The sequence below is a fragment of the Pieris rapae genome, chromosome 20 (genome assembly GCF_905147795.1).
Source record: "Pieris rapae chromosome 20, ilPieRapa1.1, whole genome shotgun sequence".
NCBI classification, from domain to species: domain Eukaryota; kingdom Metazoa; phylum Arthropoda; class Insecta; order Lepidoptera; family Pieridae; genus Pieris; species Pieris rapae.
The window spans coordinates 5,452,244-5,576,890 of NC_059528.1; the positions used below are offsets into that span (position 1 = coordinate 5,452,244).

Sequence of the window (124,647 nt, forward strand, 5' to 3'; positions counted from 1 at the left end):
CATTATAAACAGGCGCTGTTTCAAGTTCCGATTCATCGTAGGAGGTTTGTACTTCTTGTTTTACAATAGACACTGGTATTTCTGCAACCTTTTCTTTCTTCACGTTGAAGCGTCCTAACGGATGTCTTTTGTCTGTGCTTTTTAAAATGTTGATTTTATGCTTTGACCTTAAGTGAGTGTGCAAGCCGCTTGTCGAAGCCCCGCTGGTTTTAAGAATTTTAGAACATATTTTACACTTGGCGGTTTGAGCATCAGCAGATCTTAAGAAATGCAACCATAAATATGAGGACGAGCTATGATATCTTGAATACTCTTCAAAAGACGAACTGGACCTGAAAAATATATATATACTTAATGAATGTTTAAATTATACTTATGTTAGTAGAATTTATTTACATTTAGAAGGACATTATGTACCTTTCGTTTATATTTTTGGGTGATTTGCCTGCGCTATCATCGTATGAACCATTATTATCTTGTGCCATAACAATCAATAAAGGGGCATCGTGAGAAGCTTTCGAAGTTTCATTTTCAGAATAATTATTCCGTTTTCGTACAGAATCTACCTTGATACCATGTCGAGTTTTTAAATGGGCATGCAAGCCGCTGGTGGACGCCCCATTTGTTCTTAGTATCCTCGAGCAGATTTTGCACTTTGCACTTGACCTGTCTGTTGCAGTAAGGAAATAGTTCCATGTTGACGACGGATTACGTCTCTTTTTGTACTCTTGATAATTTTCCGACGACCTGGAAATATGATGAATATTTTTTTTTTTATTGATAAAGATTGCCAACGCTCGGCACACTGATATATTGGTAAAAACAAACACAATATACAATTTTGAATGTGATGAGCAATTAGAGGCAAACATGACATTCAATATTAAATGAAAAAAAATAACGGCATGTAACCCGGCTTAATTTCTGAGCGAAAGTAAATTTTATGACCTGTTTAATAGATGAAGAAACATAAAATCAACGCAGAAATATCTAACAAGAACAAAAAAAATGTTAATTACTCAACGCACCTATATTACCAAACCAAATTTGTTAATACGTGCAAAAATAATGCCTTATATTCAGTTGCTTCTTTTTGGTTGCAATTTAAAAGATTCGCAAAAATTATATCAATAATGCCTATTAAGGAACTATACGTGGTCTCAATTTGCCAGTTTGTAAGCAATAGGTACTGAAAATCCATACAAGCAATTGTCTATTACAACTATTCTAGGTCATAGTATGCTTCGACAGTATGTTTAGTTTGTTTTGGTAATAGTTTGCTTTTAGTATATTGAGCATATATATGATCAAAATACTAAAAGCAAACTGATGGTAACAATGAACAATTTTAAAATATCAGACAGAGAGACAGAGCAAACGATATTAAGCTCGATATTTTTATCCAAACAAACCGGTTTTATTATTCAATATCCAAACTCATGACACAACTATTTAACGTCATCATTGGATTAGCAAGTAACATGGAATCTATCTCCGAAACACAATGTATGTGTTATGCTAAATCAATACTTTTGTGTAAGTAGTTATTGGTGTGTTATTCTGTATAATATGGGTACTTACATTATCTTTGTTACGCACAAGATCCAGTTATAAATCCATTTTGTTGTGATAAAATAAAAACCGATTCACGATTATCACTTGACGTCGCGCTCGGCACTACTCGGAAGCGATAGCGATAGCGGTATTCGGCATGCGTCGGTACCCCGCGTCCTTCCCGCTGCCACCGTTAACACAACACAAACAAAAATGTGCTCTATATCTAAACATCTAAGTTGAGTCTCGGCTAATATCGACGGCAATTCTCATATGACAACCGGTACAAAATTATACTGCGCGGTAGAACTGTAGAAGTTGGATCATTCCGCTAGCCGCCAGCTGTTACTCAAAACCAAGGTACGATATTAAGTACTACTCAATAAAGTACGGTTACGTTAGTGGTTAGAGACTTGAATCAAAAGATTTATCTTAACTTATCTTATTATCAAAGGTTTTATTATTATTCTGTTCCTGTGGAAGAAATATTAATACATATTTACCGCCCTACATGAAATGATTTATAGAACGGTAAAATTTAATTACGAAAGTTGATGTTTTATTAAAAAAACGACTAATTATGGTATTTTAATCCGGTTAAATAAAGACTGAAGACATCTCTATTATCCTCCTCTTGGATGTATGATGAATTTATATGTTTATATCAGGCGTAAAAGGTAACAATTGGACTGAACTCTGAAGGCTACTTTCCTGCTTCAATTAACAAATTACATACCTCATATTACAGGATTGTAATATGATCAGGACAACCTATCGCACATTCATGAATATTAATTCACTCATGTAAGCGTCGAATATCATTTCAGTCATGTTTCCATGCATAATTCAATAATAATTGTTTGCCGATAATTGGATATTGGACACCGACAGTGAAGCTTTAGTAATTATTATGGATATTTGGTCGATCAGTGATCATCATCAAGACAAGACATTTGCCTGTCATATTGTCGCATACATATATTAAGTAAAACAATATTTCAAGATTTTACAGTAGTTTATATTGGGATCTCAGGAAACGGATATTTAAATTACGTCATTTCATCGTACGTATAACGTGATTATTATAACGGTTTTATACATCAGACAGTAGAAATGCCGGAAATAAACCGGTTTGAACTTTGAAGAAACCTAAAATGACAAACTGAAGTATTTTAAATTCTGAATATTACTAGTTTAAAAAAATACAAATAACAATATATTAGTTAAAATGTATTTTAGTCATATCCATTTTCCATAAATATACTGACATAAATTACCTTTTTTAGACTGTTGCTTGCATTCGAAGTTTCTTTCGAGAATTCTTTGTTTCTAGGGCCTAATTAGGCACAAAGGACCCCTAATTTTGATAATTAGCCAAACCTCAACATAAATTGAACACATCGTTAAAGTAGTTTTTAAGAAATGGCAATAAAGACGCTATACAGACGAGAGAAACATTTCATTGGCTACCACTTCTTACCAGGCGCAAGTTTGTGCCCAGAGAATTCTTATAAAGCTATAATTAGGTATTGATATAAGTAATTGGAAAATTCTATAGGAAATATGCAAGCAATATTTCAATTTTTTGACTAAATTTTGACAAAGAAACATAATTGTATCTTTGCTTTTGTTGTGTGAAATATTAAATTCTTTCACTGGTAAAAAAACTTATTTCGTTTATTTTTTATACATTTAAACACAAAAAGACTTTTTGTATTTTGAAATTAAACTAATAAATCATATATATAATTAACTTTAAAGCTTTAAAGTTTTATTCAAATGATACCATTAATAATTTTAAATACTTATTTGATGTGCTAAATGTAGGGATTTGAAACAAACATACATAAATAAAAGTAAGAAATAAAACTCATTTTCATGTACTTTTTTATTTCCATTTCCGCATCGAGAAATGTTCAACTAACGCTGCATGAACTTCTATAAAGTGATCTACATACAAGGACTCGGCATATGATTATATCCAATCACAATTTCAGCTGACTATAACATGGACGTATTAAACATAACTTCATACATGTATGTATTCCACTTCAATATATAAATCTAATTTATAAAATATCATCTATTGTATTGCTTTTGAACATACGCCAAATGAATTAAGTTACAGTTGGCTAAGGCTTTTTTCTATATACTTTAACAACGTGAGTTCCATAACAAAAAACAGCAAATATAATCGATTCTATTATAATAATTGAATGCCCACCATCGTCGTTATCGCATCGACATTTTAGGTCAACTTACAGGCACCAAGTTTTTCCCGTATTTCAAGTGGATCTGAAGATGCATCGGAATAATTAAAAGTATATATAGAAAGGGGATTTTTAATATTGAGAACGACACAAAACTTGCTAAGATATTAACGAATTTAGTTTACACATACAAAACCAATAAAATCGTACATGTCTCGAACTATATTTTATCTTAGAAGTACAGTTTTTTTCCGGCTTCTTGTCTTACGCCCATACCCAATAACCTATCTCAATACATTTTTGACCATCTGACATAGAGATCTTAATCCAAATATTGATAAAAGTGTGCCAATAACTAATCGACATATTGATATTAGATCGATCGACTGTCACGGTCTGATCTTACATTGTTTTGAATCTGAGATTGTGGATTAATTATTGGGTTTGGGCGTTAACCGTCACATTGTTATAGCAGATAGAAACTACGCTAAAGCATTCATCGATTCGTTGATTATTTATACTTACATAACATAATTCATTTTAACGCTACATTAAGCTAATGAGGTCATATATTATTGTAACTAGGTCGTGTAAAAAATTATATATTTTTCTAATGTGTAAAATTACAATGTGTATAATGTTACTATTATATAAATGTTATTTTGTATGGCAATAATTATCTATAACTGGCTAGCGCTGTCTAATACAGAACGACTGTTTGATTTGCATAAATGCCTAATGCACTTATAAGCTTATTTCTTTATATATTGTAATCCTTTAATCAACTAAGGCTTAAATGTAGACTCCAGTGAGTTGAGAGCTGAGCTGATGATGCACAGAAACAATATTCTTATCGCTCCAATTGAAACTATTTTTTTAATAACCCCGTTGTAGTGTACATCTCGTATACGTTTTTTTTTTATAGAACAAGAGGCTTACATGAAGGGGCTTATCTGATATTAAGTAATACCGTAGATACACACAATGCGTTAGGGCTTGGGAATGCGTTGCCAGCCTTTTAAGAGTTTATACGCTCTGCTCGGACCGTTAGTCGGTGTCTAAACGAAAATACTTTCATGGACTGTCTCCGGAAATCGGCTAGGAAGTTTAGTAAATTGGAGTTGCAATAATAATAACAGAGTTCTAAATAGATGTTTGTTTTTAAGCTATTGCATAGATTTTATCGCGGGCCTTGAGCGTGGGGACCGAATCCAGAAATTCCGTAACGAAAAAAACCTAACACTTTGGGGGGTGTTAGGTTTCTTACGTTGGGGGCTGTGCCGGTACAGCGGTGATACTTTTTAGACACGAGACAGACTATATAGGCTTGTTAGTCTGAGTCTGGTAGATTGAATTAATGTCAAAGAAAAAAATACTGCATAAATAAACAATTATAATTGCATAGGTTGATAAAAAATGCTATGCAATAGCTTTATCGCGGCAGTCCCCGAATGCCACACGTTTCTTTTTAGTTATTTTTGTTCATTGAAAATAGAGCAAAATCTAGATCAAGCTCTTAAATAAATAAAATTGAGACAGTAGTATTTTGAAATTATTTCGCCCTATGTATGTTATTTCTCAGTCTATCACCTCAGCGCTCAAGATTCTTGAAGTAATTTTGCATTTTAAAACTCTACTAGATCCAATTTTTTAAAACGATTTCAAACATAATGAATTTTAGTCAGACTCGCGCGCGCGTATTTGAGCATGGAAAAGCACCCTTGGAAAATGACAAGTTTTATATTTTTAAAATTCCTAAACCACGTACGTTGTTTCTTCGCAAACAAATATTAGGTTTTGTCTCACAAAACATAAGATAAAAAGACAAGTTTCATTACATATGGAAAATATCGAGCATTTTCGAATTCTGCGTAGCAACGAAGTCGCAATTCCATGTGTCATAAAACGAAGACTACCTTCCGCCTTGACAAGCCTCGGCGACTCGTTTAGGAAGCCTTTATTGACCACGACACATTTCTAGACACGTGACATAAAACATCACTTGTCTAGAAATATATGAATGGATATAGCGCTTTCTTGCCTTGAATTACGGTCTATTTTACAACGAACGAATTTATAGTGCGGCATCTGAGTGTAGTCTAAGCCAAAATATAAAATTATATACACACATTAACTGATTTAAACTTTCTGATAACAATCGTATCAAAAACGAAAAAAACGATCGAGGTAAGCAGAAAATACGAAAAGCATATTAAAACATACATTGAAGAATAGGGTTTTGTAAAGACCACTCAAAACAAGACTGATAACTGAAAATATTGTGCATTCGTATGAAATAAGCTTGCTAAATGGTTATATTAGAGGCTCCTAAGTCTTATCCTAACCGTACTCAGAGTCATTAAGGTAGGATCAAAGTCCACAATCCGGTAAACTAATCCTAAACCTAATTTAGTTTAACATTATTTCAATAAAAAAATAAACAAAATTTAAGAATTTAAACTAATTCTTCGGGACCTCGTCAAATAATAGCCATAAACAGCATAAACAAATTCATAATTATACTTAATTACACCCTGCTATTTTCACGTTGTACTTAATACACTGATTTTATGAAGCCAAATGTTTGTAGTTACTAGTAGTTTTACTAGTAATATTTATTGCTCACGGGCATGTGAGCAACGTATTAAAACGCGAAACGGTTGTGCGCGTACGCTACGTTACGTACACTCGCCACGAGCTGGCAGTAGCCAGCCAGGTATTGCTAAAGTTAAAAACCAGGAGTTTCTACAGACGCCAACACATTTTGGATGAACAAATCAGAAGCGTTATTTTTTACACAGAATTTTGCAAAAAAAGCTTTAGAAGAAATACAATAGAGAACAAAGAAGTTCCTAATGCATTTGTAATTCTAAATGTTGTTGCTATATTAATAAGGCGTTGCATGGTAAGATTCAATGTGTTCCTAGCACGAATTATAAGGGATTTCAACATACTTTAAACTAAGTGTCGATTCCAATTGTTTGTAAATGTTTCTTGTATTACTTTTGTGCAATGTATGCGCTTAAATCAGTAGGCACGATCTATGCAGATATATTTTATTTACGTATTGAATTTTCCCGATAGGCAACATTTTCGGCAACTTTTCATACATTTCTAGGCTCTACTATTGAACAATTACTGCAACTCATAAAGTACCTTGTTCTTATACTAACGCCTTTACTTATCTTATGCAAATGTAATAGTACCAGTGTTTATAAGTTTTACGTAAAATCGAGCAAATTTAACAAGTTGGTTTTCCATTTAAGATACATTTTATATCTATGTATGTCACCTCTGAATTATAATATCTATAGTTTTATAAAATTCTGCTATATACCTCTAGACAAGTGAAACAATATGTTTAATAATATATTAACTAAAAAAATTGATTCGATCATCATCATTAATTACCAACCAAAAGATAAACCACTCTTTATATGGAAATTGAATTCTTTTTTAAAACCAACGAAATTAGAAAATGATCACTAAATAAATGAAAAACTTTCTTTAAGCGTAAATTAATCAATCAAGCTTTTTATAAATTTGGCAAATATTTATGTGATCCTAATCCTTGGGATTTATTTGCTCCAGTTCAAACAATTTGTATGACTCAAAACTTGATTAAAAAGAGTGGCGGAGAGTTTCTTGCCAGTGCTTCTTGCCTGCTCTACGCCCTTGACTTGGGAACTTAAGTAAATGTAAATTTAGAATCAATTTAACATTTTTCCTGTTAAAAAAGTGACGTTCATAAGCGTACTTGTTTACGTATACGAAGATATTTTGAGTTTGACCGTCCGTCATATAACCGTGCGAATAAACAACGCATTTGACATTTTTTGAATGACTTCAAACATTATTATTGAAGTATATCTTAATCGTAGGAGCGAATCAAAATCAACTAAAATCGTTTCATCGCCTTAAAACCTTTGTGTTTCATGCGAAAAAAAATTATATAAAGTGCCTCATTTTAAGTTTCCATTTATCGTACTATTTTTTTTTAATAAAACCTATTTTTTTTATTAAAACAATTAAATTAAAAAATGACAGGCAGTTCAAGTCTCGACACAAAATCCAATGATTTAAAAAAATCTCCACTTCATTCAATTATTTAGACAAAGTATTATTTAAACTATTGACGCATATATAAAATACATTGTTTTTCATTTCATTTTTAGCAACAACCATATAGAAAAATATATAAAAAAAAAAACGCAATTAATAATATCCGTTGACGATTCGTCACTTGTCTAGAGGTAACAGAAATGAGAATTAGAAAGGCCTAAAGGTGGTGGGATACTTGGTGGGAATCGCACGCCGCGTGTATTCCGCGAGATGGGACCAGCCAAGTTGCGTCTGCGCAGCCACCAGACGCTCTTCAACATCGCGGGAGGGTTTCTCTTCCAGCATTTTGTTTAGTAGTTTGATAGCTCGGCCCCAGTGTTTGAGGGTAAAGCAGTGCCAGACGCCGTAGTGAATCACCTAAAAAAGGTATGTAGAGGTTCAGAATTCGATTCATGGCGAAATCTTCTGGCCGGTATGCACGTAACAATTATAAACTCAAAAAAAAAAAATATTTATATACAATGTAGGGCGAACCGACAGGAGGCTAAGTGACACCGCGGTCAACACATAATGCCTGTAGGCGAGTGCGTTGCCGGCCTTTTAATAATTAATACGGTAGGTCCAGTTAAATTGATTAGATTTGTTCATCAAATTAATAACATAACGGCGGATATTTTTTTCCAAAAAAATTTTTCTTAATAAATTGCTTTTTTTGTCATCGATAGCAATACATATAATCTCTACAGAGCCATAACTGACAGATGTCAAATGTAAATTATTAAATTTCTATTATATTAGTTTATTTTTTTTATTTTTATCTACTCGCTCGATCCCGAAGGGGCAAGCAGACCCCACTGAATCTTTATATATAAAGATTAGCAGGTATACACAGTACACGCGATATATATGTGTGTGTGTGTCTACTTCTAATTACCTAACGGCTAAACTCCTTTTGAGAAATATAGTGTTTGTTTTATTTTGTATTAAAGATGTGAGAGGACGTGTCGGGTTACCTTTGCATCAGTGATATCTGTGAACTTGAGCAACTCATTCATATTGTCCTTGAGCGTATCTGCGATTTTATCTCTGGCCGCGGCACTGGATGCTAAGGCGTGAAGACGACACAGCGCTGTGCCCTTACGGCATAAGGCTTCTATTAGGTATCCGCGCTGCTTCTCATGTTCCCTGTAAAGTTAAAATTAACTAAATTAAATACATATATTATCGTCAACAGCGCCAAAACTCTATGCGACATTATAACACAATACGATTCCAAACATTGTTCGCGATAAGATTTCCGTAAAATCCGTATCTTACACATCTTCGTAATTGGGCATTGCGAAACGGCATTTTGGATTCTAAATCTCTTGAAAAAAAAATACACAACGCATTTGTACAAAAATAAAATAAATTTCGTTGTTTTTCTTTTCACGTAAAATGTCGTGAAACCAGTAATAATGAATAAATAAATAGTTGTGATCGAGACTACAGTCCACCACTTTGTTTGCTTTCAATTCGTGATTCCCTTAGTTCGGAGATGCTGCTCAATCCATCTGCCATCCATCGGTCCATCGCTTTAGCTTCGCCGGCTCCCAGGATTTCCATCTAAAATCCTTCATGATATTCTTACTTCCTCCAATCTGATAACCCAGTCCATTAAGGCTTCTTAAGCCGTTCATAGAGTGATCATATCTAATATGTTTATATAAAAATATTAAAGTGATACTAACTGCTTAATTTTAGCAGCTTCCGCTCTTGAATCGTTCCTTATTCCCAAATAAGCCAATAACTGGTCCTGGTCGACCCCACGAACCACTTTATCAGCCACATTAACCAACTGCTCACACCACGCTGTCGTCACTTCTGGTACTCCCAAACTTGGCAACCTGATTTCAGACAAGTTTAGATATTTACACACAACATTAAATAAAAGGATATAAGGCAACTGGCGGCCTTATCACTTTTGAGCAATCTCTTCCATGCAACTCATTGTGAGAGGAAAAAAATATGGTGAGCGGAAGTAGTGCAAAATTCAAAATGTACATAAGATATGCAATTACTCAGACATAAGAAGTAATTAAAACATATGTAGACAAAAAAGAACAAGAACAAAAATTTCACAAAAGAAAATTCAATTATAACTCCAAAATTTCTATCTAAACTCTGATTTTTAATTTCGTAGAATTTTTTACTTGAAAAAAAAATATTATATTTAAAAAAATATCCTTAATTTATATAAAGGTTTTCCTATAAATTAAACAATTAATAAAAAAATATAAATATAACTCCTTACTTATTGCAATCTGTGGGCGGATCTATGGCCTGAAGATAAGCGACGTGTGCGCCGAGATATCCGGGGAACTTCTCTACCAACTCCTCATACACTTGTTCCAGTTTGTCGCCTTCTAAAAATTAAAAATATTCTACATATTATAACCAAAAAAATTTTAGGCTGTTTTTTTTCATATTGTTTTGTTATTTAGGCTGTTGTTAACTAAGTGTCATACGTCAATTGTTTTTTTTTAATTCCAATATTGCGAGTTTGTTAGTCTGTAGAATTTAAAGGAAGCATTTTTTTGTTTCAATGTTTTTGGATTTTAACGGGGAATTTGAATAAAATAAATATTTTGAAAGACTCTTACGAAATGATAAACTAAACTTCTATAATTATTTCAGGTAATTGATTAATTTCTTTGTCTTCACGTACATTTAGTTTTTTAATTAATAGTTTAAGATCTTTTGTTTTAAAACTGTAGTTAGAATATAATTATTTAACACATTGGAGTATCATTCATCAACATTCATCATATATAATTATATTTTTATTTTTGTATTTTAAAACTTAACAGAATAGTTTTGGAAATAATTATAAACTATTTATATTGCTTATACATATATATGTTGTGATACTTTCTCGTACAGTAATATAATAAATTGCAAAGAAACGGTATCGTAAACGTCCGACACAGTTCGACAGAATTTCACGTGTAGCTAATCCGTTTCCGGTCATCTTAAGAGAATGGGAGTAGACAGAGTCAAAATATACAATAGGACCCACGCGAGCTATATATCCATTAAAAAACCCTGATTTAGTTTTAACTAACTGCAAAAAAGGGGTAATTAGATCGTTTATTTTTTTTAATGTTCAAGCATAGTTACGAATAAGGAGGTTAGTTATGTAACGGTCATGAAAAATCTTAAATAAAATATTATTTTTATAAGTCAGTATTCCTCATAACAGGGGACCAACAGGACAGGGGGATAATCTGCGGACCGCATCTTAGTTAAAATTGTATTTATATCTATTTTATTATGTGTATGTCAATAGGATATGGAATTATTATTATAATTCCTCATAACCTCCATTGAGTATTCACAAATCTTTTATTTTAGGTATTCCCTATATAACTTACCAAGTTTAGGCAGCCAAGTGGTAGACAGTTCTTTCACAGCATCCAAGTAGTCCTCGTGTGTCTTCGTCTTGTCCTTTTCCTTATCGCGGTTGTCCCTACGACGAGGCGCCTCACAGAGTACGTACTGCACTTGGTATACGTCAACGCGACGACCGAGTTCGTCCTTAGCGAATGTAACTGTGCCCGTTAAAGTTTGACCGACGGTTAGGTTAGAACGACTTATTCTGGAACAACAAAAATTTGGTCTGAATTAGCCAAGAGTAGTCGAATTATTAGTTTAATACTAAATCGAGACTAAATATTAAAATTATATAAACTTCATATTAAATATAGACTCAAAATTCTACTCGTTTTTTTTTTGTTATAAATATATTGTGCGTTATATTTTTAATTTTGCTCGGTGCTAAATTCTCTTAGTCATATTTTAGTCAAAGTAAATCATCACAGGTACCCCTTTGCTGGTAAAGACCTAAATAATTAAATAAACTGTATTAATTAAAGAACAGACGTACAACAGACAAATCATAAATGAACATTAAGTAACCATAAAATTTAAGAAGTATAACACGATTTTAAACTAATACGTTCTCCTTAATATTTGACCTTTAGTCAGTGACAACTCACATATTAATTTTTCAATTAATAAAAGGGCTTTATTATTATTTATTTAACTGAGTAGCCATTACGTGAAAACGAGAAAAACAGCAAACACAGATCCGGTGTTTGACACAGAAAGCTTATACAAAATCTGAACGTACGTATAAAAAACTTACTTATCGGCAGGAACAGGAGTGAAGTAGAGTGGCATCAAATTACCACTCGATAACGAAGCCGTCGTGAACTTTTTACCACCCGTTAGGGCCTGGAAATATAATTTAATTTTGTTATAAATCAAAAATAATATAAGAATTTAAACTTAACTTGAAGTATTTTCGAAACAATTCGACTTAGGGTCCATAATAAAAAAAGCATACAGATTCTTAAAAGGCCGGCAACGCACTCGCGAGCCCTCTGGCATTGAGTGTCCATGGACGGCGGTATCACTTAACATTAGGTGAGCCTATTGCCCGTTAACGTCTTTTAAAAAAAACTTGGAACCGAAAAACCTTTCCAAATCCAGCCTACAGTTTTTTAATGCAATAAATATCTCATATACATACATTAGACTGGGAGCAATAGGCGTCTAGGGTGATGGGCTGGGCTAATCTCTGCTGCACAACAAGTGGAACATCCTGTAGACGTTCCAAAAGAGATTTGTTCTCGTGTCGTACGCTTAGTCGAACTGTGTATTCACCTTTTTCTAGCTTCACTGAATACTGAAACAAGGTTACAATTAAAAATACAATTAATGCACTGGCCTTTGAACACACCATACGCAGTGTTAAAGATGCTCCTGAGACCTTATATTTAGTTACACTTTTCATTCACTCACTCACCTATAACATGCAACCACACACTCACTCATGCACTCGGGCATATTAGAACATTGAAAAAACATAGATAATTTTAAAAAAATGTAATGTAAGAAATATTCATTAAATGATTCTAATTTTACATTTAATAAGTGAAAACAAATAACAAAAAGATTCAAAAAAACTTTATACACCTAAAACACATCCCGGAAACCTGGGGTATAAATAGAAATGTCAATAAATATTATACCTTGGAGGGATATGCATCGCCGACGGCCATCAACTGCTTTGAAGAATTGTAGAGCATCCACATTTGTGACTCGAACTCGGATTCATAGAGCATATCACATAGTAGAGATACAATTGGCGCCACCTGAAATATATTGACAATTTTAATGTACCGAGTGAAGTTAGCAAAAGTTGACCGTGACAAACTTAACGGTGTTTTAAGACAATTTAAAAATCAATTGGCTCATTAAATCATTAGTATAATGCCTTACTGAACGGTTAACATCATTTTAACGATGACCAAAGATTAACATACATATATATAACAAAAATATTATAGAACGAGGGGCAAACGGTCAAGAAGGTCACGTGGACACTCAACGCCAATGAGCCCGCGAGTGAGTTGTCAGCCTTTTAAAAATTATCTTTTTTCTTGACTTAGGTTCGAATTGGTTTAGAAAACTTTAGTGAGCAGCTGAGCAGTAAAGTTAGAGTATAATATTTTAAAAAACACCTAGTTTTTTTTAAATATTATAGGGGTGCAAACGAGCCTGCGGGAAGCCCAAAAAGGGCATCACAGCCCATAGACACCCATTTTTAGTGGGTGCGTTGCCGGCCTTTGAGTACGCTCGGATTTTGAATAGTTGGAAGTAGATTGAACGAACGGACTGCGGAAGATTTCCAGCCATCAAGTTTAAAATTTATCTAACCTGGTGTAAAAACCGGGAATGAGACCAGTGTTTCTGATTTTTTTAATTTACTTTTAATTACTTAATATATTCGTTTAAATACTTAATATAATTTATATCAATTCAACATCTATAAAATACAGAAAAGCAAAATGAATTTTCAACCTGAATATACCTCAGTGGCTTTTGCGATGTGGAAGGTGTATGTGTTAATCATCTGGTAGATCTGTCTCGATGGTGGAATCACATCTCTGGCAGTCAGTGGACTTATTTTGGAATCTGTTGGCCTGGAATTAATAGAAGATGCACATATGGATGTCAGTATATATAATATGTGTGAAACACTTTTCTAACATACAAACTTTTACAAAAACCAAAAAAGAGCTCTTATAGAGAGTATTAGAGTACCATTATCATTATATAGAAAAAGTAAAATATAGACCATCTACTATTGCATGCCTCTCTTTTTGAAACTACTTAATACTGGCTGGAAATAGGAAGTGTATAGGCTTTGTGTTCATTATTAAAATTTAAATACAAAAAAAAAAAATCATACAATATTTTAATTTGACCCATATCAAATTCAAAACCATATTGTCATTAAAAAATGTTTTAAATCAAAATAGTTTTATCTAGTATGTTTATTCTATTAATTACCATCTTAAATTGGCAATATTGATAAATTCAAAAAGGCAGTAAAGATGCATGTTAGAGTGAACACTATTGACTAAAATTGAGACGGCTAATGGCGACGTGTATCTCGCTCGTATACACATATTAATATTAAGTTTCTCGTGTAAATAAACATTATTTACCTGTATAGGGGCTCCGAGTGTTTAAGTTGGGCGGCGGGTTGTACGTCCTGTGCACGTAACGCAGCGAGCGCAACATTACCTAACGCGTGCGCACTTAATGTCAACTGGGGTCCAAAGTCTGGTTTAAGGCCGTGGAACTCCAATGTATAGTCCATACATAAGTCACCCAGATTCGCCCAATACTTCGCTATTACTACTTCTAGAGTTACGCCACCCTGTAATATTTATACGAACGTATAAACGTATACGTGCTGATGTATTGTAGTACATATATTACCGTATAAATAGGAAATATTTTAATGTAAGAATTTTTGTCAAACGTCTAACACGCCAAACGTCAAAATAATTCAGTCATAATGTTTAAATAATTATTAGCTTTGTTTAAAATGTATAACTAATAAAAACATAAAATAAATAATGCAAGACCTTGACTATTACTCGAAGTTAATTTCAGAAAAATATGCAAAATCTATGATTGCTTTCCTACTTCATAGAATGGCACAGCACCCATATTTTACGTACAACTGTGTTACTTTGAACGATTTCAGTAATCTGTATAAATGTGTATGAATTATAAAAAAATTAAAAGTAAAATTCATAAATCACATAAATTATTGTCTATGCCCAATTTAATCTAACACACATTCACTCCAAGTATGATTGTTGACACAAAGCGCGCTTCTTCTTCTTCTTCTTTCGTCTTATTTAGATAGATAGTTAAATATATTTTTATAAACTCACAATAACTTGAAATGGCAATAAGGTAGGTGCTTCGCTAGTGATGGCCAGCATTTTGTGCGTTTCGTGCGTTCTACAACTCCGTTGTGGCGCTAGTTGCATACAATGTACGAGGAAACGACCGCTGACTTCGCCGTTGCCACCCGCTAGAGACATTTTAAGCACCCCCCAAGTCGCTTCTAAAGGAGCTAGAATACAAAAATAATAATTATAGCTATTTTTTGTTCAATAGCTATCCAATGTGCAAAAAACTCTGAAAGTTTTACAGAAAATATACTTTTTTTACTAATACATGTAAAAATTATAAACAAATGAAGAGTATATAATTGATAATATAAAAACTCTATTCATTAGTTGCATGAAACTTTGTAAATAGTGATTTTATTAAAATATGTTGATATGAAATACATATAATCCCTCCTTTGTTAGTACTCTCGTAAAATCGTATTTGACCAAATCAAAAACACGACCCTAATAAAGTTTTTGACTATAATTTTATAACAACACATTGAAAACAGTTGCTGAGATACTCAAAACTTATTATGGCCCTGACAAATAATTATAAATTAAAACAAATGTAAGCTATCCTATCTTTTAAGTTAGATCAAACTGCACACGGTGTGCAAATTTCATTGATATTGGTTCAGTAGTTTAGGAGTCCATAGCGACATAGGCAAACAATGTGACACGTTTATTTATGTTAAGATAAATTACAGTTTTTTTTTTAAAGTATGAAATCAAATACAATAACATTTTATGTATACTTACGTATAACAAGATGTCGGCGTATAGTCGCGGGTTTGAACACCACATTGTTGTGCGTTAATTGCGGAGCTGCAGCGCACGGTGGCAACGGCTGCGGCTGCAGAACTGTCACTGGGATACGAAACACTGGACCCTTCTCTATACAGGATACGTCGTATGCGTTTATACTGAAATTTGATTCATTAAAATATTTTTAATAGAACACCCAAATGATTCATCTAATCATTTATTCCAATTAGACATGGCACTTTTGAAGGTTAAATAAAATATAAACGTGATTCTAGTTGCCCCTTCCAAAAGGTAGTTTTGTCTGGAGAAGAATTAGCAAGAAACTCCACACTTACTCTTTTAAAATAGAATTTACAATATTTGTAAACATTAGTTAAATAATTATATGTGAAGTCAGTGTACTGCCAGAATAAAATTACTATATTTTATTATTGTATTGTTAGTATACATGTTCCTCACATATTTACAAATATATACAATATCGATTTTTATCCGTAAATCAAATATACTTCAAATAAAGAGCAGTAATAATAATAATAATCTTGTTCTATCTCGGGCTATTGAATTGAATTGAAATTCAAAATTCATCTATTCATGTAGATAACATATATGAACGTCAAAAAATAAATATACATTGAATGCTCCAATTTTAAATTTACTGCCAATTCTCAAATCTAGGGCGTAGAACGGAAGAGAAGAACTGGCTAACTCTCCGCCACTCTTTTTAATGGGGAGGTTTTTTCTTTTACACAACGTTTGTAAGGAGCTGCAACTATTACACCATGTTCCATATGACATCAAAAAACAAAATCAAAGAATTGTCCTCTATCAGCAGGAGGCATGGTGAAATAGGAGCACGCACTATTATACTTATGAGAACAACATTGCGCTTTAACACTCGCTCAAACAGTGACAGGGTGTGTCAGGTACAAGGCTGATCACTTATTTACCTATTATAAAAATGGACAATGAAACAGTTAAATAAAAATCTGAGGCCCACACCTAAATGGTTAGCGCTAATTTTTTATTGTTGTCAAAAAATGACATTTATAAATCATACAATATCAAATTCCAACTATTTTTTTTTAGGTTTTAATTATTTCTACCAATCAATCTCCTTCGTGCCTTCTCCATCTACACGACACTGGCGAAGTACCTTGTGCCCAGTTGGCACAAATTAAAGCCATTAAAAGAAATCAGACAATGCAAACAATTAATTGTGTTATTAATAATATTTTTTTCCAATAGTAGATTTTTTTTTTTTCTCTGCGGTAATTTGCAATCCTAGGCTATGAGCGAATTTGTTCTGTGGTGCTGTCATGTGGAGTGACTTCCTATTGGAAGCATCTACTCATCTTCTGCCTAGAGCTACTGTTGTAGAATTATTCTCTTTTATCTCTGCCTTTTAATAAATTTAAGAAATGTATTAAAGAAAAGCTGTGTAAAAAGGCTTACTATAAAGTTATTGATTATCTAGTTGATAAAAGGGCCTGGGACTAATGCTCGGCAGGCTACCTCTAATTAATTTGATATATTTGTTTTAAATATTGTTTGATGATTTGCTTTTTTAAAAGAGTACTGAGAGTTTTTTACGCCGGCTTTTTCTCTCGGCCTACACCCTCAGTCTTCTTTGCCGATGAGTAGGGATGCCTACAAGTTCGAATTGATTGACGTGGAATAAGTGATACCTAGATGATCTTATGTTCCAAAATAAACGTATTTTTTTTTTATTATTTAAAAAAATCTTCTATCTACCTTGCGAAATGCGGCCCTGGCTGCAAATGGGCTGTATTCACACGCACCGATAGCAGTCTCGGCGCATTCATGAGATCTAAATGCGTAGGCGCAGAGATCCAATCGGCGCAACTTGTTAACGCCAATCGCACACCGAACTGAATCTGCCTGCGAATCACTGCTTCCTCTGAAATTATACACCTATTTACGCTTTTTTGTATCGAGCGCTTTAAGATTGGCTATTATGGCTTTAGTCAGAAGTTACTTGGGTCATTACAGGAGGTACAAAATAAATTCACCAGTTACCTCTACAAGAGATATTTTGAGTGTACCGTGCCTGACCCAATTTTTTTCTGTGCTAATAGGTAGAGTCCTACAGAGGGACATTGAGAGAACAATGTTTAGAGCGACCCGACGAAGTCATTGAAGAAAAGGAGATGGATTGGCGGGCCATATTGCGCACATAGAGAAGACCTGATGGATCCGAAGGTTCCTTCAATCGATGTCTGTAGAATGGAGAGGAAAAACAAAAGACCTATCACACACCGACCATGTGCGTGCTTGTGTTCAGAATAGAGATGGCTGTATCTGTTTATCTATTAAAAATTCTGACGATATATAACGGAAAGAAGATTATAGAATGTAGTCTAACAAAGTCTAGTCAAATTATCAATACGCCATATGCAGTCAAGTTCGAGATAGGTCTCTCGTAGGTAGGTAGGTGAGATCTTTTTAACTTGGGTTATAAAGATGTATAAAATAAGAACTTAAAATACAAAAAATAACAAATAAAAAACCGCATTAACAATTGTTGGTACTTCAAATAAGTTTCATAAAGCCAAATACTTACTGGTCTCAGAGTCCCTATGCAAGAAATGTGGTTCTATGGTGATAGCGACGTCCCTCGGCGGTTCATCGGGACGCGGCCTTAGGAAAATTCCCTTGGTATTGGCACCGCAGGATATATTGAACGTGACGTCACGCTCCGGCTGTTCGTGATATTCAGATAGGATCTCGAACGCCTGATATAACAATTTCAATGATTTTTAAAGCACCATGGCCATGCAATTTTTTTTTTATAGAACAGGGGGCAAACGGGCAGGAGGCCCACCTGATGTTAAGTGATACCGCCTCCTATTACGTAAGCCCTATAGGGAGAGGGGGGTTTTTGAATTTCTAATTTGTAGCTTGCGTCAACAGTAATTATTTACTTTTTTACACATATTACCCACAAATTGTCTATGCAAATGAAATTCAGTTTCGAGGATACCTACAAAAAATTAATATCTTTTTGGACGATTATTTTTGAGAGCTTTGCTTACTTTTGCTGTCAAGAGGGGAGGGGGATAAATTTCTGTAAATCTGTTTGCGTAATACTATGTCATGCTTAGTGCTAAGTCTCGACTCAAAATTTACTATTTTCAATGAAGCTATCATATACGATTTTAATATCGCGTGAAGGAAGCGCCATATTGTACTGGTCCTTCGATCCGGAATTATATATTATATTCGCATATAGAATGGAAACAAACATTTTAAATGTTTTATTAAATAAAGTTTTTTGCGCTTAAGAAAACAATACAAAGTCTGAGTTGCAGCGGCCTTATCTAGCGATTTATTTCAGGCGACTTATGCGAAAAGAACAAAAATTTTATGTGTATTAATCATAAGCTTAAAATGTATACCTTTTCAACATTGAGCAATCCACAGCCTTGAGCCCATGGTTCCACATGGTTCAGATATGTGGCTGAATTTTCAAGAGCACGCTTCACAGAGTATGGTGAGTAAGGTAACCCTTTAGCCTTCAGTCCGGACATTAATACAGCTGAAATTGAATTTATTTTGTATATTTAAAATGGTAATCCAGACTAGTACATTAGTTTTAGGTAAAATACTTTTAGTTGTATACAGGGAAGTCGAGATCGCTACTATAATTGGGAGTTGCAGAATTGATTCAAACTTAAAATTGTGTGTTATATAAATCTTTAAACCCATTCAAATATTATGTATTTATTGAGACAATATATCAAGTTAAACTTTTTATGTATAGACTATGATAAATTCTTTTTTATATCCTGATCAATGTTTGTAAAAACAAATCTATCAAAATGTATTTTACCGACAGCTCCGGCGACGTGAGGTGCGGCCATCGACGTTCCATTCATTAGTTGCGAATTGCGAAGAGTGAACCTGTAGATAAGCAAATTTGTTAAACTCATCGAAATTTAGATAAAGTAAAAATACTACAATGATTTTCTTTAAATTAAATCCCTGAAAAAATGTAAATAAGTACGTCAGAGAAATGCTCGAATTTTCAAGATATGTGATATCAAGTCAATTGACAGTTGGCGATCAAAAATAGTGGCGAAGAGTTTATTGCCAGTTCTTCTCTTTGATTTGATATCTGGCAGTAAATGTAAACTTAACGTATATTTAATTTTTGACGTTCATAAGTGTTACCTATATGAATAAATGATTTTGATTGATTGAGAAAATTTCGGTTTTATTGTTGCTTTGATTTATTAAAGAAGCAATAAATAAAAAATATCTGAAACTCAGAAATATTTGAATATGCCATTTTTTAATTAATATTCCATTTAATTTGATGTATCAGTCAGTTTCATTTATCATCTTAGCTTTATTCATTGTAACCTTGTATGTATATGTGAGAGAAGAAATAAAGATAATTATTATTATTATTAGACAAAAGCTAATCACCTCGCAACAGAAGCGACAGCGCCGCCTGGAGCGCAAATCGCCAGACCGGCAGCGCCATCTGGGCAGGGACCTCGGGAACTCCAACTGAAGGCGCCGTGAGGGACCCGTGCACGCATAGAGTACGCAGCGCTCATCATTTCCGGTGAGACGTACGCGCCCACACCTTTAAATTATGAAAACACCTTAAGCAGCCTCGTTCCACATCTAGTTTTTTTTTTTATTGATAAAGATTGCCAACGCTCGGCACACTGATACATTGGTAAAAACAAACACAAAATACAATTTTGAATGTGATGAGCAATTAGAGGCAAACATGACATTCATTTAGAGCACATACAAAAATCAATCGAAACAATTTTTAAACAAAACAAACATTACAAAAAAGAAACAATTACAAAAACTAAACCAAAATCGATTTTAAAGTGTGAGGGGAGCAACTCTGGATATCCAGACCTAGCTTGTTTATCAGAATGCTTAATCTGGACACTCAATCTGGAAAGGAGGGACAAATGAAATAACGGGATGCCTAGGGGATCGAGAGGGTACATGAATCTTAAATTTAGAAAGAAGGTTCGGACAATCAATCTTATTATTGAATATCTTTGCTGCAAACGATATATCAATAATTTTTCTGCGATTCTCCAATGACATCATATTAAAGTGTGTGTATTAAGATCTATAGAAATTTATATGTTCTAATAATCTCTTATAGGCTGTAAATACTCTATTGAAAACAAACACGCAAACGCAGTAAAATTAAAAAAAAAAAACGCTTTGCTACAGAAAATCTTCAAATACATATTTTGGAATGCTTACCAATAAGAACAGGGTGAGCAATGTCTGGTGGAGCACCGACTGTCGCCAGCGCTGGTCCATGATTGCCTCCAGACACCACCCATGATACACCATAACGATTAACAACTGAGCTTATAATATCACCAATGCGGCTGTAAACAACGAAAAATTTATGAATGTTTAAAGAACCTAGCCATGTACAGAAATATATTTCTTTATATTATAGGTATTTGAATATTTATAGAAATCATAATAGCTTTGGTGTGGTGATACATGTTAACTGAAAGTATCTTAGTCAAGAGTCAAATGAAAAAAAATATAACCAAGTAAAAGACCTCGGAAAAGTTACATGCACACAAATTTATTGGATCAAAGATGTTTCTATTTCTTTGAATTATGTTAGGTGGCAGTATTTGCATGGATATTTTCAAATAAAACACTTTGTTTACCAGAACAACTGGCTTTAATTATTTAATATATGAGCTTATAACTAATATAAATTTAGTGGTAGAGGAGTTGCGACGCTTATAAAAACTTGACTTAGTACTGTTTTTTATTAACATAGCTTTCACACATTTAAAGAAAACACTTTTTTAACGGATTGAAGTTATGTATTATTGTAAACTTATAATTATTTAAACATAATTTTAAATTTATCCGACGTTTCGCGTGCTTTACAGCGTGCGTGGTCACGGTGACTCTTTATTTATGAATAAACTCAGAATTTAAATTATGATAATTAATTATAAGTTTACAATAATATTTTTTTTTTATTTAAAACTTGACTTCAAATCTAAATGACACTTATTGTTATTGAACATTATCCGATACAAGAATGGTAAAATACAATTTATGAGGGTGGTAAAACTAAAGAGCTCATATTGGCTTCAGGTGTGATGATTGTATACATTTTGTTTACCCTTCTAATTATTTACTTAACTAATGTCAGATTACATAACACTTGGTTATATAGTATTGTATTTTATTAACATAACTTTTACACATTTCACCGGTTACAATGGTCACTGTGACCACGCACGCTGTAAAGCACGCGAAACGTAGGATAAATTTAAAATTATGTTATATAATTATAAGTTTACAATAATACATAACTTCAATCCGTTAAAAAATTGTTTTCTTTAAATGTGTAAAAGCTATGTTAATAAAAAACAGTACTAAGTCAAGTTTTTATAAGCGTCGCAACTCCTCTACCACTAAATTTATATTAGTTATAAGCTCATATATTAAATGATGAAAGCCAGTCGTTCTGGTAAACAAAGTGTTTTATTTGAAAATATCCATGCAAATACTGCCACCTAACATAATTCAAAGAAAGAGAAACATCTTTGATCCAATAAATTTGTGTGCATGTAACTTTTCTGAGGTCTTTGAATCATTATAATTAATAAAATAAATTTTTTTGTCGAACATGGGGCAAACGCCCTTGAGGCTCATCTGATGTTAAGTGATACCGCCGCCTATGGATATTCAATGCCAGAGGGTTTGGGAGGTCTTAGTCGGACTTTATTATTATAGAAGATGAATTTAATAAGAAAAAATTGGAGGCTTATAGATCTCAACATCAGGATCCCAGGATCAGTCTTAACTTTGAAACGACAATGGATAATGCTTGACAGACTTTAATGAATTTAAATTTAATGGACACAATATATTTTTTATTTATAAAACCTGAAATCCTACATACCCAGCATTAGACCAATGTGCGTGTTCTCCATAACTCATATTAATGACATCTATCTGAGTTGTTTTACATAGCTCCATTACTTTAATACAAGCTCTGACTAATGCAGTTCCCGTCTCCATTGAACCAAGTCGACTATCTCCTATTGTAAGTGAGACAATTTGAGCTCCAGGTGCAACTCCATTTCTATCAGGTTCTTCAGGAAAGTACCCAGAAGCAATTGCTGCTACATGCGTTCCATGAGTAGCTGTAAAAAGAGATATGAATATGTATGAATGTTTTACAAATTGCTTTTACTTCAGGTAAGAAGTAAATATCTAAAAACTTTTAGCTCTTTATTAAGAATGCAAAGACCTCTCCAGACTGAGATGTAATGATCAAACAAGACCACTAAACACTTTTTTTTGTTGCTTGATTAAAAGTGGTAAACCAACAACACATGCAGCATAAAAAATAAATATTACACAACTAATGAACATAAAATATTTGTACATAAAAGCATAAGAAATGCTGGGTTTCTCACTCTTTTCTTTCACCATATGGATGATAACTGTGCACATAGATTTCACCACATATGTTTAATAATATAATTGAAATGCCAATCGTCATTTCAATTTATACCCTCTATGATACATGCTACATAATCACTTACAGCACATGCCCACAACTTCTAGAGTGTTTCCTTCATCATGAACATTGATAGTAACTGTCATCTCATCTAAGGGAGTCAGGTGTGTGTGCTCATGGGTTCGACTGTACTCTCCCAACAGGGGCCCTGATGATAGATCACCACATTCTGATGTATCTATACAGGCTCTGGTAATTAAAAATAAATATTATTATTAATATTTTCATTCTTAGCTTTATCAATATAAAAGGTGATGATTGTAGTTACATCATAAGAATAGGATATATATAAATATATATATATATTTCTATTAGTATCTGACTTGGGTTAATAATTAAATTATAAACTAGAGTCTAAATACCTCCAGACATTTCCATCATGGAACAGTACACAATCATAAGTTGGTCCCAAGTCATTATACTTTTTGTCAGCACTTTGAAGTACTTCTATTTTTGCCTCTAATTCTTCTTTCATAAGCTTGTCTTCTGCACTTAGTGTAGAATTCTTTGACACTGTCATAAAAAAAGTTAATATATATTGAATTATATCAATAAATATAAATTATCAACAATACCAATAAGACCTAGAACAAAATATGTCCTTTGGTATTTGCTAAAAATACACTAACCAACTTCACTCTCAAACTCTTGTAACTTTTTGTTTGCTTCAGCAAAAGCTGTTTTATGACCCACATCCCAAAGATGTTCTTTTCTATGTTCTTGAATTCTTTCTTTTACCTTTGTAGGATACAAACTGAACGGGTAGAGAACTCCAACCCTCCATTCTCCAGTTGGATTTTTCCATGATTCTTGTACCTAAAATAAAAAATATTGAACTCAATTGATTACAATGATTTTAAAATCCAAACACTTCAATGATACAAGTCATTTTAAAAATTCATATATACAATAAATAATAAAATTAGGACACGTGTCAGGATTATTATTACTTTCAGGACCATAGCAACAACAAAAACGAACAGCTGTGAATGACGTTTAGCAAGTCATTGACCTCGCACAATAATCCCAATATATCATTGAATATGAAAAAAAAATTGTGTTATTTATTATATAGACTATTTTCAAGCCCATACCTTTAACTTTCGACCGGTTATACCGGTGATACATCCATCAACCACCTTCCGTATCACGGTACTTGTGTCTACATCGCCACAACCAGTACAATCAAACCTCTCTATCACCTTTGTTTTTCCTGTACTCGTAATCTAGAAATATTATTCAGTCATGAAATTACAAAACAATTCAATTATAATTCAAACAAAATGATGACATATCATATTTTTACCGTAAGACCCGACGCTGCAGGATCGACACCAGAGTCAAAAATTGCAATAACTGTGTCTTTCCCATCGTAATTAGGATATTTGTTTATGAAAGAAACTACTCCCGTCTCCTTTTTTGGCAATAAACCCCAGACGGGAAAATCACAATCGATCGGTACGTCTGCCATCTTTGCTGACCGGATACCTATTCCACAGATAAGGTAATCAAAATCTTATGTTTGTAGTTTTGTCATTTGACAGTTGTCTTCGACAATGCCTAAGTAATCTGTCTGCCTTAGGTGGCTGTACAAACCACTTACCGCGTCTTATAATAAATTAACTCCGATAATACAAAAAATACAAAAAAACCCTAGTAAATTTTAGTTTATGTATAAATAAAATAATATTTTTCTGTTCCGTTAATAAATTATCTATAGTGTGTACACCTCACATATCCATTCAAAAATATTATGTTACTTTATAATAATTAGTAAAAATTTAACATTTGCAAAACAGTTACTGTTTAATCCTAAACATAAAAATACTTTACCTTTTGTAAGTGAGAGATCGCGAACAAAAGTGTAAGAGCTTATTAGTTCTATAACAAATCACAATTGAGAACTTTGTACCGCATAATAAAAATAATAAAGAAGTCCCGACAGAACTTAGATACATATACATACCTACCTATACTAAACAATGTCAGATATGAAGAGAAATAAAAGTATTATTAATCAGAACTTTATATATATGTATATATACAGGATGTCCCAAAAGTCGACGTCAAGTCGAAATTTTCTCATAGGTAATTCCACACCAGTTATCAGAAAAAATAAAAAAAAAATTAAGTCATGTATTTTTGAAGTTATGGAAATTTTCCTTTTATTCCAGAAAATGTACACCATGTGACAGTTTTTTCATTCCTGTTGTTACAAATATTTACTTTTTGCCAATTTTTTTTCTCTTACGTCATCCCGAATGGTGCTTTATGTAACCTATGTTCTTAAGAGAGATGACGTAAGATATATATATATATCGAGTGAGTAAGATTTTTTCTAAGGGGATGCTGAGTGTGAACCTAATAAAAGCTCCCATAATCGGGTATAAGGTATCTCCCTGTGTATTAATCTGCTGTACTAAATATCCGAATCCACGCTTGGCCTCTGGAAATTGAAAATTAACCACCAAAACCTTCATAAATCTTTACATTTACAATACAAGAATGTACACTACACTTAGCATTTAGTTGTAAATACCATATTTAATTCACTTTAAAATATTTTTGTTAAAATAGATTTTTTATCTAATGTAGATTATATAAAAGATAAAAAAGTCTAATGTAGATTTTCAAATACAGTTGACTTATAATTTTTCATTGTATTTGTGCTGGCTGCATAGAAATAAAAACCATCTGTTACATTACGAATTGCATCTTTCAAATACGAAAAATATTGTTACTTTCGAAATTGTTGAATTTTTAAGATTATCTCCATAGGAAATAATGTGGTTTAACATCCTACCTGCTTATATGATTATTACAGCGGGCATAGGCCTACCTGGATTAGGTCTCTGGTGGTGTCACTACCTGACTCTCGGAAATGTAAAGTATTACTGTTTAATTTAATACTACTTCAAGAAATTGTATATTAATAGATTTTTAATTTATTGGTATTGTTTTACTAGAAATATCTTAATTATCTAAAATGTCCGCTTTTTTCAAATTATTTTTCAAATCCTTCCAAAATACTAAGTATGTAAAAAATTATCAATTATTATAATATAATTAAACAATTATTACTATTATATATTTTACAAAACAATGATGATAAAAAGGGACAGATAAGATTTTTTCAAATAAATTTAAAGGTAGGACTTATAAAAGCGAATGTATTCGCTACACAAGTACACACACATCGTCGTTTTTAGGACAGATTAGTCTATAGCACAGATTAGTAATAAAATCATTTCATTCGTTACACGTATCAAGATGATTATTAACGAACTATAGTGACGTTCGTACGTGGGAGTTCACTTAAGAAAAAAGTGTAATTCCACAATTTTTGCTTTAGTAATTTAATAAACTAGATTACATTATTTAATAACTTAATAGCTCTAGTTTTTTCCTTTATAAAAAAATGAATTTTTTACTTACATAAATTTTCATGTTTTATAATAAAATCATCAATTTTTTTATTCCTTCTTACTTGCTGACACGATACTGGTAATACCAAATTTGTTGTCAGTGTTTTTTTCTGCATAGCCGTAAAATTATTTTTGGAATTGAAGTGAACTCTTTTAATTATGTGGTACGAAATTCTTCCCAGTTTTTTCATAATAACAGCAGGTCTTGGACTTCCAGGATGGGGGCTCTACCATATTCACAATTTAACTTTAGGCAATGTAAGTGTCCTATAACTGTTGACTTAAGAACTGAAAATTGAGAATCTTGGTTATATCATCGTTTGTCTTTTAACAGATAATAAATACTTTTTACATCTTGTGTTTAATTATGGATAATGACCTCTTTCAATTATTCTTCTATCTCTTAAAAAGTTTACTTTAGTCTTTTTCATCATTGTAATGTTAGCTGCAATTTAGGTACTGGTGGTCAAGGCCAAATAAGCTGTTTAAGTTAATAATAAAACATTATTTTTTTATTTTCAGCATTATCGTCGCGGTCTCCACACTTTATGGGAAAGAAAAATGTACCAAAGAGATACAAGATTAACAGGCAACCCATATGAAGTTAATGTAAGCTTCTAGAAAAGTTTATTAAACTTTCGTAAAACCGTAATTTAATATAGAAAAAAAAATAGATTCGGAATCAATATCATTATTTTCCTTTTCCATTTATTTGCATTTTTTGAATGAGTACTAACCCTTAAATGTTATTCTTTCAGGGTCTAGAAAAAATTCCAGATAATTAGAAGAGAAGAGGTATCTTCTAGGTAGTATCATTTTAAATCTTATTTAACAATACACAAATTATAGCATAGAAACTTGTTTTATTATTTTTTGAGAGCTTGACCGTTTATTAAGAACAGTAATTTTTTATTAATGCCAGTTTTAAATCACATCAAAGTTCTTAAACAAAAGTAAACTAGTTAAGTGTTTAAGCCATACACACACAGTGAAAGTCAACATAATTTTTATAGAATATATTGTGCATGATTAAAATGTATTAAAGTGAAAAATTTAAATTTTACCAATTAAAACCTGTCTATATCTATTGACAGCTGTTTTGTAATTACCTACCTGGATGTGAAGAGGTGCGGCCAGGTGCGCAACGTACCATGATTTTTTTTAATTTATAATCTTTATGTAAATTTTACTTATAAAATAAGTGAATGAATTATTTTCCCAAACATTAAAAATACTAGTGGCCAAATTTTGATAGGCAAGTTGGTGCATTTATCTGTGGTCATAGATCAGACAATGCTTTTTTTGTTTAGTATGAACTTGGACTTAGACTTATTATATCACATGTTTCATATTTGAATAGTGCCTCCCAAGATTTCTTAATATCTTAATTGCTTATCCTGTAATGTAATTGCATTTATCATATTCTTACCTGTGGCCACAGGTATATTCTCTTAATTATAAATATAATATTTGTTTTTTAGCAAATACCGGATGAGTGCACTAATCTAATAGCCAAATCTTAGACCATTACATTAATAAATGCAAAGATAAACCAATGGAACAACAATAAATATACAAAAGGAAATAAAGCTAATAAGCAGAATCCTTGAATGTTAACATTGGACTATACACGGTACATGCAAGAAACAATTAGGAAAAGTTAGTTGTTTAACACATAATTGCACTGTTTTCCGTAATGCAAAATGTAATGTAATGTCATTTTAGTATCGCTATAAATCCTTGTATACGAAATTTAAAATCAAATTCTAACATATTACGGTATATTGATGATGGTACTGCAAACGGCCAGAGGAGCCAAACTTTGTAGTATTTTTCTTTTTCATTAATTTTTAAATATTTTATTAGTAGGTACTATGTAGCTTAAGAAACTTTACTGTATATTTGATTGCTATGACTACTAATAAAGATTATATTTTTATATTATATCAGATTTTAACCAAAGTCAGGCACACATATTAGGTACTTATTTCAGAGTGTGTCTTTATTAACAGCTTGGCCCCTGAGATACGGGAAATGTGAACATTCCGAATGCAAATGTTTTTAGTAGATAGATTTACACTTTTGTCATGCAGGTATATATATTTACTTACATGATATAGATATGTAAAAAATATTTGTTTTTTTCTTTTATTAAATTAATGCGTACAACGACACACTTCAGTCATTTGCCTAGCCGTGTATGGGGTACACCCGGCCCCGCAGATTTTTCTCGCCTCAACGCAGCCTCGTGGTAGCAATGATCCAGATGTCGTCATCAAATCCACTACGTAGTTAGCACGTAATAAGCCTGCTGGATAACTCTCTTCTTTTTCTAGGGTTTCCCTCTAATAATATTGAGAAGTGAAAATGTAGGGGGCTTCAAATAGTGATTAATAATAATATATTTATTATGTCGTAGCCTACTACTTTAATTAGCCGTTCAATTAACTGCCTAGGCTTTTAACTGACTAGCGCCTAGCGGCCTGAAAGATGTTCAGCCAGTTGATCAAACAGCTAGGCAAATGACAATCAAAATCAATCTCGAAACTAAACTCTTCAAACTGTCAATATGGCGTCGGCAAACCACAGCTATAATGGTGTTTCCCAAAATTCCATGAAAATCTATATAACAAATCCAACGGGAGAGAGTAGTGACAATAGTAATGTGAATTTGAATTAAGCAATTTTATATTTAAACGAAATATTTTTTATGTCATATGTTTTACCTGTTTTATTTCTGACTCCATCGTATAAATGGCCTAAGCATTAGACAGCCAGTTAATTAAACTAGTTGGCTGCGACATATACATCATCAATATAAAAACAATGACGTCTAGTTTAAGTACACTCACAGGATCCAATTCGGGAATGGCCACCTCACACCATGCATGGGCGCTGGTTTTTCTATGCAAAGCGCAAGGTAAACCCACTCGATCAGCTAACACCTTGTACAAAATAGCTCGTTCTAAAGGACCACCGCAACGAATCCAGCCCAAACCCAGCACACGAGATCCAAGGTCCTCCTAATGCATGTTATTTGAAGCAATATTTGTTCCTTCCACGAAAGTAAAGAACTATCTAAATCTTGGAACTTTTTTAGAACTTTTACCTAGACATACAAAGCTGGAAATTGGTATTTATATCTGCCACCTATACAATTACGAGATATAGAATATCGTTTAATAGGCATAACACGTAATTACTTATGTTTCATTTTATCAAGCAATTAAGGTGGGCTGCAAAGTTGACTCATAGATGGAGCTACTAGTATTAAATTTACTTTTTTAGACAAGGCAAGTGTTTAGCCGTCTTTTTTAGATCAGGGTCAAGGATGATAGTTGTTATGGCTTCGAACTATATGCAATATTGATCCAAAAATACCATCAAATCGGCCAAGTGCAGATCAACACTAGGCATACTGCAGTCACGTTCTTGTGTTAGACCACTCATTTGCTCCACCACAAACTCGGCTAAGAGTTGAGCGCGCTGTTTTAGCGATGACGTCACTTCTTCGCATTTGTCACGATATCTAAATACATTATTAAAAGTTATGTATTTGTCAGCGCGTTTTAAGGCACTTTCTGCCGCGAACCACCTCTTTGTAGAACCAGCGGCCAGTGGTAGTATTTCCAAACCGATACGACTTAGGGGCCTTTAAAAGAGAGTCCCTAAAAGGTCTGCAGCACACCTGCTAACCCCCGGCGTTGCGTCCATTGCCAGGGCGGCGGTTATTCACAGTGGCCTGCTCGTTTGCATTCTAATGTTGCGTTATAATGTACTAGTGTTATAAAATAACGAAACTCTTTTCTCAATAATTTACCCTTTATAGTTCGTTCTATGCTTGAGATCTTGGGAGCAAACATTCATATTCCGAAGGTTATCAAAAAATAAAGAATATTTCCCAATTATTATGTAAATATAATAAAGTATTACCTGACTTCGTAATGAGCATCTTCTATTTCAAAATAGTGCAACGATTTTGCTCTGAAATTAAATGCAAACAAATTAATAGGCTAGCTGCAAATAAACTAGAAATATTTAAAAAAATACTATTCACGTTTTACTGTATGTATGGATGACTAAAAGAATATATTGTTCTATAAAATATAGTTTCTTACGGGTCTCCAAACCAAATCTTCAAGCGTAGCAAGTAATTTCGTAAATTCACATCATCGGGCAACTTTGGTAGGCGCAATCGACTTGCCTGAGACGCAAGAGTCGGATTTGATGCAAAATCTAGAAATATTTTACAATTACATGAATAACTTAACAACAAAGAATTAAACGTAATAACTACACTTATGTTAAATTAAATTAGTAACTTAATTAGAGTTTAGATTAATTAATCATTGGAATATAACATTTTTTTTTTCATTTTAACCTTAAAACTACTAGGTAACTTTTTTTTCGTATATTTTGTAATTTTAGCTCATTTGTATAATTATTATGTAATGCTCTATGTGAACTCATTAATTAAAATTAACCAATAAGTAAGTAGTTGTGTACGACGTCCAACGTACACAACTAATATGGAGGCCACACATTGGTTATAATTTGTATAACTTTTTTCTTTTCTTTTTCTTATGCGTGGCTTTGTTCCTATAAATAATATAATATATTTTTAATGGAATCTCGCTGGGCCTTTACAGCTCAGATCGGGCTGATTTAGCGAGCGTAGGTCGGCAAATCGGAATGGGAGTTTTCCCGCGATCAGCGCAAGGGTATCTCCAGCAAGACTCGAACCTTAAGCCTTAGCCTTGAAGCTTACTGGAGTGAGCGAAGTACGAAGTCTTATACCACGCATTCCCCGGGAAAGGCAGCTTTTAACCCTAATCTGGTATTGACGCGCGGGCGGCTTTTTAATCTATCGTTAGCTACGGTGATTGAGTCATTCGGATCCGTTAGGACATGTTAGGGCCTCATACGGGCTGCTATGAACAAATAAGCTATGCTATTTATAAATATAACATAAACATACGTGGCGTCCGAATATCAGAAGTCGATACAGCGTCATACGGCTGATGGAACATACTGATAAAGACAGGCTCATGATGGGGTGGAACGCTTTCAATCAATTGCTGTATGGTGGGGAATTCACCATCTAGCTTCTTTAGTACGTAGAACCCTTCCTAAATAGCAAATAAAAAATTTTGATACAGTGTGTATTAATATTTCTTTATACATATATATTTTGAAATGCAATTATATTTTGTTTAGACATTCGGTTACAGCGCGTTTTGGACATAAATTGTCGTATGAACTTACCCCTTTAATCATAAATCAAAATAGGTAATACTCGTCCGTATAATAACTTATTTAGGCTTAAATTACATAAAACGATTTAAGAACTATTTTTTTCCAAAATTTATATATGTATATGTTATATAACAAAATTTAAGAATCGAAATTATTTCTCAAAATCTGTCATATATCTGAAAAGTATTAGGCGCTGCAAAATTCTCTAATGTCAGGATTACCTGAGTAAAGTCGTTGATGTCGAGTCGTCCGGTATAGGCCAGTTTGGCTGAAGGATGTTGGCGGAAGATCGCCTCCAGGGCCGGCTCCCACGCACTCACTGTGTACCTTGCTTGTTTGTTTTCAACCATACTGACGGGAAATTATAGTTTCACTTCTAATAGTCTAAATACGTTATGGTATTTTTTTATAATACAAAAGTATGTATGTATATCTTTGTAACAGTACAATGAAGCTGCAATAAAAATCTTATTTTCCCATACAAACAAATTGAGATAAAATTATTTCATTCGACGCGGTCTAAAAGTTCGAAAAATTTATAGAATAGGCTAGACTATGATGTAAATATTATTGCAAAGTCAACTTGTATCGCAATCATAAAAATATTAGAATAGGATACGATTGTTGACGTTTTACATGTTCAGAAGTTTTAATATAAAATTATAACTGTATCCAACCTATTACCTATCAAAACAAAATTTGTGAAGAAATACACCGAAGCAAGTTGGGGAGCGTTCAAGTATTATTTAACGAAAATGAGGGAGGGGGGAGGTTTGATTTATGCGTTATTGTTAATATTAATTTCGACTTTCCAATACTTAACACTACATAAATGATAACTTAGGTAAAATGGGTCCTGGGTGGTAACGAAACGTTTTGCTATTGGGTAAGAGATAAGCAATTAGAATGGAGAGAACGTTCCGTTTTATTGTTAGTATTGACTACGACCCAATAGACAATGATCTTGTCGGAGACCACAGTTTTTTTTTATAGAAACGGGGGCTAACGGGCTAGAGGCTCATTTCATGTAAAGTGAAACCGCCGCCCATGGAAACTCAATGACAGAGCTCACATGTGCGTTGCCGGCGTTTCAAAAACGTTCTTTAATTGAAAGACGATTTTCTCATAATTTATACTAACTAATGTACTGTGCCTAACTCCACGTAGACGTCTGCCCCATCTTCTGTTACGCTGGCGAATATCAACTGACACAAAGCAGTGCGTAGACCAATATGCTCAATGTGTAGGTTATTTGAAATCACCTGTCACAATAATTAAAATATGATTCTGTTAGGACAGTCTTTTTTTACAAAATATTAATAAAATGCATTAAAAATCTTAAGCAACATGTTCTTTACCTGTCCTATTCTGAAACCGATAGGATTCGTTCTGTGCAACAGTAGTTTAATTATAAAATTCCATGTTCTATGTGGAATTTATTAAGTCAAGTGGCAAAAATAATTAATATGATAAATGGAAGATACTAGCTGCACACAATGCAGGGAACCCTAGTGCACTTTCTCTTCTGACTTTACTTTATTTCAATTTTTTTTTCGGTGTTAGAAATATTAAGATTTTTAAGTAGTTTTTAGTTTGTGACAAAAAACGTAATAAAAAACACCTAATTTATATATATACTGACTTCTTCTCCTTGCTTGGAAGTAAAAAGATCTTTAGCCAAATCTTCTTTCATCAGGCCACTTAGAACTGTGCATGTCTTTATTTTCAGGCAAATATCGATACGCTGAAAGCGATAAAAATAATCCATGTATTTAACTTGTAATAATTATATCAGAGATTTTTTTTGCAAATAATTGATATTATAAATAAAAATATACATGTAGCTATTTAGTATTTACCACTCTTAGGGCCTGTTTCACAATGTATGGATAAAGTGCCAAATAGCTATGCAACACATAAATTATTCGAAAGATAAAAGTTCCAAACAAAATACTTCGAATTTCATGACGTATAGCGCTATCTGACAGTCGTGAAACGCAAAAATACTATTTATCATACCAATTAGTAACAAATAGCTTATTTGGAACTTATCCGGACATTGTGAAACAGGCCCTTAGGCACAGAAATTAGAACATCCATGAATTGAAATCCACAACAAGTAACAACGGAGATATTATAACTCATTTTTAAACTATCATAATATTATCATTATTACTGTTGATACAATTCATAAAATTGTATATACTAAGTATTAAGATATATCAGTCATGCCTTTATGGGGGGACGGCGCGTACGCAGTCCCCACTACCAAAAATTACGCGTCCGAGTTATCCACATTAGGGATAATCGCAGAGGTCAACCCTACCGCAGTGCAATGGTAGAGTCTCGCTCTGGGGGAACCGCCTTCCTGATCACGGTATCCCCTACGCCAGGTAAGTATGATTTCCTAATCTTCACGCTAGATGTTATATCTCAACGCGCGTATTTCTATACCGCGTTCTAAAACTCTATATCAGCGCATGGCGTCATCTGCTCTCCACATATAGTACTTTGTAGGAAAAATTATATTGCTGACAGCGCCATCTGTGCAAACATGTCAAAAGTATTCATCTTTTCGAAGTAGTTTACACAGATCTTGTACTAGAGCAAGCTTACAAATAAGTTTTTGATAGAACTAAATTGTGTTAATGAACTCATTTTAAAGATTTGGCTTTTTTTTAAATATATTTTTGTTATATATTGTAGTAACATTATTTCATTAAAAGATCAATTAACACTTCCTCAGGTATACTAACTTCACATTACTTCATATTTTCGTAAAAATTTTTTATCACTATTAGTGTCGAATTATTAAATAATTACTTGTAAAATATTAAGGAGCTCGACCATGAATTCCGAGTTAAGCATAGCTCGAGTGCTCACGTGATAGTTCTGCAGATTGATATAGCACTGTACCGCTAGCCTTTGCGCCTCAATTGGGGTATCTTTAACTGAAAAGTATTTTCCTCATAACATTAGAAACTATTTAAAAAAAAATAATATTTACTTAAAATACGGTAGTGTACCTAATATAGTAGTAATCTTTGAGATTGACTCTTTAACATTAAAAAATATATTTAACTTAAATCTCTTGCCCCGGGGGTATAAAGTCGGAAAGCACTATTAGGTAGAACTGTTTGAATATTTTCTCATTTTTAACTTAAAATGATTGTTAAAAAAATATTATAAAAATAACGATATGTCTTTATTCTACGAAAATTATTGTGTGCACAATGTTAGTATGTATTAGGATTTTAACCTGATATTACTTTCCTGAAATAGATTGCAACAACCATGAAGATGGTATAAGTTTAGATTGTAATTTTACCAAATAATCAAGTTCAATATAAGTTTATGCAACAGTTTGAAAACAAATAAAGAGTTGTAATAATATATCTATGTTTCACCAACATCATTATATTTCCGCGAAAAGATTGGCAATAGATAATTACATTCAAGACATTCGTTAAAATGTGCCGTGATAAGATGCGGTTACACAAATATTACTTAGGTACTAAACACGTTAATTAATATAATATATTACGCCCCACCAACGTACTTTTAAAGTATATAAGAACTTACATTTCTTATTAATATTCCTAAGCGAAGCAAACGTCTTGGGCTCTATAAGGCTAAAGGCCGCCTTTGGGATAATACGACACAATTCGGCGAGCGCGTGGATAGCGTTCATACGAATATAAAACCATACAGCTGCATCATCCGCTAGGATTGCTAAAATATATACAGTAATAAAATGTTTACTTTGTACGTTGTAAAAAATACAAAAACACGCCAGAGCCTCCTGTGCCTGATACACGATGTTGACTTTTTGGGTCTAAGGCAAGACGGTTTCCTAACAGTCAGTTGGCGCACAGCCGGGAATCGGCAATCGGAATTATAGTAATGCAGTATCGAAATAAAGTAAAAAAAGTAAGAAAAAAAGTATCGAAAATGCATAAAATAAACAAACACGTAGTGGAGTGCAAATAAAAAATAAAATAAATGATACCCGATTTTAAGTATCTTAGTATTAATTTTGTATTATAGACAACAAATCGATTGAGATTGATAATTGCAAAAAACGCTAAATGCGTTTTAATAGTCTAGCTCAGAAAATCTTCTTCTTCAAGTGCCTCTCCATTACTGGAGGTTCGCCGTTAGTTTCCTGAAACGCGTCTCGTCCTGCGACAGATGTAGATCAGACATCCTACAGTCGTATAAATTACGACTCGTACTGTTATACAACCCGGGTTAAGTGTTTCGCTTATAATGGTCTTACCACACAGAGCTTCAATAATGTTGGTATCTGACATTCGTACAGCGGCCGGCAAAAGCTTTGTCATGTTAGCAACTCCCATTGCAGCATCAGCGAGCAATTCCACATTCGAACTCAGCAGTTGGTGACAGAATACAAGATCTGTGCCCGTTTCATACAGAGCCTGCATGCCAGCAGAACATTAAAAAAAAAACATGTCAATGATGTGAGAAAATATGGGAAAATTTAAGCATCCCTAGCTCACCTATTGCGTCTTAAGACGAGAAGATATTTATGTGCCTGACTTAACTATGTACTTACCAGAAGTGGTTTATAAACAACAATTGAAGCAACTTAAACAACACTGTTCATAGCTGTGTCTGCCTCTTCAGGACTAAATTCACTTGAATTAGTAATTAATTCAGGTGATTAGTGAGTTAGAGAAAACAAGTGTGGACAGCCACTGATTAGTGCAGGTGTTTATTTGGCTGCGTAGTAGTGTAGTAACGTGATTAGAAGCGTGTTCTATTTTTTTGTGAGTGAAAGGCGAGTAGATACGTCCCGTGCGCCTCCCTTTCCTCTCACTCGCAGCCTGCCAAAACACGACAGACAGACAGTTAAGCGTCACCTTCCAAAACTTCTTTCAGTACTTCTTCTGATTACAAGCGCGCTTCTCGATGTTCGACTATACTGGCTGATCGGCAGCTATCGACAACCGAATTTACTTAACAGAGCCACTAAACGTACTAATAACTTGCACTAGCACTAATCATAGTGAATACAGGCCTTGATGCAAAGACTTCTTTTCTTCGTGCATGCTGATCTCCGGAACTATGGGTGTTTATTAATTCATCGAGGAAGTAGGAACAATAACAAATTCATGTCAAATCGTAAGGTAAGTGAGATAACAGGCATAATATACAATAATAAAATCTTCTGCTTATATTGCCTCCTTGTTATCATCATGGCTAGTTTCATTTTGGACGCCGCGCTTCTAAATAATGACTTAGCATTGATCGAAAGGTCGTCTTAGGTTTTTCAGCCAAGACGTTCGTCTGCGGCCAAGTCCCCTTCTACCTGCCACTTTGCCTTGAAGGAGCTCGTATTTTTCTGGTGTTTAACACGTGCCCATAAGAGAAGAATAAGTACCTATATTACTATAAATACAGTTACAGAGTATTACATATCAAAACTCACGTCACGCCCATTGGAGTTAAATGACATTTTGGTAAGTACGCCAAGACAATGTGGTTTCATTGCGGGCAGGGCCATCTCCAGATATGCGAGTAGCCGTAAAATACAACCCGACTGGTAGAGATGGGCGGCATTCTCTTCTGTCTCTACGTAGTTACGTAGAACTCCCAGCACTTGAGTATGGACATCGCGGAACTCGTAGGACTAAAAAGATTACATCTAATAAAAAATGATTTTTATATTTTCCGTGCTCCACCAATATGTGGAATCTATTTTATAACACTAAACTAATTCCGAACCAATTCGACATACAAATCCTTACTCTTCATAAAATTAGTATAGATTTTAACCACTAAACTAACAATGATTACAGATTTAGCTATTAAACCCTATAAAGAATAAAAAAAAGGTTTAAACATTACCTCAAGTATATCGCATAAATCCAACACACCAGTAGACGCTCTGAAGGATTTCTGGACTACCTGGTCCTTGTATCTGCAGATGAGCTGGTCGACTGTCTTAAGAGCGGCGTGCTGAATAGCCAAGTATGGACTCTGCATCAGAGCCAACAGAGACGCCCAACTGAACTGCTGATTCTTGGTTACTTCAGATGCACATACGGGGTCTTCTAGGAGGTTACTTAGTGTCTATGGAAAAGTTAGTATGTAGTTCACATAGGTCAAATTTGGACATTCAGGGCTGTGTCATCGGTCAGTAAAATTTTATTGGACTTTGAAACAGGGCTGGTTTTTTTTTAATTTGTAAGGTAAATCCTTATAACGTAATATTTAAATAAAACTTCTAAAATTTATTACAGTATTTATTCAGTTCAACCTTTCAGTACTAAAGGAGTCGTAGTTCGAGACTGTAAATTTTTAAATGCTGTTAATTTTATATTAATCACACTTCATACGTTTAGGACGGTTTTCCTGAGACTGCTGATAAAAAAAACAAAAGATTATTATTCCTTCTTAAACGATTGCATTGTATTATTACCTTATAACAGCCAACAAATCGCCCACACCTTAAAAAAATCTAAATTAAAAAAAATCAACTATACGCACTTGTAAGCAATTCTTTTGTACGTCGGGGTCGAGACTATTCTTCATCCGATTGCAAAGACTGTTCAGTATATTACAAGACACCAGCTGTTCACAGCCTATGGGCTCCCGTGTTAGCTCGGACAAAACCAACGAGGCAAATTCTAGCACGAAGACATCTTCTATCTATAATTGGATTTTTTTTTGTAATTATAGTTACTTCAATTGTAATTTATAAGTAGATTCAATTTAAACAGCTGATCACTTTTCTCTATCTTGTATGGACGTAAAATTGTATCTGCCGTATGTCAACTGGTATTACTGAGGAATTATAAAATAACACTAGTTATTTTCGAACCCAAACCAATAAAAATATATAAATAAAATACGTACAAATTAATAGAAATATAATGTGACAGTGTAAACATAAGACCATACCTTCACCAACATGTAAGCAATTTTTCTTAGATTCTGAGGATTAGCTAGAACTTGTTCTGGTCCTCTTGGAAGCTGACAGAGCTGGGCTAATGCCTTTAGCGCAAACCGCTTTATGTTCAGCTCAGGATGTTCCACATGAGGTAGGATATATCTTACAGCATTGAGATCAAACAAAACCTGACGGTTTTGAAACTCTTGCGCGGAAAACTTGGTTATGGCTCGAAGTGTCTGGAAATATATTATTATCTAAGATCTGTATCTGTATTGCATGCATAGCTTGAAGGGTGACTCACATATAACAAACAATAAAGGGGTGCGTAGGCAGAATGTTAATTTTGCTTAAAAATATCAATTACAGTACAGGACACAAATGTATATTTGATGAATTAGGGGCTACAAATATTCAACATTCTTACAGAAACTGGAAACTTGATTTTTTCAAAGATGTTTCCGTATATTCTACTACGATATAACATAGATAATATTAACAGGAGGCAATGAAACTATTAACTATAGTCAACGGCGGATCCAGGGGGATCATGACCTCTGAGCTGGTTCCAGGACTTAGGCGGACCACTAACTGAACATAATCATTTTATTTCAATATTTTGTCACCATCCAGATATTATGTAACTACATATCTTCAATATTGTATTAATTTAATATAATATAAAGCTTTGTAAGATGGCAAACGTATAAGTTCTTGACTTGTCCACGACTCTGTAACTTGCCGCCCTTGACTATAGGGGAGCTTAAAAAGTCTCAATAGTTATAAAATACCTGACACAATATTTCTGGTTCACGCGATTCCAAGAGCAATATAGAAGTGTAAGCACTTTCCGGAGTAATGTTATAAGGATGGAACGTTAGATCCTTTTTATCCGCAGAGCGGTTCTCTCTTTCCTTTTGCAAAGGTTTCGCCATGATTTAAGCAAATTTCTCGTATATTTAAAATACATATAAATAATAATTTGACGTTGTACATCACCTGTACCTAGTCGTCACAAATGACATTAGTTTTTAAGATATTGTTACGAAGACGGGTCAACTGCAATGTTTTTAGATTTTACCACTACTTAGAGAACTTTTCAGCAGGCTGAAATATGATTTATGACCGTTTCGGGAGAGGGTTAATCACATATTAGAAAATCGAAATTTACGTAATGTTGCCGTTGTTTTCAGGAGGCTGAAACATTTTTTCAGTCGGTTTCAGAACACGTATAGACGAATGCTACACTTTTCAGCAGACCCGTTTTCAGGCGTTTTCAGGCCTGGTTATACCCCTTTGATGAAGGAATATTCTAGAACGAATTTTCTAGGTGTGGGACAAGCACTGTTTGATAGGCGAAAGAGAGAAAAGTTAAGAACCTTCTAGAAGCTAGACCGAGAACTCTAGAACGTCGTACGACAAGCACGTAGCAATGTGCGAAAGAGATAGCAAGTACGCGCGTTCTAGAATTAGGCGATCGCTACTCAGTAGCGCTCCCGCCTAGAAAGTTCTCGTAAACATCGGAAACATCGTTCGAGATTCTTCCCAGGGATATATAAGCGAGCCAAAACGCGACCACTCAGTTCAGTTTTGAATGCGATTCCAAGCGATAAACAGCGAAGAGAAAAAGTGCGATACCAGTGATAAAGTACTGAGTGATTTAAGTGATTAGTGACAGTGTTTCATTGTGTGTGTTATTAGTGCTTTTCTGTGCGTAATTTCCAGATATTAGTGTAAACGAATTCCTCATAGATTTTATTGAAATAAACCCTTGAATAAATCGACGGCAGTTTCTATCCGATCCCCTAGCTCGTAACATTTTGGTGTCAGAAGTGGGATAGAAAAATGCCAATTACTCCAAGGGAGAGTCAAGAGGAGTTTGTAACAGAATCTTCAGCTGCGGAGGGAGTGCAGACCAGGGCACAAGCAGCACGCGACGCCGCCCGGAGACAGAGTTTCGATGCGAACCGCGGGATAGGCGAAAGCAACGATGCTAACATCCTCCTTGCTCTGCGACAAATGATGGAAGAACAGGCACGACGTCAGGAGGAACAGGCCCGCCGTCAAGAGGAACAGGCCCGTCATCAGGAAGAACAAGTTCGGCGCTTGATGGAGGAACAGGCCCGCCGTCAAGAGGAACAGGCTCACCGTCAAGAAGAACAGGCTCAGACACGTCGTATGATGGAAGAACAGGCTCGTCGTATAGGGGAAAAATTAGGAGATCTGAAACAAGAAGTTGATAAAAAAATTGAAAATTTGGAATCTGACGTGGATAGCAAGCTATCGAAACAGGACAAACGGATTCTCGGATTAGAACATGAAATGCAGTGCTTGAAGACCACGGGCGTCGTAACGTCTGTAGCACCATCTGGAAATCTAAAAGTGCCTCCCTTTGATGGTAAATCTTCTTGGGGCGCGTACAAGGTACAGTTTGAGACTGTAGTAGAGTCAAACGGGTGGAATGACGATCAAGCTGTCACCGCCCTTATTATGGGACTGCGAGATGAAGCCCTCACCATACTAGATACCAAGACAGGTAAAGTGACGTTGAAGCAACTGCTGGATGCCCTGGAATCACGGTACGGAGATGCACATTTAGAGCACGTCTATAGGGCTCAATTAAAGGATAGGATGCAGCGACCAAGTGAGAGCTTGCAAGAATGGGGTCTGGAAATAGGGCACGAAAACCTCATGTGCCCTACTTCCCCACAGATGTAACAGGTTGGCCCACGTTGACCAGTAGCTCTTTCCGTAACAGCCCTAATGCGGTAAGGTCGAGGAACTTTCTGAATCGCCTCTACCTCCAACGCATGGGCTAGAGCGTCCTTCAGGTTCTTGTGGTGACCAAGGTTCACTCTCAGCCTCACTTCACGATCTCTTATTCCATCTATGAAGGTTTGCACTAATATCTTGTCTGCTACATCTGGTAAGGATGCGTAAGCTTTCCTTACCAGCTTCTCTGTTTCCAGACCCCATTCTTGCAAGCTCTCACTTGGTCGCTGCATCCTATCCTTTAATTGAGCCCTATAGACGTGCTCTAAATGTGCATCTCCGTACCGTGATTCCAGGGCATCCAGCAGTTGCTTCAACGTCACTTTACCTGTCTTGGTATCTAGTATGGTGAGGGCTTCATCTCGCAGTCCCATAATAAGGGCGGTGACAGCTTGATCGTCATTCCACCCGTTTGACTCTACTACAGTCTCAAACTGTACCTTGTACGCGCCCCAAGAAGATATACCATCAAAGGGAGGCACTTTTAGATTTCCAGATGGTGCTACAGACGTTACGACACCCGTGGTCTTCAAGCACTGCATTTCATGTTCTAATCCGAGAATCCGTTTGTCCTGTTTCGATAGCTTGCTATCCACGTCAGATTCCAAATTTTCAATTTTTTTATCAACTTCTTGTTTCAGATCTCCTAATTTTTCCCCTATACGACGAGCCTGTTCTTCCATCATACGACGTGTCTGAGTCTGTTCTTCAACCATTTGACGTGCCTGTTCTCCTTGACGGCGAGCCTGTTCCTCTTGACGGCGGGCCTGTTCCTCCATCAAGCGCCGAACTTGTTCTTCCTGATGACGGGCCTGTTCCTCTTGACGGCGGGCCTGTTCCTCCTGACGTCGTGCCTGTTCTTCCATCATTTGTCGCAGAGCAAGGAGGATGTTAGCATCGTTGCTTTCGCCTATCCCGCGGTTCGCGTCGAAACTCTGTCTCCGGGCGGCGTCGCGTGCTGCTTGTGCCCTGGTCTGCACTCCCTCCGCAGCTGAAGATTCTGTTACAAACTCCTCTTGACTCTCCCTTGGAGTAATTGGCATTTTTCTATCCCACTTCTGACACCAAAATGTTACGAGCTAGGGGATCGGATAGAAACTGCCGTCGATTTATTCAAGGGTTTATTTCAATAAAATCTATGAGGAATTCGTTTACACTAATATCTGGAAATTACGCACAGAAAAGCACTAATAACACACACAATGAAACACTGTCACTAATCACTTAAATCACTCAGTACTTTATCACTGGTATCGCACTTTTACTATCCCCAATTCTGACACCAAAATGTTACGAGCTAGGGGATCGGATAGAAACTGCCGTCGATTTCTCGTAGATTTTATTAAAATAAACCCTTGAAGAAATCGACGGCAGTTTCTATCCGATCCCCTAGCTCGTAACAATGTAATAATTTTTCTAAATATAGTGTAAACAATTTAAATTCTACTGAAAATGCGTGCAATTTTAAATTTATAAAAATCTTTAAAGTTACATTCAGTAGTACAATAAAGTGCTGTTCCTTTAATAAATGACATGTCGCGTGTTGGTAATGTGCACGATGCACATCGGGTGTCGACATGATGCATCGCGTGGGGTTTAAATGTGTTTCCACCTTGGGTATATCAAATGAGCACAGAGTAAAGTAATTTGCTTATAAACTCATACGACATAATAAAAAAAATATTGTCATACTTGTCGCAACGCCATTTGCAGAATTTATAGCTATTTACTCAATCTTATGCGTAGCAGAAATATTTTTGTACGTTTTATAGGGCACGTGGCGAGAAAGTTTCGAGGGTTCCAAGAAGTATGGATACTGCCGTGGTGGGGAAGTGGTTGGGTAGCCGCTGTTCCTTTGTGCGTGTTAGACTCAATGGTATTGGTAGCGAAGCTGTTTTCATGTTGCGTCGTTGCAGCTGTGAGGGTATTAATTCCACCCACTATGAAGAATATGAATGGAGAAACTGTATTGGTGAGGTTTTCGAATAAAGAATACATCTTTTTAGATGAATGCGTTTTAGGTAGATTAACTAAATTATCTTTCTCATCATCACCTAGCCGTCTGTCGTTCCACAACTAAATGTTATTTAAGGCAGTTTTTTCCGCACACCAACCACGATTCTTTAAGAGAAGAGAGTTCCAATTCTTTAAAAGCCGGTAATGCATTCGCGAACTTTCTGGCATTGACTGTCCATTGGCTGTATTATCAATTAAATTCAGGTGAACCTACTGCATACAATTGAACTACTTTATAATAAATTAAGTGTTCAGAAAAATAAAACTCAATCTAGATAGAGAAAAACTTTTACCTAATTCTATGAGATTTTCTTTGACGTTATTATATATAATGTAAATACCATACGTAGCATGATATCTTTTTGTGATCTTATATTCATTTGGATGTAAAGTCCAAAGCGCGCAATGCTAACAGCTGTCGGCGACACCAAAGAATTTTTTTGAATTTTGTCAAACTAATTTATGTTGCATGTATTTATTTTATATATGGATGTTTTGTTTTATGACGATAGTCTTGTTAAATAAAACTTTAAATCGTCTATAGAATAAAATGTGCTTTTGGATCAAATATAATATTAAGGCTTAGTAAGAAACTTACTGCAGTTTTCTAGATTGATTTTACTTCCTTTTGCGGAACTTCACTTTAACGGTTATCTTTTGGCAATGTCTAAGAAAATTGTATTTGTTGTTATTAAACTTTAATTTCCATTTATTTGTACCATTAGTTTATTTGTAGCTAATAACCCTAGGTTTTAAGCTACTACTACTATTCATAGATCACATGACATATTGGGTTTACAACTAAAACAATAATAATATATAATACAACTTCTTTATTCGTAAGACTTAAGATAAGCACAAGGGTTCGGTATCTGCGCATGGACAAATGACATAACTCATTTTGGACACTGCGAGAAATCCACTGAAAAGAAAAGTGAGAGGTCCAAAGATAAGTAGGGCAAAACAGGCCCGCACGGGGCTTTTGTCTACTAACCATATTTACCGTCTTTTCGCACAAAAGCCTAACACAAAACGGCAACGTTTCTTGTAAAAAAATGTGAATGGGAACTATTCATAGAATTTTTACCACATATACCATGTTGTTTGTTTTTAAAACGAATAGGCATTATTGTGACCACACGGCTTAATAGATTTAATTCAAATTTTGCAAATCGTTATAGATCGTTGAGCTTTAAAACATTATTAAGGCAAGGTTAAACTACATTTGTAGTAGTAGTAGTTGTACGGATTGTTCTAGAACCCGATACCTTAAGAACTCGTTTTAAGCCTATTAAAGCGTATGAAACTTTTATCGATGAATACCGTAGTAAAATATTGTTTTATAAATATCACTACCAACTATTTATTGATTGCTATGTTCAGATAACGGGAGCTGGTCAAGGATTGGGACGCGAGTTGGCACTGCAGTTCGCAGATCTTGGGGCCACTGTGATCTGTTGGGACAAAGACGCGAGGCGGAACAAGGCTGTCGTTGACGAAATAAGGAAGAAGGACGGAGATGTAAGCACCGGCAATTGAACTTTAACTATGAAATATTATTTTCTTTATATTTAAAGACGCAAACGGGTAAAAAGCTCGTCTGTTGTAATAACGGTATCCATTAGGATACCGCCGCCGTCACAGAAGGCTTCGTTTGCGATGCCGGTCTTAAGAATTAGTTCGCTCTTTCTTGGTGGGCCCTAAGTCGTTTGCAAATACATCAGTGTTAGCTAGCAGGTAGCAGCTAGTTCAACATAATGGTGGTGCGCGTCGTTACCTCTGATCGTTCCACTTAAACCTTGAAGTGCAAGTGCGTATTTATGCGTACAAATAAATGTAACTTGATCAATTCAATTGTGATTTCCATTTACGTCCTCTTGGATCATGGATATCCATACAACATATCTGTCAAACAAAAAAAAATTTCTTTTGAAAAATGCAACCATTCTATCAGTATTTTCTTATGACGTTGTCACGTTCAAGTATCGTCAGTAAACCGACTCTACAGACAACCGATTTTTTTAAATGTATTTTTTGTATCGACCTGAAAGATTATTAAATTTCCTTGGTGGACAATCGAGGAATGAACTACCATGGACAGGACAGGATCTGATGTTCGAGGAATCGAATGTTTAAAATTGTCTACGCACTCCAAGCGATTTGACATTTTTATCGTATGTTTAGCATGTTTGATACTATTTTTTTACATCTTTACAGAGCTATGGCTTTACAGTAGATGTAACAGTTCGAGAACAAGTATCATCCCTCGCAGCAAATATACGGAGACAAATCGCCGACGTGTCGATGATTGTCAGCAACGCTGGGGCAGTAAGTTGCGGACCGATAACTCATCTGAAAGCGGGAAGTATTGCAAAATTAATTGAAATCAACTTGCTAGCACATTTTTGGGTAAGTCATAATCCAAGCGATTTAGTAAATTTATTCAATTTGGTGGTTTCCTTCAGATGCGTGTAACAAGACGGTCTCTCGCGTCATGCTTTTGATAGGATTTTACACTATATCATAACTTCCAAAGAAAAAAACTTCGAGATTAAAAACAGTTCTCTTCCGTTCTACGCCCTTGATTTGAGAACTGGCAGTAAATGTAAAATTAGAAGCATTTAATGTATATTTCTTGTTTTTTTGACGTTCATAGGTGTACATTAAGTTACCTAAATGAATAAATAACTTTTCGTTCTTTCTTTCATTCCCTTTCGCATTCAGACGATGTAGGTGTCATAAATTCTATACGGTACTTGTTCTCCACTGAAACACCCATGTACAAATCACGATTTATGGCCAAATGAAGTACCTCAAGTTAATAAACAAATAATTGACAGGTCATAGAAGCTTTCCTTCCTAGTATGATTGAACGTCGCCAAGGGCATATAGTGGCCATCAATTCTAGCGCGGGTTTATTGCCCTGTCCGGACATGATACCTTATAGTGCGGCGAAGTATGGACTGAGAGGTAAATTATATAATAAATAACTATAGTAAACATCTTCCATAACAGCTAAAGTAATCCTCCGGTAATTGGGAATTTTTCATTAGACACATAGTCGACATATAAAATCCTAGTATAGAAGTTATTATTGTTAACCAAGTGATTCTTTTACTATGTACGTATATAGTATGGCTTTAAATAACCTTAAAAAACTGTTTAAGCATAGTGAAAAAATAAATTTGACTCCTTTAGTGTAAGATCTTGAAATCTCTTTGCGCTAAGGTCTAATGGAGTCAATAACCGAGGAATTACGTCTGGACTCATGGACAAAGAATATACACACTACATCGGTGTACCTCGCTACGATTTCTACCGGCTTATATCCACCACCATCTCACCGGTTTAGGTGGTGGTATTCAGAGATTAGTGCAAAGGAAGCTGCAAGAATTATCATTGAAGGTATTATTATTTTATAAATGGGGTATATATAACCAATGAATTAATTAATAGTTCACCGCGATTAATCCGATGCCCGCCAATTCAACTGATTTCTTGCACAAACCAGAATACTTCAAAGTGCAATAGTATAACATACAAATTGTCACACAATAATAATCTCTTTGGTTTTCTCTTTGACATTATATGTTTTGCTTTGATTTCAGGCATTAGAAAAAATAAAAAAAGCATCAGCATACCAACTGCAATGAAAACATTTATTGATCTCAACAACCTTATGCCTTACAGAATAAGGATTATTTTAACAGATTTCTTTAATTACCCTCACAGAGGCTGGTTTTGTTTTTGTTAAGAATAATTTAGTATTGTTATTTTGTATATTGTCAAAATTATTAAGTTTTATAAATCTTTGACATTGTTTATTATGAAGTTAATTAGATATTTTAAACATGTTGGTTTTTATTAAAATATTTTAATACAGCATGTGTTTGATGAAAATAATATCAACAAAATAGGTCTGTGACTTCTGCTCAGATATAAAGCATAGTGCATTCTTCTGCAAGCGGCTCGCATCTTCCTTCCACTTTCGTTTCTGCTTACAGGAGGCAGTGTGACCGTTTTTAGTATATGTATTTAGTATTTATATTTACTTTCATCATTTCTAAACACAATATTGATTTTTTTTTTTAAAAGAGTGCAGCTCGCAAACATTCGCTAGATGTGGATGCACATTAATATGTCTATAAAAATCTGTATTGAAATTGTGTGGATTATTCACTTATCCATCTCAATCCCAAGATGAAATGAAGAAAAGGAATATTTATTTATTTATAATATGACTATATATATAACCATTCACATGCATTTGTGCTTATTTATGTCTGTTTTTATTGTCTCCCCACACTTTTCACATATAACCATAGATTCACATTTTTCTTTTATTTCACTTAAGATTGTAGTGTTATGTTGCAAGGTATGTCTTTGGAGGGTTAATTTCGAAGAGAAACATTTTCCACATGATTCACATAAATGCTTTAAATTCTTTCCAATAGTGTGTTTTTGGACATGATGATACATTTCCTTGCGATTGACTGATGAGAAACTGCACTGTTTACACCTGTAAAATTTACATTCATAAGAGATTACTTAATACCAGCGCTTTGAAGTAATTCTATAGACATCTGATAATTAGGATATTATCACTAAAACTTTTCATGTTGCAAAATGAGAGTAATAATTTTAAGTTAGGGCCAATTTAAGGCATTTATTTGTAAGAATATAGCAATTCTCACCTATATTTACAATTGTTCAATTTATTATGTTCCTGCTTCCTATGTTTTTCTAATGCCTCAGTTCCTGTAAATATATGCCCACATATGTCACACATCTGCTGCTCCCCTCGTAAAATATGCTTTTTAGCATGTTTAAATAATTGAAACCTCTCTGTAAATGTTTCCTTACATTGCTTACATCTGTACATAAAGCCCATTGATGCAATATGATCCACATTACAGTTTTTTGTATGATAATTAAGCTTTTCTTTATTTTCAAACCGTTTTCCACATGTGCATGTTAAGGGCTCAGTTATATTGTGTGTTAGAAGATGTAGTAACATTTTTTGTTTGGAATCAAATAGCTGTTTACAGAGAACACAAGTTCGACTTGCACTTTCACAAACACTTAAATGTCTAGACAGCGTTTGAATGCTATCTGATGTTTCCTTACAGGCAAAGCATGAATGGAGATCAATATTTTTTGGTTTTGATTCTTTCATTAACAACTCCTTTACTATTTCTTTATCTGAGTCTAATATGTCTATGTCCATTTTAATTGTTTTTTTCTTTTGACTTGGAGGTATTTTAGGTTTGTAACCTTCTGTTCTATCTAAGATATTAACAATAGTTGGTATGTCTTCTTTACCCAAGTTATTCAAATAATCTTCAATATTCGCGGTATTGTTTAAAAATTCTAGAAGAGAATCTGAATTATATTCAGAGTCGGGTAATGGATGAATGTATGTTTTTTGTTCTGAATATTTTCGCTTCTCTTGTATCGAAGTCTCCAACCAATCTTGGGAGCATCGTGCATTTAATTGAAAATGGTAAAAATTACTTAATTGACAAACACAGGCTTCACAAATACTATTTGGAAGATTGTCGTTTTCATGAATATTAACAGCGAGGCATGATTTTATGTGCATTTGAATCGTTGAATCTCGGAAAATGGAAATATGTTTAGATTCTATATCTAAACAAATTCGACAATAGTTATCATAATTAGATTCCATTTTACTTTTCATATATTTCTATCCTTAAATATTATGTTATTACTTATTATTATCTTTCCTGTAATTTAAAATCCTCTTTATTTCAATTCCAAACAAAGTCACAGATTAAAAATTAAAACAGCAAACAAGTAACAACACATCAAAATGGTTCTGTAATCTGTTAAATAAAGTGAGTAGGTAACCAAAATCCGACTTCAACTTCGTTTCCATTTCAAAATATTATATTTATGGATTTCTAATGATGCACATTGCACAATAAATGTGCATAGTATGTGAAAACGACATCTATTGTAAATTGTTATTATTTTATACATTACTGACGCAGGATGACATCTTAATACATTTCGTAGATTATAGTTTGACATTTGTTATATGTCACTGTTATTTGTTATTGACATGAATCATAGCTCGATTATATTGTTCTCTAATCTCAACTGCGATTTGATTTGAAACCAAGAAATGATAGCGAAGTCGAAGCAAAAGAAATCCACTTCATAAATCCAGACGAACACACGAGTATACTGTAGTTAGGTATATAGAACATATTATACTTTTACCATTACTTACGATTTCTTTACAAAATACTTGTTACGTTCACTGTAATACGTAAATCTTGCTGATATTGTTTTCCATTGGTAAACATTTTCCAATATTGTTGTTATTTTTTTATTTAAACATTATCACTTTCAAAGTAAATTATTTTAAAGAACGGTAAAATAAAGAGCTTTTAGATGTGAATGAATAAATATGTAAAGAATAAAATATTATACTCACAGTGTGTACTAATTACGTTGCTAAAATGACTGGAAATGCTAATCAAGAGGCTGAAGAATCGTTGTTATACTCAGCTCGCCATGGAGAAATGGCTATGGTAAAAGCTATAATTGAAGCAAAGAAAGCTAAAAAACTGACTGTAGACTTAAATTGTAAAGGTATGTAATTTTACAATAAATTTTCTTTTTTCCCACTTTTATCTAGCTTTTTTTCTCAAACCTCTGTATTTTGTGTTCCTTATTATTTACAAAAATTAACAGTATTTTATATAATTGTACCATTTTATTTGTATTGTATTGTATATAGATTCTTATAATTATGTACACGCTTCAATAGAACAAAATGACAGACTCATTGCTTATTATATTCCAAACCAGTTTATTTGAATATTTATCTAGGTTAATAGAGGTTAATCTTAAAACATATGGTTAAATTTGAAATGAAGTTGTGTAATTTAGCTAATATTAACATATGGTTTCTTTGTGTAACCTACAAAGTGGCCAGATAACTTCTGTGCTTCTGGATGGAACTCTGCATTGGTTAGCCAATACTTAGACAGGACAGGACAAGAGTGTTTACATGCAGAAACAAAGTCCACAACTATATACCATTCAACAAAATATTTAGAACTTAATGATTTTATATTTCAATAAATAAACTAATTTAAGCTTAGTTAAATAAATTAAATCACTATTAGTCAAATGTATTAAAAAATTTTTGTTTGTTTGTTCCCTTTTATAAATCTTTTTATTGTTAAATGTATCATGTATTCCATCTTTGGCTATATTCTCAGTGTATTTGTTTATAATTATATATAATTTATATTAGCTGTAGGAGTACTAAATAAATAAATAAATACATGAATTAATGTAATAATTACACTTGTTAAGACCATTTGTTTGTTTAGAACATGCCCATTATTTATTTAAATGTTATCAGCATTAAGCAGTATGTTAAGTTTTCCTGTCAAATTAATTGTATGAAAAGGTGCCAGGTTGATGTTTACAACAGAATTATAATTTTTATAGGAAAACTAAGGGGTAATCTTGGATGGACACCACTCCACCTAGCTACATATTTTGGCCACAAAGAAGTAGTTTTAGCACTACTTGAGGCTGGAGTTAATGTTGATGAAGTCAATGAAGATGGGGACACAGCCTTACATAAGGCCGCTTTTATTGGAAACGAGGTTTGTCCATATAAAATGATATTAGATTTCCTATAAAAGTTATATAAATTTGGATTCTCCGTAACTTAACAGAACTATTAAAAATTGTAATAAATATTTGATTTATTAATATTTATACTTTTCTTTAATTTAATATTAGAATTTAATATATATATTATTTAGCAGTTTATGCTGCAAACTGCCAAGACAAAAGTTATAACAATTACCCTTCATCAGATGTGATGTCTCCAGCTCTGCCCGAGCTAGTTCATGATAATTTTTTACACTTTAATAAAATTATTTGTGTTTTTAGGAATTAGTGATAATTCTATTAAATCAAAATGCAGACGTAACTGTCATGAATGGAGAAGGAAAAAGACCTTGGGACGTATCAAACTCTCAAGATATCCAAAGACTCCTTGACGCAGCAGATAGAGCAATGCGTCTCGAGAAAGAACGAAAGCTGTTGAATGCTGCTAAAGACGGACGCCATGTTGATGTCCAAGAATTGGTAAGTCTATAAAATGTAAAATAAAATAGTTGAAATGTACACCACTCTAATTTTTTCGGAAATTATAATCAATTATGTTTTATTTTAAGGAGCACAACTGTTTATTTATTTATATAGGTATGGTGAAATCATTAACTGCTGACAAAGTTTTTCTGTCTACCTGAACATCGTACAAATTTATAACATACTTTTTACACTATGGTAGGTTTCTTGGACTCAGATCGCACTAGCGAAACGGCTTAGGGGGGAGCAGATACGGGCCAGTAGGCATAATTCTTAAGCCTCTTCTCGCAAGGCAATCTTTGCCGAGAGATCCACTGTAGGGTATCTCTGTTAATCAGGGTTATTGCCTCCAGTATTTCGTGACTAAGACTTATCACTAAGCCCATCAAAGTATTGATAATTAACAGATAGCCAATATAACAACCTGTATTAACGACAAACTAATTTACAACTAATAAGAAAATAATGGTTTAAAAATGTCAAATTATTTTTAATTTTTAAACGTATAACACGGTTCATGTTTATAATACGATTCTTTTAGTTTTTATCAGTTACAAATATCATAAATATTATTATTTGTAATTGATGCTTATTAGAGTGCTAGAATTCAGGTTAAATGAGGTTATTTAATTATTATATTTAATAATAGTACCCAACCTCAGACACAGTGAAGGCCTATTTCTTCTTTCATTTTAGGTAAATCTTCCTAGGTTTCTGTGTGCATCCTCTTTTTCTAAGATTGCATTAGTAAACCTTAGAATAAATATACTATATTTTTAGATTTTCAATGTACACAAACGTAACCACAAGATAGGAAATACTATTGAAATATGATATTGATCATCATTCTATTTAATTTGTATTTTATAATAGCTTTCATTATCTAGATTCTATGTAGTTATCTATAGCTTGAAAAGTGATTTTATTTCACGATTGAGAAATGTTTTTTTGTTAATAATACAAATTGAACTTAGTTATATATTAATTTTTAAGGACACTTAAAATACACGTTCTCACTCTAATTTCTAATTAATTATATGTATTGTTTATTATAAAAACAAAATTTCAGTACCTAAGTGAGATATCCGTTTAATACGTTGGAAGTGCTACATATATCTATCTATTGTGATCTATATCTTGTGTGCAATTCTGACAAAGTTGCTATATTATATTATCACCCTGTTATTATATGCGCATATTCCTTTTTCAGTTGATATTTGTCTATGGAAATACTAATAAAATATTATAACCGGTTTATATAGGATTTAAATGAATTGTATTTTGACCATGCATATTTTTTTTATTTCTTACGTGTTTTTTCTGAGGCGGCTACTATTTATATAGACCACATATCATATATACATATTATGTTATCCCGGACCATGTAGGTATTGATGTATTCTATAAAGGTATGGTACATCACTTTGCATTATTGTCAATGGTACATGTTTATGATATATTTTAGGTGGTATTTTTTAGATTTTTTGAAATTATTTTATTTACAGAAATTAAATCAGTTTTCAAACAAGTCATCAAATATTTACTCTTTATAATATTAGTGTAGATTACAATAGAATACATTAATTACAGTTGACAAGTTCAAATCCTCCAAGTATAAACTGTGTCGACGCCCAAGGCAACTCATGTCTCCACTGTGTGGCTTACCGTGGTCACGCGAGGGTGGCCGTGCTCTTACTACAAAATGGCATTGATACAACGCTCAGAAACAATAGTGGTAACTACTCTTATATAATTGTATTTAACTGAGGCTGGTAGGTATTCTCTTCTCTACGCCCATAACGTATACTACCTTTCTGGAGTCTATTGAATACACTCGAAAGGATGAGAATATTAAACGAAAGACAACAGTGTGATAGACAGTGATTGGACGTATTAATCATGATATTGAAATGGAACGACGCGCAAAAATTATTGGAGTAGTGGATATTATTTTAATATTGTAAAAAACCAGGGGCAGACGAGTAGGAGACTCAACCCAAAGGTTTACAAGGGCCTTGCTGGCTTTTTGAGTATTTAAACACCTGAAGGATTGTGAATGACATAAGCTAAATCCTGCAAATACAGGGGTCTAGGCTCTGAATATGATTTTGTCCCATTCGGTGTCGAGACCCTTGGTCCGTGGGGTCCTAGCGCTATAAGGCTTGTTAGGGAAATATCAAAAAGGTTAGTCGACATCACAGCAGAACGAAGAGCTGGCAGCTACCTCGGACAAAGAATTAGTCTAGCTATTCAAAGCGGGAACGCTGCCAGTATCTTCGGAACCTTGCCTAAACCTTGACTGCTTTTAATTATTAAATTTTAAGGTTAGTTATTAGGTATATTAGAATTAACTACAATTATATTTATGAATTAGGTATAATTTTAATAATATTACTTTTTTTACATAAGTTCCAATGTGTCGCAAATGATCATGTGATTTTTTTTTTCATAGGGCAACTAGCCATAGATTTAGCTAAAGACAATGATATCCGCGAAGTACTTAGCGTTCGGCCGGTCCAAAGGTTGCAACTCACCGCTGCCCGTTTTCAAGGACCATTGCTTAAAAGATCCAGGTTCCTTGGATGGAGGCCCGTTTGGGTAAGATTTTATTGCAGCTTTAAAATATTATGATGTTGTAAAACATAGTACTGCTCTGTGTCTGTCTGTTCGCACTCATCTCTCATACTCATCAAAGTTCAAAGAATACATAAAAAAGAATACGCCCACTGATTCAACCGTCTTTGAGTCTACACTTACCAACATATTTTGCGATTAATTTAATTTTATAGAGATAAAATAAGAAAATAAAAGGTGTTTGACACGTAAAATTTTATCCAAAATTAGGCGATGTGTAATGGTGGTTCCCTCACGATTTACAGTACCAAATGTGGATACCTGGGGAAGGGAATAATTGGGGTTCTAACGCACGAAGTAGGTTTCTATAGCGTCTAAGTAAGCCAATACTTTTTAGGGGGTACTTCAACGTGGTGTGTTACTATACTATGGGAACCGTGCAGAGGCGGCTCGCGATGGATCTCGATGGCGGGACAAGAAATACATGGACGCTGCTAAATTACATTCTCCGGACACTGAACCGGCACTCATTGTGATTAGCTTCAGCGATGGTGAGACTCATAGACTGGCTGTGCCGCCTGGAGATAATGTTGCTATGTGTAGGCAGGTTGGTATATAATTGTAGAATTTATTTATAAACTGTATGGCAATAAAATATTAAAATCTGAATTAAAAAAAAAGATTAATTATCAATTCCTTTTTATTTATACTATAATAATTTATTTTATTACAAACAAATTTATTTAATTAATTTCTTAATTCTAAAATTACTCGTGGTCTGTCATAATACCATATTGGCTAGGGCGCAGGATGCAAGAATCTTTTTTTTGTGAAATTATGAAGAAAAATCATATCAAAGAATCGTTTCAAATTGAGCATAATTCAAAAATTCGTACATTATTTTAACCGATTTTTATTTCGAATTAATTTTATTTTTTCCGATATTTATTGGAACATTTTAATGGTTCAGGTTAGCGTATTTATTTATTTATTTATTTATTTACACTTCGTTGCTAAAGAAATACAAATAACACAGTATATATAAATTACAAGGGATGCAACGGGCGGCCTTATCGCTAACAAGCGATCTCTTCCAGGCAACCCTAGTAAGAATAGTAATAAATAAAGAAAAATGATGGGTGCAAGAAGTGCAGAAGTTATATAAAAAAAAACAAAATAAATTTATATTAAAATATAGATCCTTAATCTACTAGTAACTATATATATTATAATAACTAGCTAAAACTAATCTTACAAACTCAAGAAAATAGAGAATTTACAAAACGAACAGGAGATTCAAGAATTACACAGGTCACGATTGATCAGGATAGGATAAGGTTAGGAAATATTTGTATAGAAGGGTTTTAAAAGACGATAGGGAGGAAGCCAATCGTATAGACTCAGGCAGCTTATTCCACAGCCTAATGGCGGAAATCCAAAATGAATTGCCTAAGAAGGAAGAGCTGTGGGATGGAATTTCCAATAGACATCTATTAGAAGAGCGTAGCGTATAGTTAGAAGGACCTAAGAATTTGAAATTATTTTTGAGATAAGAAGGGGTTTTGGGATTGAAAAGAATTGAATATAGAAGCTGAAGAATATGAGCGTCACGTCTGAGTCGAATAGGTAGCCACCCCAGCTGCCTGCGGAACTTAGACACATGGTCATATTTCCTAAGACCAAATATGAAACGTATGCACAAGTTCTGCAGGCGTTCGAGCTTGTTGAGTAGCTCTTCATTCATATCAGAGGTGCAGGAGTCCGCATAGTCGAGAATAGGAAGCAGAAGAGATTGCGCTAACATAGTTTTAGTGCGGATAGGAAGGAAATTAGAAAGACGTCTCAGAGAATTAGACGCGGCGTATAGTTTACGGCTGATTACCTTTACGTGATGACCCCAGGATAGCGTTTGGTCGAAGAAGACCCCAAGGTTTTTTACATTTTTATTAAGAGCCAAAGCCACACCGTCAAGGTAAACGCCAGGGATCTGAGCCCATTTCACTCTTGAAATAAAGAAAGGGCTTCCTATGACAATTACCTGACTCTTGGAAGGATTAATTATAAGACCAAAGTCTTTACTCCAGTTAGCTATATTTTTAAGAGCATCATTCATCGTATTCAGCGTATTTACCGTAAATTCCTAATGTTCTGAATTAGTATCGCGGCTTCTTAGGAACAGAAAGTTTGACCTATTTAGTAATTAATATGTTTGTTCCATATCCGATTCGGGACTTGACAAATATTTGTTTTTATTATACATTTGTGTATTATATATTTGATGAAGCCATAATATTTATAATTTTGCGCTAATTGCTACACAGATATTGGGTTAACATAAAAGTAAAATCAAAATTCAGTTCAAACTAATTAGCCAAAAGTCATGTTTCATTATTTAATGTGATTTAATAATAATTTAGTATTTTTATTACTTATATTACCGAAAATGTGTCTGGCCATGCCCGTTAAAAAGTAAGGGGGACAGACTATAGTGGCATTCTTCATTTCAGTCATGGATCACAGCTCTGAAAGAGCATATCGCATATTCTGGCCATTACTTGTGGGCGGGAGCGGCACCCGATGCAGCAAAGGAAGCCACTGAAGATTTGGAAGACGAATGTAAACCACTGGGTAAGGGTTTTATATATTACTAGCGGATCCGACAGACGTTGTCCTGTCTACACGTCTTTAATTTCAAAATTTCAATTTTTAATAAGCCATTTTGATAAAAATTATTATACAAATGTTATGACAATATCTAACGATCCAGCACATACACACGATATAACACAATGATAACAAAACTTTTTTTAAATTTCGGGACAGACTAAAATTAAAATTCGAATATTATTTAAAATTTGACACTGCGATGGTAGCGCCGTCTGTCGGATCCAATGTAAAACATTCCAAAATCAATCAATCAACAACTAATAAATTGAAAATTAATTAAAAAAACATTGTCCAGCGGACAAAATTGTGAATCTAAACCATTCCCAGATCCCCTTGAACACACACAAAAAATTTCGTCTAAATCGGTCCAGTCGTTTAGGAGTTCAGTCACATACACACGCACACAAGAAATATATATATTAAGAAATGATTATTTAGGAAAAAAAATACGTCACTGTTGTAGAATTTGTCTGTTTCATGTTCATTTTTTTTAGCTTGCGCGCGACATCTAATACGTTAAGTTACATACTATTTATTTATTTTAACATTTAATTTTGTTCGTGACAATAATGTGTCTCTGAAATTGTTTCTAAACATTGACGAATTAAAATATTTGTATAAAGGACAAATATTTAATTTTGTTGGGTACAAAGTCATCCCTTTGTTGGATATCAAGTGCCGCACTACACAATTTAGGTCATCGTTTCTTCTAGAAGCAAAGGGTAACTCTAGTATCTCACATGGAATTGTGTTCTTAAATGGGCAATGTGAAGGCAATGACCTTTTCATTATGATTATGCCTTTTCATTATTATTTATTCATTATGCCCTCTGGCATCGAGTGTCCATGAGCGGCGGTATCACTTAACATCAGGTGAGCCTCCTGCCCGTTTGCCCCCTGTTCTAAAAAAAAAAGATTATTAAATGCCTGTCCAGTTCTGTGTAAACAAAACATTAACGTTCCAGGTTCGATGCAAGACTCGTTAACAGCCGCAAACAATCATATGGCATTGATGGAGAATCAAATGAATGAGTGCGAAGCTATCCTTCAAGCTTTAGACAAGACCAGACAGGGCAATTCCTTACAGCAGTCTGCGTATATGGTATGTTTACTTTATTTATTTATTTATTTATTTAGTACTCCTAAAGCTAACATAAATTATATATAATTACAAACAAATATACTGAGAATATAGCCAAAGATGGAATACATGATACATTTAACAGCAAAAATATTTAAAAAGGGGTTATACCATGATTATCTTATGTTACAAAATAAACGTATTTTATTTTATTTTATGAGTGTTCTCTTATTACAATATCGATATTTATGATATGTATTTTGTTTTTAAACGGTTTTATTTAGCTCACCCCGTTTGTTTTATTCTTTTTTCTTGGGTCAAATTTAGTAATTCAAATTTCACCCTCTTCCTGTCAACCGATTAATCTGAAATTTTGTTTACACTTTGGATTTTGGTGACAATACAATTATGTTTATTCATTATCATTATAAATTCAAGATGGTCGCCGCTACAAAATGGCGGATAATTTATGTTTTATTAATTCATCAATATGGGTATCAAATGAAAGGGCTCAACAAGCAGAATACAATATACTATAAATAACGGGAAAGAAACCTTGCAATAATGAAGCACTAAATGAATTAAACAGAATGCGAAATAAAAACTAAAAACTAGAAAATAAAAATAGGTAAAAAAACTTTTTAAGTTAAACGGTTTTATGTCTACAAATTATCGACTTAATGTGCGATAGAAGAATCGTTTAATTTGTCGTTAAAACAGGCAGTTGGCCCGCAGACGGTGAGTTTTATTTGAAATTACTTACTATTTTCTTGGTCATGGAAATTCCCCACGGTTTTATTTTAGTCCAGTCTATGCATATGTTTATAATTCCCACGACTGTATCTATTTTATTATTTTTTTGTTTTTAGTACATTTATCTTAAACATTGCAATGTATGTTTAACATAAAACCGTTTAACTTAAAAAGTTTTTTTACCTATTTTTTTTAATACATACATTCTGTTACTGTGACTGGTCGTACTTGAATTCGTGTATGCGGTGATATTAGTTGTTTATACTACGTATTTGCGTGTTGTTCTCAGGAGTATGTAAGTGCGTGCTCCTATTTCACCATGCCTCCTGCTGATAGAGGACAAATCTTTGTTTTTAATTTATTTTATTATTCTTTATTACTCAAGATGTCATTTGAAACATGGTGTAATGGTTGCAGCTTCTTACAAAACTTGGCGATTAAATAGAGTGGCGGAAACTTTATTGCCAGTTCTTCTCTTCCGTTCGCCCTTGATTTGTGAACTGGCAGTAAATGTAAAATTAGAATCATTTAATGTATTTTTTGACGTTCATGTGTGTTGAAGTTTGATCAACTGACAGCTGACTTTACCCAATCCCATCCCTATTATGTAGTTGACAAATGACATTAGCATTTTACTTCATTGTCAGGGAGCAAGCAAGTAAAACTGTAAAGAAAGTAGCTCCAAAGTTTTGTCTGGATTTGTATTGTGAAATATTTAAATAATCGTCTTGTGAAAGTATTGTTAAATGATTCAAAAGGTGCCTTTTGAAAGACTGTTCAAATTAAACAAACTTTTCTTGCAACTCGGACTCAATTTATTTACAAGAACCCAAATCCACTCAATATACAACAGTACCTTAATTTACCTATATGAATAAATGATTTTTGATTGATTGATTAACTTCACTCTCTTTTATATAAGCTCTTTGAATTTAATAAGTTTTTTAGTTCACATTTAAATTAACATGTTTAATTATTCAGCGTTTCCAACACGTGTTTGGATCTGGGCAAGCAGCATTACAAGCATTACGTCATTGCATCGCTTTAGTTGCGCAAACGCGTGATCGCGACGCCTCTGCCTTGGCCAAAGAGGTAGGATTTTCTCTCTTAAGAAATTTATAGAAACCGTCCTCCAAACACACAATAACCGGAGTTTTATTGTATGTAAATGTAATTTTATTGGCAGTGTTGGCTAGCTGTTTAGGTGTTGGTCGTAGGTTCGATCCCCGGCTGTGCACCAATGGATTTCTGTTCGCATTTAACATTTGCTCGAACGGTGATGGAAAACATTGTGAGGAAACTGACATGTCTTAGACCCAAAACGTCGACGTCGTGTGTCAGTCACTGGAGACTGATCACCTACTTGCCTATTAGATTTAAAAATGATCATGATACAGATTCAGAAATCTGAGGCCAAGACCTAAAGAGGTTGTAGCGCCACTGATTTATTTTAATTATTAAGGCAGTACACCTAATGAAAGAAGTGAACATTTAAGAAAATATAATTTTTTCACATTTGAAATCGTTTATTTTGTTTACTTGCTAAGTGGTACAATTAGATAGATCAATTATAAAATCCGCACAATCCGCCATAAATAAATAGGCATTAACTTTTTTCATAATAATTAGTTCAGTTATTTAAAATTGGTGTCAAACTTATGATCTAAATACTCGCTATAAAGGCACCTTGTCTGTAAAAGTTAAATCACCTTCAAATTGATGCCATAGATTTTTAAAATGCTTTTTTAAAAGTAGTTTGAATATTTTTTTTATTCTAGTTGGAACGCAATCGGGTTTTGGAGGAAGCTTTGGCAGCACTCGCGAGAACACACCACGCCCTTGAAATGTCCGTCGCTGAAGAACTTACCAGAGTGAGTATTTCTGTAAATAAAATCGTAAACAACCTTTAACCAAGTCATCCAACTTCGAAGCTGTTTCGAGGTCCTTGACGATTATATTCCACCACCTCGGTCTGCCGAGTTTTCTCCTGTCACCAGGTTCTGAGTTCAATAAGGACTCAAACACAGATCTTCAGTAAGGATTCTGTCGTCGGTCAGTCAAAATATAAACCATCAATGTATAAATGTCAAATTTTACATTGTTTTAGGGTAAGAGAAAAAAGAAAGCGCCACGCACGCCGAACGAATCGAGGGAGAACTTCTTCGATGTTTATGACGGTAAGGGTATTTATTAATAATATTATTTATTTAAATACATAAGAGTTGTACGAAAATACATATAAATTTTAATTTATTCATAGACATAACATTTATTACGAACGAAACACAAAATAATATAATCGAAAAAAGATAGAAAAATAACAAAAAAGAAACATTTTGAGTGTGTAATGTTTGTTATGGTTGTAGTGTGTTTGACGTGTTCAACAGTGGAGCGCAGATTTGAATTCGAAATAATAATTTTGACTATATGTATATTTATTTGCGCGTTGTTCATACGAGAATGTAAGTGCGCACAACAAGACAGACAAATATTTGTTTATAATTTATATTTAGCTATTAATTATTAATGTAATTAATAGCTAAATATTAATAATTATATTTAGCTATGTATTACAAAAAAAACTTGGCGATTAAAGAGTGGTGGAGAGTTTATTGCCAGTTGTTCCTTTCCGTTCTTCGACCTTGATTTGAACTGGCAGTTAAAAATTAGAAGAGTTTTTTGACATTTATAAGTGTACATTGTTAAATATATGAATAAATATTTTTGTTTCATTGTGTAAAATATTGGTCCTAGTTTAGTTTTTTTTACATTTAAAGTTTCCTATTTCACCATGCCTCCTGCTAATAGAGGACAAATCTTTGATTTTATTTTATTATTCTTTATTACTCAAGATGTTATATGGAACATGGTATAATGGTTGCAGCTCCTTACAAACGTTGTGTAAAAAATTGGCGATTAACAAGAGTGGCAGAGAGTTTAATGCCAGTTCTTCTCTTCCGTTCTACGCCCTTGATTTGGGAACTGGCAGTAAATGTAAATTCACAATTAATATATTTTTTTTGACGTTTAGAAGTGTACCTACTTGTTTATCTATATGAATAAAGATATTTTAGTTTGTTTGTTTTAAAAAAGCTGTGAATCATTTGCTTTTATTTATTTAATAATAATATAATATTAATATTTAATACAGACTCTGAAGAAGATGACGATACATTGGTGACAGCCGGTTTATCTAGTCCCCTTGGTGCACTTAGTCCTTGGGGAAGCAGTCCCGACTTAACAAGACGATCTCCAGTAGGCAGTGATAATGGTAACTATCTATCTATTACTAAAAATAACTTGGTAATACGATTCAAAACTCAATGTAGGCTTTATTTTGTTTTAATTTTAGAGAATTTGGTATTTTCTAATTTTATTTACATGTAACATTTTTACAGTTATTGTCTCAGATTGACTAATGTTCATATTTTATTCATATTAATAACGTCTGAATCAAACATGTTGCCGTGTCGTGTGAATGAATTAATGTATGATCCGATTAATGAATCATTCATTCACCTTCAACATTTTGTGTAGGTGTTAAAAATTAAAGATTTTAAAAATTTACACTGTACACAAATGTAATAAATGTAAAATGTCAGTAAACTAGTTTAACAAATGTGGATCAAGAGATCAATAATCATCTACCCTTGTCATTTACGGTTTTCCTTCACATTTTTGTGTCGATTTATCTTTCTAAATTTTTTTTATATACTCTATGTAATTAATGTAAAATGTCGATAAAATGGTGATGCAAGAAATGAGAAACAATAAAACTCATTGTCATTATTTTGGCTTGCACCACAATTAGGGTTTAAAAAATTAATTTTATACAACAATGTAGTCGATGTAAAATGTCGATAAACTGGTGATGTCAGGAATGAAAAACATCAACATCGTCTATCCTTTTTATTCACTGGTTTGTATCGATTTAAGATACAAACAGATTTATTCAAATTGACTCTATAAAAATTTAATAAATGTAAAATGTGATTAAACTATTTAAACCATCAATGAGAAACATCAACGTTGTCTGTCCCTTATATTCACATCTAGGTCCATGCTTTGTATCGATTTAAGTTTGAAATTGAATTTAAAAATTACACTTTATAAAAATTTAATAAATGTAAAATATGGATAAACAGGTGATGTGACACCAACGAATGAAAATCAAGAGATGGATCATCGTTTATCTGGGTCATTCACGTCCGGGTCTCCTCAGTCCATACACACAGCGATCAGCCCTTGCAGCTCCCGTGGGACTCTAGTATCGCAGGACGGACATGTGTATCGTAACGCACGGACATACAGAAAGAAATGTGTACCAAGGTAAGTATTTTATTAGCAGCTTTTTAGCATTACTAAAATTCATCAAGTATTATACTAATATGTTTTATAATATTTACATTTTATTTGATTGCATAAGCTTTTTAATTATTACTTAGCCAATCTGATACAAGAGGCTATTTGACAATATAAAAAGTATTGAGAGTAATCCGTATAAAAAGTTGCTATACAATCATTGTAGTTAATAATTATCATTTATTTATAAAACATCTATAATCTATATAAAACGAATTGCAAAATATGTTAATACTGTATAGTTTAATTTAGTTGGAGACGGTTTTTCACCGTACTACTAACGTAACGTAAAAATCTTGAGGTTTATTTAAGAAAACTTCAAAAGTGCGACGCCATATTGCTCAGCGTTTTGGCGGGTTCATGAAATTTGAATTACATAGCTTTCTATAGTAGATTTGTTGTTTGCATAGGTCCCAAACTACAGAACTGATTTAAAATAATATTTCGCTCTTAGAAACGTTATCAATGATGAACATAGGTTGAGTATATAACCTTTTTTTAAAGTTACGGACTACGGTTCTATATCAAATTACGATATTGTAACCATGTGCCTCGGAAACTCTTGACAATGATGTACATTTAGACGACACAGAAAAGACCGCGATACCATATATTAAAAAAAATGTTTTTGCGTTTATTAGTCTGTTTTCCGAATAAGCTTTTGACTATAGAACATCGTGTTACTGAATTAATGCTGGCAGAACCACAGAGAGTAAATAATAAATCGTTAGAATTATGTCAAATAGCCCATTTGTACTATTCTGTGTTACGTTTAGTTCGTTCATACTTACTATTCATACTTTTTAATAACTTTGTTTTTTTAATAAACCTTTTATGTTTGTTGTATATTTTATTTTTCTTTTGTTTCAGCTCAAAATGGTCGCTTTAAGAAAAAAATATTGGTTTATCCGAGTTTTGGTTATTTTTTATGAGTTTTTATTTTTTATTGATTAGTGTAACGATGCTCAGTTTAGTGAAATTAAAATGTGATACAAGGTAGCTTTCGACATATTTTTAAACTAAGGTGCATTATAGATCTGGTGACCGTAATTTGATAGAATTGAAAAAAAATCAAACTGCATCTCATCTCGAGTCAGATGGTACGAAATTGATAAAAAATTGTTCCCTAAAATTAATATACGTTTAAGCAATCAATTTTATGTTATGAAGGTATGTGGCCTTGATCAAATTCAGTTAAGTAGTAGTTCGGGGTGGCCATATAAAGAAGTTTCTCGTGTAGTGCTGTTAGTTTTTATGAAATTCTTTAGACGTTGTCATATGACTTGTTACTCATTTATACGGGAAAAGAAAACATCGTTAGGTTTGGATCTCTTCCTACTTAATGATGCTATACAAAGTGCAATTGTAAAACAAAGATTTTCAGCGATTGGCGGTGTATTATAATCACAGTTTGCTTGCACAGACTTGCACAATTTATGGTAGTGTTATTTGCATTTTTTTAAGCATTTGACAATTGACTATTGGAATATATCGAAATCGAATGTTTTTGATGGATTTATTAGTGTTTAATTTTGATATTGTGAATGTCAAAAAATACTGTGATATATATTATGTGAATTTATATTTTTGGGATTGTTTCGGTATTACTTTGAATCAATCGTAATGTTGTAGTAAAGTAGTTAAATTAGGGAGTTAATTTAATTAAATCTCTAGACAGTTAATTAAATATCGATATTCAATCAAGTCGCTAAAGTTCCGTCAGACAAGTGAGTAAGCGAAACGTTTAATGAGTTTCCTAACCTAACATAACTTCCTCTCAGTTCTTCACGATCACATCGAAACAACTAAAACATACAAATGAAATAATCATGGCGGAGTCTTTATTTACCATCATGTTTTACATTATATATCAACATGCTGGCTTTCGGTCAGACAGATAGTTAAACGTTTTCGACGCTGCTTTATTTAAATCAAAATAGCTAGCGACTTGATTGAATATCGATCTTTACTGCGACAAATAACATCTTTGTACCTTTTTTGTAATGAATAACAATTTAAAGTAATATTGTATCAGCCTGCTTTGACGGTCATGGCCATAGTAATTTTTAAATTTCACAGATTAAAATAATGTTAAAATATAGTTTAATAATATTCAGGGCTTTGGAAGTTTTTTTTAGAAATTTATTATAATTTTATTTTTTAACTGAAACCAAATACAAAAAACCAGTACAAATATATGTTTGATTTTTATTTAATATTGTAATGTTATTTTTCTGACTGATATTTTCGCTCTATATATTTGGTGTCTTATAGTTTAGACATTGATATTAAAATATGTAAAAAAAATTAAAATCCACCAATGACACAATCATCTAGGGTAGTTCAAATATAACGAAACGATGTCGCAATTGATAGTGATTGGTCAAATGAAACGACAAATTATGTCGCGCGTCTTTGATTGGTTTTAATATGTTCTTGCCAACAAATTCTCCCTAAATAAATGAACATACTGATTCATGATTGAAAAGTTTAGTCGCAACTGTAGAGCCACAAAGGTATTGTGCCTTAAAACTGCAATTGGTAAAAGAGAATTGAAAAAAAAAAAAATTTAAAAATAATTGCGTTTCACACCCCAGATGGCGCAAATTCTAACAGGGCACGGAGCCTTTGCATATTACCTGCACAGATTTAAAATTAGGACAAGCCCAACATGTGCCTGCAGTAATGAAGAGCAAACAGTGGAACATGTGCTTCTACACTGCCCTATATTCGCATCGTCCAGGCACGACCTGGAGCAACAAATACAGATGACTGTAGACCGTAACGGCCTAACGGACATATTAATAAAGCACAGACCGTGCCTGGAACGGTTCTGTGAAAAAATAGTTGTATATATAAAGGCGGCAAATAAAACAGAAAGAGCGGGTCTCGCGGGGAATTGCGCCCCGGCTCGCCCATGAATATTGTTAATAAAAATATTACCGATGTAGTCGGGGCGTAATTCCCGACGCGTTAAATAATATCAGTGAAATATAAAGTCCCTGGACACTATGGCAGGGGAGTAGAGTGAAAATTATAAAAAAAAAAGGTATTGTGCCATTTAAAGTCACATGACTAAACACTTGCGCATCGTTGAAACTCAATAATTAAAATAAACTCTGCTGTAGGTACTCAAAGTGGACAACTAATTATAGATAACCGTGGCATTTATGTCAATATTTAAAAAAAAAATAGAAATAAAAATCGTTGATTAAAGCACACACAACACATACACATAGAAATACAATCGCCAATCAAAAATGGGTCCAACACAGCTTTTAATTGCTGTCACTAGCAACACTCATTTCCAGTGGACCCGTTTTATCTTGGAGTGACAGATATGATTATTATAACAGATATGATACTTAAATTAAGAATTTAAAAATAAATAAATATAACATTATAAATAAAAAAATGCGACTACATTCCTAACTCTACTGACATTCCAAAAGAATAATTTTAAAACTAATTCAGTCGCTCTAAGAAAACTTGGCCAGTAAAATTATTGTATATTATGTTCTTCGCACACAATTTCTGCACATTTGAAAGGTTTTTAGTCTTAAGTATATTAAATGCACACGCACATAAACTAAATATTGTTTTTCCCCATCGAAATTTACAAATAGAAAGATGTCTGTAGTTGGTTGGATGCTTCCTGCGTGAGTGGCCGATATTTGAAGTAATTTTTATTGTGAAACGTGTTCATAAAGTTACCATTTATTATTAAGTTATACTGTTTTTTTAATAAATTTATTTGAATTTGTGTTTTGTTTTTTTTTTACTTTCTACCTTTTAATTTCATGCATACATTAATTGACACTGATCTATAGACAGAAAAGTAAATACAATTATTTATTATTTACGCAATATACGCAATATACTGGTGATGGATATGTCGCAGCCAACTAGCTTAATGAGCCGTTCAATCAACAGCCTAGCCTCTTGACTAAACAGCGACGTTTAACTAGCGGCCTGAAAGATAATTGCCACTTGTCTTAAAAGGTAGAAATTTACGTAAATAATATGAATAAAGCCCATTTAATTTCCAATCGTGACAAAAATGATAATATACAGCTTATACCTTCACGGGTAAAGGTCTCCAGGTTTTTCCATCTGACTCTGTCCATGGCTTTCTTTGTCCATTAGCTTCCTGTTACCGCTTCCATTTCTTCTATCCACGTTTTATCGGGGCCCTGTCTTCTTCCCCTTGGACCTTTCCATACAGTTGTATCTTGCTGTATGGCCCGCCCATTGCCACTTTTGTTAAAGGCATATTGTAAGGCATCTATCAGTTATGTTGACTTTAAAAACTTTAAAGTCAACATAACTGATAGATCTTTAAAAGTTTTTGGTACATTATTATAAAATTGATTGCTATACAAATTCTGTGTTTTGTTTTTTCTCAGATTACTTTTTTCATAATCAGTGGCAAGCAGAAAAAGTTTTACGAATTTAATTTATTAAAATTTCCATTTCATTAATATATTATATAAATACCTATTATTTATTAACCAACTAGCAATTTCTAAAAAACGGTATACTGGTTACTGGTACATCTTTATTACAGATCTAGTGATGTAAACTGTTATTTAAATTACTAATTTTATTTCCTATTTATACCTAGTTACCAAAGTGACATAATAAAAGTGCGCAGAAATACAATCGATTGACCTTGCCGGTGTCTGAAGACCAAATCTGCGAGTGTAAACACGTAGGTCGGTCCAATCAATAATTGTATTGCCATCATAGAAAATTGAATAATATTATTTTCTTTGGTGAGCATTCTTTAATATTACATAGGGATCTTACGAGACTACACTGTGGAAATAGTTATTTCACCTATCCCTGCAACTTTATTAATTATCTAATTCCAACACAATGTTTAACTTTTCCATATCCAATTTGGTTTTGGTATAATTGGTACACATTCGACAACAAATATTACCTATTTGTTGTTAAAACTCGTTGAAGTATTTTTTTGACGTTACTATCTGGCTTAAGATACCTTAAATAAGCTATATTTAATGAAATGACTAATACAGTGGGAAAACCGATCAATTGCGATATTATCCTCACTCCCCTCCTTTCACAGTGTGTCAACAAGTTATCGTGAAGCTTCATATTGTTCTAGAGGTTTCGCTTTGAATTTCATTACTACTCTAATGTTTGGTATGAGTAAATTATTTTTCTAGAAGCACAAAAATAAGGGCCACATACAATGATTAGCATTGTATTATATTGTAACCATGGTAACAAGGAAATACAACGTTTAACTCTATCCCCTTTTTGAAGGCAAACCCAGCCTTAGCCTTAGCGAAGACACACGATATAGATGTTCGATAGTAAAATTAAACTATTTTTTTTAACAATTCGGAGTTCGTAATTGTAACGGTGTTCTAAACAACTACAATTTGTACGAACTGTGAGTGTTGGGTGCCATTAGGCGTGGGGTGGTTTAGCTTGGCGAGGGTAGGCGTCAACCAGTCTGAGACATTCGGTATTTTTCAGCATTCAGTTGCGCTGCAGCGGTCGAGTCGAGTGCACGTCTTAAATTTATATCGTGAGTTACGTAATTATATTTGGCTTGTCATGTTGTAACGTTCAGTGGTGGATTTGACGCTGCAAAGTGTCTATTAAAATGTCTAGAGAAATGAAAAGGTTGTTCAGGTCAATGGATTAATTTATCCAGGTATATCTATTTATAAGGTTTATGTCCCATATAGTCAATCAAGCAAATAAATTGTTTAATACCCATATTCTTAAGCTTTCCAGCGATAAAAAGGCTAAGTACCTTTTTTATAGCAAATATAACTGCGTTATTATTATCATTTTAAAATCGCGTGCGATCAATAAATACTATTTATAGCAATCATATAAATATTAAATTATCTGCTCAATTTTAACTTTCACTGCGCATTGTTCTACTTGATTTCCTTTAGATGAAATATTTTAAGAGATAAATTTTCAAAAGGTTCCATTATTACCTTTTAGCGTACATTTAAAAGCAAGGTTCATAACTATTTCTTAATAATAATTTTTTTTACACCCTAATTATTTAATTTCGGCACTCATACTTTTAGTAATTATACCAACATAAGATTGGTATTTTTTTTTCGATTTCTATTTTCAAAATCTAGTAGGTTACATTTTACTCAAAACCAAGTTCAGTAACTCTCGGAATTCTTAACGTTTCCTTTAAGTATAACATTGTTTAACAGTACTTTAGGAATGATTACAGCTGGCTTTCTTCCAAACCCGCATAATATTAGTCCTTGAAGGTGCTTGAAGAAAATTCGCGGTCCGCAGTTAATTTTGTTCGTAATTTGTAATTGCTGTTTCATATATTTCGTTCTTGATAGATGAACCTACTGCTTTGGCTTTAGACATTATATTTATTCATTTTTCGGGTTAGTTCTTCAGTACTTACTCCTGTATCCTATGAAGTATTACATACATCTAAGTGTGTTACTTAATTGTACCGACATCAATTTAAACAAGAACTTATTCCCCAAACTCATAATCCAATGGTATAAACATTTCCCTATAAAGTGGTAACACAAACCAGAACAAAATTAATTAAAAACAAAATTTTTGAAAAGAGAACGTAAATTAAATCTATCCTCTATGTCTTAGATGTAGCAAGATCTAAATCTTTTTCTTATTACAATACGACGAAATAGGTCAAGAGAGAGAGAAATACTGTAAATGTACTGCCTCAATTGTCGTGAAAGCGTTCTTTCGTCCACATTTGTGTAGTACCTTTACGGCTTGGTTATCTATGTAAATTGTGAATCTGTTAGGGTTGAGGAATTATTAAATAATATTTCTTCAATATTTTTAGCAAGGGCTCCTGAATTGGGCTTTATATTATATTGTATTTTGTTCCTCCTACTACATTTAAAAATTTGTTGCGATAATATATGTTTTTTTAATGAATGGTATAGAAATAATGTGTACATAATGTTAGTGAAAAAAAAAGCTGTTATGGTTATTCATTCAAACCTTTTACGAAAATGCCAAACATAACGAGGGTCCGTTTTATGTTTGGCATATTTACTACCTCGGCCCTGACCTACTTTTGTAATGTCTCACATAGACATGGTGATGAATTAACCGACCATTAGTAGCAGTAGCAGGTTTTATTTTAATTTGTAGAGAACACATACTTATATAAATTTTTGAACTAAGCCTGACTCACCTTAATTAAACCGGAGTAGTTTGCTGTTATTTGTCTACAGTTTTAACACCATAGATGTTATATTATGAAGCCACACTGCCACAGCTGCGTATTAAATTATTATATTATTACAAACCATAAATCATAATGACAATGACAGTTGTAAAAAATTCTCGATATGTACCAAATGCCTAGTAATTTAATATTTATATTAATTATTCAAAAAAAAAATCATCAATTATTATAATATAATAAAAATATCTAATAGCTTGGGTTGCGTATTACTTAGGAGGCTTCAGGTGCATATCTAAGAGGAAAAGGCGGTTCGTGTCGCCATTTTGGATTTGGAATTTTCCTAATAGTGAAAGTCAATTAGAGAAGTAACGGTCGCAAAACTTTTAACTGATGGCATAATGGAAAGTTAAAAAATAAATGTTATTTCTTTCTCGGTACAAAAATGACATTATCGTTTGTAATGTTCGCGCCAAAAATAAACGTCATGTTGGACACGCAGATATGATTTAATATTAAGACAGATAAATTTCTGCATATTTTCGAATATGGAAATACATATTTATATGATTGAGTAATTTATACATGTTCGTGTTCCCACGATTCCAAGGCATTATAGAGTTGCTGCGTGTTAAATAAATTTAAATAGATTCATTAGTTCTGGCGACCAAATACGTAAAGTTTTTATCATATTAGCTGTAGTTTCAAATCACCACTAACGTGTTGAATGTATACTACATAGTAGTATCTGTATTTGGGATGGATGTAAATATTATACACAGAGAATAGTGGAGTGTTTTGTGTGAACTTCGGAGTGACTTTTCTCGAACTGCTAGTGGTTGTAAGATGGAAGATAATGTTCACAATCAGTACACGTACAGGTAAGTTATTTTTTATTAACTGGCATCTTGCAAGATCATAGTTACATTATAAATTTATGGAGATTTATAATCGATTCATTATTAGAGACTAGATACTATTATAGAAATCATAGTTGATTATTGTCAATACACAGATTATATGTAGACTAAAATATATCGCCTGTATGATCTGTGCTCTGTGTATGTGTTAGAAATGCATGAAGACTAGGTCTCAAAATGGCAGATAATAGACGCCTCGTGCATGTAAAAATCCTTAATGGTATTGGATTATGGGCCTTAGATTGAATCCTTTTTTTTATATTTTTTTGATAGACATTCTGTGACCATTGTGAGACGTGACGCACGCCATTGATTTTTGGAACATGCCAGTTTCCACGCGATGTTTGCCTCCATTGTAGGAGTAAGTGTAACGCACATAGAACGAAAAGGCCATTTAAGTCACAACCGTAATTAGAACGCCACGTAACGCCACGGTAGAAAAATACCAAATAATTTCGGCATAATGCTAATTCCGTTATCCGGTAAATATAAAATATTTTACTTACAAGTTCTCCCTTAATAATTCCAGCCGACGTGTTAAAATTTAATTTTCAATTCCGGGCCGACTTAACAAGTTTATATCGCAATTGCCTTCAAGATTGTTAACATGAATATTGTTTAACTAGAAAATATGGCTAAGTTAGGTTTACATATTTTGTGGCAAGAAAGGGCCATAAAAATTTAAAGTTATTTCTAATTAATAAATAGTAATCTGGAAATTTCGCTGGCGTCCTTTCGGCGATTTTGTCATTTAGTACGTAAATATTAAGGATATCTAATTTCTTATATTATAGTAAAAAAATAAAACTGTAGGACTATAGTTTAAACTTCTAAAACTTGAAAGTTACCTATAAACATCTATCAATCTATCTATGATATGATATGATATATGATTTTAGCATTATATCGTAGTCTAATATTTAGCAGATATACCTACCGACAAATATTTTCTTTACGTAACTATATGGTATCCAAAATGAAAAGGCAAAAACACTTTAAATTTATTTCTGGTAAAAAGTTAATTTCGGTTCGTGATTGCTATTCCAACTTTCAAGTTTTTTGCAGAGTGGCATTTTTAAAACTGATATTGAATAAAAATACAATAATTAAGGTTTAATAACTGAAAATCAGTATCTTTATATATATATCTAACTAGGTATTAGTTGCATATATACTCAACTAGGGACAGTAGCTATAACATATCACATAATTTATTTGTTATGGTAATTATTATAAACGTTAAAATGACAAAAGTATATTAGTTCTTTAGCTAATGAAACAAATGTAGCAAGACAACCAAATTATCGATTAATACATATAGAGCCAATTAACCACGAATACAAAATGCTAAAACTATATACAATTACAATAGCATAGTCAACCCTTACTACAGTACCTAAGTACATTACTTAAGAGCGCAATAAGACATATTTGGTTTTTGTCAAGGAGTAATATTGATCTTTCATTTAGTTTTATAAGTAAAAAAAACTAACTTAAAGTACATTCGTTTTTGAAAATTATATAAAATATACCCGAAAACTGTTTGTGTTCGGAGAGCAAAGTTTTATATAAAGGTTCTGTTTTCGTAGAGTAGCTTCGTAAAGCAAATATTTGTTTTGTTGAAAGTCAACACGTCTAGTAACTTTATAAAGCCTTTACAGAGACGAATTATCTACCCCTAGGTATAATAATATTCATCAGACAGAACATTATTATAATCACGTACTTCAAAAAAATGCTTAAAATAATAATAATGGTTCAACCAAGGGCGGATCCATCTTTGGCGCCAGTCGTGGTCAAGTCAAGAACTTATTGCTATACAAGGTTAATTATATTAAATTAAATTAATTAAATATTAAAGATATGTAGTTACATAAAATCTGGATGGTGACAAAATATTGAAATAAAATCATTATGTTTATTTAGTGGTCCACCTAAGTCCTGGAACCAGCTCATGGGGGTCATGACCCCCCACCTGGATCCGCTGTTGGGTTCAACACTTGTAAAGATAAACAGAAAGGAATATGTATCGCAATACTTGGAAATGCTGCCAGCATAAAGGTTACACTGCCACAGACACACAATTTTTACGACTTAAACATATTTTAGTAGAATTTGTTACGTTAGATTTAAAAAATAATTATGGGTACTACTAGGATTCTTCCACGCCTCGTCTTCGGGTGCCTAACCTGAACGATTACGAAGTGAAGTCAAAGATGACAAGTACACAGAGAGCAATGGAGCGGGAGCATCCTAAGAATAAAAAAGAGTCACAAAATACGAAGCATACAAATCAGGGCGACAACTTAGAGATCACAGACGCGCTAACAGCTGAAATGGATATATTGCAAGATGTACTGCTAAGGGAACCTCCAGGAATCGCGAGAAGGCAACAAAAGCTGATGATAACAAAAGATGGGCTGCCGATAATTATAACCACCAACACCAACAAAAAAACTAATACCCATTTGATTTGTTACATTTATAGTATGGAATTAAAGTGGCTTTATTATATATATTTGCATCATGATGTTCTATTAATTATAATAACGTCATAATAATAAAAATTGTTATTTGTAATTGTTTTCGAAACTAATGGTTTAAATACTCTACCACACTATAAAAGGACCCTTGCCTATAAAAATCCTTCTCTAATACCTTACTCTTGAAAGCATCAGGAGTGACCTATTAATTCTAGGAAGGTGATTTAATAGTTAGTTAGCCATTTTGAAATACAGAGTGGAACATGCAGGCACCCACAGACGGGTATTAAATGTTTTAAATAATTAATTAAAGCAAGAATTATGTGATATATAAAAAAACCTAACAGCCGTTACGTAAGTCCTCTATATATGTAATTTCATTTAAATTCCCGTAATACAGATGTAACCGGCGTAGCAATTAATTCTGTTTGAACATTTGTACATCGCTGAATGAGCCGTCGGGAACGCCGGATGCGAGTATTGATCGCTCGGGAACGACCTTGAACAACTCAGCCCAGCTTTCGTAGCCCGAGTTTGAGCATAGGGCTATATACAAGAGTTATTAGGTATAGAAAACGTTAATGTATAAATTGTATATTGACTATTTCCAATATTAATAATAATAATGAATAATATCGTAATTTATCTACAGGAAGTTTTGTTCCAAGCAAATAAAGCCGATCCAGTTAATATTTTATCGTGTTTCTATTCACTTAAATCTCTTAAATCTCTCTCACTCTAGCTCCAATAAAAAAAGATAGAAAGTTTGATTTGAGACATTTTTATTCTTTCTTAATACATGAAATAAAAAGAATTCAGTGGCAAAGAATAAAAAAAATGTAAAATATGATTATTATGGAAAATAAGATACAGGTATCATTTATTCCACGTAATATACTCATCGGCTAGAAGACAGAGGGTGTAGGCCGAGAGAAAAAGCCGGCGTCAAAAACTTTCGGTACTCTTTTAAAATATTAAATCATTCATTTTTGCGTATAGGATTTATAGGTACACTGTCCTTTTCTCTACTTCTACTTCGACTGCGTAAGTCTATGAAATTGTGGCCCATTGTCATTGCCCCAATATCACCAGATGGAACAGAACGAAAGATAACTGTTATATTTTTAAGTGCTGTCGTCACTTGACCATCAAACTCCGAGTTCGAGTGCTCCTTTGTTACATATGGCCAATTGTTCGGCACGGCTGTGAACCTTGAACAATTCAGAAGATTCCTCCCGGTGCTTAGAAGCATTTGAGATGCGGTGCTATCGTCGATTCGTGTAAACTGTATGTAGAAGGTCTCTAACGAGAAGGCTTCGAATGTCAAAGAACTTATACAGAACATTAAACAACGGAAAGTTACGTACCTGGGCCACGTGTTGTGATATGACCGGTACTACCTCCTTGAATTATAATGGGTAAAATTCAGAGTAATCGGAGTATGATTAGAAGGCAAAAATCATGGCTTCGGAAGGCTAGGTGAGAGTTAGAGTGGACGGGTATTGAGATCGCGGAAAAAATGCTGCATCTGGCCCAGGACAAGACACGCTTCAAGAGAGTGACAGCCAATCTCCAATGATGGAGAGGCACTTAAAAAAGAAGAATATATTTTTGAGACCTACTACTAAACATATACTTTCAGCTAACATTTTTTTCTAAAGAAATCTGTATTTACATGTTATGTACATATTTTCATTAACGAATTTAACGAGCCCGTACAATATAAATTTCTAATTTAATTCTGTTATATCTGTTTTATTTCTATTTTTATTCTATGTTTGAGTATTTTATTTGTAGCGTAAACGTAATTGACTTAATAAGGTCTTAAGACTTAATTCAAAGAGATGAAACGCGGGTATGTTGTTTTATTAATGTTATATATATTTATATGTTTCTCAGCAGCCTGACAATGTATGTAGATATATATTTTATTAATAAATATTAAAACTCGTGAGGCAACCCTGTCAAGGGTCGTAGGGTTCTATGAAAACGTGACCTTCGTGCTCCGTCTCAAAAGAATCTTTTATAGCAAAAATTGCGTAGTCGTAATATACGTACGAATCGCACTTTGGATTTCACTTACTTTTATTAATCTAATTTAATATTTTTTCGTTAAATTATTTACAGATAACTAAAGTTAGTATTCATATAAATTACTGTAGGAGCGTCTTTTATTATGTATAAAAAGAAATTTAAAAATAATTTTTAATATAAAGCACACAAAACACTCAAATATTAGTCTTTCCTCCAACTTGATTTCGATTGATTTTGATCCCTTTGGAATATACGCTCTTCGGCCGTGAGCTTTACGCACTGGCGCTAATTAAATATTAAAGTTGGCGGCTGTAGATAGTACCGGTGACCCCAGACCTGGCGCATTTCTCGTTCAACGAATAGGTTTTGAAAATTTAAAAAAGTTATATTTATGTGTTTTTATTATTATTACCGTTAAGAAAACAAAGGGCCATGTCTAAAACTACACTCCATTAATGTATTTTTAAAGAAGAAATATAATATACCTAGCTCGAATGTCACCCATCGGATCCAATAGTATCTTATCAATCCAGAATCTAAATTAGTCAAACGCACAGAAAAATATTATTGTCATCGGTTAAAAGAGACCAGACATCAAATCGTAGGTTAGAAAGAGAGTGAAGAAAGACAAACACATATAAGCATATAATATTTTGTCTTTCTTCTATGTTTTCAGGACATCACTTCCCGTGGCTCAATTCAGCCGTGGCGACTTCTCCCTGTGGTCAGTTTTAAAGAACTGTGTTGGCAAAGAATTATCCAAGATCACCATGCCTGTGGTATTCAACGAACCACTTTCCTTCCTCCAGCGGATGCTGGAATATCTGGAGTATGCTCATCTTTTGAGGATGGCGTCGGAACAGACAGATCCTGTAAAGAGGATGGAGTATATTGCTGGTAGGATATTCATAGTAGACCAAGATCATTACATAGTAGGCAAAGTAAGGAGCCTCTGTGTGTGTATGAATAGATAAATCTTTCTTATTGATTTTATGATTTCATGTCAGAACTTCTAGATGAAAATGGCATTATATAGCTTAAAAAGTTGTCGATGCTCGCCATTTGCCACTTTGTGCCCCATGTAATCCTAAGTTTGAACTAGCCCCATTGTGACCGAGATTCGGCCATGTGATTTATAGAATTTCGAGAACATATACTACATACATTTCTGAGCACTAGGCTAGACGTGATCAAAACATCAAAAATCAATAGACATCTGGAAATTTATCTCTATATACTATTCCGTGGTTGTACTTTAATACACCTGTTGCAGCATTTGCAGTGAGCGCGTTAGCCTCAAACTGGGAGCGCCTCGGTAAACCATTTAATCCTCTTCTGGGTGAAACTTTTGAGCTGGAACGAACTGAGTTCCGTGCAGTGTGTGAACAGGTACTTATATTACTTAAATTATTTTAAACGTAATTAAATCAATAAAGCTTTTTGTAAATTTGAATATCAATAAATTATCCTAATCTCTGGGATTAATTTGCAGTTCAAACAATTTGTATGACTCAAAACTTGGCGATTAAAAAATAGTGGCGGAGAGTTTCTTGCCAGTTCTTGCGAGCTGGTATTAAATGTAAATTTATAATGAATTTAACATATTTTATGTTGACGTTCATAAGTGTGCTTGATTACCTATATGAATAAAGTAGATTTATCTAAATTTAATAAACATATACACAAAACTAATACTTTAAAAAAATCCTATATAGTCTAGAATTATTCTGTTTATTACCATAGTTTTTGATATTCTTTTTTGCTATTTTACATAAATCTAAATTATCCTTAGTAATACTATAAGAAAAGAAAGAAGAGAAATAGTATACATATACTATAGTATAAATAAAAATAGTATATGTACATACTTTTTGTTAGCAGGAGCATGAGTATTTTGGATGAGTTCGCATTACCCAGCACTAAAGTCTATTAAACGAATTTAAAAACTAATTTTAGGTGTCTCACCATCCCCCCGTATCAGCGTTCCACGCCGAGAGCCCCCACTTCGTCTTCCACGGCTCAGTGCACCCTAAACTCAAGTTTTGTGGCAAAAGTGTTGAGATTCAGCCTAAAGGACACGTCACTGTAGAATTACCCAGGTAACCTAACTTTATATTATTTTTCTACTCTGCATTAGACATGGATTTTGGTTAAGGTTAATATGTAACGCGAATTTTCCCCCCTTTTAGCAATCTTGGTTGGATTTTTTTTCTTATTTAAGAAATAGTCTATGTATGAACGTGGATAAATACTGTATAGATATTCTAATGTTAATAGTAACCGTTCTGCGTTCAATTCCCGGCTAAACCATAATTGTTTCGGATGTTGGTTGTGGGTACAGACTATCTGCCTTATGCTGCAATAGGATATTTGGTATTCACACAGCCTCAGTTATTTAAGAATTAATTAAAATATATACGATCAGAACTGATATTCAACATTTGAGTCCAAGTTAATAAAACATGTTGTTTATAAGATATTTCAAGGAGCCCATTTGTGTCATTTTATCACCGATTTAACGTAATAAAGTTTTTATAATTAAAACCTTTTTTAGATGGGGTGAAGCCTATACATGGAGTAATGTAAACTGCTGCGTTCATAACGTGATTGTTGGCAAGCTCTGGATCGAACAGTATGGTAGCATGGAGGTGACGTGCCATGGAGGTGCTGGCCTTAAAGCCAACCTCTGCTTCAAACCAGCTGGCTTCAACAACCGGGACTTGCATAGAGTTGATGGCTTTGTTATGGACCCTAGGTATGATTAATTCTTTTTGCTTACTACAAATATATAGAATCAGCTCTCCATACACCTATGTGAACCATACAAGTACAAGTATGTGAACCGATTTTTAAAAGACGGGTATAACATTTATGGGGGGGAGAGATTGTGTTACTGTGAGCCTTTTGCTCACTGTTCTAAGGAAAAAAACTCTTAATGTATTGAAAATGATGTATTGTAAGATGTTGAAATGTATATATGTTCATTCAGGCAGCAAAGTACAAAGGAAATTTTCAATGTAGTAAAGTGTTAAGAGTACTAGTTTAGTAATGGTTCTTACATTTATCATTATAATGACTATTTTGTGGTAGTTTTGCTGCGATATAGGAGAATATATTATTTAAAACTAGGGGCCCGCTACGGCTTCGCACAGATAAAGATTTCTTTTTTTTTAATTTATAGATATTGATATGTTCTTTATTATTGCGAAACATTTTTATATCTTTTTATTCTATCATCAAAATTTCTAAAGGCCCCCTCGGATCACTGATACCTATTAAATATATTTAATACTTAATAATTTACCGTTTCATTCATTTTACAGCAAAAAGCGCTTGCGGTACTTATACGGTAAATGGACCCAATACATCAAGTGCTGCTCAGCTGCTACTTACGAACAATGGGCGAAAGAGAGAGGAGAAGACGCCACCACACAACAGACACCATCGCATACGCCGAAGAAAGTCCTCGCTAAGCTTAACAGCTTTAAAGTTGGAGCTTTGCGTTCTATGTCTATACAAGACGTCAGTATTAAAATGAAATTATTTATTTGCCAAGAAATTTGTACATATAGATTCATGAAAAAAATCTTGACCATATGTCATGGCATGCAAATGTCATGTTAATTTTATATATTTAACAACGTGTTACGTAATTTATATACAATAAGATTATATTATAAAAGGAATTCTATTAAGTCTGGAACTGTTACTTGCAGGACGACCCTGAGACTTCAGACGAAGTGCCAAAGCCAGACGAATCCTATAACATCGACATCCCCGGATCCGTCACATTATGGGAGGCTACACCAAGACCTGGGAACAGTGCGCAGGTAGATTTTATTCCTAAGAGGCTTTATATGTCATAGTATCCTTAGGTTGGTCGATTCTGCATCTTTGATAATATATATTTTAGGGTGTTTATAATTAAAACCATCTTATCATATTTCGTGGATTCCATAACGGTTTGATAGCAAATTGTGGCCTTACAACAATCGATGTTAATTAATAATAAAACTTTATTCATGCAAATATGGTTGTGACAAAGTTGATTTGAAGCTAGTTAGTTCCGTGGTACATGGTGCATGTTTAAGACAAAGTAGTTGCTACATATTATTATACTATGTGTGAATGTATGTGGTTGGGTATGTGTACGTGCTGTGTATTTGAGACTGTGGCTGAGAGTTGTTATAAGCATCACTGTGTTAGTTTTTTGGACCTCAGAATGTCCTAAGAGGGCCTCTGCAAAATCGTAATTTAATTCGGCTAGCACGCATGAAAGTTTTTCAGTTTATATCTGGAGAGATCGACTATCTCAAAAGCCATACATTAGGAGTTTTTATAATAAAGAAAGCGTTGGCCGAACACAATTTTGATGTCGGAAATAAAAAAAATCTGTTCTAAGATGTGCCGGATTTATTAGTGCATAGAGTTGTGATATCTTAAACAGATCGCTAAACTGTATTGCTTTCTTACTAAATAACCTACTATTAATAATGATAATGTGTAATACAAAAAAAACTTGGGCATTTGCCTACCTCTCAGTACTTAGTTTGAATAACTTTGTATCATATCAGAGCCAAGAAGTCACTTTCAGATTTTCATACTAAAGTTATATGCACGATCTTTTATCACATAAATTAGTAAATTACCCAGTTGCGCGCTGAGATCAAAAACCTCGTGTCGTCAATCGAAACCAAATCATAGTTAACAAATATTTTTCAGTACTACCAATTCACGGAATTTGCAATGTCCTTAAATGAGTTGGAGCGAGATATGAAGGGGCAATTGTGTCCGACTGACAGCCGGCTTCGACCGGACGTCCGACTATTGGAACAAGGTGATATAGATGGTGCGGCTGCTGAGAAGACCAGATTGGAGGAGAAGCAGAGGACAGCGAGGAAGTTGTTGAAGAAAACGCCAGAAGCTTGGCAACCTAGGTGAGTTTTTTTTTCTCAGCTTACCTTAACTAAGTCAATAGTAATTCAAAACCAATTTAAACACATACATTATTGCCAAAAATAATGAAAAATGTTTATTTTAGAAGCAGTTAAATGCTTACATAGAATTATTACATTGCGAGTCCTTAGGGTTGTACGCTTAAGCAACATTGCAGGCTAACATTGCAGACTACCAAAGACAACGCCCATTTTTAATGACTGTCAAAAGTATTCGTAATCAAATGTTAGGATTTTTACTTGTGCAGAGCAAGCGGTGAATAATAAACAGCTAAAAAATAAAGGATCTTGCAAGTCAGATTTTGTTTGAAAAAAAAGGAGTAGCGGAGAGTTTATTGCCAGTTATTCTCTTCCGTTCTACGCCCTTGATTGGAGAACTGTCAGTAAATGTAAAATTAGAAGCATTTAATGTATTTTTTTTGACGTTCATAAGCGTACATAATGTTACCTACATGAATAAATGATTTTTGATTTTTTGTTGTTTTTTTTTGTTTCCCTTTAAGTAAACTCTTAGGTTTTTATTTAAGTTGGTAGTGAGTACCGATTTCCGATTGTATCACAATACATATTTTGAGAGTAATATTAATAATTTTTATTTTCTCAGGTGGTTTAGCCAAGGCACAAACCCATATACCAAACTTGAAGATTGGCTTTACAACGGTGGCTATTGGGATAGAAACTACCAACACTTAAAAGATGTGGATATATTTTAAATTAAGAGTCTTTCTCTAAACTTCCTTTAATTCCACTTAGACATGTGAAAATGCACTTACTTCGCCCTCCAATACTCAATCATACGGCAATAAAATCGTGTCTCTTTTACTCATATTGCATTTACGTCATGATAAAAAGGGACAGATCGTTTCAGGTATTTGTACTGATTTTTATAAGGGCTTAACCTATAAGTTTTATTAATGCTCAATACTTTATAAGCGATATTAAAAAGTATTTTATTCAGAGCTTCCAGTTATTTGGAAATAATATAATTTTTATATAGAATAATATTCCATTAGTAGCTTTAATGTAGATCAATTTAAGCGTTACAGTTCGATAATAAACTTTATCTAATTATTATTATATAGTCTGTGATGTTAATGCACAATAGAAGCCTATTTATTTTTCGTCACACTACAAATGCTGCGCTCTTTAACTGATTTACGTAAGAATTGGTACCCTTTTATTCAAAAAATACTTCGACAATTCAGACAGAATACGCCTGCTGATCAAAATTAAAACATACGATGGCAAGAAAATACCCACGCGTATATAAAAAGTTTAGCAACAATTTTATTTATATATATTAAATGTGTCTATGTAACTAGAAATGTGATTCGTATATGTAGTCAAATTTCGTTGAATAAATTGTTATTTAGCGTGTGTAGTAATGATTAGTGATACGTTTTTTAATAAGAATTAACTTAAATTAAAGAATTTTTTAAATTGTGATCTATTAAATCGCTTTTTAATTATTTGATACAATGGCGGCTCCGAAGAAAGGGTGGGATTCCGAAACGAGACTTAGTGAAAACTAGAACTCCGGAAATAACTTGAATTTCTCAATTTTTCTTTCAAATTTTTACCGTTTTCGTGTAATTGCAAATAAAACTTTTATACGTTTGTTCTCACCCCTTGCTTATAGACACTAGTACACTTTGTTTGAATCATTAAAAATTCATTATAGCAAAAATGCAGTTGAGTGTTGAAATTGTGATTAAAAATTTATTAAACAGGCAAGTCACTCGCGAGCTCTCTGGCATTGAGATTAGCATCACTTAACATCGTGTGAGCTTGCGGCCTATGTAATCTTTCTATATAAAAAAAACTATCACATTTAACTTAGTCTCGTTTCTGAAGACATATACACAAATGCGCCGTGATCATTAGTTAATCAACATCGTCTATAACAAAATTAATCTGGCAGACTAAATAAAAAAAGCATGTAGAAACTTTGTTTAATTAAAATTTGCACAGCTAACTAAATCCGTAATCAATCTTGACACGATGAGCTAATTTTTATTAAAAAAAGGCGGCAAAAGGCGATTATAAATTCAGTCAACATATTTATAAATATTATTAATTTGTTGTATCAGAGAAGGCATCGTTATTAATATAAATGGGTGTCAATTATTTAAGTAGTAATTATAGTATAATAAATATTACACATGTAGTAAGTCATAGTTTTAGTTAGGAGTTTATTTAAACAAAAAATGCATTTAAATTCTTATACAGTTGTATTAATAAAATAAATATATAATAGTATATAAATATTATATTTATTTTCATACGCTTAAGTATAACTGTAAATTCTATTAGAAAATGTTTAAAAAAATATTATGTAGTGAAGTAGTTGACTGTGCGTAATATCCAATGTATACCTGATTGTAAATGTTTATTCAATAAATAGTACAAAAATGAATTTGTTTGATTATCAGTTCACTTGCAAAAATAATTTATAAAGAAAATGGTCAAGTTCTTTTATCTGTTCTAAATATCGCACTCTTTATTTCGGAGTGATAGTATTCACAGAGGCAGATTTACCTGCAAGCTGGTGCATGGCGGCAAATTTGAAAACTATTTTTTTAATTTTATTATTTATATGGATATTTACAATATTTCCAAACTAAATTTACTATGTATAAAATGATATAAAAATGGATAAAAATTAAGATTTAACTTTATGTTGGTAGCTAAATGGTAATACTGAAGATTAAAGAATGCAATAAACCAGTTATATGTATTATAATATTTATTTCTCTACAAGATATCACAATTTCACTAAAGCATATATAAAACACTCAATAAAATATAAACATCTTCAAGATATATTAAATACTCAAATATTTTCGTAAACACATAAATAAATTTATCATAGTAAGGAACGGTCCGTATTATTTATTTATTATGTAAATATATTTTAACAAATGTTTTACTTTAAAATTACTAGATATAATATTTTACCAAAAATTTGATAACAATACCGGTGAAGGAAATTTGAATAAATTGTAGATATTTAAAAACGTAATATATATTACGTAATAAATTATGTAATGAAAATTAGTGAATTAGTTTATTTTCTGAGTTGAAATTAAACAATTCACTATTTTTAACTTTGAAATACTATAATGGCACTGTAAGGCAAGTTATCAATAAAACTCTTTGTATAAAATCTCAAAAATAGTTTTAACTGAAAATATTGGAGTATAAATATGCGTTCATATAGTTACGCCAATAACAATTAAATTTAACAGCATTGTTTCTGTTTCATCTCTTCATAATTAGTTTCCGAATATTCGGTTTCCTAATATGGGCAAAACATGGCTGATTTTCAGCACCGAGCAGTGGTTGGCGACCGTCAGCGATTGTCACTTGTCAATGTTGTCATAGATCACGCAGCGTTACACAAAAATCAGCAATACTGTACGCGTCTTTATAATTTTAAAATTACTTTAATTTTAATTTAAAGAGAGCTGTTGTATATACATTTAATTTTCATTGGCATATGTATAGCCTTATTTTTTACCGAATCTAAAATATTAGTATAAAAGTACAAAATTCACAAGAATTCCAGATATATTGTCATGTTCAGTACATAACTTAAGGCACAAACATTACCCTTAAACGTCGACTACCAGCAATATTATAACAATATTACTTTAAACTTGGATGTAATTAAATATGTATTTAAAAACATTAACGAATAATCAGAAAAATATATCCATAATTATGTCCTTACAAAACTTAATTAGCCATCTTACTTCGCAACATGATAATATATTCTTAATTACTATTGGTTTTGGACATTTTGTTCATCTGTATAGTTTGAGTGTTAATGTTTAATGGCTGAAAATATTTGATTAAAATATGGCGTACATACTACGAGACCTGGGACTCTAGACAAGATACTTTGCGTAAAGCGTCTCGCTATGAAAATCTATTTATGGTAAGTGGTAACGTTAGACGCAAAGTGTTCTTGGCTATAGCCTTACACTTGACACTTTATCATTGTTTCAATATGGCAATTTTAAATACAAGAAAATTGTCAGAAGCAGTTAAGTTGATACACTATCTAATTAAGGCATATTACGGGTCTGTTTCACAATGTCCGGATAAGTTCCAAATAAGCTATTTATTACTTATTGGTAGGATAAACAGTATATTTGCGTTTCACGACTGGCAGATAGCGCTATACGTCATGAAACGCGAAGTATCTTATTTGGAACTTGTATCTTTCGAATAATTTGTGTGGCATAGCTATTTGGTACTTTATCCATACATTGTGAAACAGGCCCTAAGGCTACTTTACTTAACATCTACTTATCACACTCTTATATGGTAAAAAAATATAAAACCGGTTCCACTTCTGGTTCGGAACATGGGTTGGCTTCTCCTGAACAAAACCTTTGAAATAAATCATGATTATATCTTAAAAAGTATATTCCCATAATCGTTCGTTTCCATAACGAAGATAACAAAGACATACCGATACAGACATAAAGATATCGTATATGTTATATGCCAGACACACAGCCCACAAAGATGATCTGAAATCTATGAAGCCAGTCCTCTTGATGAAATGACACTAGATGTAGACCTGGATACAAAGGTGAAGAAGCGACCACAAGATAATTTGAGACTGTACCTACATTTATTGAGGTTCTAGCCCCGAGTCCAAAAAGTCCTTAATTTGCAGCGGCACGGCTACTGGTAATAATCTGCACCACTGTAAATGATGTCTACGTTAATTTTCCTTCCTAATAATCCTTGGGAGTCGCTTATATAAAAAAAAAACAAATCCTTCGTGTCATCTAGTAAGCTGGTACATGTATCCAATTCATTTGTTAGAATAAATTTCTACTAACTTACAATAATGATTATTGTCTATAATAGGTTTTTCTCTCATAGCTAGAATTTATGAACTTTTGATTTAATTTTCGGGTTTTAAAAGTGAAATTGGTACAGAAAATCGAATGATTGGCTGTTTGATTAAATTCGATATTCTTTCTTAGTAATAAATCAATCTAATTTCACTATGAATACATTATCAAAATACTTAAGTTACAACAGTGAAAGGAGACTTTAGTGTGTAAGTTTTTTATAATTAATTACTCGCTAAAGTCGATTGTACTCGAATAAACTAATCAAAAGTCATTTTGAGACTTTTGTACATAGTTTAACGATTTTGTACATCGAAGTCGATATATTAAGAAATATCTATTGCGCTTCAAGTCCGGAATCCAAAAAATCCTTTAAATGCAGGGGCACGGGTCTGGGGAATATTCGGAACCACTGAAATGGAAAGGTACAACATAATACTGGATAGGTCTTAAGGTAAAGAAAAGGTTTTAGTGGTCGAGACAAAAGCATTTTGCGACACGCGTTACCCGCTAAAAAAATATAAATTGAAACAAAGTTTAATCAACGGCACAAACATAATGCTTTAAAACACCTACTTTTAAAAAAGGAATAATTTTCGTAATTAATATATGAAGTTAATATGAAAGAACTAAAAAGTTGTTGACATTTGGTAATCAATACAACGACCGGGTTACGTATGGATTTGAATATGGCGTTGGCGCGTCACGTTTAACGCAAAATAATTTTGTCTATGGTTCCAGGTTACAAATGAATTACAGTGCTGCTAGTAAAATTGGTATAATGAAATAGTTAAATCGGGTAAGTTTTTCGATATATTACCCGGCACGGCAGAATTAATGAAACTCAATTGCATTAAAGGTAATTAAAATAATGTTACTAGAAACACCGTTTAGTTATCAATTTTTATGAAAATTGACTACAAATATTGAGGATGTGAAATATCGAATTAATTTGTATTATATGAGGGGTTTTTACATTAGACACACAGAATGGAATGGTTGACATAAACAGTTCGGGGTGGAAGCTTTTGAGGTTTCAAAGTAATAATGTAAAAGGTTTTTAGATTACTATTTGCTATTTAAATTTGGACTGTCAAAAGACACTATATAAATCGATACACAAAATAATCTCTTTAAGTGCAAAGCTTAAGGACCCGGACAAGTAAAAAATCTTGAAATCCGACCAAATGTTAAATGACCATACCTGATTGATGTAAAATAAGGAGCTGGGAATTGTCATCTCTGAGTAGTTCCTCCTAACAGCATCCACGATGTTGTCAGCTGCCTCCTGGGGAGATATGATCTTCATCAGCGACGGGAACTTGATTTTCGGGTTCTTGCACAGGCCGGTGTCAACGATGTACGGGAAGATACAGGTTAGTTTAATCTGTAATAGACAATAGAACATTTTATATTTTAACACATTTGAACTGAAACCTCTGCAACGCAGACACACTCTGTGTGCGTTTTATGAAGGCAGATATAATATATCTTCAAATTAATGCCGGGTATGAATAGGAAATAGATGTTTGTCTTATCCTATGTTTCTTTTACAGCGTAAACACGATTTCACAATACATATAATAGTGTACATCGTCCAGACTGTCAAATGTCAAAGAGTGACGTGTCGATCGCGTGATTGGTAAATCAGTTGAGGTTTGTGTCTAACGCTGCAATACGATGCGCAAATTTTCCCTCTCTCCCTTGTATGTACAAGATGTTTGGCTACTATAACAATCAAAGGATGTTCTAAAAGTAACTTTACCGCTTTAAAAATAAAACTTACTCCACTGAAGTCCCTCGGATCCTCCCTAAGTTCCTCATGCAGAGCCTCCATCATACCGCGGACTGCGAACTTGGTACCGCAGTAGGGCACCAGATTACGCAGACCAAGAACACCAGCCATCGAAGACATAGCGACGATGTGACCGTGATTTCTCTCCATCATCGAGGGTAGCACGGCTTGGAGTAGCTGAAAGATAATATAATGATAATTATTATTCCGTTTAAATCTCTCTATAAATCATTAATTAGTTAAGGGTACTTTTTCATACACACCAATCTTTTTATATTTATTCTAGTGTCTGCTTTGCCATTAATTTCCTACATATAATTAATATCTATGGGAAAGAGTAGTGTTGGCCTAGTGGTTTCAGGCTGCAGGCTGACTCTGAGGTCATAAAATTGGTCTCCAGCTGTGCTCCTTTGGATTTCCTATGTGCGCATTTAACACTCGGTAAGGAAAACATCGCTCGTAAACACGTTCCAAATGTAAACGGCGTGTGTCAGGCACAAGCACAAAAAAAATATAATACAGAAATCTAAGGCTAAGACTGAAACATCTGTAAGGAAAGGTAAGGGCATTACTTAGGACTGAGTATCACGTATTGGATTTGACATTCGTGAGTCATACCTAACGAATGCTAATTCTCGACTCTGAATTAGCCACAATCTCACTGGTGGAGCAAGGTACTTGAGTAGTTTGTAAGGAATCTTTTTACATGGTATGTACACGTGCTTGGTAAACAGTATTAATTACAAACTGCGGTAAATAACCAGTAGTAATTAAATACTATAAAAACTTAAGCCACTTGTAGGAGATGTTATATAACGCATGTATAAAGTTATAGTGCTTTTAGCAAATCCTCTAGAATTACATTAAATTATTAAAAAATCTTTGGATGTATACGAATCTTGACATCACTTGAATACACACATAAAATACCATCAAATCTTGGTCCTTCAAGAAAAGAGCGTACAAATTCTTAAAAGGCCGGCAACGCACTCGCGAGCCCTCCGGCATTGAGAGTGTCCATGGGCGGCTATATCACTTAACATCAGGTGAGCCTCCAACCCCTGTTATATAAAAAAAACCCATGGTGTGATGTGTGGTGGAGTGATATAACAACAACTTATGCAGGAGGAACGAGGAATAGAAAGGTGGAGCAACAAAATATTAAACTGGTGCTCAAGGTGCCAATAATCGCATAATGGCTATTCTATCATCCTGCTAGACTTCTAAGATATAGTACCAGATTAAGAAAATATCAAGTGTAGATGACAGAGTTGAAATGTGCAGACAGAAATGGCGGGATTTGGGTTTTGCTAAAAAAAGGGCACAGAGATATTTAGAAAGAGATGGTAGAAATATAAAATTGAAATATATGTAATAAAAGACTTTTCTTTCTCGTGCATGCTCTACAACAACTGCAACATAGATTTAATTGGAGACATTCAGAAACGAGTCAAAACTTTTGGCGTATTTGGTGGTAACCTTTCTTCTCCTTATTTTCTTCTGTTAACCTACGTTACCTTACCTAATTTCCTTAGGAACTGGTTAGAACTTGTGGAAAATGTTTTTAAATATTTTTTAAAAAGTTTTACCCAGAGATGCGAGAGAACGTTGACTTCAAAGGCCAGCCTGATCTCCTTTTCATTGGTCTGGAGTAGAGGCTTGCACGGCATGATACCAGCATTATTCACCAAAATCGTGACTTCTCCGACTTCCTTACGAACTTTTTCTATCAGTTGATTGATGGCCTCTCGGTCTGTTACGTCACATCTGAAAGAAATTATTCAACACTAATTAAACCACTGAATAATCTTAAAGGTTCATCTCTGACGATTTGATGAAGATCACAATTAGTAGGAACAGAATTAAGATTGTAGAAATTCCTGTCAGAACGAGTCATTTCCGGTGAGATAGATTAAAAAAATATAATTCCTTACATACAGCATCGTATGGAAATTACTTCCTTATACAGGCTAAATGCAAATTTTTAGATCTATAATAATTATAGATGGTGGAATTTAAGTACTTATAAAAGATACACACACACACATATTACAATTCTGGCCCGAGAGACTCTCTAATGATCAGCTATGGGAGATATGTAATTAGCTATTCACAGTATGAAACGACGAAAGTGGAAGTCGTTGGGTCTTATGCTCCGGAGGGATCAAATCAACTAAAGAGGTGAAGACAGCTGCCTTCTCCTCCACCTGGGAGTAATTAATTCATAGCTTAAATCGTGATTTTCTCACTTATAGGTATGTGCTTTCCCCTTGTTCTCTTTAACCATCTCGGCGGTTTCTTCGTTGCCTTTAGGATTGATGTCCACGCAAACGATGACGCTTCCTAAACGGCCGAACCTCAATGCCATTTCTCTTCCCATTCCGTGGCCTGCCCCAGTTATCTGAAATGAGAAATACATTTGAACGTCTCCCGTACCATGCAGCTAGTACATTGATGGACTATCCATTCAAATCCTTGAATCAAAAGAGGCAGTCAACTTAAGTATGGCTTCAAACATCTAGACCAATTTTTTATTATAATATTTTCATACAACATTGTTCATATTATTCAACATTGCCAAGCACTGGAGGTGCCTTTATTATCTAATTCAAGAGGTTAATTTATCCATTAAACCAATAGCGCTACAACTATTAAGGTCTGGATTTCAGATTTCTGTATCTGTTTCGTGTTCATTTGTTTTTTCTAGTAGGCAAGATGTGATCGTTTTAGAAGACGGAAGTTCTGTGCGCGACACATGCGCACACAGAAAGTTCATTGGTGTGTAGTCAGTCGGGTTTAGATCCGATGACCTCAGAGATAACACACATGCTAAAGTTACTATGCTAACACTGCTCTTTTGAATATTAACATATATATTAAATATCCTTTTTCTTTTATAAATCTTCTAAAATCTGACAAAAAACATTAATAAATAATATTAACGGTCATGTTGCGTCTTTGTCTTTATTACTTATGTATTAAGAACGATACTCACGCCAACAACCTTTTATTTAAATTTATAATTAAAATAATATCAAATTTTAAAATTTAACTAAACGTTTGAAGCATAAGCCAGCAAAAGCGTTCTCACTACCATTATCTATGAAAACCTTGTAATCATTAAGTAAATGTTGACTTTTATGGAATGACTCTGAATAGGCCTTTACATCACCAGACATTTGGTTTCTTAATTGATTACGGCTTGTGTGAGACCAGTCTAGACGCATGAAAGAAATGAAGAAACAGATCGAAAGTAGTTTTCCTTCTCATTACGCATTCGAAACCAATTGGTGTTACAAAAGGACCTTCAGATATTACTGAAATGAGATTTCCTTAATATATATATTATGATGTACTGATTTTAATTAAAAAAATTAAAATAAATAAAAACATTCATCGTGGGCAAAACCATAGCTAAGCGAAATATATTTCTCTTAAATATATCAATGTTACACGACACCCAAAATATATCCAGATAGTAATAAATTATGACAATAACTTAAAAATTTCACAGCACAGGTTTACACGTCTAAATTTGTCTAAGATTTAGGGATTAAGGATGCCATTCAATGTAATGTAATCATTTTGCATTTTCTTAATTTCCGAAACGAGATTTCGTTCATTCTGCTCCGTGTTTTTTAATACGAAGTTCATCGTTCTTTCGTTCCGAAACTTTGTATTACAGTCCTAATGAGACATAGCGAGAACTATGACGTCAAATTAAATACGTTTTAATATACACGAAAAACACTGCCGTTTTTGACATTTCGGGTCTGAATTGTTGTCCTGTAAATCCTTTATATGTTCTGTGGGCTAGATACTCAAACATTCTTCCTTAAAATACTGAAACTTTGTAGTTGAGTTGCTAACTGTTGTTAACAAAAGATCTTGATTTTCTTTATCGGTTTAAGGTTAAGTTCAGTATGACTCTCGACTGTCAGCAAGACAACAAAGTAGGTATCGGATTTTTATAAACGGGAGTGGCATGTTGTCATAAACTTCTCATTTATTCATTTGTAAATTAGATAAGTTTTATATGCATTGTATTATATATTTTATAAGGTGGTCCTTTTGTCATTACTAATTATTTTAATTACATTAAAAGAAATGAAAAATACTATATTTACACATAGTTTTATAGACCATTAAAGTCGTCGGGAATTAAAGAAAAACATCGCTTCGGCTTTGGCCCAGTGGCCTACTGCAGCGCCATCAATTGACTAAATTGAGGATATGCAATACTGCAGTCGGTATAATACATAAAAATATATCTACACAGACAATGATTCGGTACATATTTATGCATGTTTTTTTTCGATTTTTAAAAGCCGTTATAATGAAGAAAAGTAGACCATAAGTTTTGACAACAATTATAAATATCTTAACTGTCCTTTTAGACATTATTATTGATATGACATTTGCATGCCTATTTTATATGGCTGGCTTTATCATATTTAATCAAAATGTACCACTTTTATAAATAAACGATTTATTATTATTATTATGAATGCTTTAACTCAGGATTGATTCATCTCCATACACTGTTTGCAAACGGGCTTAATCCAAGTGAACACAGTTTTTTTTTTATCTTGTAGAAATTTGCGCGTTATTCTTACTGTAATTTGATTAATACTATGTGAAGCAGTAAAATTAATGTATTCCACATCTGATGATTGAGTTGTGAACCAAAAATCGCATGTCAGACTAATTCTATGCCTATAAAGAATCTAAATCTGAGGATTACACAACTCAGTTTGAATTATATAGCAAATCTAAGAATATGTAATATAGTTATACAAATTATAACCAGTGTGGATAAATTGGTGCGTGCACAAATATAATGCATATAATTAATAAGTTTACAAAGATATCTATTACAAAAGGAATACAATAAAGGAAAAGAACCTAAGAATATCATAACAAGCCCTTCTTGTAATCAGATAGGCGATTATATCAGTTTTAATACACACAAAAAACAACTCACCAACACAATTTCCCCATTAACACTCTTAGGTTCTGGAGGTACAAAGAAGCGGTAGAGACAGTAGAACCAGGTCGCATAGAGCTTCACAATCAGAACTAGAATCTCTAGCGCCATCATAACGCCCTGGTACACCTTCATCGTGATGCCTTGCTCGTCTGTCCTGTAAATAAATAATTATTTTGTTAGATTATTTATTACACTTTATTGGGAGGATTATTGTTTGTTTGTGTACTATTAATTTATTTGTGTAAAGACATCTTTACCCTCTCTTAAATGCAAAATGTTCACTCACGATCCATAGCTCTATACATTATATTCTTAAAGTATGTGTGTTGTGCAACAGAAGTTAAATTAAGGGCCTGTTTCACAATGTATGGATAAAGTACCAAATAGCTATGCAACGCATAAATTATTTGAAAGATAAAAGTTACGAATACGATACTTCACGTTTCATGACGAATAGCGCTATCTGACAGTCGTGAAACGCAAAAATACTGTTTATCCTACCAATAAGTATTAAATAGCTTATTTGGAACTTATCCGGACATTGTGAAACAGACCCTTAGTATAAATATTGTTGAAATGATTATGTATATGAAATACAATGAAATACAGTACACAAGTACTGTAGTGCAGTTTATTTTTAACTAAACATACTTTTTATTATGTACCTATAATAAAGTTATTTCTTTTCTTTGCTTCTTAGTTAACAATATAGATCAAGTATATGAATGTATGTGAAATTAAAAGAGTGTGGCGGTGATTGACATAAAAATCGATATGAAATCGATGTTTATAAGAAAACCTTTGTGAGCAGAAATGTTAACAGCTTATAATAGATAAAATTTAAAATTCTGAAGATCTAGTAAAGTACAAGAATACTGAATGTTAAAGAATAGGTCAGTTATTATTTAAATAGCTTAGAGTATATATAACTGTCAACAATGACCAAAGAATTTACATAATTCACACATATGCTTGACTTCTCAACTGACCTAATAACAGTATATAAAATAATAAACAATAAATCTTATTTATTTATTTTTTATCTTTATTTTACAAAATAATAAAGTATATCAAAATATGTTACATTGGAAAACCGCTGTGGTTTGTACTATATGTACCATAGCAGTCTTGTTTGGGAGCGGGACAACTGCATGTAAAAGTATTTTTTTTAATTTAGAATTCATGTTGGTCGGCCAGGCTAGAAAATGCAATTAATCTCTCAGCTAAGCTTTTTGGAATTCAGTGCGCCTGACGGTAGATTTTGGTTTTACACTGAAGACTGCTCTGAATAGTCGACAACTTGACTGATAGTAAGACGTTTACTTGGTCGGTCAAGTAAACTTACACATTTTTAAAATTCGGGAGTAATAAAGGGTTCGCTCTTAAAGTTTCTCTAAAAGTGAATTGCAACAATCAAGTGTCATTCATTAAATTAGTTTTCATTACATTCTCAGCAACTAAACAGTCAAACTGTGTGAGAGCATAGGGCAGTGACAGACCTATTTGTGTCATAAGTCTGATTTGAATCAAGATTGCATGTGTAAGCGATAATTTATTCTCTGAGTAAGTTTTAACCAAATTAATAGAAATTAAAATCGGACGAGTTTATAGGAACTTTTCAGTTTTTGTACTTATAAGTATCATATGCATATACATGGTAATTATATTTAATGTTTTTTTTATTACGTTTAGATTCGAATGGGTTTCTTTTCATATACATATATCGTTAATAATGAAAATATTTTCTGTGCCTTCCAACTTATTTTTACTATTTTCGTTGAGTCGTTATCACAGCCAGATTGATAGGACGTTGGATTAACTAAAACAATCAATTGATAGATAAAGTGTATAGATAGATTGAATTCTCATGATTTACAAATTGCGTCTCTATTACATCGTGCTATAACTATTTTACAATACTAATCTATGTAAGACTTGTTTTCGTAGGCGACATTAATAAAAAATCGTATTGAATTTAAGTATAGTATAGAGTTAATTTGTCTTTGAATTATAAATCTCACAGGAAGGAATAAATTCATAAATTAAAGACTCGTTTTAAACTGCATGAGGTCACATGTAGATAACAAATATAAAAGTATTTTTAAATATCAAACGCAGTAACAATTATGTATATTTATAAATTAATACGAATATGTCTCTTTTACAATATAAGTTTGCATGTGCATTCTTCACAGCAGTGTTGGCTTAAAGTTTTTTTTTTAATGGAATCTCGCTGTTGGCCTTAAGGGCCTTTACAGCTCAGCACGGGCTGTTTTGGCGAGCTTAGCTCAGCCTGAAAGGGATTGGCTTAAAGTCTTCAGCGTGTGACTCTTATACCAGAGGTTCACCAACACAGAGTGCACAGTGCACAGAGGGAATCGAATCTTAAGAAAAGAAAAAGCCTTTTTAGTAGCTACATACATATGGAACATTTTGCTATGTTACCCCATACAGACCGTTGTCCGGTATAAAAACCAATTGTTCTTTCCATCAAAATCTTTCTCAGAGTTCAAGAAATAGATAAGAAAAATACTCGGATTGCTAAAATTCATTTTTATTGATATAGGTGGTAAGGCAAATAGAAGGTTTTGTTTATTGCCTCTGTACTGTCCTGTGGGGAGATGTTCTATGACATATTTTATTTACATTATAGTAATACTGCAATATGAAAAGACAACAAACAATTTATGACGAAGATTATAGGCTTTATTATTTATTTTAATATTCCGTTAGGGTATTTGGGTGCTGCCTAAATCACCTGATGACTTTGTGCGTGCTCTCTACCCTATCTCCTTTCTTTGCCATTCTAAAATGTGATTGGACGTAATAGACCATAAACTACTGATTTGTTTTGTAGCATTCGTCAAGATTGGTCTATATCTCGGTGGCATAAATAAATTATTTTGTCACGTAAAATGACAGCAATTGTACATCCAGTGTTGTTATAACACATAATAGTCGACTGCTAGATGTATTATAGAAAAAATAATAATATTGAATCTTCTTGGTATAGAGGAAGATTAATTTAACCTCAGTTTCTAAATACAAAGATAAAATATACCAATTACATCAGGAATTAAAGCAACCTTGCGTTCGGAGTGCTAATAAGAATTACGTATTGTTATGTAATATGTACCTACAACTTGCGAAGTAGATACTAACATATTTTTATTAGTATGATCTGATCTAGGAGAACAGGATATTAGGACAGATGGGACCTGCTAACGCAAATGTTTATTTTGTTATGGAAATGGTTACGAGACCAGGCATGGTCAAATGTAACTAAGAATTACACGATTTTTAAATTACAGATAAAATTATTTTCTAAAGGTTCTTTGAATCAACTTTTTTAAATTTATTTAATGGAGAAAGTTAATGAATAACATTTTCGCTTTAATAATACCTATTCAATGCTTAAGACATCATATGTAATATATATACTTTAATAATATTATTATCAAACTCCCCCTTACAACTTTACTTTCTTAGGCGTGACTTGCGTGATGCTCTTTACTGAAGTATAAAGTGCTATGATATAGTACTACATATTCATATAAACATTTTCCAAAGATATATGGGCTTCTCGTTTTTTTAATGTTAACGTCAGTATGGATGCGTTTAGAAACCGTGATAAGATTTTTTAAAATTAATTGTTGTTTGACAGATTCAGGACATTTAATGACGGTAAGAAATTGTTAAGAGCCTTTTCTCTGAGTGCCGACTACTTGCTAAAGGTGACTTCACCATTTATAATTTTTTCGATATTTTTTTTATATTATATAATTATGTCAATGCTGATAAACGGGGTTTGATTAATTTTGATAAATATTCGCCCTGATAACAAACGCAAACAAAGTTTCAAGCAAAATATGTCTACAATTTTGTTTAAATATTTTACAATTGGCTTAAGTTAAACGGCTGTCTACTTTCATAACTGTATTAAATTCCGAGTCGTCTAACGAAAGACAATAATTGTGACACCCGTTTTTCATTCAGGACGTGTTTCGTGTTATCATATTATATTTTACGAGATTTTTTGAATGACAATTGTCATACTTCCTTATACTTTCCATCTTCTACCGCATTTACCGAGTATTTCTTAATACTACTAATTCGGATAATCGGACCTGCAGCAGCGGACGGTTTCATCATCGAACGTAACAACAGAATACGAAATACTTCCTCTCTACGTCGTTCCACAAACTAAGCCTTTTTCTGAGGCACATTTTGCCGCGCACCACTATTATATGGAACTAGATGCCCGCTGAAGTATCTTCAAACCACCAGTAATGGTCCTTTAATACATATAAGAGCGTAGCAATTCTTTCAACGGAACGAACGGCAACGGACTTGCAAGCCTCGTGGCAGTGACCATTAGCGTATCGTTTAACATCAGAGCCTCCTACCCGTTTGTCAGCTGTTCTTTATACAAATGTTCAACCCTAAAACATACTCAATATGTAAGTATTAGAATTCTAATTAATTTCAAGTGCGACCTCTCTACGTTTGTTATTCAAATATAAGGGAAACTCGCTCAACTTGATACGGCCTTGCATTTTGCGTGTTATTGCAGCTTGCAGGTCAATTACAAGTATGCGTCTGTGGTTACGCTTGATTCATCACGATATCTATAACATTTGTCCTTTTCGATTCGTATAAAAAGATTAGGACACTTAATTGGCTAAGATTTTCCGTAATTTAGGTGTAGAAAGAGTTGCTAGAAATAATGTAACATTGATTATTTTTCTTATCTGTAATCGGATTTTTATTATTTATTACAAAATATTATCAGTTTTTATGATAATAGTTGCGATATTGATAAAAACGATAAATTTATTATGAACTACTACTAAAAGAATGTATTTTATAATTTCACTTGTAAGTTGCAACCTTCGATAGCTCAGTTGGTAGAGCGGTGGACTGTAGCTGTTTATAATTGATATCCATAGGTCGCTGGTTCAAATCCGGCTCGAAGGAGTTCTTTTTAAAATTTTTGAAGGATATTTATTGAAAACAATCTATTTATACTTGTATTGTTACTAATTATTTTTATAATTTGCACTATATTGTAATTAATATATCAAATTATTGACACATTATAAATTTACATTTGTATATGAATCTGGACTTTACTCGTAATAAAAATCATAATTTACACATACATATTATTTTTATCGTGACACAAAAACAAAAGTTACAGTTTGTTGTTTTGTCCTTATGGGTTTAATGCGTTTTTATTTTTCCAGTTTTGCCTCTATTTTTGCTTTTATCTGTCCTTGTTGTACCTTCCATCTTAAGATGCATTCCAGTTTGAACAACATATTTTCTTGTATTTCCGTAAGCATATAAATCTTGTACAACTTGTGTCTTGTAGAAATAAACAGTCAATAATGTTTAAACTTCGTACTGGAACTGAATTAATTGTCATTGGATTTGTTATTGATCAGTTGAAATTTATCAGTATAATTTAATTATTGCTTGCAGTGGATTTATGTACTGTTATATATTTTAGAGTTTTGCCATAGATCCCGATTATCAGACTTTTAGGTAACGTAGGTAGCCTTAGAGAAAGTGGTTTAACTAGTTATTACAAAGCCACCATACTTAACCGTTCGTAGTATAGATTACCTAGATAATAATAATATCTTACGTAATGAGATACAGTAAGCTGGAAACTTATATCCAAAGGCAATATAAAAAAATTAAGTTAAGAAAATATTTTGCTTGCACTTGTTTTTTTAAACCGAGACCTTTCTATTTTAAACCGACAATGAAATTTGTATGTAGTGTAAATACATTTTTCAATATCAATTGGGGCCAGGTGGCCTTTACTTCTTTATTTCCGAGGTCTCTAGACATCTAAATCCGGCCCTGCTGATTAATTGCTGTGTTTTAAATTTAAAGAACATAAATATAAAGCAGCACAAAAAACAATCACATACATTTTTTGCCTTTTTTATATTCTTGCACAAATCTAGTCTGTTTTTTTTTTAAATTCACTCAGTTAAATTACAGTAGCTTAGTTCTAGTCAAGGTTTACTTGATTGTTTAAACAGTTCCTAAATCAAGATAATATTTAAACAAGCGTTGGCGATAAATATATCGGGGATTGTATTTTTATATCTGAATTTTATCTTTGCATTTTTTTCTATTTCTGGTTACTTTATAAGTTATTAGTTGTCTTTATGAATATTTAGATTTCATTGACGTTTTCTATTATCATTAATATTTGATTAAATTGCGCACTTATGCAGACTTAACAAACCTTTTTTACAGTTTGTTTTTATTATGATCGCTGAAAGAGATCGCTTACAATCGCTTACAATCGCTTAATAAGCCCGTTGCTTTTAAGTTTATTGTTAACATTTTCATTAAATTCTTGTGTAAAAATTACTTTGTGAATAAATGTATCTAATAAATTACGTCAGACAACAAAATAACATAATCCTTTATTATTTAAGATTGCGTTCAACCGGCAAGCAACATAAACCGCCATTTTCTTCATTCATCCGTTTTTTTTACAAATACAGAATATGTTATTCTTTCCTAATTATAATAATTACTACATAGTACATACCTTATTTAAATATTTAACATATTGATCACTTCGTTAATTGATTACTAATTAATTTTAATTACATGTTAATGTATTTAATCGAAAAGTATTTCCATAGATAATAAAAACGTGACGGTTTAGTGGCCAGAAATAAAACGTTTAATATTCTACAGAAATTGTACTAAAAAAGTAAAGTACAAAACTAGTAACTGTCCTATTATGGCAATACATTATTCCAGTATCAAGGTTTTTTCAAATATCGTACATAGATACTCACTCAAAAAACAGTAGCTTTTGCTTTTTTCCGGACTGTACCACAGACACGTTAAGCCACATCACTAAATCTCAAATTATGTCCAAAAAGGTTAAATGTCAAATACACGTTTGCCGCGCGCCAACACGCGGCATAGGTTTTGAAGTTAGAACGCTAATGCACCGCAACGCACGGCCAGACTTTCACTAATGCAACTGCATGTTGCATAATTATCGGAAATATTACAAAAAAAACTGAATACGCATCCTGCGATCCTTCCCGCGATTGTTTCAGTTATTAAATTGGTGTTAATTCAGCTTTGTTATATGGAATACAAGAGGCATACGCGGCTTCTTCTGCGTTATAATATGTTTGTCTTATAAAAGATCACAGCGGGAAAACTACAAGCAGTCTGAAGTTATTAACATAGAAAACAATATTCTCATAAGTAATATTACGAGGCGACCTACGGGCTCATACAAGGGGTGACGTTCAACAGCCAACCTTATTTAGGATTACCGAAAATTATAATTATTTCTTTAGCTGTGAATATTTTGGGAAATTATTTTATAATAGTGGTTAACATCATTAATTTTGTTGTTGTATATAGTCTGTGCAGAAAAACAACCTGCGTAACGGTTATGCGAAATAATGTAATTCTTATTTGCTATGTAATTTCATTTATTAACAAAAATTACGCACCTTTATTCGTATAAAGTTTGTTATAGTCGCAGCACTTAGGTAATTCTGTCCACCAGTCTGCTATACGGTCTTCTCGCTATATTACTTTAGCTTAAGATTCAGAAAAAAGACTATGGATACTACTAAAAGACTATGGACTGTCAAAAACCGAGTTTGGCATATATGCATGCCATAGTTAAGATGTCAACAGTCATTATAATGGTATCGATAAAATTTGGTATAGTTATAGAATTTAAAAAAAAACTAGGGCCGCTACATTTTAGCTCTGGGCCTCAGATTTCTGTATGTTCTGTGAGTGACCATTTATTTTCTTAATAGGCAAGAAATTCTTGGGCTTAAATGCTTGACACACGCCGTCGAGTTTTTGGGTCTTAAGTCGTGCTGGTTGCAGATGAAGCCGATTGGTGCACAGCCGAGGATATAACCAACAAGTGTCATAGGTGTTGCAACTATCTAATCAAATAAAACCGCTCATTATTCCAGATATTGGTATACAATAGAATTAAGACAACATTATTTTCTTGTCTCTATTGTCATTTCAATCCAATTTAGGAAAAGTTTAGCCCAGTTTTATTTACACCCGCTTTTCGAAATACTTTTCGGTGGTTTAATGTAATGCCTTATAGCCGTACTTAGAACATTTGTTTTAATTTATCCTCAGTTAAATTGATTAGCCGATTTGTAAACAACTGATTAAAGGAAGCGTGGGGTGAATGACCCTTTTTGGCGGGACTGGGTTAAGTCACTAATAACATAATAATATATACAGTATCAATAGAAAACAATGCGAGTGGGTATTTACTTGAACTTGGCAAAATAAAAACTACGGAAATTTGTTTGAAACAAAAAAATTCAATTACTGACGTAACTCAAGGAAATAACAAATGTTCGTAATTTTGTGTTATGAAAAATTTAAGACTTCGTAGAGCTGTTTATAATAGAACCACATTTAATGAGATAATCTGGATTTAACCTTAGATACAAAGTAGGTACGTTTTTATAAAAGGAAGTATCTTTTTCTTATTTTCTGATTATATGGACACAATTATTATCACATTTACTACAATCAAGATTCAAGGATTTTCAAGCACAAGATTCTAAACATTACCCGTAAGTTCGATACAAAAAAATGTTTGACAAATTCAGAATGGCGCCAAGCGCACCGCGCATTTTTGGCGTTTTCACAGATAAGTAAACATTGGACTATGCTATAAAGTACTTTTCGCAAACAAACAATCACAAATCTGCCTAGTTAAGTTTTTTATACACATAAATACAGAGATATAATATATTTGTTGCTCCTTATGTTAATAAGGTAAGCTGCAAGTACGTTTTAATAAATTAGACATTCGAATTTTACGAAAGAGTAAATAAAAGAGATTATTGCTTCACCAGATTATTAACACCTTTACACAAAATACGACGCAACGCAACTACTGATTGCCCGTGACTTCGCTCGCATGATTTAGTGCGTGTTAACTTTAATCACGTTTTGACTGATGTAGTCCCATTTAGGTTAAGCAAAGTTTTATGTTTAAAAAGCAAAAAAGTTATAAGAGTAAGCAGATAAAGAAATATTATTTATAAACATGCTACCTCATCGTCGATTCATATATGACCAATTTCTCGTGACTGACATATGAAAATCATTATTTTTTAATAATTATTTTACTGTTTATTTTATAAACACTCTATATTTCATTCTGTCAATCTGCAGAATTGCTGATAATAGAACAAAGAGCTACGGGTTACAGGTCACTCTTATACATTCCACTGAACTACTCGTAGTGGCTTGTTAACAATCCAAACAAACATTCATATTTAGCTAGTATTTGAATGTATGTAACTTATCGGTTCCCACAAACCAATCATATATTTGTCAATCCGTTTTTTATACAATATTCTCCAAGTATGAGTCGCGTTGCATCAAAGGCTGTAATACCTATAGTACATAAAACGTAATATTGGTGGCGCAACTGTTAACATAACATATCATTAACAGTGTGAGAAACGTTTAACTCCTATAAGCGAATTTAAAGAGACAGATATATCTGGCGAATTAACTCCCTCTGCTCATTGTAATTTTAAAAAAAAAGTTGTGTTTGTCCTGTTCTGTCTTACTTTGGTACAACATTTAAACGCATTATGAGTCCAACGTAGTGGTCATGTGACTCAATCAAGTTATAGATAACTACCGGAACCTTGTGTTCATAATATATATTTAAAGTAGTAATATACTTATTTTAAAACGGTTTGTGAGGTCTGTCTTAAAGGCCAGAGACAAGGTAAACAGTGATTTGAATTTGGTACAGTCCATAGAAAATGTCACTTCCACTGTTTTCTATAAGACAACCTATGCTTCTAATATCAATGTTGTTGTACCATTATTGGTTTCCTAGCAGCCGCGTTATTGACTTCACACACATAAAATTAATTATTTTTCGCAATTCTATTTGAAACATTCTAGCTATCAAATACATTTATCAAGGTATTGTTTCGATGTATCTTTATCCGCAATTGTTAAGAAATAGTTTATATAATTTAATTGTTTAATTAACTTTAATTATTAACATGTTCAATTTAAAATTATTTAACCTTGTTTTACGTACATTGTATTTTTAAGTCTAGGTTAAAATATTTCCTTACGACCTTGCTTTTCATTACATATTTTGTTAACTCTGAGTGCCCACGATAAAAAAATACGTAGGTGTTTTATTCTACATTATTTTGACAATATACACTTCATATTTTTTTTCCGGAAGAACAACAACACCTTTATCTTATATAATACATTATCAGATATTCACACTGATTTTAATACGCATTCAATACATTTGTTACAGAAACATCGTTTTCATGTAGAACGCATGGTCATGCCTACAGTCTGGGCTAGGACTAGGGAATGAATGAATGATCCTGCGAGATCTCGAGCATTAATGACATTTAGGGGTATTAGTGTCAGAAAGTAATATCCTCCATGAACAAGCGGCGAATAATGTAACCACAGCACTGTTATTGTAATTATAAGTATAACTTGGAACAGCTAAAAGGCTACGAAATTTTCCATTTGTCGAGCAAATATATTTATCGTACCGAAAAAAATTAAAAATAAAGTCAGATTATATCACTGCTGGTAATGGTATAATCAATGATTGCAGATTTAAATTTAAGTCCTGCTGCTATGTTATGTACTCCGACAGCTAAAAGTAGTTTTATTTAATATTTCAATCATAAACTGGTAATGTTATGTACCTACTTTCAACATCAAAATATGTTTTCATTATGATGATATTTCAGAATAATATGTTTGAAAAAGAAACGTTAATTAAAATTATCCATGCATGACTCACGGTCTTACTTTTAAATTATTTATTTACTGCTAATGTATATTTTTTGCTTTAAGCAGCCTTCAGACACGTTAACGGGGGGCAGAGTGCAAAATTTTGTGTCAATCAACATCCGTCAAAGATCAAAAAGTGGCCTTGGGAATAATCCATATGATTCCAATGCTAAAAGGTTACACGTACACACATAAGGTTAATTGTGTATTCGTGTGAGTTATTGCGTAAGTGTGCGTGTCTGTCCAGCTAAATTGGGCTTTAATGTATCTGTTATGGTTTGTCTAATCTGGCCTTGAACTGACGTTAGCAAACGACTGACAGATGACAATTCGATTGCCGCGTATACGCGGTTCTTTCTTTTATTTTTTTATTTTTTTTTTCCCTTTGGCTCTAACACTGTTTGTGCATTAGCCAGCGTCAAGTATGGGATTTTTATAATTCGTTGTTTTAATTATTTACAGTTTATGCATAATGAAAAAAACTAAGGAAACCAATCGCGACATAACATAAATAATTGAAAGCGCATAAATTTACAAAAAATCAGAATAATTAATAATGGAAAAAAATCAAAATTATAGTTTAATGTTATTATTTACAATAAACATACTTATAATACTATATACAAGGGGATTGAAATCTCGAAGAAGTAAATAAATATTGGTAGGAAGGGGAACGGACAGAGAAACTAAAGAAGTATATAAAGAAGAATGGTCATACTTAGGACAAGAAAAGAAAACATGATTCAAGTCAGAATAGCTCTCGCCACACTCACAGGCGGTACTAGTTACGATACCGAGTTTGTGCAAATGAACTGGAAGGCTGTTATGTCCCAGACGCATACGGATTATAGTAGAAGTGGCAGTTTTACCAAGCGACAATTTGGCAAACCACGGCTTCCTGGGAACGGAAGACTGTATAGCATACAAGAAACGACCCTTAATCCGGCCGTTCTTTTCCCAACACATATTCCACGATTTGTGGAGATATATGCCGGGCAAAGCAGCAAGATCATGGCCAAAATTCTTGTACGGGTATACGTCACCGGTCACAGTAGCACTGTTAGCCAAACTGTCAGCTTTCACATTTCCAGAGATACCACAGTGACTAGGTATCCAACAAAATGATACTAAATAGTTGTGTAATTGGCATTGCAACAGCTTTCTCCTACATTCAAATATAACATGAAAGAATGGGTTTAGTTTAAGTGAAAATTTTGCTAAGCTCTGTAATGCACTTAAGGAATCGGTAAATACAACGGTTTTTTTGAGTTTGAAACACAGCACATATTCAAGAGCTTTTAGTAGTCCAAAACATTCACCGGTAAAGACCGATGATTCTGGAGGTAATTTAATTTTCTGAACTATGTTGTACTGTTTGTGGTACACTCCAACACCAACACACCCATTGGAGTGTTTAGAAGCATCCGTATACATTTGATGCCAGTTAGGCCATTTCATATTGACATTGGAATTAAAGTTTGCATTGGCATTAAAATCAGATTTTTCAATGCCAATAGAAAAGCATATCTCAGGAGAAAGAAGTAGAGAATCATAAGAAGAGCTAAATAGGGGAAGTATATAAAAGGAATGAGTTGGGGCTTGTAATTGTTTAAATTTCAGAAAGCTTTTTAATAGACAAGGTAAAGGTTTATGTGAAGAGGGTAATTTTTGAGAAAGAGATTCCAGTTTGGAAATGAGGGGATGATTATGGAACTGGACAGTTCTAAAAATGAATCTATCTGACAGATATTGACGCCTTAAGTTTAATGGAGGGTCACAACATTCTATTTGCAGAGCATTAACCGGACTCGATTTCATCGCACCAGAAACAATCCTCAAAGCCCTAGACTGTATGAGATCTAGTTTTCTAAAGCCTGCTACATTACCTGGATCTAAGAAAAAGGTCCCAAAATCAAGAACGCTTCTAATGACAGCATTATATACCAACCTCAATGTGGCCGGGTGAGCACCCCACCAAACTCCACTGAGACATCTCAGCATATTCAAGTGTCGCTCACATTTACCAACCACAAATTCGCAGTGTGGTTGACCTGTTAGTTTAGAATCAAGTATAACTCCTAAGAACTTTACTTGATTATTGACGGGTAATATATTATCGCAATCATATCTTATAGTTGGTGAGGGAGGAGTTCTGGATTTAGTGAAAAGTACGACGGTACTTTTTGAGGGAGACAGATCTAGGCCATTTGCATCCATCCAAGATTTTAGGAAAGATAAAGAGGACGAGACACGTTGTTCAGCATTACTTACAGACTTATCAGAGGCATAAATAACCAAGTCATCGGCATATTGTAATATACTAACTGAATCTCCGATAGAGTTTTCTAGGTCATGTGTATAAATATTGTACAATAAAGGACTCAGCACAGACCCTTGTGGCAAGCCCTTCCATACCAGCCTACTAGGCATGTAAGGGCCGCCAACATCTAAAATAATTTTCCTCTCTGATAGAAGATTTACAATGAAATTATTTAAAAAATAAGGAACCTTTAATTTATCTAATTTACTTTTTAGAATATGTAACAAAACATTATCATAAGCCGAATTAATATCCAAGAAAGCTGCAACTACTGACTTTTTATTTGAGAAAGCATTACGAATGTCCGTGACTAATATGCCTAAATTGTCACACACACTTTTACCTTTTCGAAATCCAAACTGAGTTGGTGACAGATATTTATTATTTTCTATATACCATTCAAGCCGATTTTTAATTAAATGTTCAACAACTTTTGTTATCACCGATGACAAGACTATAGGACGGTATGATTTAATATCAGATCGAATCTTGGACGGTTTTAAAAATGGCAGCACTATTTGACTTCGCCAAGATGGCGGTATGTCATTTGTCAAAAGAACTTTATTTATTAAATTTAAAAAGTAATTTAATCCATTTTCGCCAAGGTGAGACAAAAAGGAATATGGGATCCCATCTTCCCCAGGAGCACTGTCTTTAACGTAATTTAATACACCTTTTAATTCTAATAACGTAAAAGGTAGATTTAGTGAGGAAGGGACAACATCAGAGTTATTTTGTGTAGAAAAGTGGATGAGATCTGGAGCAGAAGGAGGAGCCAAGCGATCAAGGAATTGATCAGCTAATTCTATAGGAAGCAACGACGGGTTAGAAGGATTGATAGCTGACCTGAATCTTTTGATATTTCGCCAAATGACAGAAGTATTTATTCCAGGTGATAAAGAGCTACAATATTTCCTCCAACCCTCAGATTTCTTTTTTTTAAATAGTTTTTTAACCTCTTTCATTACATTCATTAAGACCTCGTATTTTTCCATAGACATATCATTGCGATAATTAAGCTCAGCTGCCTTGCGTTTTTTAATAGCTGTGGTACATTCTTCATCCCACCATGGTGGAGATGACAACTTATTACTACTCGGCTTTTTCCTAGGAAAAACACTATCAGCCGATTCTAACAAAACATCTTGTAAATAATTACTATTTGTGACATTATCTTCTGAGCAATTATTCAGTTTCTCTTCTAATAATAAACTGTATTGACTCCATTTCGAGTCTATGATTTTGTGTTTAAGGCGAGACTTTTTAATAAACATATTACTATTTTTTTTACAGGGAAATGAAATGATTATGGGATAATGATCACTATTGTAAGATGAACACAAAGTAGACCAAGAGAGAGAAGATGCTAAATTGGGAGTACAGATGGACAGGTCAATGGCACTAATTACTTCACCAGGCTTTGTAAGGCGAGTAGGAGAACCCGTATTTAAAATGCACAGGTTATACATGTCTAAGATATCCAATAATTCATACCCGTACCTATTAGATACTGAACTACCCCACGATGTATGATGAGAGTTGAAATCACCCAGAATCATGAAAGGCTGAGGGAGAACTGAAATTAAGTTTTTAATTTCATTGAATATTTGCAAGGAGGGGTGAGGGACATATATAGAGACAAAACAGATGCCATCAACAATAGCTGTAATGATAGAAAAGCTGTTACTATGTGAAGGAAGAGGGAAGGAAGAAAAGATGCTTGAGTTTCTGATGAGCAGGCATACACCACCATACCCATCAGCCCTGTCTTCTCTTAAGCAAGAATAACCAGGGATTTTGAATACCTGATCTGGCTTTAGCCAGGTTTCAGATAAAGAAAAAATAAAAGGATTAAAATTATTTATAATGTGTATAATTTCATGCTTTTTGTTTATAATACTGCGGCAGTTCCATTGAACTAACCTGTCCATGTTGGCCATTATTATTATCAGTGTAGGAATTAATTAAATTAGCAGCGTGGGACGGTATAGATAAATTAGGTTGAGAAAGTAATTTAATTAATGTAGTAATTAACTCTATTATTGTCTGTTGTGAATTTGCATTAGGCGATGATGGTAATGCACATCCATTAGAAGGCTCTGGCATATTGTAGTCTCTTACAAGAGACTCATGTGCTACATGATCGAAACCTTTACTGTGTTGAGGAGGCGTTCTGGGTTTAGTGAAGACTGTTTTTTTATAAGATATTGTACGTGGAGGTGGTGAACCAGGCAATACTGTATTTCCACCAGGAAGAGATTTACTTGGGAGAGAGGATACAACATCAGCAAATGATTTCGAAATTGGGGGATGTAATTTTGACGCTTCAATATAAGATAAGCTATTCTCTGCCATTGTTACTTTTATATCTGTTTGTCTCACATATTCTGGGCATTTTTTGCTTGAAGCAAAGTGCAGCCCAGAGCATAAGCAGCAAGAACCATGGTCTTCCTCTACATTACAAGTATCTCCAGTGTGGCCTTGACCACACTTGTAACACCTGGGCTTTGACCTGCATTGGACCTTGGTGTGCCCAAAGCGGCAACAATTAAAGCACTGAATTGTGGGATACACATACAATTTAACCGGCATAGAATTATAACACATAAATATCCGTTTAGGCAAAACTTGTCCATCAAATGTAAAAACAACTGTTTGTGAAGGTTTCCACGTAGGTGAGTTATTGACCATGATTTTATAATTAAGTCGCCTGATTTTTATAATTTCCCCACATCCAATGGGTATGTTAGTGTTTTCCATAATATCTTCAGGAGACCATTCCGTTGGTACTCCCCTAACCAAACCCATCCTTGTAATATTGAAAGTAGGGATAAAAGCTTTCATGTTGTTAGTTGGTAAGCAGTTTGAATTTATAAAGCTGTTTGCGTCTGTATATTTACTAAAAGTTAATGTCATTTTATTTCTGCCAATACGTTTTAAACTACCATCTACAATATTTTTAAACAGAAATTTTTTTAAAAATCTCCCGAATACAACTGGGTGTAAAACTGTGCTATCATCTTCAGCAGACTGTACTTTCTGCACATGTACCACAAACGGGCCGTGGTCATTGGCATCGTAACTAGCCCTACCAATTTGTGTGGTGGGTTTAGAAGATATACCAGTGGAAAGAAGAGGCATTGTTGTCTTATTTGTGGAAGGACTAGGTGGAGGCAAATTGTTGGTTGGTGGTGTCACAGTGGTCTCAGCAAATTCATCTGTGCATTGACAAGAATGACTGTCTGATGGTTTAGAGTGTTCTGTATTACTTTTGCGTTTCCTTTTATTGCAATGTTTGCAAATTTTGTGTAAATTTTGTTTGTGACTGCGCTTCAGCTTCCTTTTGGAGGCCAAAGAACAGTCAGAATCCATACCGGATTCATTAGATATGGTGATAAATGCAACCGCGGGGGGCGCCGTGCCCCCCGGGTCCGGAGGCTCGTTCATAAAACTCAGAAAAGCTTACCAAAACTCGAAGAAAGAAGAAGAAAAATATAAATAATAATACAAATTATAAATATATACAATATTTAACTATTCTGATCACTAAATTTTTAAAAATATTATTTTACAGAAAATTCAAACAAAAATCGCGCCCGCCAAATTCGAAGCTTCCCGCGTTTTTTCTTTCTTTTATTTGGTTTTTGTTGATGAATGACTTCCCATTAAAACATTGGGAATGTAAGCCAAAGTCGAAGGAACAGAATTTTTACATTGTCCCATGTTAATGTTATCCTGAGTCATGTTTTTTTTAAAATACAATGGCACTACAAAGTACAACCTTTTAAGTTTGGCCTCAGATTTATGCATTTGTTTCATAATCATTTGTTTTTATAATAGAGAAGTAGGTGAAAGTCTTCCGTCAACTTTAAGGTCAAAAGCATGTAGGTTTCCTTTGATGTTTTTATTTGCTGTATGAGCGAATGTTTAATAAAAAGTTCCATTGGTGCTGAGGATCGAACCTACAAGAGTCGCACGCTGAAGCCACTATGACCTAGCGGTTTCTGACAGCTGGTATAATTTTTATTATGACCAAAAATAACAATATCCAAAACATATTAAAATTAAAAATAATTAATTTTCTGATGGCATTAAATTATATTCTTGATCATACAGCACATTTTTTGTGTCATATAATTTTACAAGCGAAAACTCGCGCCTTTATTTTATTCCCACAAACTAAAGATAAAATTCGAGATATAAGCTTTACGAGCCCTGAACATGCCGATGAGACCTCTAAGGAAGAACCCACTTTTCTCAGTGGTTCCATCGAATACGACAAAGTGTAGAGAGGAACGGAGATTACTTCGAAAAATAATAAAAGTATTGGCAACTTTCTGCATTAAGCCGTTTTTCATTTTCTAAACATTTTCTGTGTTACCTAGGTAAAAATTAGCGATAACAAAAGGTTAATAAACTTTCTATTACATTACCCACGGTTTATCAACATCCTTAATTATACCTAAGTGACATCAAAATGTGATTATGAACATATTTAACATGTGTGCCTCAAAATACAGTATGTATCGCATTTTTTTCAATTCCAGTGTCCAATGCATCTAAACGTTCAACTTTAAATTATAATCAAAGCTACATACAACCCATGAGTAGATTAATGTTTGCTTTCCTTAGTAATACATATATAATTTATTTACCTTAGTAATAGTAGTATTCGCGAGAATCCAGCATGTCCCAAATGCAAAAATCGGCATGAGTCAGATAGAAGGATTAATTTACTTGACTAAGAAATAAGAGTGATAAAAGAAACCGATTGAACGCTGTACGCCTAAAGAGAGACACATTTAAAACACTTACTTAATTATATAATATATACTGCGTAAATAAAATACATTACTATCATACTTTCGTAGTAATCATAGTGTAAGAGTGAGTCCCTAGGAGTACTGTAATAAGAAAGACGCTTAACAGAAACTGGTGGAAACAGATATTCTTCTCTGGAGCGGGAAAACATACAGATGTTACTACGATGCTCAAACATGAGCTACCAAAGAGAGTCAGACAGGGACAGAAGAAATATATGATAACATGCCCCCTTAACAAAGATGATGACAAAAGACGCAAAAGTGTTTTTTAAATAGCTAGTATTCCACCCGACCAGTTCTACAAACCAAGGCGAATTGGCCGATGAGAGTATGGCCCTTCCCGATTCCACATCATTTATGGGCATAGGGCCGTAATTTCAAAATCTGCATCAGGCTATAGCTGTTAGGGTTTTAGTAGGTATACACAGCAAGTCCCACATAACCCTCCACCACACGGCAGTCTCGCGGAGGAAGGCGTTTTCACAACGCATTTAATTCCCCACAAAAAAAAGGTTGTAATATCTGCTAACACAGTTGTAATTTTTTATTAAATTTTGATAATAGATAAACTTATTTTTTTATTTAACATATTACAATTACAAATTACTTCTTTTTCTAAAAGTCATGTATATTTTGTGACTGCCAGATATTTAATTTCAAGTTACGGTCTTGATTTAAAAATAGCTTACTAATCCTCAGTAATCTGCCAGATTTTACAGATAATGACGTCATTGGTAAAAAATCTTTTGTTTATGATTGACCTTGGCTGTCTAAAATGATTCCTACCTGTGATAAATATAAATGCGTTGGTTTTAATATCATTGCCAAATTCATTAGCTTATAATTTTGTCACTATAAATGCTTTAGGAAGCGGGAAGACTTTGACTTTATTTATTAGTAATTTGTTCAATATTAATTCCATGTTTTTTATCTCTTAATGTACTTAACTGACTTATGTTTTCTGTTTCGTATATTTTGTTAAACAATGTAATCTGTTACTTTGTACACTGTATAAGTGTTTTTAGAATATGTATATGTGTTGCTGTAATATTACTTATATATAAATAAAGTAGTGATTCGAAAACATCGAGTTTTTATTGATCAAATACGTATGTTTAAACGTTTAAAGTTTTTGACCAGTCTCATTTACCCTAATATAAATTACTAAGTTACGAAGTTGAGAACAGGAGTCTTAAATATTATACTTAATGTTTATTCCATTTATAGAAAAAAAAATGGTGGTAAAGTCAACAAAATGGTGACTTCAAAGAACCCACAATTGTATAATTGCAAAGAAACAATACCAAAGTAACGCCACGATTTTGATGGGGTTCTCACGACCAATCGGCGGTAAGCCTTTGAGGAACCAAGGTTAAACCCCTTAGTGGTTTTTGGTGTTTTGTATAGTTTTAGTTTATTTATATTGTTTTCGTTAAAAAAATCTAAAAAAGTATTTATTTATAATTTTCGTTCCGACGGGGAATCAAATCCTAGGCCAGAAGGTATATCAACGAGATAGTAAAAGAAATATTTATTAAGCACTTGATTTTTGAATATTGTTACTATGTAGGTACCTAAGTCAACGAAAACCTTATATTTATAAACTTTGAGTACAAAGGCATCCTAAAAATAAAACAAAAGAATTATGTATGTACATACAAATGAGTATCATCATAATGGTCTTGTCTTGGCAACAATAATTAGATGACTAATGTCCGACGAAGTAGTTTTGGCCAAGTGGCTTCAGCATGGGACTCGTCGGTCTGTAGGTCGTAGATTCGATACCCGGCTGCACCAACGATCTTTCTCCCTAAATGCGCCATTAACATTCGCTCGAACGGTTAAGGAAAACCTCGTTGGAACCGGCTTGCCTTAGACCCAAAAGCGATGATGTATGTCAGGCACTAGAAGAACACTGATTTCCTATTAGATTGATCATGAAACAGAAACAGAAAGAATCTGAGGCCCAGACCAAACAAGGTGTAGTAGAGCGTAGCGCCACCCAGACTTTTTTATTTAACAATTTATTAAACAATTTTATTCTTAGGGCCTATTTCACAATGTCCGTATAAGTTCCAAATAAGCTATTTATTAATTAGTATTTTTGCGTTTCACGACTGTCAGATAGCGCTATACGTCATGAAATGTGAAGTATCTTATTTGGAACTTTTATCTTTCGAATAATTTATGTGTTGCATAGCTATTTGGCACTTTATCCATACATTGTGAAACAGACCCTAAATATATTTGAATTTCCAAGTAGTCCCGAACTGATATGACCTCCTAGGTATATAAATAATTAATACTAAACGCCTGTTTAGTTTCTTATCATTACAAAACAGTATAGGGCTTAGATTGTTCACATTATATATATATATTATTATTATTTTTTATGTATAATGCTGAGACATAACATTTAATTAAAGTAATAATTCATATTTCACTGTTTCTCAAGGTAATATTTTTATTTCTACTAACATACCTGTTTCATCATGAACCAAACCAGTATTTGTTGATATGAGCTGTTTAAAATTGCATATTTTTTGTGAGTATCAATTAATATTGATGTCTCATAAGCTTCGTTCTACAGTTATGCCCGCTATTCTATTTCGTGCATTTTGGCAAGATTATTTAGGTATAATATTCACCCAATTTACATAAATTATAATGAATTATATATCCAAATCTTTACCAATAATTTCTTAAAGAAATAACTCAATTAAGTTATAAGTGAAAAACACGCAAAATCTGTTTAGTAATTTCGTTTTATTTTCCTAATTTAACTTAATAACATGTAAAAATACATTGCAAGTAACTAACTAATATTAAATTAATAAAATTTTAATATGCTCCAATTATTGAAGGTAAACATTTCAACAATTATTTTATCAAGGTTTGCCTGATTTTCCTTTATGTCAATTCAACTTCTTTCACCCGAAATAAAATGCTAAATAAAATTAGACCGATTTTTATCGCAAAGTTTTTGTGACGAATGCTGATTTATAGACTTTTACAAAAATAATTTTACGGTTGGGTGAATGGTAGTATGAATTTGGTAACAATATAAAAAGTATATTTTATTGATGGAAGACGATGGCAGGCCATAAATTAAAGTAATATACCATATATATTAGTATTTCGATGTAATTCATAGTAATAATTTTTATTTAAATATAATTTTATGCTTTAAAACTAATAGTCCGAGCGACTTAGCAGAAACCATCATTAGTTAATATGTATTGCGTAGACTTATGGTAAGATTAAGAACGAGAGTAAGACTCCCGTATGTAAATAAGTAAAAGTAATGTATTTGTCACGGGGAAGACATACTTCGTCCTAAGTTTGACTCTCCCAAGATTTCAAGTTACCAACACACAAAGGTGCTTTAAACTAGCTATGATAATAGTTTAACATGTTTCCCATTAAATATTTTTTAAGATTTATTTTTTATAGCTATTTGCATTTATTTCCAATTATTAGTAAATTTAGGAAGACTATTCGATGTCCAAGGCGAGCCTCATTTGGTACCGTGCTTAATAAAATGACAGGTTTTCTTCGTTAAAACGTGTTTACATTTAAAAAATAGATTTTATGTTATGACTATGATTTTTTTTCGATATCTTGAATTCGAATTTTAAAAATGTGACATTTCAAAATGCTATAAAAGGTTGATGGTTCTGTAATATTATTGAATAGATACATACATGTACATTATTAAAAAAATAAGTAAAATAAATGAACCATATTGAAATATAGAATATAAAGTTCGTAATGTTTACTGTCTCAATTTTGTAAAGACTTACCAGGGTGCCTGTTTTATTAAATTTTGCGCACTTCCATTTTTCTGTGTTTCCGTGGTTGCCATCGTTAGTTCTGTAACAAAATCCGTTTTTAAATATTCTATATAAATATTCAAATAAACCACAGGTATTAGGCAATATTTGAGTCATAGATAGAAAACAACAGAATCATATAAGTATTATTGGACACTTAATATATTTTTTTATTATATTGATAATATTTAAAGCATTTATTACTGATTACCTTATACAATTATATTAAAAAATTGGAGCACTAAGCAATTAACACTAAAAATAATTAGTGTTTTTTAAATAATTACTTGCCAACTAATTAATAGTAATAATTAGTTGGCAAGCTTTTCCTTGGACATAGGCCTCCTTTAAGAGCTTCCACTCCTATCAGTTTCCAGCCCTACTCAGCCACATAGTAGTAGTAGAACACATTGAAGTAGGTTAAACTTAAATTACTTATTAACCTTTAGCATTGGCCGTTATACAAATAGAAGCTGCTGATTTAAAATATATAATATAGCATAAATATGTATGTACATACAATTTTATTAACTTTGTAAGGGGTTTTTATGTAACTTTTAAAGGGTTGTCTTGGTAGAACAAGCAATGACTTTAATTGTATGCAAAGTTAGGATCACAATAATTACAATATCGCGAAATAACGTTAACCTGTGTACGTGGGTAACACAGAAAATGTTTAGAACTGGCCAGTTAGAAACATTGCTAATGAAAACTTTTTTGAATATCAATTTTAGAACTCTTTGGTACCCAAATGTAGTAAAGTGCATTCATTCGTCATTTGTTTTGATTAATTGGCGGCAAATCTAAAACTCCTGTTACACGTGAAAATGAACCTAACGCGAGAAAATGTTCGGTCAATGATTTATTATGACTATCGGTGTGGGCTTACTCAACAACAAAGCTATGATAGGCTGCGATTAGCAATTCTTAATGAAGCCCCATCTCGTGTAACTATTTACAATTTTAACAAGTTTAAGCGTGGACGTAGCAATCTCATTGATTCGCGTGAGGGACGTCCTTTAACAGCGACTACTGAATATAACATCAGTGCGACGCATGATAGGAGAAGATAAGAGAGTGACCTATCAGCAGATACGGGCAACCTTAGGCATTGGTATGAGTCAAGTTCAAAAAAATATTACACGAACATTTAGGCGTCTGGAAGCTTTGTACCAAATGGATTCCCCATACTATAATTGACGACCAGACACACCTTCGCATGGACTGGTGTCGCCAAATGTTAGATAACTTCAACGGCGGTGACTCTAATGCTGTATTTGGCATCGTCACAGGTGATGAAAGCTATATATTACTACGAACCCGACACCAAAAGACAATCATCTCAGTGGGTTTCTTTCGAGGATTGGGATTGCGAGGATGAGGATTGACCAACTTAAATAAAGAATGTAAAAAATTCGACAGAAGCGCCCTCGAAGCAGGAACCTTCATCAACACGACAAAAATACTTTCAGTGTTACCTAGGTATCCAGTTCCAGATAAGTACTGAATAATCCGTTGACATCACGAAGAAATCGAACTTCTGACGGTAATCCATAAAAAATGAATCACTCATAGCTTATAGTCTTCTTTAAATAATTATTATTGAAAGACAGAAATAACAATTAGATATTATCGTCTGTGCATTTTTTTTATTTAATTAATTAATTTAATATATTTTCGAACCCATTTTTTATATAAATAAAAAATGCTTCATTTATAAATGCTCAAAGGTGTGATTGGCCGAAACATTAAAAAAAATTATTAAAAAAAAATCTAGCATAATCTAGTATAATCGTATCCAAAGGGTACGTTCACAACTTATATTAATGGGGTGTTAATATATGCTGAACTAAATAAGGACTTATTTAGTTCCAAACCTTATAATTTATTGTGTTATGAGTGATTAAAAACTTATTTAATATTCTGAAAAATATACCCATTGTAACCTGTCTCAACTTGGCACGGCAGCATTAAATGTTTTGGAAATACATATGTTACTCATGGATAATGCAGCATACAAAGTTTATTCGTTTTAAACTTACAACTCTTATCTTTCCCCTTTATATTCTATATAGAAATATGCTTTTACAAAAAGTTTTTTCACGATTTTAGATGATTAATACATTATTATTAAAATCAGGAAATCCTGGCAACATTGTCCTAAAAGACATCCAGATGATTGAATTGAGCAAGAAAACATTATAGTCAAGTTTAAAATAATTACCTTATAATCAAAGAGTCACAAAATACCGGAAGTTTTGCAATACGCGTCTGCTCCGGACAAAGCGCGACGAATGACTAAAATACTGATTGTGTTGTGTGTCGTGAGTTTGTTCGACACCGGTAGTTGCTGATAACAAAGTGAATATATGATAAATTTATATTAATTAATAAGAGTAAATTTAATATATAACATAGATAAATACTGCGAATGCTAAGATAACTTCATACATAATATGGTTTCTGCACTTTTAAATTTTATTTATTTAATTTTATAGAACAGGGGGCAAACGGGCAGGAGGCTTACCTGATGTTAAGTGATACCGCCGGTCATGGACACTCTCAATGCCAGAAGGCTCGCGACTGCGTTGCCGGCCTTTTAATACTTGGTACACTCTTTTCTTGAAGGACCCTAAGTCGAATTGGTTCGGAAATAGTTCAGTGGTATACCTACACAACTTACGGGATAAAATTAGTGCACAGATAAAATTTAGTACACCAATACTGTTAAACGCATTTCCCATACAACAAAAAACTCCTACTGGTTATATATATATAGTTCAAACACAATTTTGAATAAAATTTAAGACCTAGTAGTTTAGGATTTTATTTAAATAATAATAAGATGCTAAATAGAAAAGTAAACCAATTTTTTTAAGGTTGGTTACTACGCCAATGTACCTTTTAATGCTGGCAGGATTTCCTTGCTTTGTTGTGATACTTCACTTACTTATGCGTTAAGTGAGGAAGGCACCAACTCTGATACCATCGGTACTATTTAGGAGGCACCAACTTGAATCTTTAATTAGCTCCTGTGCACTTGAAGCCAAGAGCCGGGAAAGGGAACAAAATCAATGTAAGACGAAAGACTTATTTTTTAAACCGTTGAATATTTTATTTTATTCAAATTAAAGCACATTTTAAGCTATTTTATTGGATATTTAAGAACGAAAACCAGTTACATCGTTAATAAAACAAAATTCTTGCTTCAGACGGTAAAAAAATGCTATGAGTCTTCAAATTAATCAACAAATCGAGTTTTTGCTCCAAGGTCTTCTATCCAGTCAGAACCGCGGCCATGTGGCGATTAATATCCGTCTGGTTTGTGTCTAAAACAAAATTTTTTAAACAAATTAAGCCGTATTCAAACATAAATTTAATAAAGAAATATATCCAATTATGTCTAATCATTAAAAAACTATATTATAATTTCTGCATATTACTTTATATCTAATAAATATTTATATACAATTACAAACTAAAAATATATCTAATAACTAACCTTAAAATTTAATTATTGAAAAATATTATTAAAAGGAGTCCCTTTAGGCAAGGTTCCGAAGATACTAGCAGCGTTCCCCCTTTGAATAGCCGTATTTAGTTGTTTACTTCTATTTTAATGCAGTGTTTTTATTTTCAATGATAATTTGACAAAAATAATTTGTCTAGCTATTGAAAGGGGGAACGCTGCCAGTGTCTTCGGAACCTCGCCTAATAAGAGGACTATTGTTACTAATAAATTGTAGTTATTATATTACATTTGTAAGGTTTTTAGTTTTAGGTTCATTCTTGTAGTATATATTTTAAGTTCCTAAATATATTCTGTTAACTTTTTATATAGTTAGATATACTACAGACAAAGTTTATCATTGATTATATTGTATAAAGTATGTTTTATACAATATAAGTTTTTTACAATAATTTAAGTTTATGCAATTTCCGCAATGTTCAGCCATAAGTTTTGTTACAAATTAATTTATTTAATATTTTTAATACATATTTACAAATTAAATTTAATATATTTTTTTATTATAAGCAAGCTCGAGTGAAAATATTCAGTACAACAGAAGATTTTCAATCAGTAAATATATTAATGAAAAAAATTAATAAAAATCACATCATGCTTAAGTATTTTTGAAATATTTGACACATCGCGACTAGCGAATTCAAGGAAAGCAACTAAAACAGACATTACAACACGAAGAGTTGCACAAAAAGCGGTAATCTATCGTAAAAGTAATGTGGGCCAAAACACCATGTCGTTGACCTTGGGCGAACGGTGAAGGCATAGTGCAATGTGCGGAGAACGCCTTTCCAGTACAAGGTCGAGTTTTGTTTGTGTATTAAGATTATACATAGTCCACTCGGTATATAGTGGTCGTTTTGCTAAGTAAAAGAAATATACATATTTGCCCATTAGTCTTTGGTTATTATTTACTTAACTGGACAAATCTGCTTTAAAGTGATCAGGCAGTTGGCCAATGGAATATATATTATTTACTCTTTGAGTATTTATATATGGAGCATTTCTTATAATATGGGTTCGAAAATATATTAAATAAATAAAATGTACAGATGATATCTACTTGGTATTTCTGTCTTTCAATTATAATTATTTAAAGTAGTCTATTAGAAACGATAGGTACATGGCAGAGAGTAGCACAGTGCAAAGAGGAATGGCGGGATTTGGAGGAGGTCTTTGCCAAAAAAGGGTACACAGATGCACCAAAATTGGATTAAAATGGAAATTTGTTTAAATGTATATAAAATATTTAATGTAAAATTTATCTGAATAAAGGCTATTATTATTATTATTATTAGCTAAGCGGGATTCATTGTATTTGGATTACCGTCAAAAGTCCGAATTCTTCGCGAGTTCAACAGCTTAAACAGTACTTATCTGGGGCTGGATATATTCGGCAGAGGGCTGACCGGTTTTAAAGAAAGCATTGTTAAGTGCCTACCTCGAACTTTTTATTTTTGAAATTTTTTGAAAATTACCATATTTAATAATTTCAAAAGCGTTTGATACATATTCTGAGCCCAGAAGACTATTGTAAAATTAAATCGGATATCCAAGGATGATGTGCCATAATCAAGTTCTCGTGTAAAAATATCATTATGTTAAGCCATAATAAGGTTTTTTAAATTTACAAATAATTGTAGCGTGTAATTTTGACAGATACGTAATATTTTTTTCAATTCTAGCGTTGTTATGTTTTTCCTAAATACAGCGTTTAAGCAGCACCTTGACACTCACTACTATGCGAAATTTATAAAGTCAAAGTTCGAGGATTACAGCCAAGAAATGCCAACTTACACAAAGCGAGCTATAGCAAGTGAATAGTAGGGGTTACTAGGCGGCTCGGTCATTTCATTTTTGCCAAACATTCTGCTAGTTGATTGCTACAGAACAACGTTTGGGTAACATTCACATTCTTTACATATCAACACATCTATATTAATTAACCAATACCACTATATTCATGTACTAGCGGACACTCGTTCCGTAATAAACAATGGTTTTTTTCTTCTCATAAGTATACTACTACTGCTTAAACTTCCCGCGTTGATTTAATTTATTTTATCAAAATCTCTAGCAACGTCTTCGAGGAATTACACACAAAATCCTTCTCTAGGAATTAGTATAATTAAAGTATTAAGAATTACTAAAATGGAAATGGGCTGGACATACTATAAGAGGAGCAGATGGAAGGAGCAAAATTGTAACACTATGGCAAGAGGCCATAAAAAAAACCGAGGAAGGCAATTTAAAAGGTGGGCCGACGAAATTGTGAAAATGGCTGAAAAGACCAAGACAATATTGATATACAATAAGGAAAAATGGGGAAGTCCTTTGCCCGTGGGCACACAGAATCAGTTATCGTAGCTTAACAAAAACAATAGCTATAATGTATGCATATTTTGTTTTCTGATATAAGGCTATAAATAAATAAATAATTAATAACACCGTTTTACAATAAATAAGAATATACCGATCTAGTATTTAAAACTCAAATTTTCCTCACTATTTTCAAGAATTGTCCTGAGCTGTTTTGTTTCTTTGAATCGACATAGGTATTTTTCAAATTTGTAATATGTAAATAATAAACGATTTGAAAACATTCTAATAACATGAATTTTTTGATGACGTGACGCTATCAAGAAACTAAACGATGTCTTCAGAAAAAGTTCTTGTTATAAATATATATTCATTTATTTCATTGGGACACTTCTTAGCCAAGATGTCACTTAAACGGCTGGACAGATTTGAATGTTTTTTATGCGTTTGGGTGCGCCCTGGATGGTTTAGTTTTACAAATCAGCTCGGCAAATGGCGCTGCAGTCGGTACCAAGGTATTATCAATATACCTGGTATATATATATACATTTACTGTGTTCTTAAATAAACTTCTATACGGCTGGGCAGATTTTGATTACATTTTTTGTGTGTTAATGTGGAGTCGAGAAGGATTTACATTATTAGATTTTACAGGAAGTCTGAGAAGCACGTATTCCATTTTCGTCTCCAATATTTTCGATTCCATTTATTCAGCTCAGAATAGCTTCATTAGTGCGTTTCAGGGTATGACAAAATCGCAGTGATTTGTAAGCGCAGATAGTTCGTGACGCTACAAACATTTTTGCATTACGACATATGATTATCTCGCAATATTTTTTTATTATCAATTTAAATTATTATAAGAATACTAACTTACAGTAATAGAAAAAAATATGTTGAAATCAAAATAATTTACATATCTAGGAGACCCGTAGATTTCTGCGAACTAAATCCGTCGTAGTTTTTTGGTCATAGACTAACATTCCGATGTATGACTTAGAGTCCTATTACCTATAGATAGGGCAGAGGGCGTCCATAGTGAGTCTCCATTGGATTCAGTTTTAAGCCTCGTAGGTCAAGTCTTTCTGACTATCTTAGCCTCATATGCAACTGTACGACGTCAGATTTTCTTGGGTCTCCTGCTGATAGAGGACAAATCTTTGTTTTTAATTTATTTTATTATTCTTTATGGCTCAATATGTCATATGGAACATGGTGTAGTGGTTGCAGCTCCTTACAAAAATTGTGTAAAAAAAACTTGGCGATTAAAAAGACTGGCGGAGAGTTTATTGCCAGTTCTTCTCTTCCGTTCTACGCCCTTGATTTGAGAACTGGCAGTTAATGTAAAATTAGATTCATTTAATATTTCCTTTTTTTTGACGTTCATAAGAGTACATTATGATACCTATATGAATAAATGAATTTTGACTTTGACTTTGACTTTGGTCGGCAACGCTTTCATTTTCCTTGCGGGTTCCAATCATTCACATACTTGGGGATATAATTGGAATGTCTTCAAAAGTATAGCTTATCTTTTTCCACCTGCAGCGCCATCTGCTGGCTAATCGGGACTTCTCGGTCGCGCAGCCAAAGTTGCTAGATGGTCTTCTCGAACCAGTAGATACCCCAGAATACGGCGGAGACAGCGGTTGGACCTTTCATGTTTCACTCTAATAGTTCAGTACAGATTGATTTGATTTTTACATTGCTTTCAACCAACGATTAAAATTAGCTTTTGCATATTAAATTTATATTTTTTACTAAATAATTCTATTCTGAATGCATGAAGTTTCCTTTACAAAAATAGCAGCAATGTTTTTTGCATTTAAACTAATTAATTAATGAAATGTGACGTTAACGCCAATGTTAATTGTATGATAGTATTATTATATCGCAAAAACGTTATTTACCGTGGTTTCTATAGAGATTTTACGCTATATAGTTAACCTAAGCATATGTTTTGTTTTGAACGGGACAGTCCCTTTTTCAAATTACGAGTCCCAGTGTTCCCAAAATGAACTGTGGGATGCAAAATTGTTTTATGAAACCGCCCGAAAATTTGAAAATTTGAAATCATCACATAAATTAAAACAAATTTGTTCTTTTGAATAACTTACTTACATTTTAGGGTACCTATATTTTGGAATTCGTAGCTTTTTTAAAAATAAATTTTATTATTGACTCCTTATTAGGTATTTGCCCTAATTAAACCAAGGTCCCGTTTTGAGTCAATTAATAAATTGTTACTTTATATGGTGTACTTAAACACTACTTATACACTGTTATATAGTGCACTGACGCAAAAATTTAGCGCCTGCCAGATAGTGCCGCAGACACCAGAACGGGTGGTTTCTTCGCTCACCGAATATGTATCCTTAACAGTGAGGAAATGATTCCAGCATTAAAGGTACTCTAGGAAGTACATTGTTAAATTAATGGTAGTGTTTTAGTTTTTCAACATATGTACTTTATAATCATAAATAACCACCAGAGTTTTATTAATAGTTCTGAATTGCTACAAGTTAGTAACAGGAGAAACATTTATTAACATCTATTTTAACCAAATGCGTTAACGCAATAATAATAATATAAGCGTCACGAAGATGTGCAGCGTTATTGACGAAGAAAAGGGAGAGAGCGATTGAGAACGATTAAGAGAGAGTGAGAAAGAGAGACTGAGTCTATACATACTTTTTATTTGTTAGTGAATGTGGATACATTCACTAACTGTATCAAATGGATATTTGATTACAGACCACTGATAAATCAGTCCCTTTTCATCACAAATATTAAAAAACGCACAAGTTTTTTTAAGTTTACTGAACATGAAATTAGTAGACAGTGATGGCAGCTAAATAATAAAATAAAGTCAATTCAATTCGATATATTGTTCGTGATATTGAAATATTTGTTACTTTTTATTAAAAACTTGAGTAAGAAAATATATATTTAGATTTACCTTGTATTTAAAGTATAGTGTTATACATTTGATACGCATAAACAATGACAATATCTTATCAATGGTATTAGTGAAATGTTGTCAGTTTTGAATTTAGAACGCCATTTCTACTATACAGGTAGTAAACCTCTTATCTAGGTGCTTGGAGTTTACAGAGATTATTGACTTAACCTTCCTGAAGGTGGCAGGACAATAGTGTCCGATAAAGATTGTTTATACACGTTGCATTCCTTTATACTATAACATGTTTAAGATAATAATCCTAGCAAATAACCATAGCATAGCACCCGAAAAGAAATCCTCAAAATCCTATTTTTAAATAAGAGGTAATTGATATATAACTTGGTGAGATTGAGAAATGTAACTTGAGAAGCAGTTTTTAATCAAATATTTCAATTTTTCATTGTACATTTATCCAGTATTAAATTTCGTACCGTGTTCCTTAGATTGCTTCGAATGTCAAAAAAGGTATAAATTTTACAAATAACAACAACAATAAAAATAACAATAGTCACAAATAAAAAATGTAAATTTAGTCCAAATAAACAGTGAACGCTAACTAGTTGCCTGAAATTCTGTTGAAATCATAAGCACGTTTCTACTGATTTTTTAGTTTAGGGTTTTTTATTGTCTTTCAATAATGTAAGTTCTAAGTAAACTTCCGGTCGGCGGTTTGTATTATTTTACCGGAAATAGACTAAGTCCTCGCATACCGGTTACAAAGGTCAACCGAGTATTGATGCTGTTAACTTTTTGTCCTATCAATCAGAACTATATTGAGTATTCAAGGAAATTCTACATACATTGTACTTGTAACGTACAACATACATTATCAAAACATAACAAAAACGAAGTATTAAATATAATATATTTAAATTTGTATTAATTTTTACATAGCTCATAATATTGCGAATACATTTCTTTATTTTTAAAAAATAAAATGTAACCTTTAAATCAACTTCTTTCATTCAGTATTTACAGATTGTTGTTGTAGGATACTTACTGCAGGCCGTTGTGTCAATCACTGTTTGCCTGTTGTCTTGGAAAAAATTCGACAACAGCGCCCTTGAAGTAGGATCTCCTTCACCACGATATAGCTTCAGCGCACTCCGAAAAACGGACTGTGAAATATTCAAATATTTGACTCTGACAGGTGTTGAGATACTGAGTCATTGACCCTACAATATTCCTGAGCTGGTGTCTTGCGACTTTTATTTATCCCCAATAACTAAAGTTAAAAATCTAGTTATTTGCTTTACGAGCTCTGAAGATGCGGTGAAAGCTTACGAAAATGCCATAGAAGAGAATCCTAAGAAAGAATGGGCTTTCTGGTTTTCTTAG

At 33.2% G+C, this 124,647-nt stretch overlaps 7 protein-coding genes and 2 non-coding genes across 15 annotated transcripts in view; 3 read left to right on the forward strand and 6 right to left on the reverse strand.

Annotated features, from left to right (window-relative positions):
* LOC111001661 overlaps nucleotides 1-1,703 on the reverse strand; it is a 3,770-nt gene extending 2,067 nt beyond the window's left edge. The window contains exons 1-3 of the mRNA XM_022271645.2: nucleotides 1,582-1,703; nucleotides 418-747; nucleotides 1-332 (exon numbers count right to left, since the gene is read on the reverse strand). The exon at nucleotides 1-332 is cut by the window's left edge and continues 2,067 nt beyond it. Of these exons, the coding sequence (XP_022127337.2) occupies nucleotides 1-332; nucleotides 418-747; nucleotides 1,582-1,583 (664 nt within the window). The 5' untranslated portion in view covers nucleotides 1,584-1,703. The remainder of the gene's footprint in view (nucleotides 333-417; nucleotides 748-1,581) is intronic.
* Nucleotides 1,704-7,934: 6,231 nt separating this feature from the next.
* Nucleotides 7,935-27,044, reverse strand: LOC111001663 (tripeptidyl-peptidase 2). Its single transcript, XM_045632564.1, has 25 exons — nucleotides 26,907-27,044; nucleotides 24,778-24,959; nucleotides 24,566-24,697; nucleotides 24,101-24,287; nucleotides 23,834-23,984; nucleotides 23,497-23,660; nucleotides 22,848-23,091; nucleotides 21,164-21,294; nucleotides 20,348-20,510; nucleotides 19,749-19,819; nucleotides 19,315-19,454; nucleotides 18,480-18,651; nucleotides 17,651-17,816; nucleotides 15,890-16,053; nucleotides 15,125-15,309; nucleotides 14,384-14,598; nucleotides 13,744-13,855; nucleotides 12,902-13,024; nucleotides 12,400-12,555; nucleotides 12,013-12,101; nucleotides 11,240-11,463; nucleotides 10,120-10,231; nucleotides 9,557-9,712; nucleotides 8,840-9,011; nucleotides 7,935-8,243 (listed from the first exon to the last, which is right to left on the reverse strand). Exons 1-25 carry the CDS (start codon nucleotides 27,010-27,012, stop codon nucleotides 8,034-8,036), a joined length of 3,927 nt encoding a protein of 1,308 aa, XP_045488520.1. The 5' UTR covers nucleotides 27,013-27,044; the 3' UTR covers nucleotides 7,935-8,033.
* Nucleotides 27,045-29,052: 2,008 nt separating this feature from the next.
* On the reverse strand, nucleotides 29,053-40,003 carry LOC111000979. The gene is made up of 17 exons (XM_022270614.2): nucleotides 39,860-40,003; nucleotides 39,080-39,307; nucleotides 38,666-38,827; nucleotides 38,024-38,248; nucleotides 37,605-37,805; nucleotides 36,432-36,591; nucleotides 35,735-35,884; nucleotides 34,976-35,103; nucleotides 33,795-33,896; nucleotides 33,293-33,414; nucleotides 32,374-32,503; nucleotides 31,875-32,025; nucleotides 31,015-31,132; nucleotides 30,830-30,880; nucleotides 30,278-30,425; nucleotides 29,749-29,919; nucleotides 29,053-29,241 (listed from the first exon to the last, which is right to left on the reverse strand). Exons 1-17 carry the CDS (start codon nucleotides 40,001-40,003, stop codon nucleotides 29,053-29,055), a joined length of 2,580 nt encoding a protein of 859 aa, XP_022126306.2.
* Nucleotides 34,392-34,553, reverse strand: LOC123690086. Its single transcript, XR_006750899.1, has one exon. It is a non-coding gene; the product is annotated as a U1 spliceosomal RNA (small nuclear RNA).
* A 3,551-nt stretch (nucleotides 40,004-43,554) lies between the features above and the next one.
* On the forward strand, nucleotides 43,555-47,651 carry LOC111000983 (17-beta-hydroxysteroid dehydrogenase 13-like). Its single transcript, XM_022270620.2, has 6 exons — nucleotides 43,555-43,812; nucleotides 45,240-45,377; nucleotides 46,074-46,265; nucleotides 46,697-46,826; nucleotides 47,085-47,261; nucleotides 47,465-47,651. Exons 1-6 carry the CDS (start codon nucleotides 43,579-43,581, stop codon nucleotides 47,608-47,610), a joined length of 1,017 nt encoding a protein of 338 aa, XP_022126312.2. The 5' UTR covers nucleotides 43,555-43,578; the 3' UTR covers nucleotides 47,611-47,651.
* Nucleotides 47,652-47,716: 65 nt separating this feature from the next.
* Nucleotides 47,717-49,800, reverse strand: LOC111000982 (zinc finger protein 493). The gene is made up of 2 exons (XM_045632578.1): nucleotides 48,551-49,800; nucleotides 47,717-48,375 (listed from the first exon to the last, which is right to left on the reverse strand). Exons 1-2 carry the CDS (start codon nucleotides 49,555-49,557, stop codon nucleotides 48,114-48,116), a joined length of 1,269 nt encoding a protein of 422 aa, XP_045488534.1. The 5' UTR covers nucleotides 49,558-49,800; the 3' UTR covers nucleotides 47,717-48,113.
* Nucleotides 49,801-49,928: 128 nt separating this feature from the next.
* On the forward strand, nucleotides 49,929-82,858 carry LOC111000980 (oxysterol-binding protein-related protein 1). 5 transcript variants are annotated; one of them, XM_045632575.1, is made up of 22 exons: nucleotides 49,929-50,076; nucleotides 50,322-50,477; nucleotides 51,348-51,508; nucleotides 51,801-51,998; nucleotides 53,592-53,736; nucleotides 54,454-54,599; nucleotides 54,973-55,182; nucleotides 57,083-57,203; nucleotides 58,208-58,344; nucleotides 60,058-60,168; nucleotides 60,855-60,947; nucleotides 61,184-61,253; nucleotides 62,228-62,347; nucleotides 63,222-63,405; nucleotides 76,741-76,961; nucleotides 77,338-77,453; nucleotides 78,021-78,163; nucleotides 78,619-78,819; nucleotides 79,388-79,586; nucleotides 79,781-79,894; nucleotides 80,787-81,001; nucleotides 81,624-82,858. In XM_045632575.1, the coding sequence occupies exons 2-22, from the start codon at nucleotides 50,345-50,347 to the stop codon at nucleotides 81,730-81,732; spliced, it is 3,147 nt and encodes a 1,048-aa protein (XP_045488531.1). In that variant the 5' UTR covers nucleotides 49,929-50,076; nucleotides 50,322-50,344; the 3' UTR covers nucleotides 81,733-82,858. The 5 variants fall into 5 exon arrangements, with proteins under 5 accessions (XP_045488531.1, XP_045488532.1, XP_022126297.2 ...); XM_045632576.1 differs by lacking the exon at nucleotides 49,929-50,076 and adding an exon at nucleotides 50,083-50,180; XM_022270605.2 differs by lacking the exons at nucleotides 49,929-50,076; nucleotides 50,322-50,477; nucleotides 51,348-51,508; ... (9 more) ...; nucleotides 62,228-62,347; nucleotides 63,222-63,405 and adding exons at nucleotides 68,968-69,127; nucleotides 71,324-71,508.
* A 1,856-nt stretch (nucleotides 82,859-84,714) lies between these two features.
* On the reverse strand, nucleotides 84,715-116,862 carry LOC111000984 (17-beta-hydroxysteroid dehydrogenase 13). 3 transcript variants are annotated; one of them, XM_022270622.2, is made up of 9 exons: nucleotides 116,730-116,862; nucleotides 114,476-114,545; nucleotides 92,673-92,832; nucleotides 89,938-90,089; nucleotides 89,278-89,455; nucleotides 87,680-87,865; nucleotides 87,098-87,280; nucleotides 85,663-85,739; nucleotides 84,715-85,417 (listed from the first exon to the last, which is right to left on the reverse strand). In XM_022270622.2, the coding sequence occupies exons 2-8, from the start codon at nucleotides 114,535-114,537 to the stop codon at nucleotides 85,665-85,667; spliced, it is 996 nt and encodes a 331-aa protein (XP_022126314.2). In that variant the 5' UTR covers nucleotides 114,538-114,545; nucleotides 116,730-116,862; the 3' UTR covers nucleotides 84,715-85,417; nucleotides 85,663-85,664. The 3 variants fall into 3 exon arrangements, with proteins under 3 accessions (XP_022126314.2, XP_022126313.2, XP_045488535.1); XM_022270621.2 differs by having other exon boundaries at nucleotides 84,715-85,739; XM_045632579.1 differs by lacking the exons at nucleotides 84,715-85,417; nucleotides 85,663-85,739 and adding an exon at nucleotides 85,777-86,305.
* Nucleotides 97,568-97,655, forward strand: Trnay-gua. The gene is given in 2 exon segments: nucleotides 97,568-97,604; nucleotides 97,620-97,655. It is a non-coding gene; the product is annotated as a tRNA-Tyr (tRNA).
* Nucleotides 116,863-124,647: the final 7,785 nt, after the last annotated feature.

What these genes read in the sequence shown, in the direction of transcription:
- LOC111001663 (XM_045632564.1), bottom strand. Translation starts at nt 27,012, where the DNA reads ATGCAGAAAAAAACACTGACAACAAATTTGGTATTACCAGTATCGTGT. An exon ending in TATAAAACATGAAAATTTAT is followed by an intron (nt 24,960 to 26,906) that starts GTAAGTAAAAAA and finishes TCTGTGGAATAG; the next exon opens with GTATCCGGTCAGCAAAGATG. An exon ending in CCGCCCACAGATTGCAATAA is followed by an intron (nt 9,713 to 10,119) that starts GTAAGGAGTTAT and finishes GTCTGAAATCAG; the next exon opens with GTTGCCAAGTTTGGGAGTAC.
- LOC111000979 (XM_022270614.2), bottom strand. Translation starts at nt 40,003, where the DNA reads ATGGCGAAACCTTTGCAAAAGGAAAGAGAGAACCGCTCTGCGGATAAA. An exon ending in AGCTCCTTAATATTTTACAA is followed by an intron (nt 33,897 to 34,975) that starts GTAATTATTTAA and finishes TATCGCTTTCAG; the next exon opens with CGTATCGATATTTGCCTGAA. An exon ending in AAGATTTGGTTTGGAGACCC is followed by an intron (nt 30,881 to 31,014) that starts GTAAGAAACTAT and finishes ATTTAATTTCAG; the next exon opens with AGCAAAATCGTTGCACTATT.
- LOC111000983 (XM_022270620.2), top strand. Translation starts at nt 43,579, where the DNA reads ATGCGTAGCAGAAATATTTTTGTACGTTTTATAGGGCACGTGGCGAGA. An exon ending in ACTTGCTAGCACATTTTTGG is followed by an intron (nt 46,266 to 46,696) that starts GTAAGTCATAAT and finishes AATAATTGACAG; the next exon opens with GTCATAGAAGCTTTCCTTCC. An exon ending in TGCAAGAATTATCATTGAAG is followed by an intron (nt 47,262 to 47,464) that starts GTATTATTATTT and finishes CTTTGATTTCAG; the next exon opens with GCATTAGAAAAAATAAAAAA.
- LOC111000982 (XM_045632578.1), bottom strand. Translation starts at nt 49,557, where the DNA reads ATGAAAAGTAAAATGGAATCTAATTATGATAACTATTGTCGAATTTGT. An exon ending in TTGAACAATTGTAAATATAG is followed by an intron (nt 48,376 to 48,550) that starts GTGAGAATTGCT and finishes TAAATTTTACAG; the next exon opens with GTGTAAACAGTGCAGTTTCT.
- LOC111000980 (XM_045632575.1), top strand. Translation starts at nt 50,345, where the DNA reads ATGACTGGAAATGCTAATCAAGAGGCTGAAGAATCGTTGTTATACTCA. An exon ending in GTTCTATGTCTATACAAGAC is followed by an intron (nt 79,587 to 79,780) that starts GTCAGTATTAAA and finishes TGTTACTTGCAG; the next exon opens with GACGACCCTGAGACTTCAGA. An exon ending in GACCTGGGAACAGTGCGCAG is followed by an intron (nt 79,895 to 80,786) that starts GTAGATTTTATT and finishes AATATTTTTCAG; the next exon opens with TACTACCAATTCACGGAATT.
- LOC111000984 (XM_022270622.2), bottom strand. Translation starts at nt 114,537, where the DNA reads ATGGCAACCACGGAAACACAGAAAAATGGAAGTGCGCAAAATTTAATA. An exon ending in GGGAAAGCACATACCTATAA is followed by an intron (nt 89,456 to 89,937) that starts GTGAGAAAATCA and finishes AATTTCTTTCAG; the next exon opens with ATGTGACGTAACAGACCGAG. An exon ending in CCTTATTTTACATCAATCAG is followed by an intron (nt 85,740 to 87,097) that starts GTATGGTCATTT and finishes CATCATTTACAG; the next exon opens with TGGTGCAGATTATTACCAGT.